The sequence below is a fragment of the Chlorocebus sabaeus genome, chromosome 8 (genome assembly GCF_047675955.1).
Source record: "Chlorocebus sabaeus isolate Y175 chromosome 8, mChlSab1.0.hap1, whole genome shotgun sequence".
Classification (NCBI taxonomy): domain Eukaryota; kingdom Metazoa; phylum Chordata; class Mammalia; order Primates; family Cercopithecidae; genus Chlorocebus; species Chlorocebus sabaeus.
In genome coordinates this window covers 89596586-89740764 of record NC_132911.1, presented here as the reverse complement: position 1 = coordinate 89740764, position 144179 = coordinate 89596586, and the positions used below count along the sequence as shown (strand labels likewise).

General features: G+C 37.4%; 1 pseudogene; it reads left to right on the top strand.

Annotated features, from left to right (window-relative positions):
- The first annotated feature begins 48399 nt into the window (after positions 1-48399).
- LOC103237703 (mitotic checkpoint protein BUB3 pseudogene) lies at positions 48400-104660 on the top strand (annotated as a pseudogene).
- Positions 104661-144179: the final 39519 nt, after the last annotated feature.

Here is a 144179-nt window from a genome sequence, read left to right as displayed (position 1 = left end):
ACCAGCATGATCTCCTAATACCTCTGTAATGCACCCTGCAAGATTTTATCAACATGCCTTAGGGAAAATGATGTTCTTGGCTATAACTTTAGTAGTTCTATCTTTTAGTCAGTAACTGTGGATGAGAAACATTTAACAACAAGCTAGTTTTCTTCTCCCCTAATAAAATCATATTTAAAAATTTCGAAGTTGAATGAACATTTACGGAGTATCCACTATGAACTAGGGATTCTTCCAGTTCTTCTAGATACTTTTTTCATGTATTCTTCTTTGAAGTCCTTTGTCCTTTAAAGTTATGACATTATTATTATTATTATTATTATTATTATTTTTATTTTTTTGAGACGGAGTCTCTCTCTGTCGCCCAGGCTGGAGTGCAGTGGCCGGATCTCAGCTCACTGCAAGCTCCGCCTCCCGGGTTTACGCCATTCTCCTGCCTCAGCCTCCCGAGTAGCTGGGACTACAGGCGCCTGCCACCTAGCCTGGCTAGTTTTTTTTGTATTTTTTTTAGTAGAGACGGGGTTTCACCGTGTTAGCCAGGATGGTCTCGATCTCCTGACCTCGTGATCTGCCCGTCTTGGCCTCCCAAAGTGCTGGGATTACAGGCTTGAGCCACCGCGCCCGGCCTAAAGTTATGACATTATTACCCTCACTTTATAAATACAGAAATTAAGGCTCAGAAGGAGACATAATATGCCAAACAACACTCAGCTTGTAGGAGGCAGAGCCAGAGTTCAAACCCTGTTCTACTTGACTCAGAATCCCATGCTTTTCCAGTAGGACATAATTCATACAAATAAACCTAGTAAATGAAGCAAAACTCTGTTAACCAGATTCTTTTAGGATGGAGAGGGCCTTGAACAAAGTTGGCTTAGGAAACTGTGGGAATTCCTGCCAGCTCTGGATTTTTGGCAGTTGGGGCATATCTCATCATGCTGGTTCAAAGCGTGTGCTGTGCTCAGGCTTGCAACCCAACAGCACTGAACTGTGAAAGGACTCTCCGTGTGGTTCTTGAAGTGAAAGTTCAGAACGGCTTTCCAAATATGCCTGCAATGACACTACAAAAATGACAAACGCACCATCTGTTACAGCTTCGGGTTATTCCAAAGGTTTCGTCCTGAAGAACCTAAAATGTCTCCCTGAAGTTGTGGTTCTCTTAGAGTAAGCACCAGGACTTCAGTCAGCTACAACTTCCTGGCTTCCATAGCACTCAGATGAATGTTTCAGAACATGATCTGATTTCTGTCCTTCATTCTGTCCTTCATTTGCTTCAGACTTTCTTCTGACGTTGCATTTTTTTAAACCGTCACTTTAAAGAAAGCATGAATTACCTTTTTTCATACATTACCTTTTAACAATATTACTGACTTGTCTGTAAAGTCAGCATCAAAACCAACTAAGCACTAAAATTTACATTTACATATTCTATGTGAACCTAAGATTGCCGTAAGAGCAGTAGTAAAACCAGGAAGACTTGATTCCTGTTATATCCAATCTTAAGCATATTTGATTTGTCAGGAAAATTCCTCAGCAAGCTGGGAGTGCCTTGCTCCAGATGTGATAACAGAATATTTTATCATAATACAAATAAGTGTAAAGCCCTGCCCTTTACTTGCTCTGAATTTCAAAGTTTATGGAATGTTCTGAATTCCTGATCCCTCTCTCCGTGTGAAATGCTTACCTCAGCTTCTTTACACAGGTCTTATCAAAGGTTAAGATTTTTGGATCAGTTTTTGGAACTAAATCCAATGTAGTTATAATCTTGATTCTGTTTTAGAAACTAAATCAAATTTAAAAGCTTCAATGTCTTTTAAGATTCTTTCTATGAGTGTCACGCAGAGCCTTCTTGCATGCTTGTGGTTTACAGGACCGAAATTGCTTAGAAGGTGGGTCTGGGTACTGTTGACAAGCCAGAGAAATGTCCAGTGTCTAGATCTTCTCTCTCATCCAAAGCCAGATGAAGGATCACTAGAAGGCGGCTTTTCCTGCCAGACTTGCAGCAGGAAGGTGCTTAGCTCGTCATAGTAACTTTCTTCTCAAATTATTTTGTGTCACTGGCTATTCTAATGTTTTTTACATGATAACATAGAATGTAGAACATTATAAATAAGACAAGAAAACAGTGTTAGAATGTTATCATCTTGTTAGCCTCAGAGATATAACATCTACCTGGGAGAAGTAACTGACTTCAATTTCTGCATATTTCTTCAATTTCTGCATCTCATATTTGAGATTTTTTAATATTTTCCTTCTTACATCACTCCCACCCTCCCCTCCATCCCCATTACTGCTACCGACCTGAGCAATAAGTAAAATCAAACTAAAGAAAGAATATAGTTGCAAAGGGCAGAACTGTTTCTTAATAATAAAAACATTTATTGTCCTCAGTATTCCATTTAAAATTGGTCAAGCTGTTTTCACAACCATGACAACAAAAATATGAGTGCTGAAAACATGAAGAAAAGAAAGTTCTAAGCAACTGAAACTTTGTCTCAAATTAAAACACAAAGGTTACATTTAATCCTCCTGTTTGTGGAACATTAGTGTCTCCTGAGAGTGTAACAAGTATTTTCACCCTCCCCAATCACCTCTCCCCATTACATACATATACCCTTAAAGAGTTTTGTAGTCATCAAGTTTGGGGAACTGCCTGCTCTCTCCTCTTCGTGATTCATAATGTATATATGCATTTTAAAGCCTCTGGGGAGTTCTAGTGAAGAGGACTCTGTGACTTTAACAGAGCATCATTCTCCTGGGAATACTGACTATATTTTGGTAATCACAATTTCAGAAACGCTGGACTAGAGCTATACGTAAGAATTAAGGCCCAAACTTGCAGCAACTTAAATACCGGCTGAGCTGGAACCTTGTGTGGGCAGGGCAGTTATTAATTGTTGCAGAGGTGTTATAGACCTACATGATCAGGGACATGAGCCTGGTGGTCAGAAATAGGGCTTGAATCCAGCTTGGCCACCTAATATTGTGTGTTCAAAGGCAGATTACCTCGCTTATCTTCAGCTCTGATTCCTTACCCACTTATAAAAACTGGGTATGTTAATATATACCTTACAGTGTTATTGGGAGGAGCTGGCACATTTGAACACTGGAATACCTTCAAATAGAAATTCTCTGGGAAGTTACTGGAAATTTGGAAATCTCATTAAATAACAGTCTCTTTAAAGACAATGAATGACTGTGGAAATGTCAACCAAATCAATTTTCTCTCCTAATTTTTTGGTAATTACAGGCTCACAAGAGTCTCTTTTCTTTTAGATCAAAGCAGGTAGTCTCCCTGAGTAATTGTGGCACGATTTCATGGCTCAATGCAAATGTGAAGATGGAATACGTCTGTTTTTCTCAGGCTGTGAGGAGAATTAGTGAAACAAATATAGTTCTGAGGGCATCAGGGGAAGAAGGTATATCTTTTTATCATGTATTCATCTTGCTGCTTTTTATATTAATGTTGACTATGATATTTACTAGCTTTCATTCATTGCCCTTGTGCCTCCCGAATTCACATCGCATGTTAATTACAAGAAAATTACAGGGGTGGGAGAATTGCTTGAGCTCAGGAGTTTGAGACCAGCCTGGGCAACATAGTGAGACTCCTATCTCATTTTTTTAAAAAAGAAAATATGGTTTTTTTTTTCCTTTTCACATATGAACATTTTGATTCATAGAAATGCACCACAAAGATTGGTCTAGGGAGGAAGAGGAACCCTGGAAATAGGATAAAAATTCTATGAAGTGAGAGCTGTCTTGGAGGGGATGCAGAATATAATGCTGGCAACTGCCATTGAAAAGATTTGGATGCCTTTGTGCCTGAGTAGAATTGTCAAGAATTTGGCGATGTGAGTCACGGGGAAATGCAGGCTTGGCATACATGACAATACAAATACCCTGCATGACATCTACTATAGATTTTTATATATGTTTCCTGAGACTTCTGCAAGTAGATTTTTTTTTTTCCTTCAAAGATTCTTGCACTGTCTCCCAGGTTGGAGTACAGTGGCCCAATCTCGGCTCACTGCAACGTCTGCCTCCCAGGCTCAAGCAATTCTTGTGCCTCAGCCTTCCAAGTAGCTGGGATTACAGGTGTGTGCCACCATGCCCGACTAATTTTTGTATTTTTAGTAGAGAGGAGGTTTTGCCATGATGGCCAGGCTTGTCTTAAGTCATCTGCCTGCCTTGGCCCCCCAGAGTGTTGGGATTAAAGGCTTGAGCCACTTTGCCCGGCCTGCAAGTAGCTTTTCCTTAAGACTATGTCTTAGTCCATTTGTGTTGCTATAAAGAAATAGCTGAGGCTTGGTAGTTTATAAAGAAAAGAGGTTTATTTGGCTCATGGTTCTGCAGGCTGTACAGCAAGCATGGCACCAACATCTGCTTCTGATGAGGGCTTCAGGAAGCTTCCACTCATGGCAGAAGGTGAAGTGGAGCCATCCTGTGCAGAGATCACATGGAGAGGAGGAGATAAGAGAGAGAAGGGGGAGGTGCTCTTTTCAACAACCAGTTCTTGCTCTTTTCAGCAACCAGTTCTCACGGGAACTAAAAGTGAGAAGTTGCTCACTCCCAAGACAATGGCACCAAGCCATTCATGAGGGATCCCCCACTGTGATCAAACACCTCTCACCGTCCCCACCTCCCACACTGGGGATCAAATTTCAACAAGAGACTTGGTAGGGCCAAACAAAACATATCCAAACCACAGCAGAGTGCTTGTCTTGTATTGCAGATCCTGTTAGAAGTGTGGATTTTGAGAAGATATGGGTGTGAATTATGTCTGCCGTTAAATGAAAATAATTTTGGAAGATGTGTGTAAAATTGTGCAGATATGTCTTCCACACATATTTTCTTCCCTCAAAACCCCTTCATCGCAGTGGGGCCCTTATTGCTGCCAGTAGTGATAGTCTTGAAACTATGAATATTGATTCTTGCCAAATTTGAACAATTCTGCTTTACTCTATCATTAAAAGACAACAACAACAACAACAACAACAACAGGGCCAGCCACGGTGGCTCACGCCTGTAACCCCAGAACTTTGGGAGGCCAAGGCAGGCAGATCACCTGAGGTCAGGAGTTCAAGACCAGCCGGACCAACTTGGAGAAACCCTGTCTCTACTAAAACCACAAAATTAGCAGGGTGTGGTGGCATGCACCTGGAGTCCCAGTTACTCAGGAGGCTGAAGCAGGAGAATTGCTTGAACCTGGGTGGGTGGAGGTTGCAATGAGCCGAGATTGCGCCATTGCACTCCAGCCTAGGCAACAAGAGCAAAAGTCCATCTCAAAAAACAAACAAACAAACAAACCTCAATATATGTATTTTGGAGATGTTCTTTTTTTAAAAAAATTAATAACCATTTTGGGTTCAAGGGTACACATGCAAGTTTGTTACAGGTGAATTGTGTGACACAGAGGTTTGGTGTACGGATTATTTCATTGCTCAGGTAGTAAGTGTAGTACCTGATAGGTAATTTTTCGATCCTCATTCTCCTCCCACCCTTCACCCTCAAACAGGATCCAGTGTCTCAAAACCAATATTTTTTTCTGATCCTTTTGTATATTGAATATTGTGCTAGGCTGAGTGCTTGTATTAGGGAAATACAACAAACACACATTTATTCAATAAATATTGAGTACTTACTATATGCCAGGCCCTGTATTAGGTCATGGGATATGCTGCTGCACTGAATAAAAACACACACACAAAAAAGCAAGCAAAAATTCCTGCTGCTGTAGGGGTTATATCCTAGTTGGTTAACTGGGGATGACAATAAGCAACATAAGTAAATTGTAGATAAATTAGATAGTGATGAGGAGTGTGTGCTGAGGATGAAACATAGCACAGGGAATGAAGGGTAGGAGAAGGAGCTGAAGTTATAGACAGGGTGGCCCAGAAAGGCCCTGTGAAGAAGGTGACGTTTGAATAAAGACCCAAGAAGGTCAAAAGAAGGAGCCCTGTGGATATCTGGAGGAAGAGGCCTGAGTAAGAAGCATGCCTGGCATGTTGGAGGAAAGGCTGGGAGATGGAATGGCTTGGAACAGGTGAATGAGGGGCAGAATAGCAGGAGGTGAGATCACAGGGTCACGAGAACCAGGCCACATGGAGCATTGTCCATCTTAGAAAGACTCGGGCTTCCACTCTGAGATAGAAAGGCATTAGAAGGCTTTTTGTTTGTTTAGGTTTTCTTATGTATTTATTTTTTGTAGATGAGAGAAAGATGTGACTTCCATCTGAACAGCATCAGTTTGACTGTGAGTGGTGATTAGAGGGAAGGAAGAAGATAGAAGTGGGAGACCGTTCGGGAGGCTACTGCAGGAATCCAGATGAGCCATGATGGTGACTTGCTATAAGTCAGGGTGGGTGATAAGTGATTAGACTTGGGGTACATTTAAAAAGTGTATCTGGAAGGACTTTCTGGTGGGTTAGATTGGAAAGGAGGAACGCCGAAGTCTCTGAAGCTTTCAGACTGAGCAAAGGATGAGATGAAGTAGACTGACGGACAAGCAGGTCTGAGTGGGTTGGTGAGATCACTGTCAGTCATGCCGAGCTTGAGGTGCCCATTAGGCAAGTGGCTGTGTCAAGTAGGCGAGTGGATATGGAAGCCTGGACTTGCAGGGAGAGGTCTAGTTTGGAGATATCAGTCTGTAAGTCGGCAGCCTAGAGATAGTATTTAAAGCAATAAAATTGGATGGAATCATCTAGGAATACATTTGGATACAAAAGATAAAAATTCAAGGGGTACACCCTGGATCTCTTATAAAACTAAAGATCTGGAGAACTGGAGGAACCACGAAAGGTGAGTGAGAAGGAGTGATTTGTGAGGTAGTAGGAAAACCGAGACAGAGATGTAGCTAAGTGTAAAAATTCCTGGGGGAGGGGTACGGAAGAGGGAGGGGTATGTGTGTGGATATGTGGTATGTATGTCACATAAACTGTATGAAATGCAACTTGTAGAAACTAAATTGACTGTTGCATTTAGCAACATGGAGGTCATCTGTGACCTTGAGAAGCACATATAAAACAAAAATAATGGAGCACAGATTAAGTGACTCATGTGTGGTAGAGACCCTGCATGTGAGAACAATTTAAAAGTCTTGTAAAATGTACAGATTCCTGGATCTTATTCCCCAGAGAATTGAACCTGTAACTCTAGTATGGTGCCTGGGAAGCTTTCTTTTGAAAATGTACCATTTCACTTAAATGACCAGCCAGATTTTGAATTCCCCACTGTAGGTGCTTCACAATCAGGAGACAGTAGTAATCACACTGAGCAGCAGAATGTTACCCGAAGCAGAAAAGTTACAGTTGAATAACCAGAGAAGCTAGGAAATCTTATCAACGCCTCATGAGCAACACAGCCAATTGACCATAATAAATGAGGAAAAGGTGCTCAAATTTCTCCAAGGAGCTCAAACTAGGGAGAGAGGATTTGGAAAAAAGGACGTTGAAGCTGAATGCTGCAAACTGCAAGTCCAGCTAAGTCTGTGTAGGTAACCAAGAGTCACCAAGGGCATCCAAACCTGAATGGGACATTACGAAGTTAATATTTTGTGAATATTATATATGGTAGCATTTTTAAAGAAAATAATTTGAAAAATAATCCATTGTGAAGGTGATCTTTCATCTCTAACATTGGTAGGTACTCTGTTTTTCGTTTCCTTGTGGACCTCAGTTTTAGGATTTTTATAATCTTTCTGGCCACTGCCACATCTTTGCAGTTTCTGTCATCACTCTCTTTTCTGCCATTTTTTACATTTATCTTGAATAGTTATTCTCAAGCAATAAACTCTAATGTTCTGATGAGCCCACACATTTTTATCAATATGTAATATTTATTTTTATGTCATTGGGTATAAAATATATTTGTCAGACAGAACCCTGAGCGGAGTGGATCTTGCATTAGAATATAACAGAGACAAAGTAAGAGGTAAGAGGAGGGTGATAGTACAATCTATCATCCATGCAAGGACACTTTCGGGAGTGAAAAGGGGTGCCATCAACAATAACATCAGGACAACAGGAAAGAAGTGGAATTGTTCAGGTAAATAGGGACATATGGACATCTAGGAACTATGTGTTTTAAAGCTAAGTTTAAAGCTACAAAGAATGCTCTGCTTATGGAACTTATGAGAACTTTGCCTTGTGAATATATTGAATGTGCCCTGGACTGCAAATAGCATTACTTAAACAGCTGCTAATGGGCAACGAGACAGATAGTGCAGGAAATGTGGATACTTTCAGATAAACTGCAAAATACTGTGGCTCCTCTTTCCTAGTGGTTGTGCCTTGTGATTATGTGGATCGTTTACATCTATTTTGAGGTTTATACTTTATATGTCTCGGCTGTATAATTATGGCAGAGGTTGTAATCCCTTCTAATATGCTGCAGAAACTTCTACTATTTGGAAATCCTCAGTGAACACAAAAGGAATGAATACAACTAACGTTCTCCTAGTGATTACTGAGAGCAGTTTCCCTGAAGGTTTGTTAAGAAAATAATTAATAATATCAACTCCTGCTAAACACTTCCACTCACTTCTAGGAAAGTTCTCCTAGTTGGCATTTCCTCTGTCTTCAGACATCTTCTGGTATTTAGGCTAGGAGTAGCCTAAATAAGAAAAACTCAGCATGGCCCTGACAACATTTCTATGTACCTTTTCTTTTCAACAATTACCACATTGATTGTTGAATCTAAAGACACATTTTAAATTCATGCTGTTTGATGACCTCACATTATTTTTATACCATTGATCTCTCTCCTTCTGAAAATTCTCTTTCTTTGAAACATTACTCTTTGTTTCTGCTTAAACCTTCTAGAACTGCTTCACTGATGCTTTTTTCTCCTCCGTTACCAAAGCTCTTGGTATTGTGTGCGGGCAATTCTGTGTATATTCTTGATGTTCTTCTTTTCTAAATTATTTTTATTCTCCCCTAGAGGTTTCAGTATCACTTTGTTATGCAGATGACCCCAAATCATACTGTGACTTTTTTCTTCATCTCTCTCTCACTTATTGCATTTTCTTTTTTTTTTTTTAATTTTAATTTTTAATTTCTGGGGTACACATGCAGGATGTGCAGGTTTGTTACATAGGTAAACATGTGCCATGGTGGTTTGCTGCACCTATCAATCCATCACCTAGGTATTAAGCCCAGCAGGCATTAGCTATTTTTCCTAATGCTCTCCCTCCTCCAATCAGGCCTCAGTGTGTGTTATTCCCCTCCATGTGTCCATGTGATCTCATTGTTCACCTCCCTCTTATAAGTGAGAACACGCAGTGTTTGGTTTTCTGTTCCTGCCTCAGTTTGCTGAGGATAATGGCTTCCAACTCTATTCATGTCCTTGCAAAGGACATGATCTTGTTCTTTTTAATAGCTGCATAGTATTCTATGGTGTATATATAACATGTTTTCTTTATCCAGTTTATCGTTGATGGGCATTTGGGTTGATTCCATGTCTTTGCTATTGTGAATAGTACTGCAATGAACATACATGTGCATGTATCTTTGTAATAGAATGATTTATATTCCTTTGGAGTATATACCCAGTAATGGGATTGCTGGGTCAAATGGTATTTCTGGTTCTAGATCTTTGAGGAATTGCCACACCATCTTCCACAATGGTTGAACTAATTTACATTCCCACCAACGGTGTAAACACATTCCTGTTTCTCTACAACTCTGCCAGCATTGAATTTTTTGTAATACCTCAACTTCAGCTTAACCCAAGGAAAACTCATCCTGTTTTTTGTATGACCAGTCCCCACATTCTACTTCCCTGCACAGTTCTCTACAAAGATTGACTGATGGATGCTTTGTGACTGAAGAGCATAGCCTTTCACACATTCACACTGTTCTTACAGTGCTTAACAGTGACAGTCACAGGACATTTTTCATCTTATAAATCTGCTTCAGAAATCCCAGGGGCACTAGTCAATTCATACCATCTTAACTCCAAGGAATGGGCAGTGCAGAACTGGGACAGCCTCCCTGCAAATGGGCTAAGGTGGACTCCATAAAAGCTTACAGCATAGAGTTGCTGAACAGAATGCATAATTCACATGGGTAGCTTGTACCTAAGAGAAAGAGGAGGGGATTCAACTGGACTTACCCAGTTTTGCTTCTAAAAGTTGCCGGCCAGATTAAATCATAGAGACTAGAAGAGTTGTAAAAAAGGCATTTCATTCACATTAAAAAAGAAAGAAAGAAAAAGATCGCCTCTCAATAGTCCCAATTTTAATTTTTTTTAACTCATTGGGCAAATAGTTGGAAACAATAATCAAATCTACCTCTTAATCCAAAAATAACATGATAGTAATAAGGTGCCCCACATTTGATCATAAAATCCAACCTCAGCATCAGATTGTCAAGGAGAATGAGAGTCCAAAGATAAAGTTTCTAAAATTCAAAATCCAAAGTAATTCAAATCCATAATCAATCTTCCTACCCTTGTGGGCTAATTTCACAGAAATTAAAGTCCAAAATTCATCCACCACCTCAACTTCCTGCTCTTCTCAGTCCCAGCCAGATGGTTCTTGATGCCTGAGGAGTGCTATGATTTCTTCAGCAGCTGCAGCCAAGTCTGTCTCAAGCCAAATCTCTCATGCCTCACTTGACAGTCCCAAAAGATTATCTGAGAACTGGCCCTACTCACCCACCAAATTTAGAAAACAAGCCAGTCTCCAGGCTTCTGGGCCAACTATTTCAGACAAAGATGTGTTTATAACTTAGTGGAAACCCACCATACCCAGTGTTGCCGAAGATCTTAGCAGATACTCATGGCATCAGTGATAGAGGATAGGTGGGAAAAAAATTAGATTTTTGCAAGGAAAAAGAAAGCACAGAGGTAGGCCAGGTGTTATACTAGTGCAGCTCCTTTCACATTGAAGGAAGCATCAGGAGTGGGGAGGAAGTGTCCTTCTCACCAACAAAAATTGGAAGTTCAGCATATGATTTTGCTTAGAACAAATCTCTTTTGTGATTATTTTCTGTCTCTTGACATATATCCACATTTCAAGTAATGGAGTATTTTCATTACTAAATTATAAATATTTTGTTCATACAAAATTAGCTGGGTGTGGTGGCATGCACCTGGAGTCCCAGCTACTCAGGAGGCTGAGGCAGGAGAATTGCTTGAACCTGGGAGGTGGAGGTTGCAGTGAGCAGAGATCATGCCACTGCACTCTAGCCTGGGCAACAGAGCAAGACTCCATCTCAATAAATAAATGAATAAAAATAAAAATAAATGTTGTATTCATAGATGTCAGCTCTAGTTCATTTATCCAAACTCAATAAATGACATCTTTATTTCCTGATTCTATTTCATGCAAGAAGCAATGAGAAACTCATATGATATCTGAACGCAAGGGAAATTGTCTGTTGTTTCAAAACTATAGGAACATTCAAGTTGTATATAATATTAGTTACTTAATCATTAGCATGATATCTCTCAAGCTAGTTCATTTCTTGAGGCCATTTTCTCAGTCAACAGCAGTTTCTGAAGAAAAATTAATGCTTTGGCACTTTTGAATTTAACGTTGATTCCTTCATCAAAAAACAGATAATCATAAATGTTCTATAATAGGATTAGTAACATTTTTCTGTGAAGGACCTGACAATATGATCCCTGTTGCAATTACTAAACCTTGCTTTTTAGCAAGAAAGAAGCCACAGATGATAGGTAAATGAATGAGTGTGACTATGTAACAATAAGACTATTTACAAATGCGAAATTTGGCCCATTGGCCATAGTTTGCTGACCCCTGTTCTACAGGGATTAGTTTAGGACTCAGTGAGATAATGTGCCTAACACAATGTCTGACACAAGATAGCCATTCAATAGATGCAAGTCTTCCATCTTGCTTTTCATTAGAAGAATTCTTCCAGAGACTTTTAAGTATTTTAGCCAATTACATATATTCTTTCTGGCTTGGGAGCTCTGAAAGCTTAAAAAGAACAATTATCATTAGTTCCAAGGTATTTGAATAATTATTAAAGTTTGTTGCTTAATTATTGTTGCAAGAGTTCAATAATGCTTGGATCCAGGCTACTAAATTTAAAAAATATGTATACAAAGAAATTAATTGTTTTTAAGCAGATTCTGAATATGTGAGACTGCTGGTTAATTAAGTTTCTACCTATGACGTAAAAACTATTGTGATATCTAGTAGTCTTCCCAGAATGAAACACTAAAAAATAATTATGAGGATAAGTTGGCCCTTTGAATCAATTTTTTAACTAAAATTAATTTTGTCTTCTTTGCTTCCTAAACCAATCATTTCGTCTCTTTTAAAATAACAGAATAGGAACCTACAAAAAAATTGTTATAGAGAATTTGACCAAGTCCTTGACGTATTGTGTATTAAACACATACACGTGTTTATGTATGTGTGCATATATACACTTTCTGCCCATGTGCAAAATATACAGCATTATCTTTCCCATTTTTAAGCCATTGCAATGTGTTACTTTTCATGCATAGGACTTCACAACCAAAACCAACTTTTCTCAACTCTGCCTGCGTATTTGAATCACCTGGGAACCTATAAAGTCACTAAAGTCAGGACCTTGTCTCCAAAGATTCTGGTTTAATTTGTCTGGAAAGAGTTCTGCACTCACATTTTTAAAAACTCCCCAGCTGTTTCTCTATATTGACAGCCCGAGTTGCTGAATCTGGCTCTGAACATTGAAGAAGGTAGAACACTGATTCTGGGAGACAGCTCCTCTTACACCAGACATGAAATTACTGATTTTTGCTGATCAATCACTAAGTAACTATAAGTGATTTTAAAGAATAATTGCAAAAGGATGTTAAGTCATAACATGAAAGTTTAAAGGAAGTTTCTAAGGCATAGATATCCCAGCTGTTTTAGCTTCATGTGATATCCTTTCAGCAGCCAAGTTTTGGCAAGCATAGGAGCTGCAGGAATATTCTGTTAGTCCTGAGGGCTTGCTGTAGCTTCAGTAGTTTTATGTAAGCCCCTTAAACAAATGGATAGATACATTTTCTAAGCGTGAAAACAGTTATGACTTATTTGGACTTTAATTTCTAAAAGCAATTAATTTTTCCTGGCTAAAAATTAGCCTAGAAAACAGGTTAAGCTGATTGACACAGATTGAATATTAATATTGATTGGCATTCCATCTTAATACTGCTTTTAATTGCTGTTAAATACAAGGATTCTTACATGATATGAATTTAGGAAGTTGGACCAGATTAGAGGAGAGGAGGAGGAGAGAATGCAAAGAACAGTCATTTTTGCCTAGAAAGGCTTCAGGCGTAATTCAGTTCGCTGGCAGCTGGGCTACTCTTGTTTTGGTCAAACTCCAGACAACACCTGCTGGAGCTCCAAAAACATAGCAGCCCTGTGTCTGAATATTCCAGCTGGGGATGGGGATTTAGCTTTGCTACATTCCAGCTATAGCCCTCTGCACAGCAAATTGAACTTTCTCCCCAGAAGTTCATAACATTCATTGATAACATTCCCTTCATCTTATCCCAGTCCATGATTTTAATTTGAATTTGCCCTTTGATTTTGAGTCACACTTCAGTGCAAGCTTGAGATTTTGAAACAATAGTTTATGCTCTGCCCCATGGCAATACTTAAGAGCAATAGGCTTTTGCTGCCTTTCCAACACAGGCTGGAGAATGGTTCATGTGGTGGTCATGGTTTAGTTTTTAAAACTAGAGTCTGGGCTGATTTTGTAGCCTGTATTCCAGTTGTGGCAGATTAAAGGATTTTTACACAATCCTTTTTGATAACCCTCTAAGCACTGGGCACTGCACTTGCTCCACCCCTACAACATATTCTCCACTGGAGCTGGGGCTCCGGAGAAGCTCTTTCATTCTGCCAATAGACAGGGGTTAAAACTGTGATCTAAGTGGAGGATTTGAGGATGTGCTACTGTTTCTATACAGAAAAAAATTGTAGTAGTCAGAACCCAAATTAAAATGAAATGCAAGTTAGTTAAATTCTCCTGGCTCACCCCTTTGAACTCTATTCTTTATCCAATGAATAATAGGAACTGAGATAGGCTGGATTTGAATTCTGTCTTCCCATTACCATTGTGTTGTCTTGAGCTTGTTTCTTTTTCTTTTCGAACTTTGGTTTCTGCATCCAAAAATGGGAAGAATGATGTTCCTACCTCATTGGATTAGCAGAAAGATTAAATGAGATAATGCTTGCAAAGTACTTAATGTCATGTCTGACCCATAATAAATACTTTGTCTATAATATTATTATTAAAAGACAATAAAAGTCAGCTATTACTATGCTGTCTGACACTTAAGCAACTTGCTTTAAGATTGTTTTATTCTCTATTGTTCATGTGGTTACTCTCTCTCCAAAACCAAATTATAAAATTTACATCAAAGACAAAGACTTAGTTTTTTTTTCTTTTTCTCTTCTTTCTTTTTAAATCCACTTGAGTTGTTCACTACAGAAGCAAGAGTGAATGCAGCGTAAAGAGGAGGACTAGATTGCTTTGAAATGTATCAATCTAAAATGTATGAGTCTGGTAGAACGAATGTATTTTTTACCTTGTACACTATCAGCAACAGACACCCTATTCCCATTTTGTTTTTAATCTCTGCTTTGTATGGAAAGATTATTAATAATTTATAGACAGGGCATTACATAATCTTAAATCATAAAGTGAGAAATTTCTTTCTCCTCGATTATCTTTCATTCCTTCTGATCATGTCAAGGAAAGGTGTCTCAGCTTCAAATTAATAAGGCTTTATTATCTTACTAATCCTGTTAACAAAGAGAGAGTAGGGATCAAAGAGCAGTTTAGTAGGCAACAGTATTTACTGGTAATTAAATAAATAGTATGATATTATTGAAATCCTTCTACATATTTTTATTTAACTCTATTTTTGATAAATTAAACTGGTTAATAAAATATCATTTTTAAAGAAATGATTTGAATAAAAAATTGAGCCATTTGAAAAAAATTTATTTACTAAATAATATTACAGTTGATACTCATATATGGAAAGAGTACAACAGTGGCAAGTCAACAGCTCCAAATTGGAAAAAGACTAGATGACCTGTTATTTTCCTTCAGACGTACTTCAGGGACCCTGCATTCAGGTGCCTGGCAAAGGGAGGATCTGACTCACTCCTTTAGTGCTTGGAGGAACTCATCTGCAGGGTAATGACTCAAAGAGCCATATTGACATGAATACTCTTCCTTTACCTCCTACTCTGCCTACTTTATCCCTGTGAGTTGCAAAGAACAGGGAAAAAAAAAAAAAAAAAACTAGAAAAGAAAATGAGATTGGGGTAGGAATAAGAATATTCATTTCCAGATTGTCTGAACATGACATATGCTTTCTCAAAAAAAAAGGTTCTCTCATAAAAATGAAAGATACTGTAGTCTGAACACAAGTCTCATGTTTTAACCCAGCAACTAAGATATCTTATTAGTCGAAGCTGTCAGCTTATTCATGGGTTTGCCTTTTTTTTTCCTCCTGAGATAGGTAGCTACTCTCCAGTATCCACAGGAGACATTTTCTACCTTGTGGATTCTATCTATATGTCTTATCTATCTCTCTATCTATCAATAGTTATCTATCTATCTACCTACCTATCTATCTATCATCTATCATACTCAACATTGTCTTTCAATTCCTTTTGCTGTTCTATACTATTCTGAGATGTTTTTTCATTATTACCTAAAGAATAAGAAATGATTTAATCATTGAATTTAATAAAACAGCCAAAAGACTATGAAATCATTCATTAGAACATTTTAGTCTGATAAAAAACTATTTCTTGATAACCTACAATTGTGTCGTGTTTATGCAAATACTGAAAGTTGACTGGAAGTTCATTCTTTATGCTTTCTCTGCACTGAATCCCAACAATGTCCATTGAATGAGTAGGCCTATGATTTCAATTTAAAACTGATTATTCATTTAAAAAAAACTATTTCTATAAGGAGTAAGATTTTACATGTATTTATTAGACTGTGAGTATGCTCAGTTAACAGGAACTAAGCAACAGGCCACTGGAGACAGGAAGAATTTCAGAGAATAACTTGTTCTTCTCATGCACTTTAGGAGTAGGTAATTAGAGGTCTGGAGAGTTAAATAAACTTGCTGAAGGTTGCACCTTTAATGGCTGCACACAGTTAGAGGTGGAGTCCAGCCCACAGCTTCCCAGGTAAGGGCTCTACCCTATTGTTTACCCACCAAGGCATACAGGGCTAGAAACCATTTGTTTTAATTTCCTGTGACATGTCAATCTTCAGGATCTTGGCAGCTATTTTAAAGAGAAGGTAATTCCTTCAAATTAATAGTACAAAGCCATTCATTACTCTTTACTCAACTTTTTATTAAGAACTCCATAGTATAGCCTCTAGGAGCTTTTGATCCTAATTTATTATTAGTTGTAAACATGCACTTTTCGTAAATAACTCTATAATTGAGATCAAAGCTGGTATTAAAGCTTTCTCAAGAGCTGAGTTTCTTTCATTTCCTTTTTCAGGCATTTGAACTTTAGGAAATTGCACATCAAGCTGTAGTTTACTAGGGGATCCATCCATCTTCCCTTCAAAGCAATGTCTTTCCTTTCATATTAGTTCCTTTGATAAACAGTGTTGAGAGAGCAGTGCTAAAGGGAAAATAGAAAAAAAAAGTTATCATCTAGGCATGAAATGATTTCTTCAGAGAAATGTTTTGAGACATATAAACTAATGTTTTAATCTGATAGGTTATTTTGCATGTGGATATGGATGGAGATCATTTTATAAGATACTTTTATGCCTATAAATGGTTGGGTGAGCTCATCTTTATATTATATATAATACACATACACACATATATATATAATATACACACATTAATGTGTATACATTAATATCATATTAACATGTCATCTTTACATCGTACTCCTGGACCACAGTTATAAGGAGCATTTCTGGAGTCAATGATCTAGGCCAAGCCCTAGCTAGTTAACCCTCTAAGCAATATATTTAAGCAGTATGATTGAAATAAGGCTGTATAATTCACCTACTGAAAATGATGTAAGTGTCAAATTGCCCTCACAATTTCTTAGTTTTTTTAAATGGGTAAAAAAATATTCTGAGTGAGAGAAAAAGGAGTATTAAAAACTCAGAATTTTAGTTAAAAGTCAAAGTTAATTCAAGGCTAGCTTCTGTGCTCAAAAGCAACCCAGGGCTGGGCATGGTGGCTCACACCTTGTAATCTCAGCATATTGGGAGGCTGAGTTTGGACGATCACTTGAGCCCAAGAGTTTGAGGTTACTAATGGCACTGCTCTCCAACCTGGGTGACAGAGAGAGATCCTGTCTCTAATGAAAAAAAAAAAAAAAAAAAAAAGAAGCAGAAAAACAAAACAAGAATGCTTCCCCTTCAAAACACACACAAACCAGGTACAGAAATTTAAAAAGAAAAAAAAAAAAACAACTTTTCTATTACAGAAAAGATAAAAGTTGGTTCCATTGTGTGCAATGCTCCCTAAAAAGAAACAGAAAAAAAATCTAGGGAGTAATATAATCCTTCTAGTCAATATCCAAAATATGAACCCCCAGCTCTGCAGGGCCTTGGGTTGCTCTTGCCTTTCCAAATTTATTGTGATAGATCTTCAGTCTTATTATGTATTTGACAGCTACAAAAGCTTTCAGGTAAGGCAAAATCTGTCCTCTGAATATCCTAAAATTATATGCCACATTTTGTGGGAATGGATACCAGTTCATCTATTTCTCTGGGAAGTTGGCTCACAGAATTTATCAGTCTCGAGGGGATTTGTGGCATAGCTAAAGTTAAGAACTACTACAAGGGCTAATGTACTGAAAATGGAATTTTAAACACCTGGCGGCAGTTGGGGAAAGACTCTGGGTAGGTCTGCACGGTCTGCACCCCACCAAAAAAGGATACACACTATATGATTCCAGGTACATCTAATTCTGGAAAATGCACACTAAACTATAGTGATAGAAAGCACTGGGGCCTGGGAAGAGGACACAGTGGGAAGAGGAACGGTTCTGTTTTGAAGCTTTTTTTCTCTTGAACTCTTAGACTTTAATATTGAATGAATTTTCATTTTAGGAAGACAAATCATCTCTGATTCCTAGGGATTCCATTTCCCAGGGATGGGTGGTGGGGATTGTCAGACTTTTGAATATTCCTTCTAGTTCTAGCTACTTCATACTATTTTTCAGTACAACAATCTTCTCTTACCAACCCTGATGGTTGTCGGTAAGAAAACTGCACTCCATGCAGTTGCAAACCTACCCGCTTCTAATGCAAAGCTAACTGTGAATACCCTGAGTTGTAGGTACATATGGCAGGGATGGTGTTTTGAAAATATTATCTATATTAATTCTCACAAAAATTCTATAATAGGCATTCTTCTTATATTATACCAATGAAAAAATGAAATGTAGCAAAATTGAGCAATTGACCCAAAGTTACATAATTATTAAGCAAGAAGTAATAATTTGGAGCAAATAGGTCTGATTCTGCAGAGACAGTACTTGGCTTCACCTCAGTTAAACGACTCTTCAGATAACAACCAATAATTGACACTCAAATTAAAGTACTGGTTTCCTACCAACTTACATCTTAGGTTAAAAAATTGCTTGACTTGAATTTCACCTCATATTTCTTCCTGTGATGGAATCAAGTTGCCAAGTATATGAAGAGAGACAAAAAAAAACTGGGATAATCCACCATGATTAGTAATAATCCCCAAGATGAAGACAAATTTAAAACTAATTCTTCAAAGAGCATGATTGTTGCATCTTTCTGCTAGAGTAGTCATCATCCACAATCGTTTTTAAACTTATTATGTATGTGTCCTTATCTGTCATTTTCACAAACTACTTTGCCCATACATGTTATTATTTTGGGTGGTTTTTTTTTTTTGTTTTTTTTTTTTGTTGTTTTTTTTTTGAGACAAAATCTCACTCTGTCACCCAGGATGGAGTGCAATATGGCCGGATCTTGGCTCACTGCAACGTCTGCTTTCCAGGTTCAAGCAATTCTCATGCCTCAACCTCCCCAGTAGCTGGGACTACAGGCATGCACTACCATGCCTGGCTAATTTTTGAATTTTTAGTAGAGACAGGTTTTGCCATGTTACCCAGGCTGGTCTTGAACTTCTGGCCTCAAGTGATTTGCCTGTGTCGGCCTCCCAAAGTGTTGGGATTACAGGCATGAGCCACTGCTCCCGGCCTACATTAATTTTTTTTTTTAAATGTCATTTCATGGTGGGGGGAGCAAGGGACTTTTCATGAAAACTACAAGCCACAGTATGTCTCAGTTAGTTATTTTAATTATATGATACTGTAATAGAATAGTACTTCTTTCATCTTTACACATGCGAGGATTAAGTGTTTTGATGTTGATTTTTAAATGAAACCATTTGTACTCTTAACTAGTTTTATAGACTAAAAGACATTGCTATTAAGAGTTTGCATTGCCTTTATTCTCCTGGACTATGACTATTTAAGGAGGGGCCGATCTATAATATTGCCTCCTGAAACACCCACCCTTTACATAACCACAGCCCTAAATCTGCCAAATGCCAGCGTATGCACTATTCACTGAAGGCCATTAAGTTTTGGCATTGCCAATAAGCTCTATTACTCAGCTGTCAAGGAACTATCTCAGCAAATGTGGTCTCACTCAGCCTTTACACAAAATTTGACAAGGTGAGAAGGCGGGACCTTGAGAGTCTTTGCAAACTTTTTAGATAAAATATATATTTTCATGGTTGCTTTTCCTGCCTATCAAACCACAAGATAAGTATTACTTTTGTTTATATATGTATATGTATTTGTGTGTGCATAAAATCAGAAATAAGTGGTTTTCCCCCGCTGGTACTCTCATTCTTTTTTCCTGCTTTATTTTTATCTCCTGTTCAGTCCAAAATTTCAAACAGACGTATTAACTGTTTACATGTATATCCTCTCTTAGTTACACTGAGTTATTCAGTGTCTGGTTTATGACATTCAAAACTTCAAAACGATGGAGAGTTCCATCAAGACAGTTCTTCATAGCCAAATGTCATTTCCTGTTAGAATGACACTATATGTATACATTCTTTCCTCTGGTCTTTTCTTCTCGAGTTTATCTATTCTAAAAGATCTTATGGAAATTAATTCAGAAGAGAGGGAGTCTAAGAATTTCCCTAATCTCTTCAACAAAAAGTCATTGAAGGTAACAAATTGAACTTCCACAATTTAAGAGAAATTTTTCTTCCCACAACTATCAGATAGCCGATACATGTGGGAGCTGGAATTAAATATGGAAAGATTTAAATAAAGTGCCATGCTTACCACTTACTGTATCTGTTTTTTGGAGGAAGATTATTTTCTTCTCTAATCTACAGGTTTTGACTTCTGCCTAGCATTTTCTACCCATATGTAGCAAGATACAGATTTGCAGTATTTGCAGATATACAGCAATTGCAACTAAAATGTTATTTTCATTATTCACCAGGATTACAGTTGTCCCTAATTTGACTGATCATTTAATGTTATTACCCTTTCATCACAGCTTATTCAATAAATTCTCCTACTTCTAAAGGAAAGGATACCTGAATAAATGGATTTAAATATATGATTAATGGCCGGGCACAGCATCTCACATCTGTAATTCCAGAACTGTGGGAGGTCAGGGTAGGTGGACTGCTTGAACTCAGGAGTGTGAGACCAGCCTGGGCAACATGGTGAAACCCTGTCTCTGCAAAAATACAAAAATTAGACAGGTATGTTGGCACGTGCCTATAGTCCAAGCTACTGGGGAGGCTGAGGTGGGAGGATCACCTGAGCTGGAGAAGTTAAGGCTTCTGTAGGCCATGATCACACTACTGTACTCTAGCCTGGGCAACAGAGTGAGACCCTGTCTCAGAAAAAACTATTAGTATCAGTCTCTCTAAAATATCTAAAATATTATCCCTTAAATATTATGCACCTGCTATGTTGTCTCATTGCATTAGTATAACATCATAGATACCTACATAGATATTTTAGCAGATTTATTAACATATACTTGAGTATAAAATGTACAGTTTGATAAGTTTAACTTATGTTTGCACCTGTGAAACTGTTATTGCATTAGTGTAGCTATATTGCTACATAAATTTTTTTAATCAAAGAATTTTTAAAAAGAGAAAAATTTTAAATAAAATCACAATTTAGGCAGTTAACTCCCAAATTGGTTCATTTTCTTTACCCAGTTTACACACTCAGGATAACATAGTTTGGTTAGTAGATGAACTAGAATAAATTTTACAGCAATTCTAAAATGACCAATATTTTTATTTACTTGTTTTTAACCTAACAGTTTCTTAATGTTATTGTATCTCACTGGACATCTTTGCAGCCCAAATTTTTCTAGATTCTGTAATACAGAATGTATTTGACTTTACTTATCCTTGTAGCTAGTATTCACACGTACAAATTCCAAAACAAAATGAGATTATTTACACAACTAGCTCTCATTCTAAAACTATTTATGACTCCAAGGTGTATTTCCTTTTCATTAGTCTGTACCTGAGTTAAACATTTCCAAAGAAAAAAGTGTGCGTCCTGGAAACCCTCTGTGTTGTCAGTCCCAGCTGTTCAGAAGGTGCCCTGGTGTTGTAACCGGCCTGGTCGTCTGACGCCTGCACCCAGAGATAGCAGTTAGATCTTGCCCAGCCAGAGTTGGTCTGTGACGTGCCTGCAGTGTCTTTGTGTCAAAAATGTACATTCTCCTCCTGCATCTCTGTGACCGTATGAAGGAGAGAGCAGATTGCAACTCTTTTAACACATTTCTCAGAGTTCTGAAGTGAGTTCTTTTTCTTGGAACTTGATGCCTGGGTGCCTTGTTTTTCTGAGCTTAGAAAATTCATCTATTTCTGATCTGTAAAAACTTGCCTTTAGCCCCACATGGATATTGATTTTTTAATATCTTTATTTCTTCTAGCACTTGTTCCTTTAAAGATATCTATGCTATTTTATTGCCTAAAGTAAAGGGGATGACATACTGTTTTCTATAATGTCTTCCCCATCACAGCCTCAATATAAACATTTATGCTTAAAAAGAGTGTCCCGTGACACTGCTCCCAAACAACTGTGATGTTCTCAGGAGGTGGATGGGGTACCATTCTTGTACATCTATTTTAGACTGTAGGTCTCTTGAAGGTAATTTATTTTTGCATTTTCACTGTGCTGGCAGAGTACTCACATGTGGCCAATGCTTAACAATTGTTTATAAAATTAATCTTTTTTGGGCCTAGAAGAGAGGTAAAACACAGTGCTGTATTCTGTCAGGCTAGAGGTAGCAATGATCATAAGAAAAATGCAGTTCTGTGTGATTTATTTTTATTTTTTATTTTTTGAGATGTAGTCCCACTTTGTCACCCAGGCTGGAGTGCAGTGGCTCCATCTTGGCTCACTGCAACTTCCGCTTCCTGGGTTCAAGCAATTCTCATGCCTTGACCTCCCAAGTAATTAGGATTAGAGGCGTGTGCCACCACGCTCAGCTAATTTTTGTGCTTTTTTCTAGTAGAAATGGGGTCTGGCCACGTTGGCCAGGCTCGTCTCAAACTCCTGAGCTCAGGAGATCCGCCCACCTCGGCTTCCCAAAGTACTGGGATTACAGGCACGAGCCACTGTGCCTGGCCTCTGTGTGATTTTGAAAATTAATATTGGATTCTAAAATTTATTTGATATACATTTAAGTGGAGATTTTAGAGGTATGCCATTATTGCCCAGATCCTAAGAAAATGAATGTTTAGTGCTATTTCTGCATTGTTAATTGTAGACTTTATTTGGTTGAGAGATGGGCAGTTTACACAGTGCTGTAAACTCAGTGAACATCAACACTTCCACCATCTCGTGAAGGATATCTCAGAATAAAATCTCACTATGACAAAAAAAATACAAAAATGTAAACTATAGAGAAAGTATTTTTAGAAATTTGTCTTATTTTTTGCCTCAAGTTAGCATAAAGATCTGTGCAGATAAATGGAAGTCCAAAACACTGTTAGAGATTCTTATCATCCTTAAGATTCTGAGAAAGCCTGAAAAATGATGAGAAAAAGAAAAACATCTAGTTATATCTTAGTGATAAAGAATAAATGAATTATTTTAATTTAATCTTCATTGAAAATTCTTAAAATATATTGATCCATATCTCTACCTCAATAAAGACATTATAATTGAATCTTTCTTCAGAAGTCTAGACTCTAGTTCCTTGAGTCATGGTAGTTCTGTAATTGTTAATCAAATTCTTGATGAATTTCTAAAACATTATTAATATGGAGTTCAGGAATATGAAAATATAAAAATTATGTTCTCATATATAAGTTGAAGAAGTAAAATACACAGACAAGATCTGTCTAGTGAATAAGGTAGCATTTCAAATACTAGTAAGACTAATTTCCATTGACTGCAAGATGCCAGAAATTATGATATATACTCTTATTTTTGTGCCACTTAAGAAGAAAAGCAGTTAGTTATATTTGCAATATGTCGTCGATTGTTGAGATACATCCTGATTTGAGAGATACTAAAATAAGAAATGCATCTTAGAATTAGGGACACACTGCTTATTTGGTATTACAGAAATGACACACTGCTTATTTGATGTCATAGAGTAAATTGTAATCAGTACCCGTTGGCTTTGAGATGATAACTGCGTTGTGACCACATAAGGACTGGTAGGCAGGACATCATCAGGAAGAATGGGGAAGGTCTGAATAAAAATGGAGAAGAGTGGAAGATGAAACATTCCGGGAAGAGCAAGGGAACATAAATAAAAATGTATGATAACTTTAGGTGCAGAAACAGAAACGTATGTTAGAATATATATGTGCTAGATCTAGGACATATCTCCAAATTTGCTTTTTTGAATAAAACTCTAGTATGTACTTTCTGGATTTCAAATAAATAAAAGAAATCCTAGATTTTAGAATTATTGGAGATCTTAAAATATTCGAGACTAATATGGTATCCTTCAGACATTTTTAGTTTACATTTATACCTGAGACAACCAAGTCCATATGAAGAGACATGGATGAGAGGTTTTAAAGCTAGTCAGCAATGAAGGGGAAGACGATGCCTCAGGTCTCCTACCTCCGACATCAGTGCCCCTAGTCCAGGACCAAGGAGCTGCGGATTCCAGTGAATGGGAATCTCAGTGTATCCTTCCATGTAACACATGTAACACAAAGACAGCCAGGAGTGCTCATTTCCAGTAATGCTTATTGGGGTCTTCTGACTCATTTCTAGTTAATCACAGAATTATTGTCCATTTAAACCCTACATTCTAAGAAATGTAATTGATAGATGCCACCAGTTACTAAAAATATTTCTAGTGGAAATTGTTGCTAGAGGCAACAATCGTTAAATGAACTGGGCAGTATGAGGCCAGAAATATAACGTATTGAGGAAAACAAAATGGGTAGTTGTGACCTTCATTAAAGTGTAAAGTGCTTGAGTATATGCTCAGTGCTTTTACTAGTACAGGGCAGTTAATACATATCAGTTGTTATCATACCTCCCCGATCTGACAGCAATGACCTTGTAAGCTCTAGAATTTAGAAAAATGTTGCCTGATTAGCCCAGATAAGCCATGTGTGTGTAGGTATACAAATCTATATATAAAATTTGAAAATATATATATTTGATTTAAGAATATTGTGGAGAATTCTAGATGATGCAGGAAGAGGGCTTTATCATGTCAAAAAATACTACTGCAACAGAGAAATCAACGGAAAACTGCAAGACTTGCTGTTTTTTCCTGCTTTCATCAGTGTAATTTTAATTGTCATTCATCTGGTTATATAGTTAATATCGCTTTCAAAGAACTGTTAGGAAGTTGGAACTAAAGTTCCTGAAATGGTATATTTCTTTAGGAGCCTGAATATGATATAAAACATAAAATACAGAAGGAATGTTTATCATTAAAATTCTGTTCAAGCCAAGTATTCAAAATAGCTGCATTAATTTAATTCCATCGGGTGATTGAGACAGGTTTATGATATCTAGAAGAGTTATTGAGAATGAGCAATACAAACACAATTTAAACATTTAAGTGATTCTATGATAATGTATATTCTGGATATGTGCACATTTGAACACTCACCCTACCCACTGTTATCATCTTCCCCAAAATTCGTTGGGCTATTTTTAAAACGAAGAGCTATAAATATTAAGAATAAATATTCTTAGCACATCACTTAATCACTGTAGTTGCTGGATGGTATATGCCTTATCAGGGCCTGTATTTGATTATGGTTTAGCTGAGCTTTGGTGAATTCATTTCAGATTAGGTATGCTTGCCAGAGACAAGAACCTGGTAAGGATATTACATCTGGGTTACACTGGAACACAGAAAATCCATTCAAATATCCAGGAGATAAAGCACAAAAACATAATTTATGTATATGTGCGATAAAGACTGTCTTAAAACCCCACAGTTCTTACCTTCACAGAGTTTTAATAAGCCTTACATAGGTATTTACTTATATAATTCATAACAATTATTCATAATAATATAGTTCTATTTGCTGAATTTTCACCATGGTCAGGAGCTGTGTTGATACATTATTGAACTGTTACAACAGCTCTGTTTAGTAGCCATATTCATTTACATTTTACAGTTGAAGAAATTAAGTACAGGGAAGTACAGTGGTTTGAATGAGGTCACACAACGACGTGTCACAGACTCAACTTTGAAGTTGGCCTCTATGTTGTACTATGGCGGGAAAACGTGTTAAGTATTCCAAAAGAGACATGAGCAAAATGTTGCAGCAAGAGGAAGCCCAGATATTCTACCTGTGGGAGTGAGGATGGCAGATGAGTGGGTCAAAGAAAACATTACAGAGAATATAACATTTGAACCTGTGCTTGAAAGATTGCTAGGAATTCACCAAGGAAAGACCAAAAAAATGTCTCTCTGAAGCTGGAGGTCTGAGAGGGATGGTTGAGGAACAATGAGGACTTCCCATGTGTATAAATAATAGAGGGGGCCTTGGTGACAATGAGGTTAGATGATGTTAAACTGATGCTACACTGCAAAGGGCCCTGTAGACCCTGCCAAGGTGTTGGGTTTTATCCTGCGTGCAAAGAGAGTGTATTTATCCTGTGGTTATTGGGATGATTACCTTGGCAGCTTGTAGACGGATGACCCACATTAGTGACACAGGGGATGGTGGAAGGGGAACCTCATTCAAGAGTAATTTCTAATGTAGAATTAATAAATGTTGGTGACCAAGTAGACGTGAAGATTGAGGAAGAGAGAGTGAAGAATATCATAAAGGTACATCATGATGTTTATTATGTAGGCATGACAGATTAGACCATAAACATACATAATCCTCATAGGTTTACTTCTGAGATTCCAGCCAAGTAATGGAGATAGGTTTGTCCTTGGATTAACCAGTGTTCCCCTGTAAAGAATAACAGATGACAGAATATCTCTTATCATGTAACTAGGATCATTTCCTTCTGATAGCTAGAGTTACATTTCTAAACCTGCATGTCAATTTTAAGTCTAACCCAGGGCAATTTGAATGACTAAGAAGGCATTACAATTTAGACCATTTTAATAATTTGGTTTTATGAATAAGCAGCCATTTGCTATGATTAATTTTTACCTTATTGTATGGAAACAGTGGCCAAATATATAGTTTTGCACTGAAATCTGATTTCATTCTGACGGTCCCTGGAGTTCTCTGAAACGGGGTGACTGTGCATCACTCTGTGGCTCACTCAGCCTGCTCTCCGCAGTTTAGCCTGCCTGTTCCCACACCCACCCTCTAGTCAGGGTCTCTCCAGCAAAAATAGTGGTGGTGTTCTCCTCAGCTCCTAAACTGGGGTAGCTGTTGGGACAACAGAAGCTTTATTTGATATAAGCAAAAGAGATAAGATCAAAGTCCTAACAAAAATAGAGTAAGAAGTAGCCTCCTCTTTGAAACCTTGGCTGACTGCGCTCCAACCTTCTGTTTATAAAGCCTTCAGCATATCACAAAGGAGACAAGAGGACAGAGACACTGAATGAGATGGTCAAGTTTCTCCATATTTGGAGTTCAGGAGAAGCCAGTTATATATCTTAAAATCCCTTTTCTCCCCACCATTCTTTGAGAGGTTCCCTAAATCACACCTTGATGAAACCAGACTGAAATGTTCCTTTTGCTTTATGAGAACATGCTCAACTGAATTTTTAAGGTATAATGAATAACTTAAAAGTTAATAATTTAAGGTGTGTACTTTAGAAAAGAGGAATAATCAGAAACCTACGTAGGTTTAAGTGTTTGTAGATCTGCCATTCTATTTTGAGGTCTAATAACAAAAATTTAAAAATATTTCTTCATTATTAATAGTCCCCTCAGATTAATTCTTAGAACTGATCTAATCCTTTTGCTAGATTTTGTGTCCTGAACTTTTTCTTTCTTATTTTTTATTTATTTTATTTCATTTTTATTTATTTTTATTTTTCTTACTTTTTAAGGGAAAATATAGTAATAAGTAAGTATACTCTTGTATAGAAGAGTTTCTTGAAACATAGAATCATTCATAAAATACTTCTATTGCTTTAGGTTTAATAAAACATATATAGAGTTCAAGGATTCAATTTGGGCCATATAACTAGGATCTGTATGATTGATTTTTTATTGACAAATGGTGACTTAGGAGGGCCCAGGTTTAGCATGTAGAAAGTAGATCTAATTGTAGTACACATTAAAACCTTATTTATGCATTCCTCATTTTACTGAAAAAAAAAAAACAGGTATGTTGAAATTTATATAATTCACCCTGAATTTATTTAATTCAAGATGTTCTGATTATTTATATTTTAAAAAGCATTGCCAAAGCTACCAGGAAGTTTGGATTCTTGGGCTTCAGTATCTCTGCTCTAAAATGCTTTTGGGGACCTTATCTGAATGGTCAGAATTCTAAGAAGTTTTTCAATTTTCCAATCGTGATTTTGAAAGAGCACAACACACACAAATAATGAATTGCACATGAAAATCATAAAACCACAGGAGAGAAAGAACACTCCAGAACCTGTTAGCCTGGTATCCCAGGAGATAAAATATTTCCCAGGAGCATAACTCATCTTTGTAAAGATTTTATGCCTCTTCTCTTTAGCTTCTCAAAGAAGTCCTTGGCAGACAAGTGGTTAAAAATCCTGGCCCAGGCTTTCCACTGTTTGAATGCTAATCAACCTTACTTTTGCCACTAGATTAGTACCCAGTTAACCAACAAGTACTATATTAGTCTCTAGGGCTCAGGTTATTTTTATATATAGGAAGGTCATAAGTCATAGCCACAAAAGCAATGCCTCCTTTCTGGTGTGTGTCCTGCTACATCATCTATTACCTCCAAGATTTTGGGATTTCTTTGGGTTTTACACATTCAAGTCAGTGAGGTTGTTTGCATAAACCATGAACTCCAAGTGCTGACTTACCACCCACTGCCTGGGTTAATCTGGTCCCCTCACAATGCCATAGACACTGTCACATTCACCATGAATCAGGAAAACTAAAAATGCTTAGGAAAAAAATAGGTTCATGGTAATATTTTATTCCTGAAATGTATTATTATTAGTTGATCCATTTAAATATGAAATGAGGCAGGCATAGTTAACTATTGAATAACTATATGTATGTACGTGTGTGTGTATATATATATAACATATATTTATATATATTACAGATATATTTTTATATATAATAAATATATATAATATATATAAAACGTATATATTTATATATATATTTAATTTACTTTTATTCCTCACAGGAATAGCATTCTTTGAACACCACTTCGCAAGATGTTGCTAAAAGAAGAAATCAAGAATTACAATTTCATCATAATCACTATCTTCAACAAGTCTTCTAGATAAATAAGAGGTCTGTGGACTAGTTTTACTTGTAATCTTCATTGCTGTGCATAGCTGCCTTCACAGCTTTACAAGAAATGGGGTCGATTGAAAGCAAGAGTTCAACTCTAGGGTACAACTTCCCTAAAGAAATTAATAAATTTTATTGAGCCCTTGCCATGTACAAGGTTCTGGGAATGAGGCAAAGATAAAAATGAGATAATTTTGATCTTCTCTCACCAAAATGCATGAAGGAGTTCATAGACTCAATTAATTTGTGTATACAACTTGTATAAATTAACTAGGTGAACTATATCACACTGTTATCCTGTCATACTCTGAGAGAGGAGCAATAAGTTGTAATGGGAGGAAGGCTTCACAAAAGAAGCAACTTTGTTGGAGGTCTGAAAGACTACATAGCATTTGTGTGATGTTTGTCTTCCCCTTCAACAGAAAAACAGGGGAAAGCAGGGGCTGAAACAAGGAGATGTGACAATGCTTGATTTGTTCAGAGGCTGGTGAGCCATCCCAGGTGGCCAGAGTGAAGAGTGCTTGAGGGACGTGGTGCGAAGGAAAGCTAGGAGGGTAAACTGTGGACAAAATGTGACTGGCTTTAGATGCCATGTGAAGGGATTTAGACTTTTTTCTACAAACAGTGGTATGCAAAGTAGAGTGGGCAAGGAGATGCATTGTGTGCTGGAAAAAAGTATTAGGGTCTCCTTTATAATTTATTTTTTGTATGTTTCTTTTTAAATGTCTATTTTAAATGTGCTTTCTCAATTTACCTGTTAGTGGAACATTACACGAATATCATGTGCCAATTAATATGCATATATTGGGGATCCATGTGCCACCTTTTCTGGGCTGGAGCGTACAATCAAAAGCTTGGGGACCACTGCAAAAGATAAGAAATTTCAGTTTAGGAGTCTATTATACAACATGGTGACTATCGTTAATAACAATGTATTATATACCTGAAACTTACTAAGAGTAGATTTCAAACATTCTCACCACAGAAACTGATAAGTACATTAAGTAATAGGTATGTTAATTAGCTTGATTTGGCCATTCTGCAATATATGCATATATATAGTGCACCATAAATATATATAATTTTTATTTGTCAATTTAAAATTTTAATGAAATGAAAGTACCCTGAAACATGAAGCCTAGGACTGTTGTTGTAAGTGCATACCTCTCGTCCAGTCTCGAGAATGGAAACAGATCATCTTCTGAATGGATGATGCTTACTAGATCTGGCCTTCCAGATCTATCACCTCAGAGGTGGTATAATTTAGCTCAATTTTTCTACAGATGAACTAGAGTCCAAAGAATCTAAATGATTAACCAAAGCTTTCCTAGTGTGTTGGTGGAAGAACCTGGTCTGGAGAATCCATCTGTATTTCTATGGGAAGCCCACGTTTTTTTTTGTTTTTGTTTTGTTTTGTTTTTTTGTTTTTTTGTTTTTAAACCAATGATATTCCTGCCTTTTAACAAGATTCTACCAGCAAATTGAACATAAGTCCTGTGTTATGGCACTGATGAATAAAACACAAATAACGTTAGCTGAAGCATGATGGAAAGAAGATATATGAAAGTTTACCCTAATGATAGGAAGTATTTTAGGAAAAAAATAAAATTTTAGAAAGAGTATTTAAAGTGAAAGCTTGTTATCTGGAAAACTGTCATCTGGTGTAACTTCTTACTCTCCAACCCACCTGATAAAACAATGCTCCTGTGCCACGATAAGAGGAGAGGATATGGGTGGGAGGATGATCTGACTCTCAGGACCCTTCACAAACCTCACTCCTTTGACTTGAATTTGAAATTTTTACAAAACAATATTGTGTCGTTTGGAAATTTCCCTCCTTTATCCTTTCAAAATTAATTTTTAGTAAGAAATCACACCCAGACATCAGCCTTGAGGTGGGAAACCTTAAAAGCTTTTTATTTCCATTGATTTCTGTTTCATTGCAAATGGGTGCATTTTTTGGTTTGTTTTTTAACGATTTCCTTAACTATTTCAGGGAAGTCAAATGATGTTTTAAATCTGAGGCTGCAAACTGGCAGCCCATGGATAGAATTTGACTTACAGATTGTTTTTGTCTATTTACCCCATATTATTTCTTTTAGAATTAAAAAATTCTGAAATCTAATTTTTAATTTTGAAAATTTGAAATAAGAACATCTATATATGCTTTACCTAGACTCACCAATTTTTACACATTTTGTCACATTTGCTTTGTCATTCTCTCTGTCTCTCCAGGTACACACACACACACATACACACACACAGTTCTTTAAAACTATTTGACAGTAGATTGCATACATTATTGCCCCTTATTTCTTAATATTTCAGTCTTTACATATTTTCAAGAACAATTATAATTCATAACTTCAATACAATACTTACATTTAGAGAATTTAACATTGATACATTTATCTTATCTATTTTCCATATTCTACTTTCATCCCCTAGTTCAAATAATATTTCTTAAAGCAATTTCCACCAATACATAATCTAGTCCAAGAACGTATTTTGCATTTAGTTGTCATGACTGTTTAGTTTCTTCAATCCGAACCATACCCTCAGCCTTACTTTGGTTTTTGTTTGTTTGTTTGCTATATCGATGACATATCTGAAGCATGCAGGCCAGTTATTTTATAGAATGTCATTTAGTTTGGGTTTTTCAAATGTTTCCTCATAATCAGAATTAGGTTATGCATTCTTGGCTAGAATACTCCATAACAGATGTTGTGTCTTTCTCAGAGAACCGTATCTGGCAGCATAAGATGCCCATCTGCCTTTCCTTGGTGGTGTTAATTTTGATCACTTGGTGAAGGTTTTGCCTATTTTCTCCACTGTATTGTTACTATTTTCCCTCTGTCATTATTAAATAATTAGCAAGAGATGCTTTGAGACTGTAGACATCCTGCTTCTTGTTCAATGCCTTTCCCCGCCTTGATTTAGCATCCACCAATGATTCTTGCCTAAATCATTTTTCTGATGATGGATGTAAATGGATTATTTTCTAAGTTCATTATTCTGTCTCTGTATTAATCACACCAAACTGTAAGAAAGAAATTAGCTTGCTTTCTTCTTTCTTCCCACCTTTCTTTCCTTCCTCCCTCTCACCCTCCTCCCTTCCTTACTCTCTCCTTTCCTTCCTTTCTTTCTTCCCTCCTTCTTTCCTTTGTCCCTCCCTCCTTTCCTCACTGTCCCTCTCTTTCTTTCTTATCAATATGAATTTATGTATTAATTTTTATTCAAAGGTTTGTTTTTAAAATTTTCTTTTTTTCCCCATTTAAAAAATTATCATAAAATACATATAACATAAAATTTACCATCTTGACCACTTACTTATAAGTATACAGTTCAATTCAGGCTAGTCTTGAACTCCTGGACTCAAGTGATTCTCCTACCTCGGCCCCCAAAGCTCTGGGATTACAGGTGCAAGCATATTGTTTTTCAGAAGGACTGCACCACTTTACATTCCCATCAACAACGCACAAGCATTCCATTTTCTCTACATTCTTGCCAACATTTGTTATTTTCCTTTTTTAACTGTAGCCGTTCTAATGGATATAATGTGGTATCCTATTATAGTTTCAATTTGCAGTTCCCTAATGTCTAGTGATGCTGAGCGTGTTTTCATGTGCTTATTGGCCATTTGCACATTTCTATGGAGAAATGTCTGTTCAAGCCCTTTGCTTATTTTTGAATTGGGATGTTTATTTTTTCTTGTTGAGTTTTGGAGTCCTCTCTATATTCTGAATATTAATCCCATATCAGATATGTAATTTGAATTTTTTCCCATTGTGGGTTGCTTTTTTACTCTGTTGATATTGTCTTTTGATACACAATTTTTAAAATTTTCATAAAGTCCAACTTGTCTAATTTTTCTTTGTTGCATATGCTATTGATGTCATAGAAACTATTGCAAAATCCAGTGTTGTGACAATTTCCCCCTATGTTTTCATCTAAGAGTGTTATAGTTTTAGATCTTACCTTTATGTATTTGATCCATTTTGAATTAATTTTTGTATGCGATGTCAGTTAAAGGTGCAACTTCATTCTTTTGCATGTGAATGCCCAGTTTTCCCAGTACCATTTATGAAAAGACTGTCCTTTCCCCATTGAATGGTCTTGGCATCCTTGTGAAAACTCATTTGATCATATATAGGAGTGTTTATTTCTGGGTTCTATATTTTGTTCCATCTATATATCTCTCTTTATGCTAGTATCACACTATTTTGATTACTGTAGACTTGTAATATGTTTCAAAATCAGGAAGTATGAGTCCTCTCACTTTTTTCTTCTTTTTCAAGATTGTTTTGGCTATTCAACGTCCCTTGTGATTCCATATGAATTTTAGGCTACATTTTTCTGTTTCTGCAGAAACATCATTGATACTTTGATAGGGATTGCACTGAATCTGTCGATTGCTTTGGTAGTATTGACATCTTAATGAGATTAAGTCTTCTAACCCATGAACATGGGATATATTTCCATTTATTTATGAACTTCTTAATTTCTTTCAGTAACAATTTGTAGTTCTCATTTACAACGCTTTTCCTTGTTTTTATCCCTCTTTTAAGTTGCTCAATTTAACAACAACATTAACGATAATTTCTATTACTGTACATATAGCATTATAGAAAACAAATTTTCTAAGAGATCAAGATTTGTTTGCAGTTCTTATTTTCATAGACTGATAATTTATCATTGAAATCTTCATATACACTATTTTCTTAATGTTTGTTCCTTATGATTTTATCTCTCTTGTTACTATTGTAGCCTGTTATTTGTCTGGCCCCTAAAGGCATTTGAGTTTTATCAACCGCTGAAAAAAATTTAAATTATTTTATAAAAGAAGCCAATATGGTTTTTGTGTGTAAATAAATCATCCATAATGTAATTCTCACCCACATATAGATATTTTAAAATTTGTATTTTTATATACATGTTCCTTTTTTAAACAAGCAGAATCGTCTTATAGTTAATTCGATTTTATCTAAGGCATACAGTTTGCTACCTGGTGCTGCCCTCAAGTAAAGAATTGAATCTTTATTTGTAATTTGAGATTTTTTTTTTACCACAAGGGCAATAATAAATACATATTGCATATGTGTAATATAATAACTATTATAATAAACTTTACATAAAATGCCTTTTTTTTCTTTTCTTTTCTTTTTCTTTGAGTTGGAGTTTTGCTCTAGTTGCCCAAGCTAGAGTGCAATGGTATGATCTTGGCTCACTGCAACCTCTGTCTCTCAGGTTCAAGCGATTCTCCTGCCTCAGCCTCCTGAGTAGCTGGGATTACAGGAATGCACAACTACACCTGGCTAAATTTAGAGACAGGGTTTCTCCATGTTGGTCAGGCTGGTCTCGAACTCCTGACCTCAGGTGACCCTCCCACTCGGCCTCCCAAGTGCTGGGATTACAGGCATGAGCCACCATGCCTGGCCCTACATAAAATATCTTAATATTGCTTGTTTGGCATTTACAAATCCAACGGTCTTTAAGAAAGAAGATTGCATCAGAATTGTCTACCTGTCCTACTTTTAAGAAATTTAAAGAGTGGGCCGGGCGCGGTGGCTCAAGCCTGTAATCCCAGCACTTTGGGAGGCCGAGACGGGTGGATCACAAGGTCAGGAGATCGAGACCATCCTGGCTAACCCGGTGAAACCACATCTCTACTAAAAAATACAAAAAACTAGCCGGGCGAGGTGGCGGGCGCCTGTAATCCCAGCTACTCGGAGGCTGAGGCAGGAGAATGGCGTAAACCCGGGAGGCGGAGCTTGCAGTGAGCTGAGATCCAGCCACAGCACTCCAGCCTGGGTGACAGAGCGAGACTCCGTATCAAAAAAAAAAAAAAAAAAGAAAGAAATTTAAAGAGTGAGCACAAGTCAGCCCTAGAATACAAAATATAATTATAATAAGTAGCTTTTAAATGCCGTATTAATAAGCAAGGATATAATTATCGCAGGTAGATATCTAATCACCTGTTAATTTAAAAAAATCTGTAGTATGGTGTTTTCTAACATCAATCAATTCTCCAATTCTCTGACACCAATTGGGTGTCTACAAATTCAATTCAATGCTGATACTATCTACCTGGACTTAGTGTCAGACACAAGTTAAAGGACTCAGTCTCACAAGTCTGCCTCTCCTTCAAACAGCAGTTCCAAGTCTTGGGCCACATGTACTTCTGACCAACTGGCTCTAAATCAGAGGTTCTCACAACTCCCTCCTCAGGTTTGATGCTTCATTAGAGTGGCTGACAGACCTCAGGAAAGGATACAACTGAAGAACAGCAAAATGAAAAAGATTCCTAGAACGAGGTATGGGGGTAGGGTGTAGTGTTTCTGTGTATTTTCTTGGTGCACCACCCTCCTAAACTTTGGTGTGTTCACCAACCAGGAAGCTTCCTGAATCTTCATTTCCAAGGATTTTAAAAGCTCTAAGGACAAAAACCAAATATGTTTCCATTTATACTGTATGTAGATATTTCAGATATAAACTAAGGCTTTCCTTTGGATTTTCATTCTTAAAAGTGGAGAGAAAAAGCAATGTTGGAGACAAAAATGAGTGAATAAGTTGAGAGGAAAAAACTCCAAGGAGGAAGGAGTTTTTAGAGATAAAAGAGGAAAAAAGCAAAGTAGAGAAGAGTATTTGTGTGCTATAAACAACTGTTTTGACTTCTTACAACATCCCACAGATTTTCAGAGAAATAATTTGAGGTTTGAATTAGTATGAACTGAATATTAATTATGATAAAAGTTCTGGTCATTTATAACTATTTCTCTTTTAATGATGATGATGTCAATGATGAGGATGATAATAAGTCATACCATTAAATGATAGTGTTTTTCAAAGTTTGCTTATTATTTAGATAGGTATCAGACTTGCCATAAATTTTGATGATTGAGTATTTTCATAAACACATAGTTCAATTTCTTAACTGTTGAAGTCACCAGTAGCATTGAAATGCCACAAGAAAACATGACCAAATAGATATCCTTGAGATTTAATGACTCAGGAAACACTTTAATACAAGCCAATTATTGCAGGATGGTAAAACTATTATAATTATTTACTAACGAATTGTACAGTGGTTCAGTTATCTTTTCTCTCAGAAATACGTAGCCACCAGAGTCTCAAAGTTACTAGGTTCCATAAACAAACATGGCAAATTTGCTTTGTGCTGGATTTTCAAGTATTTAGTTTAATAAAGAAACGTCAATTTAAAATGCCTAAAATGGCTCCCCAAAATAAATTCAGGACTACAGGAATAATGAAAATAGAACTTCTCATCTGCAAAAATCTGATTAATTGCTTCTCAGCCACTAATGGACAATTGAGTAAGGAGCAGCGTATCTTGGGACGAATATCATTGGGAAAAGTTCTGTGATTATCATAGTTTCAGCAGTAAATTTTATTCTTATTGGCTTTCTAAATAATTGTGTTCATCTACTTCATTGCCATACAATATGTATTTAACAATTATATATATAAAACAGTTAATTTAATAAGCCTTAATCATATTAAATTTATGTTCAGAGAAGTAGGAGAATTGATGAGAAGGGTCTGAGAGATAATACCCACCCCCTTTCCTCAAATAAACAAAGTAATTATAACAACAACAATAGCTGCTACCGTGCATTGAGTGGCTTTCAGTTGTCAGGCACTGTGTATCTCTTACATAAACCTTTTCTTTTTGTCTTAGTCCATTTTGTGCTGCTACAACAGAACAACTGAGACTGGATAATTGATAATGCACAGAGATTTATTGGTTCTGGGGGCTGGGAAGTCCAAGATTGAGGGGCTGGCATCCAGCAAGGACCTTCCTGCTGCATCATCACATGGTAGAAAGACAAAGGGAGGGAAAGAAAGAGTAAGAGATAGAACTTGAAGCCTCAAGCTCTTTTAGAGTTAGCATTAATCTTTTCATGAGGATGGAGTCCTCTTGATTTAAACACCTTCCATTAGGGTGGCATTGGGGATTAAGTTTCAAAAACACATTTCCCAACCCTGTGGCATTGGGGATTACATTTCAAAAACATGCCTTTTTGGGTTACACATTCAAATCATAGCACCTCTTCTTCCCCAAACTTGTGATGTAGATAGAACAATAGCATCTATTTGCTGATATAATTTTACACTTTTTATTTCCATTCTGTTCTATAGAACTGCAAAGGAATTTATCTAATTCTCAGCATTTACAAACCCAGTGATCTTTAAGAAAGTCTCTCAAGTACATCATTTAATTTTGAAGGCTTACTTCTTCACACCAGATCATCTACATTTTTCTGTTTCTCTGTCTTTTTAATATTAAAGTTTACCAAACATCCTTGTAGATATGTCTCCCTGAAATGTACATACAAATTCAATGGTCCTCTAGCATGTACATAATTCAGTGTGAGAAAAAAAAATTATTTCCTTGTTCTGGACTCTAAAATTTTATGTGTGTAGCTCAGCTCATTAATTATTGGCCCAGTCTCATCACATTACTCATGTAAGTTTTGATGGCAACTACAAAATCAAATTGCTTTTCACATAAGAACTACTTAGCCATAAGCTTATATCCTGAACCTGGGATTATTGATGGGAAGGATTTTTGTCTTTATATATTTACATTTTTATGCTTGGTTATGTATTTATGTATTTTTTATGTTATTTTATTAATGTATAACATTTACATATTATTTATATATTATATAACCATATTGTATAAATTATAGAAATACATTTTGTATTTTGTGTATGTCTGTTTATGTGTTTATATTTGATAAATATTTAGTTTATTACATTTTATGTTGTTAGATCTGTCTATCATAACTTTAAAGTCATTTTTAACATATTTTTTCTCTGCCTTCATGTTATCACAATGATCACTTATTCAATAAGTTTGTCAGTTTGCCAAATATAGTACTTCTGTCCTCATTTAAGTCACTGACCAAAAAATTTTTACACACACATATGCACACACACACAGAGACTTGGATAGAACAGTATGCATATTTTTGTGCAACAGATCTCTAAAAGCTCTTCCCACTCCCATTCTACATAACTGAAACTTTACATCTACTTATCAGCTCCCTAGCTTTTCTTGTTCCTAGAAACCACCATTTGCTATTGCTATGCATTTGATTAGAAAGGCATAGAATTGGTGTTTGCTTATTGATGACATTTTGACAGCATAATTTATTCAGTTCAGCCTCCTGAGAGATCCTCTTATCCTAGAAAGAAAATTATAAGTTTTTTACAAGATAATCTCTAGGATTCAAGTTCTAAGCAATAAACTCATGAAATTAATTGGAAGATTAAAAGAGAGCTTCAAAATAGATTCCACCTACCCTCCTAAAAATTTTGGTCTGAAGTTTGAAATTTGCTTGATATTTAGACCATAGCATTTGGAAAAATATGTAATCCTCAGTGCTCAGTGAAAGGAAATTCAAGGCAAGTTCAGGTCATGTCAGTAGGCAAAACCTGAATGTAAAACCTCCATGAAAAACTAACAAGAGAGCCAACTGATGTTGTTGGCAGTAATAAATGTTTGTAACTTCTCAGACCCACTACCTGGACTTTTCTTCCTCAAATTGTAGCTTTCTTCTTTGTCATACACTGACTTTTGGTTTCTATTTACCTGCATAAGCAATTTTGTTGGCAGGAGTGATTTAATTCTTTTTCTGACTGGATCTCCTCAATAGGAACAGCTCTAAGTAATTGTATATTACAACAAAAAGGAATCAACCATTATTTTGGCTTCTTTCTTTTCGTTGTTCACAGATGAACTCTGCTGGCATAGAGTTACTGGTCTTCAACTCTTCTATTGATTTTCAAAGGTGAAAAACTGTGTTCCCTCTTCTGAAGGAAGGAAGAGCAGAGGAAAAGCATCTAGATATATTTATTTTCAGATCAACTGAAGTGAGAGCTGCTGATCCACTTGCACTAATTAAAATCAATAGCCCAAACAATGAACTGCCGGGATCATCTAGAAACAGGAGACACTTGCCAAACGTAATATTGTATTGACATGCAGGGAGAAGCCTACGTTTATCCTAAACAAATAGAGGGAAAAAAACAGCCTTGAATTTAGTAAAGCCTGGCCAACTTTTTTTCCATAAAATTGATTCTACATCTTTAGTTTGGACTGGAAGTAGAAATAATCAATCTAATTTTTATTCTAATTAGCTCTCCTTAATTTTATTTTATTCTAATTAGTTCTAACTAGGTTGAAACAATGGGTAAATAAACATCTCAGAAAACCTCAAGGCATCCTAGTGTGAGTTTCTTTGCATCTCTTAGGAACACATATAGAGTTCATTTTATTTTGAAAATAAATTTCAGAGTGGTTAAACCATTTATTGTACCTCACATAATACATCAGTTATTAAGCTAAGAATTTACATTTTAATTTACACAGTTTGTGAACCACACAGTCACTCTAAGCTCCTCTGAAAAATATAGCATATTTGTAAGAGAAGCTTTTAGCCAAACTGGGTCATCCAATGAGACTTAGCTACTGTTATCTTTAGTTACTCATGCAGCTGTGGCACATTCCAATTTTTTCAGATTATCTTAAAATGTTGAAATCTTAAAGTCTGCAAACAGATATAAAAACTTTTATCATTGTCTTGACATAATCCTCATTAGTAGAAATTATATTATAAATGAAGTTTCTATTTTCCAGAACAGATGTTCTTTTTAGTAAATGGCCTCTTGAAAATTGCTCTGTGAACATCTAAAGCCTGTGATTAGAGCTCTTCAAATGACCAGAAGTCACTACTCAAAAACTTCCTTACCACACAATTACTGGATCATGTGCTTCTCTTGTGCTTCTGTGCTACTCCAGCATAATCCAACTTTTGTTTGGGAGAAAACAGATGTTGTTTCTGTTAGCAATAAACAAATCACTATCTTTTATGGTAATCTAAAAAATTAAAACTTGCATTCTTCTTATGAAATCAAGGACGTGGAAACTATGCCTTAGAAGTATTGATTTCTATTGTGTTACCAAACATTTATTGATTATTGTTAGATTTAGCATTTTTATGTAATTTAATCTAGACATTACTCTTTTGAGGTAGATTCTAAATTTAACTCCATTATGAAAAGAAGGAAACTGTTTAATAGTAATTCCTGTGTCACCCAGAGTCACACAGTAAGTAGGGATATGAAAATAATTATTGGAAGAGATCATGAGAATCTTAACAGTAGTGGTGAGAGTGGAGAGGAGGAGGCCAATGTGGTGAGAGGTAGAGGGAACTGAAGGAAGGATTGGGAACCCCTTGTTTGATTCACCTGTCCAGGTGCCAAATAATTAAAGGGGCCATTTCTAAACTTTCATGAGGCCAGTCTCTGCTCTTCAAATGTCATGCTCTCCCTTGAGGCTTCCATATGTGGCTTTAAACCTCTCTTTGGAGTTGAAAAGCACTACATAGGTTTGGGACTGATATTTCCAGTAAATCTCTCCAAATCTCCAACTAGCTCTTTGGGTTATCTGGGGCATGGGGACATAGGTTCCTGTGTCTCATTGGGGTTACTCTTAAAAAGGCCACTTAACACCCAATGGATGTTTAGGAGATGGGTGATAAGGAGCAGAAAAGTGTACAGGTAGATTTGGGGATTACCAAATTGGAGATCAAACACCTATAATTTTTACTGTGTCATCAGCATAGCCTTTCTTCCAAAGTTAAAACTCTTCATCTGATAAAGGAGGAAATCAAACAATAATTTACAAACAGTTTTTGTTTTACTTTAAATCCAAAGTTGAATGAGGACTAGATCCTAATAAGCTACAATTTTATCTTGTTTTCCCCAACTAGAAATTACAATAGATAATATGTTGTCTTTTGTTCTTTGTCAGTGTTGTCAGATTCTAGTCTTTACATCTATTGTTAATTTTCATGATCACTACACCCACCGTATTTGGTTACAAAGCTCCAGGATGCATATGTACAAACCAAACAATAGCCAGGGAAGGACAAAAGTTCATTCATGAGACAGTGTCAGAGCTCCAGCAGAATATAGAAGCCAATTTTTTTTCTTTTAAATGGGAATAAAACACACAGGACAGATTATTCTTGTTGTTTGTACTATCACAAGGGCAGATAGTGATATTTGTAGCTCATAATTCTTTCCTTTAGTCCTGCTGCTAAACATCCACTCAGACCACTCAATGGAAAAGAGGCAGGAAAGATTTTACTCGAACATGAATGTTTATAAAAAAAGGTCAACAGATTCTCACTGGATTTTGAACTTAGTTTCTTTTAAAACATATCCTTTTTGAGCTGCCTTTTCATATTTAATATTAATATCAAACTAATCAAATTTAATAAATTAATTGGATCATCAGTTTATAAATAATATAACACTAATTTAATTAATATTTAATATTAAAATCACCTTTTAATAATATTAACAATAGGTGTGATAATAATGCCTTTTCATAGCATATAAAGAGAGAGATTTTATATAGGACTCCTGGGCATGAGGTAAGAAGAGGCAACAGGCTTACTTTGATATAATGGATGAATAGTTTAAATTCCCTTCCTTGTTCTATTAGACCTGGCATTTGGATTCTGGTAACAGCCATGGATTTAGGTGTATGAAGGAGAGCATCTCATAGAAGTCTTTAACATTTTGGTATAAAGTCAGATCTATCTGCCTCAAAATGTAATTGGCCTATTTCATTTCTCCAATTTACTACCATTTCTCAAATATAAGCCTTATCCTAAGCCACCTCTGCAAATTAAATGACCAAAAAAAAAAAAAAAAAAAAAAAAAAAATAGAGAGCCTTTGTTCAACCACTCATTCATTTATGAAACACTTACCAGCATGTACTATGTGTCAGGTACCATACTAGAGGCAGAAGAACAGAGATGAATAAGTTATTCTCTCTTGCCTCAAGAAGCTCACAGATATTTTCATAAGAGCAGTGATGAAGATGATCATAGTAGTAGCTAACATGCATTGAGCACTTAGTATGTGGCAAGCAGTTTTCTAAGAACTTTATATAAATAAACTCTTTTAATATAAAATAATATTCTTTTGAAGATAGCTATATTATTATTCCCATTTCACTGGTGCTTAACTCGAGGCACAGAGAAATTACATGACTTGCCCAAAGTCACCCAGGACAATGAAGGGTAGAGCTAGGATTTGAACACTGGCAATTTGACCCAGAACCCATGCTCTCACACACTGTGCAGTGATGAAAGTGGTGCTATGGAAACCATAGAAAGGGTGGGTGCCTCACCAGGGCTGATGATGGTGGCAAGCCAGAGAAGATATTCAAAATGAAACAGAGCTGAGGCTGAGCCTTAAAGAGTGAGTAGAAGTTAGCTAAGAAAGGAATAATGAAGAAAAGATAAGAATATTGTAAATATGGCAGCATGGTCAAGCTGAGGCATGAGCGTGACAGACAGCAAGGAGAAGGGGCATTTGGTGGTGGGTGAGTGTCAAAAGGATAGGAGATCAGATAACAGTGAGGCTAGAGAAGGTTGGTAGGGCTCCATTCGGATAGGCCTTGAGGGCTTCCTTAGAAAATGTGGATCTTATCTTATTCTTGACACTATTCTACATTTTGTGTCTTGTTTTGTTCATTTTGTTGTTTGTTTATATTCATTTGAACTACAATTCACGGGCTGAGTAAATGTCAAGTCACTTGTCTGAGGCTCTCAGTTTCTTCATATAAAATTTATGAGGTTTGGTTACTTAGATCCCTTCTAGTGTTGAGATTTATTTCTGTTTATCTTATCGTTTTAGTGTCTTACTTTTGTGATCAAGTTTTTTTCTAAAGCTAAACTTAGCCAGGTTTATATATCTCTGTCTCTGCTCAACAGAGAAGCATAGTAACCGAAGTTCTAGGTAATTACAATTTAAAGGAGTAATGCTTCCCCTTTCTCATGTCAGAGTAGATGGTCATGATATTGAGGAATCACACAGCAGGGGTGAATTACAAGTTGTACAAGGTGTACATGGGGCTAAATACAAGCTATATATAGGCGAGGCGTGATTCTCATAAAACACTATAACTTATACATTAATCCTTTATTCTTTGGCTTTCCTGATTGTAATGAACTCTGATTCAGAGATGCAGCTTCGAACTTTCATCTCTTCTCCCAATTGTCTCATTCCCATTTCTTGTTCCACCAAAATTATGTTATCTTGCAACCAAATCAACTCTCTCCTCCCAGTCTCTTGTTCTTATCTGTGGCCTTTCTCTATTTGGGGACTTGACTGTGAAATTACATCTTTCATCTGCCCTATGAAAACTATTTTTTTTCTGTTATCAAAGGCAATGGCTTTGCTTCCACCTCTCTTTAAGTGTAGTTTATTTCATGTTCCTTGATATACTTGGAATCGATTTCCATTTTGCCACAAGTTTCTTAAAAACTATTTGTTTGCAAAAATATCTGTTATTTTTACTTTAAGATTTGAGAAATACATAGGAAGAAGGAAGCAGCAAGACTCACAAGACATACATAAGTGTACTTTTTTCTTCCTTTCCTCTCTTTCTATTGATTCCTCTACCATTTCCTCCCCTTTTCTCCTTTCTTCTCCACCCAGAAAGGATGCAAAATGGTTTAAAAAAGAAATACGACATGACTACTTACAATCAAAGTAAAATTTTGTAGTTAGGAAATCAAGTCAGGGGAAATAGAGAAATCAGGAATGAGGTAACTTTTAAAACAAATGATATGACGTCCTTGCTCCATGCTCCTAAGGGGCCAGTCACAAACTTGGCTCCAGCCAGTTTAGCAGCTAATGCTTAGAGGAAATTCTGACTCACTGCACCTAAGACATAGAAGTGAAGCAGCAACATGGTGAACACACCATTGCTTGGGGCTGAGGATTGAGAGAAATCTCTACCATGAATCCTCATGAAGAAGACCATGTACGTACAGCATTTTCCACTACCCTTAGAAAAAACAACCACATATATGAGACTTTTTACCGGTCAGTATTTGGGGGTTTGTATCATGCTAAAGCCAATTCATTATACATAACTTAGGGGTCTGGGATGTGCTACAGTCTTGATGTGTAGCTCTCTGCTGGGCTAGTGAACTCAAGCATAGATTTTAGAGGCTGAAGAGCAGTAGTATGTATTCGATGGTTCATTAGTCACAAGAGACGATCTGCGGGGAAAGAAAAGTTTATAGGACCAAATTAATTTGGATAGGCAAATTCTCTTTAAAGATTCAAAGTACATATTTGCATACAAGAGTTGTGAAAAGTCCTGTGATAAAGAAATGTTCTTACTTTTCTAAACATATTTGTACACAGAACTGGTTTTTGTTGTTGTTTTGGCATTGTCTCTCAGTTTATTACTTGGGCCATTTCACTATGTTCAAGGAAGACATGAGTAGTTAATGAAATTAATTGGGTTAATCAAACAAAGTGTATCAGAAATTATATCAGCTTTTAGATTGTTACAAAATCATGATTACAATTAGGTGAAATGGAATTAAATCTCACAAAAGATTTCAATAACATTTTACTTTAGGTCAAACAAAAACTGTTCCCTTCGGAATCTAAGATGTCCATTGTGATATTTAATAATGACTACTTAAAATACTACTGACATCAATTTAACATACTTATTTGTTTATACTTATTTTCAAGTATACTGAACATAACTGAAAAAGAAAGCCTTCAACTGGTAGAGGTTGACGTTTTTGGAACAGCATCTTTTCTTTTCTTTTCTTTTCTTTTTTTTTTCTTTGCTTTGCTTTCCTTTCCTTTCCTTTCCTTTCCTTTCCTTTCCTTTCCTTTCCTTTCCTTTCCTTTCCTTTCCTTTCCTTTTCTTTCTTTCTTTTTTAACTGACCTAGTTAATCATTTTTAATATCATGGAGCTATACCATGACTAAATTTATAAAAAATATATTTCTTAGATATGCATCAAAAAACTATTTCAGTGAGCCTTATATATTTAATCTCTGGGTACAGATGAAGATTCATAAGTTCTATTCTAGTTTCCTTTTTCGGTGTAAACAGACAGGAAATTAATGAAAGATATTTAAAGAAACACTGTTGCAAGTCTGCTGGTTTTATTATTAGATGTAAAAATTCTCACCAAAACTATTTTTTCTCCAAGCAAACAAACAAATAAAAAAGCATCAATGAATAAATTGTACATGAGTCAGAAGTTCTCTCAAAAAAATTTTCCAAGCAGCACCTTTACAGGAGTTAGTTGTTTTGCATTTTCAGTTCATTCTCTCCCATTTAGTTACACAAATACGCTATTTTGGGATCACTATTTATCTGAGGGCAGATTCTAGCCTATCTTCATTTTCAGAACCCACATAACAATTAAATCATCTTGCTGAGAAAATTACTAGGCAAAAAGGAGAAATTCTCCTTTACCACATTAGACTTCACCAGATTAGGAGGAGTTTTGCACATTTGACATTTTTAAAGAATTATAAACTACCAGTTAAAACTTTCAGTGAGAGATATGCTTCCCTTTTAAAAGTTATACACAGTATAAAATATTACAACTGGAAGGGGTTCTATCCCATAATTTTATAGATGCAGATATTGACAATAAGGGGTGGAAAGGGATTTTTCCTATACTACAGACAAGTTTGTGGCAAAAATGAGAATAAAACCTGGACATTCTTACTCCTAGAACAGTGATTTCATTCATAGAAATCTCTATAGAATAGATAAATCATTTTTTTTCCTGCTGATCAAATGAGTTTGTACAAATATGAAGACAGACTTGTAGGGATCTACTAAGCACTGACTGTGTTTGTAAATAACATAGTAGCAATACACTGAGCCAGAAGATACCAAGGTCTAAAGTAATTGTGGTGTTTGGAGGAAGCTCACCCACACTCAAGCTATGTATTGGACTGAGAAAATGTGCAACATGCATTACTATCACACAGCTAATCCTTAGTCACCTTCTTCTCTAAAGTACAACTGCCATTTATAAGCTGGAGACATTGAAATACAGATCCAGCTTTCTGTCCTTTGGCCTAACATCATAAATCCAACTGCCTATGGGGCATTCACTCTCGGGCACCTTAAATGTAAGTGAAATCACTTTGCCCCACATACAGTTGGATTTATGTTATCTTAACCTTCAATCCTGTTCCCACCCTGAATTCTTGTCTTAGGAATGCCCTCAACATCCCTTCATCTTCCCAACCTGGAAATCTGGGCATTGCCTTGGACACTTTTCTCTCTTTATCAACCCTCACATCCAACCAATCACCACATCGTAGAGCTCTTACTTCCTTGGTAGCTTTGGCATCCATGACTTTATCTCCATCTTCCCTACAGAGCTTTAGTTCAAGCCCCCACCATTTCTGGTGCATTGCTCAGGCCACAGAAAATAGATTTACTTGGTTATCAGAACCCTTTCAAATTCTACGTAAAGCATTACAGTAAAGGTGGAAAGAGGATGATTCTTTTGCTCCCCATTGTAAATGTTCATGGTGGGCACCTCTATAACAAAAACAAGTTAACAAGAGAAAAACATAACAAATTTATTTCATGCAACTTTCTTAGAGAAGGAAATTTCAGAGAGAATCCCGCCAAGTGACTCCAGGAAAGAGGATCAGGGAGACAGGGAAAGGGTCAAAAGAGACCTTCGTTCTGAGGCTTATTTTTGAGACCTTTCCAGTTTCAATGTAATCAGCATGCCTCACACCTTATTTTGGGAAATCTTTTTCTGGGCCCCAATGGTCTTCACCATAGATCTTTGCTTAGGAACCGGCTGATGCTAAAGCACGTTGATTGGTTGAAGCTGCTAATTGAGTTTCCTCTTATTAACAATTACCACATATTCTCTTTCTTCTTTGTTTTGTTAAATATCATGGGAGATAAAGAAGAGTAATGTGGCAGGTGTAGAGTGGGCTTTGGGGACACTTAATTAAATAGGCTACAGTAATTTTCATGAAACATGTAAAAAAACTAATCACTTAGGTGCAACATGTGTAGATAGATATAAATATAGATACATTGAGATGACACCATGTCTGTCTTCCTCTTTTTAAAGTGTTTATTTAGTTCTAAGAATGACATGAAGTTAGCAATGTACATAGATGTTAAGCAAATAAAGGTTCACAAAGGTTGATACAAATGAATTTGGGTTACAACCAATGGAAGTTCTAGAAGTATGTGCGTGAATGCATGCATGTGTATGATTATCTCATTTTCTCCCATTCATGATCAAATACAGTTTTAAGCCATTGCTTCAAAGACATCAAGACTGTAGCTCACAGCACTGACTTTTGAAAAAGGGCACATTTACTTCCGGAAGTTACAATGGAGGATAAGTTTTTACTCTCTTAATTCTCTTTACTGTAATTTTCCTCCCAAGAGGACTGACTTCACCTCTTTTCTAAATTCCTTTGCCAGAAAATTCATACTTTCCTTTCAATTCAAGGAAGTTAAAGAGTCTAATTAACGACACCTGCAAAAAGCCAGGCAATCAAATAGACTACCTGAATTTCGTAACCCTGCCTTATAAGAAAGCATTTGGAATTACAAAAGGGCATTTATGCTTCAATCAATAGATGTGCTTTCTGTACCTTTCCAACCCAAAGCACTCTGCCAAATTATTCATATGATTCTTATTTAAAAGTGGAATCCTGAAAAAAAATCAGTTGTCTCTATTTAGATACTTAGTTACCATACATAGCCCAGAATTCCTCCCTTCCTTTCATTCCTGTCTCCATTTCTAGAGTACTATAAACAGTTAACATATCTGAGAAAGCCTATAAAACTGACATAAGCTTATGTATACGAAAGCACATCAGCAGACAGAGGACTATGCAGAAGCAAAATAGATCCAAAAATTCATAGGACTTTCAGAGTTAGATAAGAGCACAAAATCCAACTTCCCCATCTCATAGATTATAAAAACTAATTTTGTCCCAGACAGATAATTCAGACTTATGTTACACAGCCAACAAATGGATAAACTGATATTAGTACCCAAGATTATTATTCTTTCATGCAGAAGTCACTGAGGACAGGAAGGGTGATAGGAGCTGTATCAAGGCGACCTGTTCTGATGTAGCATTAAACTGTCTATTCCAAAGCCTATATAATCAAATTACCACTTCTAAGCTTAAGCATGTTGGATCTGATAAGAAACTATGCAGGTCTAGAAAAATGTAAAAGCATATCAGGTGACAATTATTTGAAGGGAATTGGGAAGGCTTTTATCCCAAACTTCTCCATTATTAGTCTATGTCATTATTTCCACTTCTCACTTAAGGAATTCCAACATCTGGGAGAATGAGCACATCAAGTAGGGTGCATATGGCCACATACCTATATCAGATAAACAGGGCAATCACTGCCTGTCTTGCGACCACTCTCTTTTCTATTTCTGTCTCCCTCCTTCCATCTTTCATTTCTTTTCTTTTCTTCCACCTTTCCTTTCTTCTTTCCTTCCTAATGTGTTAGTTATCTACCATGTACCAGCTATTGATAATAGGCACTGCAAATAGAAGCATTAGAAACTCAAAGTTTTGTCCATGAGTAGCTCAAAGTCCAGTGGGAATGACAAATAAATAATAACATGCTTCGCTATTACAGTGTGAGAAGCGCTAATGTGCAGCTCCTCGCACAATCTTATGGGAACCCAGAGGAGGGAAAACCCAAAATTGGAGTTGGATTGGAAGGTGGAGAGAGGGTAGAAATGGTCAGGAAAGTCTTCAAAGATTTCAAGAGAAGGGATCATGTTCATATTGTCTTATAGGAAAAAGTGTGTGTGTGTGTGTGTGTGTTGTGTGAGAGAGAGAAATTGGAGTATTGACGAGGGACAGAGGGGCACAAAGGCATATGAAATAATATGATAGATTTAGAGAATTAGAAGTGATAGAGATGAGTGAATCATAGGTAGCTAAGGAGGTGGTAGAAGATGAGATTCAAAGGAAAGGATTTGCACACCTCCCAAGAAGTTTAAAATGTATCTTCTAATTAATGGGGGCCATTGGCAGGAATAAGAACCACATAATGATAACTATAATAATTATAAGCACATTGAGTACTTACTATGTTGTCAGCACTGTTCTTATTATCTTACAAGTATTACATAATTTAATCCTCATAACATCTGTATGAGACAGATGTTAATAGTATTTCAATGTTACAGATAAAGAAACTGAGGCAGTTTATAACTGTGGCTTAGAAACTTAACCAAGGTCACCAGGTTTAATTAAGAGTTACAGCTAAGATTCATTCAATTCTAGGCAGTCTAGCCTAGGAAACTCTTATACTTAAATACCATATAACAATGGTGGTTCTACAGGGCAAACTATGGCCAGTAGGCCAAATCCAGCCCACTACCTGCTTTTATATGGCCCTTAAGTTGAGAATGGTATTGACATTTTTAAGTGATTGAAAACAATCAAAAGAAAAAGAATATTTTGTGAAAGATGAAAATTATTTTGATTTCAAGTTTCAGTGTTCACAAATATAGTTTTATTGGAAGGTGGCCATATCTATTCAGTTATGTATTGTCTATAGGAATCTTTCTGCTGCACATGGCATACAAAGACTAAAGTATTTCCCATATAACCCTTTATACAAAAACATTGCAGACCCCTGGTACAGTGGAGAGAATGCTGGAAGAAAATGTGCATGCAGACAGGTTTGGAGGTAGGAAAATAGGAGATATTCCTCATTCAAGAAGGCTTAGTTCAGAGCATAGGACATCATCTATAATTAGCGGGGCCACCATAGTTCGGGACCTTGGGAGGCAATTGAAGCAATCAGTTTCCATCACTTAGCCCAATTCCTAATATGTAATAAGACTTGAATAAATAGTGATGAATGAATCAGTGAATGAATTAATGGCTCTAGATTGCAGCCAGTCCTGAGTAAGAGATAAGGCTATTCTCTACTGACATATTTAAGATCCCAGCCTGGAAGATTACTACCTCCTATAACTCTAAGCTATAGAATGGCATCCCTGTATAAGTCTCCCCACTTCATGGGGCTATGTAAAAGACACCAAATAATTTCAGAGCTAGAAAGAAAGAGAATTTTCGGGCTAAAAAAAAGAAAAGAAAGTTCAACCTTCTCAATGTACAGACTGCAATCTAAAAAATTTAGAGATGGACCCAATGACTTAGATGGTAGAGGATCTGAGACCCTTTCACCCTGTGCTTTTCCTGCTACACTGTCAGGAGGCCAGGTGAAGTTTACATGTCTATCTCTTACAACTTCTTGCAGGGCTGTGGTATGCATTAATCCTTTGAATAAAAGTTCTGGGGAGGACAGTAATCATTTCTGTAGCTTAATCCTTCAAACCACAATTCTACTCTTTCCTCCTACACACCTATACTACTTTGCAGGGATAGAAGGAGAAGCTCTTCCATTTAAGCATTCATTTTATAAGAATTGCTAAAGAGCGTTCTAAGAATTAGAGATTCAAGTAACAAACCCTGCCAGTTGCCTAGGACTTTCCTAGTTTTAAAACTGTAAGTCCTACATCCCAGTAACTCCCTCAGTTCCAGGCGAATCAAGATGCTTGGCCACCCTACAGGAAATAGGAGAGTCTCTGAGCTTATAGACTTTACAGTCTAGCAGGAGGAACATGCTGAACATATAATTGCAAAAAACATATTTTTAAATTTAGCTACAGTTATTTGATTTTATTTATAATTGTATATTATTTTATTTTATATTTATAATATTTAATTTAGTTACAAATCCTACAAATAAATATAATCTCATAGGTGAGAGAATGCTTCTTCAAAGAATGTTTAGGCTGAGACCTTAAGCATAAGTAGATGCTAACCAAACAAGGAGGAATAGCAGGAGAAAACTACAGACAGCATCAAAGTAGAGTGGGGCTCCATGCATTTGAGAAACAGTCAGGAGCCAGAAGATGCCTGGTATTGAGGGTCACGTTAGGGATTTTTAATTTTATGCAAAGAGCAAAGGGAAGTCACTGAAAAATTCTAAAGAGGGCTGAGATGTAATCAGAATTGTTTTTAAATGTTACTCTGGCTACTGTGTGGAGCATGAATTGGAGGTTGGTGTAGACCAAGCTATTGCCATGATCAAGGTGGTTTGATCCAGACAGAAAAAGGCAGAGGTAGAAAGATGAGACTTGAGAGATGTAGGGAGATTGAGCTGATGGGACTTTATTGGTTGACGGAATACCAAGAGTGAATGCAGGATGGGAGGCCATTTACTGAGATTACTGGATTACTGAACACTGGAGGGTTGAAACACAGCTCAATTTTGGCAGTAATCCATTTGAGATATCCAGTGAGAGAAGTCAAGCAGGCAGTTAAGTGTGTGTGCTTAGAATGCAGATGAAAGCATGGAGGTGGAGCTATAAATTTGGGGGCTGTCAAATTTCAGTCCCTCTTCAGATACCATCAAAAGAGGTATATGAAGCCATGATAATGGATAACAGTACTTGGAAAGACTATGAAGAATAATACAAGAAGAGGGCTTGAATTGAGGTTTGTTTCTGATCCCCCACCCACTACACCCAGGTAGTGGGAAGAGGTGAAGGTAACTGCAAGAGGGTAATTGAATAGATATACTGTGGGATCTGAGCCAGCTAAGTAAGAGATGAAAGACCAAAGAGGATTCATGAATAAAAAGAAAGGAAGGAAGTGGGGAAGAGGGAACGATAAAGGCATTAGTGAACCCAGTGATGTGAAAGAACAATTGCAGTAATAAATAGTGGAATGAGTGAGCTAGCAAGAAGGTTAGAAGGAGTGTGAATTTTAATTAGTGGTTTCGGGGGCTGTACCATTTCACCTTGGTGACACTGGTGTGGCCTTGGGAGGGGACAGCTGTGGCAAAAGTGAAATAGGTAAATATCCACATAAGACTTAAAATCTCCAAGGACAATGGCTAACATTGGTGTGGAGAATAATTATTTCTCAGACAAGGGGAGTCTTCCATAAAGGAAGGGAATGGGACTGGGAAGTCAGTGGATGACTGCAATGAAGAGGGGAGAGGGTGGTTTGGCTCAGTTGGCGTCTCAAAGCAGATGCGGTATTTTTCTTTGTAAAACAGCAGGGGTGGGGGAGTGGAGAATCTGCAGCAATGAAGAGCAATGACCTGAGTGGTGGGAGAGCAAAGAAGACACTGACCCACTTCTTATCCCTGAGTTTCAGGGAAGGTAAAAGAAGAAATGCTTCCACTTGACAGTGTTGTGGAAAGTGCAGATTCCTCTGAGAAGCCAGGTTTCAGGTAAGGCAGGGAGGCCAAGTAAGTTGAATATGTCAGGTAAGCAAGAAGTAGGGGTTTTGGGCCAAGCAATCTGGAGATGACAGGTTGTTTCAACAAGGGAGCTTTTTCTTGAATAGTGACTGGGGAAACCAGGAATGGGTGAAAGGTTGATTGATTCCCTCTTGGGGAAGGAGAAGTGTTTGGACTTGGTAGCAATGTGGTGTGGGGCCAGGTGTCACTTTCTAGAAGTCTTCTCTTCTAAGTAGTTGTAATGAGCATGACAGGTGTGGCTGGGGAAGCACTAACAGGGCTCCTGAATGGGGCAAGCAGGCTAGTCAAAATCCCAGGGCCCAGGAGAGGGCATCTCTGGAGCCACACTTCCAGGTGGTGATTGGCTTCCAGCATCCCTTTGGCCTTCTCATGATAAGTGGTGAGCAGACTTCTAAATGAAAGGGCCTGTGAAACTCGAACTATCCTACTGTTCTCTTATATTTGTGCCTTTGTAGTTATTGGTCTAAATAATAAAACAATAAGTAAATGACTCATTTATTTCAGAATCCTCTACTTCCAAAGAGTAGAAGGAAAAATTCCTTTGAAGCTTATGTTGTCTTCTCTGATTTTCATGGAGCTAATCTGGGCCCTTCAACATCTCTAGTTTTCAGTTAGTCCTCAAATTAACTCTTCGTGGTAGTGCTCTTAATTAAGCCTACTTTGATCTGTGTTTATCTATCTTTAGCCTAACATTCAAGAGCTGCTTTGTTTTCATGGTCATGGCTCTACAAATTCTGCTTTGCCAGATGATAACCATCATTGTGCATTTATCTAGCTTTGTGTTATCCATCCGTTTTCTTCAATATCACCCTTGATATTGAGAAATGCTTGTTTCCCTCTCTGAGTTTCTCAGATCAGAGATGATAAAAGCTGGCCTAATGATTTATCTGCCACTCGATTGTGTCTCTGTAACCTCTAACAACCCCACCATTATGTGAAAGTTCACTGTTACAGGGCTTCCCAATACAGGACCCGAGGAAAAAAACAAACCAACACTAACTTGCCAAGAGTCAAAGATTGTTTTTGATATTTCCACAAGCGATTTCCTTCCCCTTGTAAAATGGCCAGTTCATAGATTGCTCGTGTTAAGTGATAGTTATGGGATCTAAAAACCTTGAGAATATGTCTGATTTTAGCCATGAACATAAAAGTTAGAATTAAGAAAGAAAAGTCTATGAATTTGAACATTGCTATGCTCTGGAGCCACAATCTGCATATTGTGTTTACCCCTGAGGGTGAAATGGCTCAGGCTGATCAGCCAGCTCCACAAGGATGTCAAAGCCCAGATCCCTCTGGGTTTTAATTTATGTAACATTCTCTCCTTGGCCTCATCACAGATAGGATAGAGGACTGCAGCCCTTATCTGGAAACCACAACGAGTGATTTTTGTCCCAGTTGCTTCTTCCATTTACTTTAAGGTCTTCAAAGAAACTAGACAGGTTTCCATGTGGAATTACCTCTGGCTAGGCTAAGCTGCCTCATTCCTTGCTTCTGGTACAATCCAATGAAAGGGAAGACTGGGGCAGAGTTTTCTAGGTGAATAATGAAACTCTTATTCCTTGTTCTGGATTGAGTCTGGATTTGTTTGGTTATAAGTTTTATTGGTTTGCTTAATGCTTTAAAAATATATATTTGTTTGTATAGTCATTAAACCTCAGGCCCCATGCTCTACTTAATGTTTTTTAAAGTAAACAACAAATGCAACCAGTCCTGTGTATGCTCTTTGAAAGATCAAGCCTGGACCACAGACCAAGACTCATGAAACTCACTGTGATCCTTGCTCCATTCTGCCAAAACATCCCGCTCCTCTAAAACAGTCCTGCATGCTTCTTTTAGAGAAGCTGACACTGCACACAAATATTTGGAACTAGCTTCCCAGAACTGTCTACAGAGCGACTTGATAAGTCACTCAAGAAAATGTGGCTCGTTTGTTACCTGAGTATCAATACCTTAATTTTATTAAAAACAATACAATACAATACGATACAATACAATCTTCCTGCTATTATCGAGTTTGGTTCCCCACCATACTTATAATTAATTCTTGATGAATTTTGAGAGTTTCTCACATATCAAGTCTTTCCTCAAGGTAATGATTTGTCACTGTTGAAGATATTGGTGTATTGAAGAAAAAAATAATTGTGGGTCAGAAGCTGAAAGTTTGTGTTCTTACATCTTGGATGTTGACTTTGTGAACACAGTCACTGACTTCTTCCAGTCTCCATTTTTCAGTGGTCAAACATGGTTAGAAGTCATTCTTTCAAGTATATATTGAGCAGGATCCAGTTAGCAGTGAGCCCCCAGAATATGAATTGTGATAACCCCCTGATTAGTATAAGGACTGGATTAGACAATGTGACAATGTTTGTGCACTGGCTCCATGAATGTAAGGTGTTATATAATTAACACACTTCTGACCCCGAAAAAAAAATAAAAAGAAAGTTCTGAAAATGTTTTGATCGTTGGCAGAGTCACCAGAGTAAATATTTGTCTTACCAAGGTGCCTGGGACTTGCTGAGTATTTATCAAATGAATAAATTTACTGAGCACTGGGACTGAAGAAGAAAATCAATAGCTATACTTGGGATCTGTTGGAATATGTGAATAAATGATTAAGTAATGATACTCATTAAAATATGTATTACTGTATGTTAGGTGAGGTATCTGACATTATTTAACACCTGAACTTCATACTTTAAGAAAGCTTATACTTGAGCATTATACTGAGCATTGAGTGAGGCAGGTTGAATGGTACAGAAGAAACGTCTTAGTCCTATTTTTTGTTGCTATAGCCAAATACCACAGACTGGGTAATCATAAAGAAAAGACATGAATGTGGCTCACAGTTCTGAAGGATGGAAAGTCCAAGAGCATGGCACCAGCATCTGGCAAGGGTCATCCCATGTGGAAGGGCAGAAGTGAGCATGCAAGACACAGAGAGCAAGAGGGGTGGACTTCCTTGCATAACAACCCACTCTTGCAATACCTAGCCAACTCCAGTACCAACTTGATCTATTCATGAGTCCTCTGCCCCCACAGACCCAATTACTTCTCAACACTGCTGCATTGGGGGTTAAGTTTTCAACACATGTATTTAGAGGACATATTCAAATGATAGACAGGATCTAAACTCAAAATAATGAAAGTCAGTGGGGCTGCAGCTAATACCACTATGGTTGTTAACAAAGCCCTTTATATTTCCCTGTGATTGCCCTGGTCTAGGGAAATAAGGGTAACATCTTGGGGTTACGTGGTTATGTTTGTAGGTGTTGATGGTTGTTGTTTAAATCAGTAGATGTGTCTTGGCTGGCATTAAAGACAGGTTATGGCCCTAGGGCGCATACCAGGAGGTAAAATGGAAAAGACAGCTGGAATTGGGCGGCATGTGGGTTGGGAATGAGAAAGTCAGCTCAGGATTTCAACTTGTCTATTGCTGATCCACACGGAAGGTAAACTGTATAATGGAAACTTAATATATTAAAACATGTAGTTTTTTTGGAATGTTTCCCTTTTAGAATTGCTTTCATGATTTCCTGTACAGCTTATTTAATAGTACTTGGAATTTTAAAAAAAAATGTTTATTCATTAACATCGCACTTTTTTTTCCTAAAAAACAATTTAAAGTAGATTACTGTTCCACTTCTGAATTCTTAGGTCGATTTTTAAAAATTTTTAAATCTTGCTAGTTAATTTGTACTATAAAACATTTAATGACCCCATCTTTATTTACATATAGTTTTCTAGTAAAAGTTTAACTTTTAAGGATGCCCTTGAATGATAATATTGCCATTAAGGCCCCATAAAGTGCTTTTAATCTTTATCTTTAAAGTACTTTCCTGAAAAGTACATTTCCTGGCACATAATATATCCCACTTGATTTCGAGTCCCTTGCCTGGCAAAACATTGGTAGGGAAAACTGCATGAACTCAAGATGTTGAGTACTTTCAATTCTCTTTATGGTGAACTCAAAACTCAAGGCAATCATTTAATGTTCTCTCCCATATTTAAATTGATTTTCTCATTGGGCCAACTTGACAGGTCTTCATGTCTTAGGGCTCAATGCTGATGTGAATTACTAAAGATAAAACTAGTAGACTGATCAAGTGGAAAAGTAGATTATAGGCTGCAGAGACTTGTCAGTTCAGAACCCAGAGGGAGGGGAAGCTTGAGCCAGAAGGTAAAAAGACCTGGGTGGTTCCTGAAACAGAGAACAGCATCCGGCACTCTTGCTTTCTAGACACATGACAGCAGATAGAAAACAACAGTTTTTATTTCTTTTTAAAGAAGTATTTTTACTACCTAAGGGCTTATCAAAACAGTCCCCAAATAAAGCAGATAGAAATATAATAACTAGGTCATTCTAACAGCTACATTCGCAAATCCAAATTGGCTCCCTAGTTGTGAAATATGCATGTTTTTAAAATTACATGGGAAAGTAATTGGCCAGAATATGTCTTTAAGGTATTAATTTATTATTTCTTTTATATAATACCTTTATTTGGTTTGGGAGATTTTAATATTATTCATCCAAAGAGCATTTAAAAATGCTTCTAAAGCAAACATAACAGGATAGGAGTGTCATCTGTTCTGTGGTCCAGCACAGAAATCAGCCTTGAGCAGCTTGCCAGCCATTTCATTGAGAGTGGGGAGCAATAAACTGAAACTCACTGCATTCTGAGCTCGGCCATCATCCTACCGGTATCTCTAGTTTTAAAATATAATCACTGGCTTTGTAAAATATGAATCAGTGATCTGAATGGCTGGATATCTAATTTAGTAAAACTACTTTGGATTTTTTTAATTTTAAAAATGCAAAACTGCCTGAGAATGTTGAAGTCCCAGCAAGAGGAGGCCAGTGCTATTTTGGGCTGTCTCTGAAGAATATCACAGAGAAAGGAGGAAGGAAAATGGAGGTAGACACATCTGGGATACTATTTTCAGGCTCCTGGATTCCAGAAAAACTCTGAAAAGCTGGAAAGATACCAGAAGTGTGAAAGGAAATGATTTATGAGTGAAATCATGGCAGAGATATAAGAATGACTGTTTAGGGTATATCTAAGAGCTAAAAAACCAAAGAGAGCAAGAAAAGGCAGGAAAGAAATCCTGACCTGAATCAGTCCATTGGGGGGATTACACATCTTATAAGAACCAGAGCTGTAATTAGACCTTGAGACCTGTGGATCAGATATTCTGGAGACAAAACAGCAGCCCTCTGTCCTAGCTGCATACCAGCTTCCCCTGAGAAGCTTTTAAAAAAATACCTATGCCTGGATCTCATTCCCAAAGTGCTTGTATAAGAATGAATGCAAATACCTGTATAGATTACAAGAATACTTATAAATTACACAAGAACATTTTTGTAAACGAATATTCAGGTCAAAGATTCTTTTGAATGACAGCATGATATAATGGAAATCTTAGTTAAATGGTTAAGTATGGAAACTTTTGAATTTTAATTTGAGAAACTGTAATTAATAGTAATGAAACAATTTATGGTGGATGTTTTAACAATTATTTAAACAAAACTATGGTAGCCTTTGTACTCTGTAGATCAGTTCTCATACTTTAATGTGCATAAGAATCATCTCATGAAACTTATTAAAATGCAGATTCTGATCTGGTAGGTTTGGTTGGAGTTTGGGATTCTACTTTCTTTTTTTTTTTTTTTTTTTTTTTTTGAGACGGAGTCTCGCTCTGTCGCCCAGGCTGGAGTGCAGTGGCCGATCTCAGCTCACTGCAAGCTCCGCCTCCCGGGTTTACGCCATTCTCCTGCCTCAGCCTCCCGAGTAGCTGGGACTACAGGCGCCCGCCACCGCGCCCGGCTAGTTTTTTGTATTTTTTTTAGTAGAGACGGGGTTTCACCATGTTAGCCAGGATGGTCTACTTTCTTTAAAAATGTTTTTCTCTTAAATTTTTAAAAAGTTTTGACACACAATTGTACATATGTATGGGGTACAATGTGATATTTCCACACATGTATATATTCTGCAATGACCAAATTGGGATAATTAACATATCCATCGACTCAAAACATGTATCATTTCTTTGTAGTAAGAACTTTCAAAATCCTTTCTTCTGGCTATTTTGAAATATTCGATACATTATTGTTACTATAGTAACCCTATTGTGCAATAGGACACCAGAATGTGGATAAACCTGGAAGATATAATGTTAAGTGAAATAAGCCAGACACAGAAAGACAATACAATATGTTCTCACTCATCTGTGGAATCAAAAAAATTGATTTCATAGAACAGCGTTTGCCAGAGATTGGGGAGGGTGAGGGAGAGGGAAATAGGGAGAGATTGGTCAGCATGTACAAAGGTACAATTAGACAGGAAATTCTGCTTTCTTAAGAAACTCTCAGGTGAGACCAAAACTGCTGGTACAGGCACACACACAGAACAGTGAAGCTGTAGAATTTTAAAAGACCTTTTCCCCATATTCTCAGACCTGGAAAACTTCCAGAAAATGATTTCTACAATTTGGTACATTCAGTTTCAATTCAGGAAGGAGGGCTGAAAAAAGAAAGATTTTTTTTTTTTTTTTTTGAGGCAGAGTCTCGCTCTGTCGCCCAGGCTGGAGTGCAGTGGCCAGATCTCGGCTCACTGCAAGCTCCGCCTCCCGGATTTACTCCATTCTCCTGCCTCAGCCTCCCGAGTAGCTGGGACTACAGGCGCCCGCCACCTCGCCCGGCTAGTTTTTTGTATTTTTTAGTGAAGACAGGGTTTCACTGTGTTAGCCAGGATGGTCTCGATCTCCTGACCTCGTGATCCGCCCGTCTCGGCCTCCCAAAGTGCTGGGATTACAGGCTTGAGCCACCGCGCCCGGCCGAAAGAAAGATTTTTTTTTAATGCATCATGAATGACTCAGCATTTACCTTAAAAATGTAGAGATCATGAGGAAGGCACCTCTTAATCAAAGAAATTTCATTCCTACTATTTCCAAAAAGAGTCAATTCTTGCATTCTAAAATTAGGTCTTGACTTGAAGTAAAATGTTAAATGCTATAAATAAACTATGAGCACATACAAAAAACCAGCAATTTCTTTCATGTTAGAAAAATAACTTGGGGCTGATGGGTCTGGCTGGTTTTTGCTACACATGTAGTCCCTCGTCTGCAATCATTGCTAACAACAGGGGGCACGTATGTGGCAAAGAAGGTAAAGATTCCATTGAGAGGCCAAGATTCCTGACAGAGGCCAGGAAGCAAAGGTACTTGGAGTTAATATATTTTAAAACGTTTTTGATTTTATACTATCCTCAAGGATGTTGTGCATATTCTTTGGGAAATTTGTTGTTGATTTTTTAATTTTCTTGACACAAAGTGAATTAAGCAGACAGACTCTCACCTTCCCAGTAAGAGTTAGACTCTAAGCAAGTCACGTTAAAATTTATAATTCTTTGCCAACTTTAAGGTTAGTTATAGTTTTATTTTTTCAAGTTTGAATTTATCAAGCCTTTAAAATATCTGTGAAATATCTGGTTGTTATACTCTCAAATGCTCATCAATTTTTGGCCCAGGGAACAGACTGAATTAAAACTCAAAATATTTCAAATCCATGGCTAATGTGCTCAGAAATAACATTAAGATGTTCTTAGAATCCAAAGGAAATAGAATAAGAGAATGAACAATGCAGAAGCAAAGAACGTTTGATAAACTGGTAGAAATTAAAGGGGGAGTAATGTTTTCTTCCTACTGGCTTTTTTTTTCCTAATTGTATTCCCAAGCAATCTGTTAAATCAAGTTTAGCCTAAAGTTGCCTGCTTACATATTTTAAGTTCAGCTTAAAGGTTTCTCTGTACATCGTGAACTATAACAAGTGGAGGTATAAACAGACTGTAGCCTACTCTTGTGCCAATCGCCAAGTTTTGGCCAATCAAATGTGGCCAACTGTTCAAATCATGTTTAAATAAGGCAAACACCCAGCTGTAACCAATCTAGCTGTTTCTGTACCTCACTTCCGTTTTCTGTATGTCCCTTTTCTTTTTCTGTCCATAAATCTTTCACCACGTGGCTGCACTGGAATCTCTGAGCCTACTCTGACTGGGGAGGCTGCCCCCATCTGCGAATCATTCTTTGCTCAATTAAACTCTGTTAAATTTAATTCAGCTAAAGTTTTCTTTTGACCCATTATAGCCTTTCATATTTCAAAGAGAGTTATTCAAAGGATATTAGAGACTGTCCTATACTTGAAGGTTGTGGTCTTTCCAAATTTTCCTTATTAACCAGGTTTAAAAATGTCTTACTTTTTCCACATTTCTGTCTCAATTACTTTAGTCTACAAATATCTTCCAAGGAGGTCTATATGTGTGCTAGCCAATATGGCAGCCACCAGACACACGTGGCTACTGAGCACTTGAAATTTGGTTTGTCAAAATCGAGGTGTGCTGTAAGTATAAAATACATACCTAATGCCTAAGACTTAGTATTAAAAAATGTAAATACCCCATTAATAATTATTATATTGCTTTTATGTTGAAACAATGTTTTAGATATATTGAGTTTAATAATATTAAAATTTCACTCACTTTTTAAAAAAAATAGCTGCTTTTAAAATCACTTGGTTTATATTCAATTTCTATTGAAAGTGCTATTTTATAGTGAATATTTAAATAACTCATTTTGTTTTGAAATAATATTCTATTTACTAAACATCTGTTATATCCTTAAGCTTATTAGTACTTTACCTGTATTAGCTTACTTAATTTGATTGGCTCCACTTTACAAATATTGAGCTTATAGAGGGCAGGTAACTTGCTCAGGTCACACCTCCAGTAAGTGTGAGGGATGGGTTCAAACCTACATCTGTCTGAATCTAAGGCCCATGCTGTCGACCAGGGGGTTACTAAGGTGAGGCCAGTAAGGCATTCTCTTTGGGCACAAAATTTAAGGGGCCCTAAACAACTCAGCAATTAAGATATATAATATTTTGATAGAATATTTTTTAAAAATCAAATTAGCACAAAAAAATTTCAGGATGAATAAAATACACATTTTAAAATAAAGCCAGAATTTGATCCTGCCCTTGCATAATGCGGCCTCGCTTGCCTCCCCTTAATCTTGGCCCTGGCCATGATTCCCCCTCGCAGCTCATTCTGTATGATTTTCCTTTCAAATATACCGTCAGCTCTTGGAGATTGGGGTCTAGGCCTCACATTTCATGGCTGCTTCCAGTGGTGCCTAGACCTAGGGAAGTACTAAACACATGGAAGGTGCTGACAAATACACATGCAGCAAAAAGACTAAAAGGAAACATGCTAAAATGTGTAGAGAGGTTTTCTCTGTGTGGTAGGACCAGAGGGATTTTCACTTCACTTCACTTCACTTCACTTCACTTCACTTCATAATATATATGAAGTGAATTAAAAACAAATGTGCAATTAAAAACAAAGTTTTACCGAATAAGTTCTGAATGCCATTCAAAACCATAGAGTAAGTAAGCACAACTCCCTGAGAAAGGTAATTAAAATAACAATCTTACACAGGAAATTAAAAGCCCTTCATAGCCAAACTCAACACATCAAGTATACTGTTGGGAAATCCAAACCTAGCCATCTAATTCTCATTGTTCATTATGTGACTCACAGGGTGGACCTTTTAAAACAGGCCCTTTCCGAATACCTATTGTACGGTATGGGCCTGTAATAAAGGCTAAAGGAAACTGATTATTCCTCTTTATAAGAAGTTCTCAATCAGGAGGGCCAAACAGAATCTTCTGTGGAACTTTGAAATTCTCCCTCTCCTCCCCAAATACACACAATCTTCTATATTTTTCTATCCCCCTTTCCAGCTAAGTTGCTTGCAAAAATAATCCCTGACTCCACTGCCCTTCCCTCCTTTCCTTGTTCAATTCCCTCCTGTCCAACACCCACCCTTCTCTCTACACTGAAACTTCTTTTGTCATGGTTCACATTGACCTTATTGTGGTTCAATCTAACAGTTTACAGCCTGCATCTTTCCTAACTCCTAAGCTGCTTTGCACAGTTGACCATGGCTTCCTTTAAATACTCTTCTCTTGGCTTCCTTGATTCCATATTCTCCTGATTTTCCTTCATATTCTTGGATACTCTTTCTGAGTCCCCTTTAAAGGAGGTTTCTTAATGGAAGAATCCTTGTTTCCCAGCCCTCCATAACATCTCCTCAATGGTCAGCACGTAAATAACCATTCAATTTTTAGAAACTTTAACTCCTACAATGGGTTTAGTATTGCATCCCCAGGATTCATCCCCTCCCCTAAATTCAAATCAATTAGTCAACAGTGGCACCAATTTGGTGGTCAAATAACCATCATCAATTATTCTGCTAAAATTATCTGGTTTCTTTGCTGCTCTTCCAATTAACCCTTGTCTATTTCATATTTACCATTGTAGCCTCAGCATCTGGAGGAGGACCTGGCACATATCAGTATGTATCAGTATGATTTTGGCAGCAAGTAATGGAAACTCCAACTCAAAATGATCTAAGCAAAATACAAATGTTATCTGTCCTATAACTGGAGGTCCAGCATCGAGTACACCAGTGATTTCCTGATGCCAGCAAGAGCTAAGATTCTTCTAGCCCCACCACTTAACTATCTTCTACGTCATCTTTATCCTAAGGTTGATGCCATTCATGACACAACTGGGATGCCAGTTAGAGACACGGGAAACAACGTGTTTCCTTGTTGAGAGAATTCCTGTCCTTTTATATCTCTGTACCTCTAGTTAACACTAGATAAGCAACAACAGTAACTGAGCTAGTTATTTTATTTTTAGGGGATGGAATGGAGGAACACCCATTTGGAGCATTTTACCCAGAAGTGAAAAACTCTTGGTATAGATAATATATAAAGCCAATCAGATTTCACGTATATAATATGAATACAGAGACAATACTTACCACGTGTAAGCAAAATACCTTTGAGATTTCCTCAGGTATGAATCTCTTTCCACTCCTTAAAATCAAGCTCTTTCAGGAACAAGTTTACAACTTCTGCTGTAAGAAAAGTGCTTTATCTTGAAAATTTCATTTTGCTTTTCCAGTCCCCAATTCCTGGGACTAACCACCCCAGAATTTCTGAGGAATAAAGATTTTTTTCTGTGTGGTTCTGTAAGTCTTGCCCTCAAACTCAGGGGAAAAAAAACTATACACACACACACACACACACACACACACACACACATATATATACACACACACACACACACGCACACACACATATAACTTCAGAAGCACCCTGAAACTCTATTTTTTGAATGGATGGCCCTACTAAACAACTTCAATCTCTTCTGACTGATTCAAATTGCCCAAACTTCAAACACTGACTTAAAAGCCATTAAAGGCAAGCTAGTTTCCCTTTCTCTGTGGTGTAATCCTCTTCATATTTCCTAGCTTGGCTGTCATCCTTCCTCTTGCTCGGTTTCAAATCTGGGTTTCCTTTCCCTTGGCTTATATGCTATTTTTAGCCCAATGCCTGTCCTTTGGATTTGTCAGCCACATTTATCCTGGATTAAACTCTCAGCACTGTCTCAAAGCTTTGCTTGAATGCTGCCCTGGCTGGCTCTGCTCTGAACTGTTCTGGGCTGTCAGGTTCCAGGATACTAAATTCCTCCAGTTGTCCTGAGTATGTATGCTTTCTGCATTTCCTCGTGCTCACTTTCTTCATTTTATGTTTAATTTTTTTCTCGTAATCCATAATTATCAGTACTAGGCAGTCTAAACACTAATTTCCCCTGCATCATTCATTACAGAATAGCTTACACAAGAAGGCATTTGCATTTACATGAGGCAACTTTGGCTCTCCCTGTCCAGGGGTATGGGTTCAGCTCAGGTTGGAAGAGCTGGCTCACTTCAATAGGGCTGGCCCCATTTGCTTTACTTGAGTTAAATGAGTGTGTCTAATTGAAGATCTGGCTCACTCCATAGACATCAATATCTGAGCCAATAATCAGTGGGATCTAACTAATTCAGGCTTGCTTCATTTATAACATCTGAAAGGACTCTTTACATACAAATCTGGGAAAACAGTAACATCAATTATTAAGGGAAAAGCAACACAATAATTTAGATCAGGGGGCCAAACTTTTTCTTTGAAGAGTCAAATAGTACATAAGTCCTCACTTTACCATTGTTGATAGGTTCTCGGAAACCGCAACTTTAAGTGAAACGACATATAATGAAACCAGTCTTACCATAGGCTAATTCATCTAAACAAGAGTTAAATTCCTCCTGCATATTTCTGGTCACAAAAACACCACCAAACTTCTAAATAAAAACCCAAAACACTTCTAATATTAAACATTGAAATAAACATAAGCTATACATACATTTAAGATTAATTAAAACAAATGAGTTAATTATTTACCCAATTTTTGGTGAATCATTGAGTGATGGCAGTTGTAGTAGCCATGGGTTAAATCAAAGAATAAATATTTGCAAAGCAAAAATTGTAAGGAGTACCTCCTCCCACCACACAACAACAAACAAAAACCAACACAGCGGGCTCTCTGAGTGCTTTCATACTGCATCTTTTATTGTTGTGCATTTGTATGATTACCATACAGTTTATGACATTTTTACTCTGTAATAATTTGTATTAATTAATTAATTTATTTATTTTCCAAATGGCTTATTCAGGGTCAGGGTGGCCGGAGCCTATCCCAGCAGCTCAGCGAGCAAGGCAGAAACCCACCCTGGACAGGATGCTATTCCATGGCAGGGGCGCTCACACACACACACACACACACACACACACACACACTCACACCTACTGAGATAATTTAGACACCTGTCTCACATTCACATCTTTGGGTTGTGGGAGGAAACCAGAGTGCCCAGAGAAAACCCATGAAGACAATGGTAGAACATGCAAACTCCTATTGTCTACACCTGGCTGGGAATCGATTCTTTTCTCATCAACAAACATGACAGTAAATGAAATGATGTTATTTGAAAACCTCCTGTAAATAATTTTGGTTTTGTGACCCTACAGTATCTGTGGCAACTACTCAACTCTGCCTCTGTAGTACGAAAGCAGCCATCGTGGGTATGGCTGTGCTCCAGTAAAATTTTATTTATAAAACCGTATGGTGGGCCAGATTCTGCCCTCAGGAGTAGTTGTCAGCCTCTGATGTAGATGACCAATATGCAGGAAACCAAAGTTCTTAAGTGTTCCCCTAGGTGGTATATGATGTGTACCAGGAGGATAAGAAGGCCTGAGTCCTGTTTGCTGGAAGGTCTCTTTATCTGATTGCAAATAATATAAAAAAGCTTTATAGTAAGACAAACTCAGATATTTTATGGAATGGAATACATGATGGCTAATTTTTGGTGTCCTCTTGACTAGATTAAGGAATATCTAGAGAGCTGGACAAGCATCACTTCTGGGTGTGTCTGTGAGGGTGTTTCCAGAGGAGATTGGCATGACTCAATGAACTGTGTGGGGCAGATTTGCCCTCAATGTCAACACGCACCATCCAATCAGCTGGGAGCCTGGATAGAACAGAAGATAGAGAAAATGTGAGTCTCTCTTTCTCTCTCTCCCTCCCCCCCCTGCCCCCCCCTCCCGCCCTCCTGTAGCTGGAGTGTTCTTCTTCTCCTGCCCTTAGACATAGGCATTCCAAACTCTCTGGCCTTTTGACTCTAAGACATGCCAGCCACCCCTAGGGTTCTCAAGCCATTGGCCTTGGACTGAAAATTACATCATCTGCTTCCCTGGTTCTGAGGCTTTTGAACTTGGACTGAGCCATCCTACCAGTATCCCAGGATCTCCAGTTTGCAGATGGCCTGCCATGGGAATTCTCAGCCTCTATAATCCCATCAGCCAATTCTCTTAATAAATCCTCTCTCAAATAGCTATATCTACATATCTACCTCATTGATTCTGTCTCTCTGGGGAACTCTAAATAATATAAAATACAACATTTATAGGCCTTTAAGAGTGAAAATGTGCAACTTTAAAGGGCTTTGGACTTTGTTAAGACAGGCTCTTGGGAATACATTTTTAGCTCTCCTCTGCTATTATGGGCATTTTGGTAGAAAAGTTTGAGAGCCACTGACTTAGAGATACTTACGTAACTAATTACTACATGGGAACACCAATGTGATCTCATTTAATCACAGCCCCTTCATTTCTCCGGAGATGTCAGAAATGCAGCTGTGCTTTCCCATTGCATTGTTTTGAGGTTAATATGCTCAGTGCTCTTCTGATATTTCATACGGATCTCTGCCTACTAGTCACTGGGACTCTCAAACTCTGTCGTTTCCCAGAAGAAGCCAATTATTTCAGCAGAGTCCTGAGGTTTTATGCTGTTGCTTTGCAGAAGTTCCTGCAATGGTTACATCTTTTCTGGCTCACCTCAAATTTGAACATCATAATTTCACAGCCTCCTGCTTATCTTGTGCCCCAGTTTCAGCCATTTATTAAGCCTGCCTTGTCTTTTTGATCATCTACTTCTCTCAGGCAGGTCTTCGGAGGTCTTGTTACTCAGACACAGATGAGCAGCATGAGCATCACCTAGGAACTTGTTAGAAATGCAGGATCCCAGACCCCATCCCAGACCTACTGGGTTAGAATTTGTATTTAAACAAAATCTGCAGTGATTTATGTATACATTGAAATATGTGAAGGCACCCTTTTCATGGCCACAATGATCTCACTGGTCACTTGTTTTGTTTCTGATTATATGGAAGCACCATTCAGTTTTCACATGCTGTGACTGTTAATTTTATGTGTCAGCATGGCTGGGATATGGGGCCCACTAGTATGGTCAGACGCTGGTCTAGCTTTGCTGTGAATGTATTTTATAGATGTGACTAACATTTACAACTAGTTGAATTTAAGTTGTCAGAATTGTTAGAATCAAAATGGAGTCACTTGCGTGAAAAAAAAATAGAGCTAAAGAAGGTCATGAAAGGAGAGTTCTTATGCATAAATGACTTATAATAAGAATGATCACATATGACTCTGCAAAAACCACAACTTTGCACAAAGGCCATTGCAATTTTGCACAAAAAAAACTTCTGCAAGACATATGCCCAGCAACTGCCTGTCCAACCTTGTTATTGATCCTTGTAGCAAAGATAATTATCTTGCAATAATTATGTAATCTTCTTCATTTTTCTTTTAAAAACCTTTGTCTTCCTTTACCTCCCTGAATGCTCACACAGTTTACTATGGCACACATACAGTGTGTGTCCTATTTCTGAATAGTTATAGTGTTCTATTCCTGAATAAATGTTTTCTTTTAAAGAGCATCTCTCTGTTTGTTATTTAGGTTGACATAAATGTGTCCAGAAGCAGGACCTGAAGCAAGAGAATTTTAGAAGGAATCTGAGATTCTTGGAACTGGTGTGCAGTTTTCACTTGAATTCTCTGAGCTCATCACTTGCATGCCTTGTCTTTTCTGACCTGGTGAATCTTCTCTTAGGCTGAGTCTCTTTTTGATAGAGGTTTTTTGACTTTATTCAGGATTTGGTTTGGTTCTAAGGCAGGCTTCAATAAAGGAACTTGCATCCCTCTTAAAACTATGGAAGTTTTGGGCGTTTGTTTGTTTTACAAACACTTTAAAAGATTACTCTAGTTTTTATAGAATTTGCATTGTTTCTTTGGCATGACTTTTCTGGTGAATTCACATTGGTTTTGGATACCTAGTTTAATGTTTCGTTTGGTCTGCATACATGGGTTGAAGTTTTTGTGAACACTCTGATTTAGGTTTAGTTACACATGCCTATAAGTAACTTGGCCCTTCTTTGCCCTAGCTTATTCCTGAAAAGCTTCTGAGAGCAAAAATAAGCATCCTAAATGGTGGACACAGAATGACTAATTTAGAAAGCCAATACCCGAAACACTAGTCGATTTCCTGACATTCTCTGGCAGGATTTATAGGATTTTCTTTGCTCTTGAGAGATTAATAAGAAAGAAAGTGAGATTCTCAAACATTAAGGCATGCCAGGTTTTCTGAGACTCCAGCTGGCTACATATGATGGTCTGTTCTCATGCACATTTTTAAACTAATGAGCAAACTTTCCTTTATGTCAAGGAAAATTCAGAGCTCAATGGTCATTATTCAAACTCTCCAAGCTTGTTAAAAATCTATAACCAACCATAGAGTTAACATGTAGAGCTTTCTAAGTTCTCAATTTCTCTATTTTTTCTTCTGGCTATTTTGAATCTGCTAATTTTCAACTAGTGTTGAGATAAACTCACTGCTTATGGCATACCAGACAAGATGTTAAAAAAAAAAAGTCTTAAAGATTTTTTTAAATTAATGGCTTTACAAATTACAACAGCTCCATGGCAACCAACAACCTACACATCTTTTGGGAATTAGGTTTGTTTTACTTAACAGTTGCTTGGAGTAATAGAATAGTTAAATGAATATTTATATTCTAAAAGAAAGGAGGCTGGGTGTGGTGGCTCACACCTACAATCTCAGCACTTTGGGAGGCCAAGGTGGGCAGATCACGAGGTCAGGAGTTTGAGACCAGCCTGGCCAAAGAGATCAGACTGGCCAACATGGTGAAACCTCATCTCTACTAAAAATTTAAAAATTAGCCAGGTGTAGTGGCAGGTGCCTGTAATCCCAGCAACTTGGGAGGCTGGGGCAGGACGATTGCTTGAACCCGGAAGGTGGAAGTTGCAGTGAGCTGAGATTGCTTCATTGCACTCCAGCCTGGGTGAGAGAGTGAGACTTTGACTCAAAAGGAAGAAAGCTGGGAAGGAGGGAGGGAGAGAGGGAGGGACGGAGGGACGGAGGGAGGGAGGGAGGGAGGGAAGGAAGGAAGGAAGGAAGGGAGGGAGGGAGGAAGGGAGGGAGGGAGGGAGGGAGGGAGGGAGGGGAAAGAAAGAAGAAAGAAAGAAAGAAAGAGAGAGAGAGAGAGAAAGGGAGGGAGGGAGGGAGGAAGAAAGGAAGGAGGGAAGGAAGGACGATACATGTCTATAACAGACTCTCAGATCAAATAGGTCAAGATATTAAACTTAGAGCAATAATACAAAGTGTCTCCAGCATAAAAAATTCCTTTGTTTGCCACTCAGGAGCCAGAAGAAAAGCAAATAAATAAAACTGCAAGTAGCTTTTTAAAAATACTTCTCTACTCATATTGACTATTCGAACATATTGGCAAACATGAGATAGATTTGTTATTCATTCAAGGACACTTGGAGGTTTGGATTTTCTTGTACAGTACATCCAATACTAGCTCAAATGTATATTGAAATTTTAAACATTGAACATGTAACCCTAAACTTAATTGCAACTGAAAAAAAGGAAGAAAAAAGATAAAAGAGTTGTTTGTTTGTTTGTTTGTTTAACCCAAACTGTTTTTTCCAAAATTTTGTTCCATAGCTTTCATTAGATTACCTAACAGGGCAAATAAAGTTTAGCAATATGAACAGGTTCTATTTTGTCAGAAATATAATTTGGATCCAAATGCCTTTAATCAATTGGTGTGTTAACGTTACTGTTTTACCGTCTCAAGACTAAAATTTCAAAATAAAAGCTAGGAAACCTGCTTATGTCTATATATTTGTGTTGTCTGTATGTTTTTATGTTGTGTGTAGGTGCTATTTTCTTACCAGAATATATGAAAGTGCTCTGATTAACTTAAAAGAAAAAAGTGCCTAAAGTATTTTATCAAAAATATAATAAAAAACCCAAACATTTTTAGTTAATGTGACTTAAGTAAATATTTCATAAATTATTTGATTTTAAATGTGTTGATAAAGTAAAAATAGAAATGTCTTCAGAATTGTCAGTGTACATTTTTGCCTAGATTTATTGGTCAGACAGTTTTATATTCATCTCTGATAGATGTTTTAAAATGTCAAGGTTTGACACAAAGCTTGTAAAACTATGAATTTAGCCTAGAAACAGAATGATCTTGTATAACATTGTTGATATAATCAAAACAGCTGTATCTTTTGAGGTACTGGGAAAATATTCATTTATTTAACTTTAAGATTTTTATTTAGGTGAACACCTAATAATCATAGGTTATGAAAATGTTTAACAGGAAAACAACTTCAAACAATTACTAGCTTTGTCTAATATCTCAGTTTTCATAAGTAATCTAGGTAAACTGTTTAAAATACAGTAGTGAAATTGAAATGGGATCAACATACATAAATAAACTTTTTATGTAATTTAAAGTCTTAATGTTATGTTAAATAAAGTGATAGATACTCATTAAATATCTAAGTCATTTTTAAATAAGATAAAATACTTGATATGTGAGACATAGTTTATAATTTTTTGCCACCTAAGTTTTCACTAGAAATTAAAGTTACTAAGAGTTTAACATTTTAATCAATATATGATTCTATATATAAAGTATATCAAAAGATGTGTTTTAATGAGAAAGGCATAAAAATATATTCTTTATTCAGAAAAAAAGAACAATTTTGTCTAAATTCAGAGTTTATTATAGGTTGTCTCAAAAAGTAAATTTAGGAAGGTAATAGAAACAAGATATAAAGGAACCAGTAAGTAGGAGAGGAAAATGTGAAGACATTTGTAAGTATGGGAATGTATTTTTTGGTAAGAAAGCTTAAAAATACAATAATTTTGTATGAGATAGAAAATTGTGTAGTAAATTTTTGTTCTGGAGTAAAATGACTGGTTATTTAAGAAAAGGGAAGTATAGGGCAAAGCAGAAATTCTAAACATGTTACCAAAGGCCTATGCAGGTTGTAAAAGGTCTGTAAAGAATGAATTTATAAAAGAAACTTTTGTGATAAAGTTGGCTATTATTACAACGAAATTATTTATAAGCCTTTTTAAAGATTGAGCTTTAATATTAAAAATACATTAATACAAAACTAAAAAATGTAGTCCACTAGGTTAGAACAAGGTTTATTCTGTTTTTTAAAAAAACGTATTTTAAAGATGAGGTCTCACTATGCTGCCAAGGCTGAAGTTGAACTATTGGGGTCAAGCAATCCTCCTGTCTCAGCCTCTCAAGTAGCTGGGACTACATGTGCATACTACTATGCCTGGTTTGTTTCTTTTCTTTCCTTTTTTTTTTTAAATGAAGTATTGATCTGTTCTTAGTAAACAACTTAAACAGTATTGTTTCTTTTCTCTCCTTTTTTTAATGAAGTATCTATCTGTTCTCAGTAAACATTGCAAGAGGTTTTGATTTTTATTCTGAAATCAATTTCTTTAAATTTTTTATAATCTCCTGAATTGCAGCTTCTTCCTGTTTTATGGGTTCTATTTCTGTCATGTTGCTTCCTGAGATCCATTTAATTTCTCTAGTTTCAGGTTAAAAATGCTATCTTTTTCATTTAGAATGGTAATTTCATCTCTTAAGGTAGAGTTTTCTTATTGAGGCTTCTCAGATTTCTAGCTCAGAAATTCAACTTCTGCTGTGCATGATTTGCAGGTCATACATTATTGCTTTTTGCTCTTCCTCTTTCTCCCCTTGACAAGGTCTGGAATGGTAAGTCTCTCCTTCCACTTTTTTGTTAGCTCCTGTAACTTTTTTTTCTTATGGTTCTAACTCTACTCTTTTGGCCCAATGCTAAAATGTTTATCTTGAACTTTTAGAAAGGCAATGATTCCCTCCAATATAACTTGATTTTGTACTCAGCTTTTCTTGATGAGTCTGAATTAGTCCATGTAATCCCTGTCTTGGGTATTAGTTTTCTTGTTTACTTCTTTTATAATACAGTGTATTCTCATAAACTTGGAAACATTCTCTTCTTTCGTAAAATTTAATTGAAGTACTTATTCATCAGGCTCAAATTCCAGGTTATCTAAATGGGCTTTCCATAAGAAAAAGGAATCGCACTTCAGAAAGTATTGGGTTTTTGTTTGTTTGTTTTTATTGTTCTGGTAGTCAGCATAAGAAACAAAGATTTTGTATTTATCAAGATAATTTTATGTTGCTTTTATTACGTTTTTGATTACTTAGGAAAACTGAGCTTTAAAAAAGTTTTTTTTTTTTTTTTTTTTTTAATATCCATGTAAGTTGCTGTGTTGCTTTTGAAGTATTTTGTTTATCACACTGGTTAAATGAATGATTATTATTTCACAGTAACCTGTGATCTATTTTGATAAAGTGTTTTAAACCTTTTGGCATCTTTGATGGGCTTCCTTAGTGTCAAAATTATAAGTTAAATTTTTTGACCTACAATTAACTTTGAGATTTTCTTGTCAGGCCCCTGGAGAACATCAAAAGATGTATCTCCTTTCTCGCAGAGATATTAGATGAGTAGGTGTATTTGGTAAGTTACATGGGAAGCACTGGCCATTGATAAATGATACTAGATCTTCTTTCAGTTACATTTATGGACTTTTTTTTTATGTTAGTGTTCAAAAATTATTTATGTAATCCTCCTCATTTTCCTTTAAAAATCTTTGTCTTCCTTTACTCTTTGGCCATGCACATTGTTTACTATGACATGTGTACTCTCACTGTCATGTCTTATTCCCAAATACATATTATTTTCTTTTAGAGAGCCTTTCCATTTTGTATTTAGGTTGACAAGTTAAAGGAGATTATTCTTGATAAGGTGGGTGAACCTCATCCAATTATTTGAAGGCCTTAAGCACAAAAAGTGAAGTTTATTGGAGAAGAAGGAATACCATAAAATAGAAGTACTGCCTGAGTCTCCAGCCTTCTCTTTCTTGTCCTGCATATTTTAGACTGAAGCTTGCAACAGCAACTCTTGCTTGACTTTCTAGTTTGCTGCCCTGCTTTATCAATTTTGGACTTGCCTGCCTCCATAATCATGTGAGCCAATTTGTGAAAATAAATCTCTCTCTCTTTCTCTCTCTCTCTCTCTCTATATATATACACACACACACATATATATATATTCAGTCATGCATTCATGCATTGCTTAATAATGGGGATGTGTTAAGGGAAATGTGTCCTTAGGTGATTTCATTGTTGTGTGAACATCATAGAATGTACTTACACAAACCTAGATAGTATAGCCTTCTACACACCTGGCCTATAAGGTAGAGCCTATTGCTCCTAGGCTACAAACCTATATAGCATGTTACTGTGTTAAATACTAAGGCAATTGTAATACAATGGTATTAGTATATCAAAATATAGAACAGGCCCGGTAAAATAGGACGTACAAGATTAAAAATAGTACTCCCGTATAGGGCACTTACCATGAATGGAGCTTGCAGGGCTGGAAGGTGTTCTGGGTAAGTCAGTGAGTGGTGAGTGAATGTGAAGGCCTAGGACATTACCGTACACTACTGTAGACTTTATAAACACTGTACACTTAGGTTACACTAAATTTACAAAACCTTTCTTTCTTCAATAATAAGTTAACCTTAGCTTACTATAGCTTTTTTATGTTTAAACTTTTTAATTGTTTTTAAGTTTTTGATGCTTTTCTAATAACACTTAACTTAGCTTAAAACACACAGTATAAAGATGTGGAAAAATTCTTTCTTTGTTTATGTCCTTATTCTACAAGCTTTTTCCTGTTTTTAAATTTTTATTTGTTACTTTTTGAACTTTTCTGTTAAAAACTAAGGCACAAATACATACATTATTCTAGGCCTGCATGGGTTCAGGATCATTAATATCACTTCTTTAATGTCCACATCTTGTCCTCATGGAAGGTCTTCAGAGGCAGTAACAGGCATGTCATCTCCTATAATAGCAATGCCTTCTGGAATACCTCGTGAAGGACCTGCCTGATGCTGTTTCAGAATTAACTTTTTGTTTTTGTAATAAGTCAAAGGCATACACTCCAAAATAATGTCAGAAAGTATAGTACAGTAAATACATAAACCACTAACATAGTTATTTATTATAATCATCAGGTATTATGTACTGTGCATAATTATACATGTTATACTTTCAAATGACAGGCAGTGAAGTAAGTTTGTTCATGTCAGTGTCATCACGAACATGTAAGTAATGTATTGCATTATGACAGCTACAACATCACTTGGCAAAAGGAAATTTTCAGCTCCATTATAATCTTATGGGACCACCATCGTAGATGAGCTCCATCCTTGACCGAAACATCATTATATAGTACATTACTATATATGTATATCTTATTGGTTTTGTGTCTCTCGAGAACCCTTACCAATACACATGCCAAACAGTAATCTCTCGTGGGCAATTATGTAGCCTGACTGGTACCATCATCCATCCACCCACTCATTAATTCATTAATTCACTCAAGTTTTTTTAAGCATCTATATATAATGCCTGTGAGATTACACAGAAAAGAAACACCTCAAAGAACTTCCATGCTAGTAAGAGAGACAGCCTGCATATTAAACACATAAATCACCCAGTCAAGGGGCAGTAATGGAGCCATGGAAAAAGTGCAGAAGTAGCAGATAGAGTAACAGCAGCTGGAGATGATGTGTGAATACTTCGTGGAGGAAGTATTGTGAACACAAAACAGCTTTAAACCCCGCCAACATCATTCAGCAAAGATGAAGGTGTTTTGAAGCATTCATTAATCCTTTAAAATCCTATATGTAATATCATCTATGCACACACCCCAGGACTAGATTACAATAATTTTCCTTCTTAAAAAAAGATTGAGCACTTAAGTTTATTTTTTTCTCAATCTAGAAATATTATTAAAATGCATTTAGCATAAGAAATAAAAATTTGTAACAGTGTCAGGCTTATATGGACATTCATTATATATGTTTTTTAACTTTTATTTTACGTTCACGGGTACAAGTGCAGGTTTGCTACCTAGGTGAACTGTAATAGTTTTTCCATGTGGGAACAAAAAATAACCACAACAAAAGAAACATATGTAAGAAATAACAAGATAATATATACAGAGAGGAGGAAAGTTTTGCCACGTTGACCTTTCAATTGTCTTTTAATCTTGTCAGAATAATCCCATTTCCTTTTCTTTTTCTTATATATTCTGATGATCATTTTTTCTGATCTACTTTTACCTAATGTGATCCTGCTCAGGTCACAACTCAACATAAGAAATTAACTTTTCTTTTTCCTGTAGGTCTTTTAGGGACTCACAAGTTAATTTTCATCCTTCTATTAAATTATAGGATAAAATTATAAAACAAAAACATAAGATTCTGAACCAAATGAACTATCGATGTATTGAACTGAACGGAGTCAATTAGACCTTTGAGTACGCCCTTGTGCAGTAAGTACAAGAAAGCTACAACTAAGCTTGCTACCGTTTTTTACTGCTTGTCACAAAAATGCCCCAAAGCTGGTCTGTATCAGCCACTCCAGTTTACAAACGAGAAACCTGAGGCACTAGAAGGTAAAGTAATTTTATTCTGTGCGTCAGCAGAGCCCTGGAAGGCCATGAGGAAATATGAGCTGCAGGCAATTTGGGGTAACATAGTTCTTAAGTCAGTGAGCAACCTTCTGAAGAGGCAGATTTAAAATTAAAAGCTATAATTAACTCTCTAAGCTGAAGCTTTCTACTGTCCTGTTCATTCGGAAATAATGAAAACAATTTCATAAAATTTGAAGAAATAAGTAGAGGAAGGCTGATTAGAAATGGGGAACCTCTGTGGGCTGTGCATGTGTAATGACACCCTGCTAATGACACTGCTGCTGTTGTGGCACGTTTGAGTGTGATCACTGTATTCACGCAGTAGGAGCTAACATTCGAGTGCACAGGATGAGTAATATAGTATATGCAGGTAATAATGTACTCCTGGATACCGGGGGCTCTGAATCATTCAGAAAAATATTTTAAAAACCACCAGACTCCTCACAATTCACTCCTATAGCTAGTAGGAAGTTAACGCATTATTAAGTGATGGAGTTTGAAGTTTGGACCAAGAATAATAACCCAAGATGGCAGCCCAAGCAGATATAAGAGGCTGAGAAGCTGATGAAACTGGGAGATTGGAGTGCATGGCTTATAGACTCCGCTATGCCCTGAAATTGCTTCATCTTTCTAGGCAAGTTTTTTCCTGTCTGTTTCTTCATTTGCAATGAAAGAAAGGAGCTGGATTAGGTGATTTCCAGGGTCCCATACATCTTGCATTCTCTGATAGCATATTGTGTAACCTGTTTCTCCTGGAGTTCCAGGAGAGACCTGCTCTGCAGCCAACACCTGCAGGGCCACTTCCAGGCAAACATATCAATGAATAGCTGATCATATTCTGTAAACTCAGCACTCCTGCTGTTTTCCCCCTTCCTGTAGTAGTGACCTCTCCTTCCCAAGAGAGGCTACTCCTTAACTGGGAAGACTGCTCTGAGGCTTCTCCCAGGATATAATGGAAACAGCAGGTAATTTCAAGTCTGATTTGAAGAGTAGAGTTCAAATCCTGTTTTCTGTAATTACTGACTGTGTGCTGGTGGTGGTTTCATACTGACTAGCCATGTGACCTGAGGCTCTTTCTAAGCCACAGTTTCTTGATCCATGAAATGAATATAATAATAGTATCTATTTCACAGTTTTATTGCATGAATTAAAGAAAAAAAATAGTAATAAGTGATTCTGCCTAAAAGACTATCTGGTAGATTTCAAAAATGTTAGTTCTGTCCCTGCTTTCTTCACACTGTATGCTTTATTAGTGCTTAAAGATAAAGGATGATACTCCAAAAGTCAAATTTTAGACAACATCCAGTGATGAAGGATAGATTTGGCTTCTTATCCTTGCAACTCCATTATCTAGGCAGTTACATATTCTACTGAAACAGCAGGTCTAGATCTTAAGTACACCACCAATTCTCTTTTGATTAGACTAGAAACGTGGGCCCTAAGCTAGCAATCCACTAAAGACTGGGTAAGAGTAAATAGTAGTGTGAAGGCCCTTTATACAAGTCTGACATTCCTTATTTATGCCATACCTGTGGGGCTGAAGAGCTAAAACAGTACATAGAGATTCTTCCAATGTGGTCAATGGGGGAATGTAATGGATGACGATGTAATGCTTTTGTGAGCCAAAATAAGCTGGAGCAGCTCAATTGCCAAGAGAAACAAGAGTAAATAGGTAGGATCATGGCCCAGGAGTGAGGACTAGGATGTGGTAATGCAAGCACTGTAATATATATATATATGTGTGTGTGTGTGTGTGTGTATGTGTATATATATATATATTTAAAGCCAACTACAGCAAGCAAGAGGTAAGAAATTTACCCACTGAATTCAGACCTTCTATAAATATTATTCCTTTCTACCAAGATCTAAATCTTCTACAAAATGAAATTTCTTTTTAGGAGGACACCAGCAGCTGCTCGTTGGCTAGAGAAATCAAAATTGAATAATGTGAAAGTTCCTCACTATCCATTACTCTGAAGAATACAAAGAACACTTAAGACAAGATGTCTATCTGGACAAAGTGTTCTTGGTCCCTTTGCCCCTTTGTAGAATGCAAATACCCTGAGGCCAAATGGTCTTGCTACTGTTTACTGAGTTGGTTGGTTCCCCATCTCCACATCCCCTACCTGCATTTTTTTTTTTTTTTTTTTTTTTTTTTTAATGTCTTGGCTTAAGTTCTAAGAAAGTAAACCATGGTAAGAAGCATGGCCAAAAAAAAAAAAGTGCTTTATACTGCACTTATAATGTCTGGGTCCTCATAAGACAGAGACTAAATTACCTGAAGCTGCACACTAGCAACTATACTAGAACAAGAAACCAAGTTTCTTTCAGAGAATCAAGGATGGTTCTAAATGTGTTGCCAGTTTATTTTAGTTCCAGGCATAAAGCCAGGTTTGGAAGCTGCAAAATGTAAAGAAGGTGTGGTCTCTGATCCTAAGGCACTGAAAAATTAATGAGTGCAACAGACTATTTCTCCTTTGCTATTGTTAACAGGTTGGAACTCAGCATTGAGAGCTTCTATTTGCAGAGGTAGATGCCCAATAGCAAAGTGGTTAAGGTGAGTCAGACAGTGTAAACCTAAGGGCAAAATGGTACCAACCTTGCCACTACACCCTCTGCATGCCTGGTCTTTACCTTTGTCTTTTCTGAGTCACAGTTTGCAGACTAATAGCCAAGAATAAGGAATGATCCTGGGACCCATGGACAAGTTTGACACTATGAAGCAGTTTCCAGACATCGTATTCCCATGGGTTTCTTGTTCACACCCTTGGCATTGTGTAAATCTATGCGCTGCATCCATTATCTATGTGGTGCATCCATTTTCACACCGCTTAGTGTTTCTCTCAACAAAATGCTTAAAATTAAGCTAATGTGTTATCTTCAAAACAAAGGAAATGAAAATGCTGTGCTAGTTTTGTTAGTTGTTCTAAAATCTTGAGAAACTGAACACATATAGGACCAATTCCTGCTGTTCTTAGGCAGACATTTTTGCAGTCTCTAAAATGCAGAGATTGCCAATGAAATGTTTTAGATTCCAATTTAAATGAAGCATGGCTCTTGGTTTTCTTGGCATGAATCAAGGTGAGCTTAGATTTTCAGGACAGATATAATGCCTTATGAATTCCTGACTGAAAATAAAGGACAAAATTACTATTTGCAAATGCACAGTGTATGTGAGCTATAGGGTGTGTCTGGGACTATAAGGTTAAATAATGCCATCTGAATGATTCATTGAAATTATTGGTGTTTCTCAAGCTATTTTTATTTTCTCACATTAGTAATTGTGTGAAAATTACTAACGTTGTAAGTAAAGTTGAGTGAGTGGGTGCTATCACGGATCAGCCAGGATCCCAGCTTTTATGTTGTACCAGCTTGACAAAATGCTTCTGAAGGAAAGATGGAGGCGTCTGTGGTCAGGCTTTGGCATGCACACAGAAGCCATGGAGCCTGACCAGCTCAGCAATAAGAGTTTTAAGAGGTTGGCAAGGAAATGGCAAGATCTGTTGTAGAAGACAGTAGATATGGGTGTATCTGCTTAAATATGAGATCTTGATCTATTTCCCCTCCATGAGAATGCACATTAGGTTATAGACCTTCCTGAGAAAAACAATTTGAAAGAACCATCCATCCTCATAATATTCTTTTTTTACTCAAGCAAAATAGATTAATGCAGGGAAAAAGAAGAACCAAGTATGGTTGTATTGGTCCATTTTCACACTGTTGATAAAGACATACCTGAGACTGGGCAATTTGCAAAAGAAAGAGGTTTAAATGGACTTACAGTTCCACGTGACTGGTGAGGAAATCATAGTGGAAGGTGAAAGGCACGTCTCACATGGTGGCAGACAGGAGAAGTGACCTTGTGCAGGGAAACTCCCCCTTATAAAACCATCAGATCTCATGAGACTTACTCACTATCATGAGAACAGCAAGGGAAAGACTTGACCCCATAATTCAATTACCTCCCACCAGGTCCCTCCCACAACATACGGGAATTCAAGATGAGATCTGGGTGGGGACACAGCCAAACCATATCAGCAGTTAACAGATAAATAAGAACTTTCACTGGAAGGTAAACATTGAATGTCAAATGCTGAAGGTATTCAGGCTACGCTCACTAACTCAAGAATGAGCCAACTGACTCCTAATCACTGAATGCATTTGAGATTCTTTTCAAACTGACAATGTTTATACAAAATTAGAAAGGAGCAGGCTTTCTCCTTATCTATGTGCATATACTCCCACAAATCTAGTAAACAAGTACATGACGACTTTGTGCAAAGAAGAAGTGACCTTAATGTAGTTTGGAGGAGCTAAAGATGCTGCAGGAGACAATGGCCCACAGTCCTGCACCCCAGTCCAGCCCTCTACTGCTGGAGGCACTGTTCATGTGGTGAAAGTAGAAAATGTCCTTACATTAGTAAGCTCCTTTTAAAAATTCCTGCTCTGAAAAAATAAACAAGAGAGCCAGTGAGTTCTGCAGGGGGATGTGGGGGTTGAGTAGTGGAAAACACAAAATTGGATCTATAACTTATACTGAGCTACCTGGATAAATCCCACATGGATCAAAAATTTAGATGTTAAAAAAGGGAAAATAATAAAAGAAGAAGAGAAATGCAAATTTCTTTATAACTAGAAACCAAAATTCATGAAGGAAAAGTTTTTTGTTAGATGAAATAAAATTTTTGTAAAGTTTATTTCTGCAAAAAATTGTGAACAAAATAAAAAACAATTGACATATTGGAAAAAAATATTTGCAATTCATATAACAAAAGGTTAGTCTCCCTAATATATAACACTTCCAGAAATTCATTTAAAAAACTCAACAATCCAAAAGAAAAATGGGCAAGGAATGAACAAATGGTCCACAAAAAAGTAAATAATGACTCTTACACATACAAAGAAACACAGCCTCTCCAACAGTAGGATACATGCAAATTGAAACTACATTGAGACACAATTTTCTACCAATCGACAAAAATCCAAAGTAATAGCACTCTGTTGTCCTGACTGCAGAGAAATAGGTGCTGTGATGTATCGCTGGTGGGATGGTAAATTACTATAACTCCTACAGAGAACTATTTGCATTATATATCAAAATTACAACTGCCTATTTAATTTGACCAAGCAATTTCACTTCTTGATGTTTACACAAATTTTTCACTACAGCACTTTTTAATAATAGTACAAATCAGTGAGAAAAGTTAAATAAGTTGATACATTTGTATGATAGAATTCTATATAGCAGTTTACCCAAAAAAGAGGAAATGAAATATCTACTGATATGGAATAATTCTATGATTCATTGATAAGAAAGAAATGGTGCATTCTAGTATGTACAACATGCCCATTTGGGAGAGTGGGAAATTGATCAGGAACCTGTATGCACATTCACTGACATATTCAAGAAGTAACTCTGGAAGGTCATCTAAGATATTGCTAACAGTGCCTGCCTGGATGGTGAATGGATGGAGCCTGAAGGTAGGAAGAAGAATTCCAGTTCTTGAAAAGAATGAGTTTCCAGAAGTACAGCTTTCTGGGATTAGAGATACAGTCTAGGATCATAGAACTGACCGGGCTTCGTGGCCTACTAGGGATCAGACACATGGTTTTGACTTCCTTATCCCAGAATTCATGCCAGCAGTACTGGCCAGCTCGCAGGCTATAGGAGCACAGGCCATTCCAGAATCAAAGATTAAAGTTAGAAGCTACATTAAGGAGCCTTTGAAATAAGATTTGAGCTCAAGGCTTCTAAGTCCTTCTTCTATTCTAATTATCTTCCATTAGACCAACAGTTCTCAACTGCGGAAAATTCTGTCCCCAGGGCACAATTTTGATGGTCGTTACTGGGAAAGGAGGGAGTATGCTACTAGTGTTTTGTGGCTAGAAGCCAGGGAAGCTGCTAAACATCCTACAATGCATAGGAGCAAAAAATAAAATAAAATAAAATAAAATAAAATAAAATAAAATAAAATAAAATAAAATAAATTTAGCCTAAAATAGTAAAATTGAGATTGAGAACCTTGCCCTAGATAAGATGCCAAAGGAAAGATGAAACTTGTGAGGCCAAGCGAAAACAAATTAAGGGATTGTGTACCATAAATAACCTTTCAATCCACCCCTGTGTCTGAGGTAGCTTAATTAGAGTCCTGTGTAGGGGCAAGAGATGGATGATTTTTCTATATGCTGGTGTGACAAACACTGTAAAACTTAATCTTTTATCAAACACGAGCTAGATCTTAAAGTACAGTGCCATAGTCAAAGAATAACAATTCCTTAAATTTCTACATGTGCTGGAAATTGTTTTCCAGTGTTGGCACCTGTCTTTACTGCCCATTTCACTCACAGTCACAATGAGGCTTGATTTACGGAAGACCCGCTATTTAGAAACCCTGCAGAGAATCAGTAAAATCCGCGCTCTCACTGCAGAAAGGCTGCTGTCTCTGGGAGGTAGCTGAGCAGCTGCTAAGGAGTCTCCCTTTACTGCCAGCGACAAAGAGAAAGAAGAACGAAGCGCTGACTCACTCACTCACTGCCAGACAAATGGGGCGGGGGTGCCGGGGAAAGGGGAGAGAGACGTCTGGAAGAGATGAGAGAATCACTCGGGGAATCATTTCCGATGGCAGAAACACAACAAAACTGCATTCCGATGCCAGGGAAAACATAATCAGAAAGAATGATTCCAAGTAGTAAAGAATAGATAATCAGCAGAGTGGAAGAGAGTGCTGGCATTCTCCTCAAATGAGCACCACTGTTCCCAAGCCGCTAACCGAATTTCCACAGGAGCTACGTGGTGAGGACCAGATCAGGACCTGGGACATTCCGAGAGTGGCCACGCGGCTTCCCTTAGGATGCCTGGTATTTATCCCGTGCCTGTGGGAAACGGCCACTTTCTCACTTTTGCAGGAATTGGGGGGAAAAAAAAGGCCGGACATGGTGGTTCGTGCCTGTAATAACAGCACTTTGGGAGGCTGAGGCAGGCGGATCATCTGAGGTCGGAAGTTCGAGACCAGCCTGACCAACATGGAGAAACCCCTTCTCTACTAAAAATACAAAATTAGCCAGTAATCCCAGCTACTCGGGAGGCTGAGGCAGGAGAATCGCTTGAAGCCAGGAGGTGGAGATTGTGGTGAGCCGAGATCATGCCACTGCACTCCAGCCTGGGCAACAAGAGCAAAACTCCATCTCAAAAAAAAAAAAAAAAAAAAAAAAAAAGAGGTGTGGTGCCCCTCTGCCCTGCAGAACTCTGCCTGGAGATTTGGCTTCATGGAGCTTTTCCTGACTTCCTTATGGAGCCAGTTCAGCACTCTCAATGAATGAAACAGTGACCTTCACAGCACTTCCACACTCTTCCATTCTCCTTCAACTGATTGTCACTGAGTCATCATGTTGCAATCTCTTCTTAAACTGTTCTTTCTTCTGCTAGTTTCAATTATTCCCTCCTGGCAAGATTGTGAAACTCTGGCTGGTGTTGAATAAGAGGTGGAACTCAGGCACTTAGAGATACAGTACTAGTGAACTCCATGGGGAGGCAGGAGGTGGTCAGACTCCTAGGTTAAAGCAACTGAAACAATACTGATCAATTATCATTGTCTACCAGTTTATGCCCTCGTGGGAAAGTACTAGCCATGAAAAATCCCTGAAAAATGACAGAAAACAGCATGCTCCTCAAGAAATGAATAAGAATCTACCTCTGATCTTTTTCTCCTTTGAAGGCTCACTATTCCATGAAGAGACGAAGATTCAGGATTAGCCACTATAATTGTCTAGCTACTGAGCCAGGTTTGGCATTTCCTTGGAACGATACTAAAAATCTGAAGAACTTCAGTTTGCATGACCTTTAGTGCTGTATTTGAGGCACTTCCACATACCTTGTTTTATTCAATCCTTGCAACACCCCTGGGAAATTGTTGTAGTATTTCCCATTCTGAAGATCAAGAAACCAAAGCCAGAAAGATGACTGTAAATTGCTTAAAATCACCCAGCCCATAACATAGATGTTTCTTCAATGCTAAGATCACAGAGCCCACAACATAGATGACTTTTCTACACCCTGGTGCTACAAACACTTTGTAGCAACCAGAAAGAATTTGAGAGAACAGAAGCAAAGATTTCTTTAGCATTCACTATGTGTCAAGCACTGTGTTAAGTGTTTGCAGTCGTTACTTTCTTTTTAATCCTGATCACAATCCTGTAATGTGGGTGCCATCATTTTCAACACTGACTAACGGAAGATTATCTAGAACAAGATAGATATATATGGCAGGAAGGTGGGATCTCATTAACAAAAATTGAGAGGTACAACCTGCTTCACCAGCTGAAAATATTGTCAAATCTCCTATTTTTTCTGTTAACAATTTAGGAATTCACATACACTCATACTAGAAAGTCTGAGATCTCATACTAGCGTATCAACACCGTAAACATGTTCTCTCACTGAAACTGTTCAAGAATCCCACCATCTTACTCAGTTCAAAAGAATTAATTCTCTTTCCAAATGCCAGGCAGACAGTAAATTAGCATCTGGCTGGTCCCCTCAGGTCACTGATTCTGTTCCTTTTGCCTCAGCATATATTATTGCCACACAGTGTCTCACAGAACACTTTGGTGTTTCCAAAGCCCCAGGGTCCATAGGATAATCACTGTCTCTGTCGGTAAAGCCTCTACTTGTCCTGATTATAGCAGAGGCTCCTGGAAAACCCGCCTATTTGAGCTGTTTACTTTGTACACACATATTCAACCATTGATATCAAAACAGGACTGGCATGCCTGAGTAGAGTGGGTCCACAGGGTTCTCAGCCTTATCTGCCTCCTGTATCAGAGTCAGCCCTGTGCCAGGGGTCTCTAGGCCCTAGCTACAATACACGCTCCCTTTTCATTCATTGCAACCTTCCCTCCAAGACCTGTGATGTTCTTTCCTACCAGGGTACATCTTTCATTGCCATTCCAACACATTCCAAAGGTTTTTCTAACACCAAAACCCATGAAGAAAACAAAACAAGAAAACAAAACAACCTTTATTTCTTTACTTCCAAGCAGTTACTTGGTGCCTGGGTAAATTTTCCCACTTTCTTTTCAGGACCATTTTCTAATCCAAATGACACTGGAAGGGTCACTTACAGGGGCCCATGTATGGTCTATTATTTCTCCTCCCCCCACCGCCAGGACAATAGGTATATGTTGGCCTTACCTCACCATAACTGACGTAGGCCCCTCAAGTAATTTCTCCTATAATAATAATAAATTTTTTAAAAGTGCCTCAAGGTGATTCAGCCTCTAGGCATAGAATAACTTGATACAATTTTCAGAGTTCAACATCACTAGACACTCTTAACTTTGTGTGTGAATCCATCAATTGGACAACATTGTTAATTCTACCAGTGCTATCTGTTCCCCCTAAATATGCCCAAACAGTTTATATTGAGATCTAAGCTACATATTTTCTCAAACTACTAGCATAAAACAGAAACAAACATCTAAATAATTCAAAAACATCTTAATAACTAACCCATCACTGTGGAAGTCACAGCTCATAAATACCTTTGGTTCTATCAACATACAGTTATATGATGTTAGACTTGGTGCTGCAGATAGTATGTTTCCTTGTGACACATTGTAAGCAAGATAAAATGCATAAATGTCCCTAAAACAAGAACAAAAGAAACAAAATCCTAACCACAGGAAGCAGGCTAGAATCTTATTTTGTGAAGCCATGAGACATTTCAAATAATGAAAAAAAAACTTCCTTTACCCCTTTACCCTGGGAGGAATGTTGAACATTTAAAGGAACTTTACCTCACCAGATAGATAGCATTAAACACATGTGCTTTCTTCTTTTGTTCTCTTCCAGCTCCTCATTAAAACAAAAGACAATAAACTTTGCCTTAAAGGTATAAACCATTGGGGCAAAAAACTGGGAGAGGGCATGGCAGCATCAAAAATCTTGAAAACAGGAGATGAAAAAAGCAGCCCTAGATGTAATGGCTCACACCTGGAATCCCAGCACTTTGGGAGACTGAATCAAGCAGATTGCTTGTACTCAGAAGTTTGAGACTAGTCTGGGCAACATGGCAAAATTTCAACTCTACCCGAGAGACAGAAGTGGGAGGATTTCTTGAGCCCAGGAGGTTGAGCTTGCAGTGAGCCGAGATCACACCACTACACTCCAGCCTGGGCAACAGAGTGAGACTTTATCTCCAAAAAAGGAAAAGAAGGGAATGGAAGGGGAAGGGGAATGGAAGGGGAAGGGGAAGCGGAAGGGAAGGGGAAGGAGAAGGGGAAGGAGAAAGGCAAGGGAAGGAGAAGGGGAAAAAGAAGGGGAAGGGGAAGGGAGGGAAGGGGAGGGGAGGGAAAAGGGAGGGGAGGTGGGGAGGGAGAGGGGAAGGGGAGGGAGAGGGGAAGGAGAAGGAGAAGGAGAGGGGAGGGGAGGGAAAGGAAAAAAGAGAAGAAAAAGACAGTAGGCCTGGGGAAAGTGAATCCAAAACTAGTGGTAAGGAAAGCTGAAAAGCAATCCAATTTGTGCCATGAAAGACCAAATGTTCTGAAGCTGACAGCACCACATAACTCTTGAAGGGGGTTGTGAGTAGAGATGGGCTGGCTAAAATAGGGAGAATGAGTTGAAACTATAAGAGGCTGCTGAATCCCCAGGCCCCTTTCCTCACTCACTCCACTAGCTGGATGGCTGAGCCTTCCCACTCCGGTAGCAGATTGGAAATTTACTCTGCATAGAGGGTAAAACAGTCTCCAAACTGGAACATTAACCACAGTTAAGGGTGGAGGTACTCTTTGGCAGTAAATGTTTTAGTAGAACTCATGCCTTCTCTATAACCTGCCATTTCCACTCCTAGGAATATGCACAACAGGCAGGTGTGCATGGCCTACCAAAATACAGGTTCAAAGATGTTCACAGAATTATTTGTAAAAGTCAAAAACTGGAAACAGTGCAAAGGTTCATCAACAATAGAATGGCCAAATAAATTGTGGCATGTTCTTCCAATGGAAACTCACAAACACAATATTGAATGAAAGATGTCTGACGAAAAGGTTATTTATAAGTTTCCAGCTATAAAAAAGTTCACAAAAGAGAAAAACCTAATCCTATGGTATCAAAAATCAGGGTAATGTTTAATTTAAGAGAAGTAGGAGGATATAAAGCCTGGGAGGGGACATTAAGGGAGCCTTTGGGATGCTTCTGTTGCTTGAGATGGGTGTGGTTATGTGGGCATGTTCACTCTGTGATCATTTGTTGAGCTGAACACTTATGATTAGGTCACTTTTTATATGAATGTCATACTTCAATAATAAAGTTAATTTTTAAAAAGCGAGTCAACTAACAGATCTGTAGATTGCATATCAAGTCCGGAAGTCTTAAAGAACCCCTGTGTTCAGTGTAGGGTGGGTTTCTTTGTAAAACTTGCCATCAGTGGAAAGGAAGTAGGGGAGGTTGATGAAGGGGGGCTCTTTTAACCCAGGAATCTCTGCAGAGAGGCCACCTGCACCTAGGCCATGACTTCATCACTTACAGTTACTAGACACAAGCAGCTCATTCGCCGTGCACTGGATATTCAGCATAAAAAAGTTTTCTTCATTTCTCCCCAGACCATTTTGGTGGGCAGAATCCTAAAACATTCCCAAGATTTAGGGCCTCTGGTGTACTCACACCTTCTCCCAATTATTCAATTAAACACCAATTCACATGCTGAAGTGAAGGGATTTCTTGGATGTAATTAAGATGCCAAATCAAGTGATCTTAAGAAAAGGAGACTGTATTGGGAGAGCCTGACCGGCAATGAGACCTTTAAAAGCAGAGAGTTTTTCTGGATGGCCAGAGTAGAAGAGATCAGAGAGATATGCTCAGACCAGCCTGGAAAAATGTCAACCTCCATGCATGTGGAGGCCTGTGGGGGCCAGAGGCAAGGACCTATGGCATCTTCTAGAAGCCTGGAATGACCCCTGGGTAAAAGCCAGCAGGAAAATAGTGAGTGCACGTCTGATACTGAGAAAAAAATGAACTTTTCCAACAGTGTGCTTGAAAGTGCTCCATTTGAAAACCACACCCCTGTTGACACTTTCATTGAAGCCTGATCAGCCCCAGACCAGAGAGGCCAGCCCTGCCCTTCCTGAACTTCCAACCTACAGAAACTGTTAGATGATATATTTGTGTCATTTGAAGCCACTGAGTTTGTGGTAACTTTTTATGCTGCAATAGAACACTAATGCAACCACTTTCTCCCAATATTTCTCTCATCCACCATCTCATTTTCTATGCTGTATTGAAAAGGTGATAATTACTAGTAACAGTTGCCCTCTTCAGACTTTCTGAGATTATCTAATACAAGAGATTTCTTTCACTCCTCTTAGCAGTGGATCAATGGAGTCCATATTAATGCCTTGCTAGCATTTAGAACTCAAGGGCCTATAACCTCAAAGACTAAAAATAGGTCAAAATTGTAATCTAAAGGATGAAGAATAGTGTGAAAAATGGAGCACACATTTGTTGACCAAAAGCATTAGCATGAATGAGTAATCTCTGAGAGATAAGTAAGGCCAAAAAAAAAAAAAAAAATTAAATAATATGTAAGAAATTAACCATAGAATTTGTTTCAACTGGGTTATAGAGATAATTTAATAGATATTTAAAAGCTTTAAACCAATCTGTGTGTTACAGAAACAATAAGTGGGGAAGCAGAGAACAATGGTCTGGTGCCAAAAGAGCCCCAGAGGCCAGTCCAGAGGTTCCTTCAGCAGGAGATCCTTGTCTTGGATGCAGGGGTGGAGCCATGCTGCAGATCCTTTGTCTCTGTTGCACCGATTGCATAATTAGTCCACTTAACTCTCCATGCCTTTGCTGGGTCCTCATGCTTCTGCCACCACCTATGGAGGCTGCTTTGCATTTCTTCATCATTGTTATGTCCAACATGAGGCCACTGTTCAAAAACTTTATAAATAGGATTTGATAACAAACTTTCTAACTGCAATGAAAATAACCTCCAGGGTTTCAAGCACACATATCCTCTATATTAAAATGAGGTCTGAGTTTAGAAAAGCTGTATTTTGTGAGGGATTGCCCTCACAGGTGCTGGCTGAATGCTTGAGGATTTATAGAAGTAGAAAATTCTGCAGACCTTTGTGGGCTGTGCCAGCGGGGGTCAGGAAAGTTCTGAGAAATGACCTGATTAAATCAGCACATAATATAGGAGAAGAAAAGTGCCTCACAGGCCTAAAGACACAATGAGTCTTTGACCAGATGCAGACTTTCACTGCATTTAAAGAAAGTGCAGCTAAAGACAGAAGTGGTCAGCAGGAAAGACAGCAAATGATATCCAGACCCTCACTGTGTACACAGCACTGGTTCCATGACAGAAAATGTATCTGAGTGGCGAGAGTACTCTCAGTGAGGAGATGAAATTTCATGGGTGGCAGAGTTATTTCATCAAGATTTTCTGGACTTCAGAGAAGCTATTTCCCCAAACTAATATCTCTTGCCTGATTTTTTATGAGGAAGGTATTATGGATAAATAACCGGAGCATTGCAAGTTTTTGTTTTTTTGTGTGTTTGTTTGGGTTTTGTTTTTGAGACAGGGTCTCACTCTGTCACCCAGGCTGGAGTGCAGTGGAACAAGCTCGGCTCACCGCAGCCTCAAACTCCTGGGCTCAAGCGATCCTCCCATCTCAGCCTTCGAGTAGTCCGGACTACAGGCAAGCACCACCATACTCAGCTAATTTTTAAAAATTTTAAGTACAGATGAGGTCTTACTTGTTGCCCAGGCTGGTCTCAAACTCCTGGGCTCAAACTGTCTTCCTGTCTCAGCCTCCCAAAGTGTTGGTATCACAGGTATGAATGAGCCACTGGGCCCAGCCAAGCATTGTGAGGTTTATGTTTTGTTGTGACTTTGGTTGTCAACGGTGCTTTAAATATTTTACCTTTGCAAATTTACAAAACTTCAAAGCCACTGTGTTAGCTTTGTGATAACTTCGCTTTAGTAGATGAGGTAGATTCTACTATTGGCCCATTTAACTAATGAGAAAACTGAGACACGGGAGTTAACTTACCTATCTTTACCCAGCTAGTCAGGCAATGACTACAAGAGCAGGAGGAGGGTCATGGTGAGACTCTGACTTTACTGGAAAGGTCCAGATATCCATTATTATTGGAAATCCCTCTATTGGAGACTTGAAAATTAGTTCCCAGCTTCCTTCTTTCATTTACTCTCTTTTTTCTTAACTATTTTCTTTCTTTTAAAAATTCATTTATTGACCAGCCTGACCAACATGGAGAAACCCCTTCTCTACCAAAAATACAAAATTAGCCTGGCGTGGTGGCACATGCTTGTAATCCCAGCTACTCTGGAGGTTGGCAGGAGAATCACTTGAAACCAGGAGGTGGAGACTGCGGTGAGCCGAGATCACGTCATTGCACTCCAGCCTGGGCAGCAAGAGCGAAACTCTGTTAAAAATTTTTTTATTTAGTTCTTTTTTTATTTTCTTTCTTTTATACCTAAGATCTTCGGGCATTTAATTTAAAAGGTTGATTTTTTTAATGTGTTTACCAAAATAGATAGTTCCCATTCTTCTACTTGAGGAAATAACTTTCAACTCAGTTTTTTAGTTCTTTTACTCTTTATCTCCATATGACTAAATAATTTGCTTATATTGCTACTTACTATTTTTTTAGTTTTGGGATTTTCTATTGGCGTCCCACTAGGAATATAAGGATATACTTTTATTTTATGTCTTCACCCTGTTCCACCTCTGTTGTGATAAAATGTTTGTCTTAATTTAACTAGATCAGTATTAGTATTTAAATTATTATGAATATTTTGTTATAAACATGCAAATGCTACTTACAATTGAGCCATCTACCATCTAGAATAATTTTTCTTTCCTCCACAAGTTTTAATTTTCACTGGAATTGTGTAGTTTATTCATTTGCTTGTCATTTTGTGTAATTATCACAAATTTAACCACAACTCTGCCAGGGTCTAAATCACCTCTCAAAATGATGAGACGTGTCTGTTATAGTATCAGAAGTATGACAGTTCCTACTGTTCTACATTATTGTCAACACTTGATATCATAATTTAAACTTTTTAATCATTCTGGGAGACATTTCTATGGATATTTCCTACAGTTGTTTTATTCTGCATTTTTTTGATGACTAATGAAATTGTGCACTTTGCTATTTCTTTATTAGACATGTAGCTATCTTCTTTTATGATAGAATTGTTTCATCCTTTTCCCCATTTTTAATTGGATTGTACTTTTTCTTAATGATTTGTAAAAATTCTTTATTCTGGATACTAGTCTTGAGGTTAGATGTATTATAAATTTATTCTCCCACTTTCTGTGTCTTTTTATTCTCTTAATAAGGTTGTTTGATGAATGTACGTTCCTAATTTTAATGTAGGACAATTTATCTATTCTGTACAGGACCAGCTACATAATTTACAGGGCTTAGGACAAAATCAAAATGTAGGATCCTATATTCAAAAATTAGTAAAAATTTCAAGATGAGGACATAGAACATTAAACCAAGCATGAAGCCCTGTGTAGCCATGTGAGTCACATGGCAATGAAAGCGGCCCGGATTTCATTTTTTGTGTAGTGTTTTTTGAGGCCTCATTTAGAGAATTTTTGACTACTCCAAGGTCAGGGAGATATTTTCTTACATTATTTCCTAGAAGTTTTTATGTTTTACCTTTTACTTTTTTTTTTTTTTGAGACCAAGTGTATTTCTATACATTTTAGAGTCCACTTGTCAATTACTACTAAAAAGGATGTGCTGAGATTTGCTAATGAGATTGCATTGAGTTTATAGATTAATTTGAGAGGAATCAAACCTTCATAATATTGAGTCTTCTAATCCATGAATGTGGTATATTTCTTTGTTTATTCTGACTTCTTTAACTTCTTAATCATGTGTTACAGGTTTCTTTGTAGAAGCTTCACACATCTTTAATTCATACGTATTTATGGGATTTTATTTTTGCATTTGTAATTTTTAAATTTTTAATGTCTAATTGATCATTGTTATGTAAAAATATAGTTGCTTTTATAGAAAGAGCTTATATCCAGCAAACTTGCTGTATTCCTTTATTAATTCTTTGATCTGTAGGTAGATGTGCTTGTGTTTTCTGTGTACACAAATGTGTCATCTTGATATAAAAAGTTTATTCTCTTTAAATTTCATATCCTTTATTTCTTCCTCTTGCCTTATTACACAGCCTAGGACCTTACAATGTTGACTACTGGGCATTCTCATCTGATTCCTCTTCTCACCATTTAGTTTGCTGAAAGATTTTTACAGATATCTTCACCAAGTTAAGGAAGTCTTCTGATAGGTTTCTCAGCTAATCATTCTTTATTATGAGTAAGTGTTATATTTTAACAAAAGCAGTTACACACCTATCAAGATTATCATGTGATTATTTTCCTCTATTCTGTTAATGTATTAAGTTACATTGATTGAGTTCAAAGATAAATTTGAGACCTAGAAATGCTGGAATAAACCCAACTTGGTCATGAAGTATTATTCCTTTTATATATAACTAGATTTGGTTTGCTAATACTTGGTTTTATATTGTTACATTTATGATTATGAGCGATTTCTTGTCATTTTTCTTTCTTGTAATGTCTTTGTTAGCTGTCAGTATTGAATTTTTTTTTTTTTTTTTTTTTTTTTTTTTTTGAGACAGAGTCTCGCTCTGTCGCCCAGGCTGGAGTGCAGTGGTGCAATCTCCGCTCACTGCAAGCTCCACCTCCCGTGTTCACGCCATTCTCCTGCCTCAGCTTCCTGAGTAGCTGGAACTACAGGCGCCCAACACCACGCCCAGCTAATTTTTTGTATTTTTAGTAGAGACAGGGTTTCACAGTGTTAGCCAGGATGGTCTCGATGTTTTGACCTCGTGATCCACCTGCCTCTGCCTCCCAAAGCATTGGGATTACAGGCGTGAGCCACCGTGCCTGGCCTGTATTGAAATTTTAATAGTTTCTTAAAAGTAGTAATTATTCTCTCTTTCTCTATTTGTTGAAGGCTTTGTGAGAGATTGACACTACTTCTTCCTTGTTTGGAAAAATTTACTGATGAAGCGTTCATGACCTAGAATATTCTTTTTGACAGAAGTGAATTTATTGTCATGCTATTTTACCTAGTGTCCTCACACAAAGGTATAGGACCAGAGGTCGTCTTGCATTGTAGTCTTATCCTATTGCACTCAGCGTCAAATGGTGACAAAATACAGAACTCAAAATTAATATGTGGAAAATTCTTCCATTATATAGATGAGTAGATTGTAAGCAGAGGATTTGGTTCTTCTCAGTGAATAGTCAAAATAAGTCTCCTCTCCTGTCAGGAATACACTTGATAATACCCTGACATTTTATAGTTTACATATGAAAGAAACTTGATAGAGATATCTCTCAAATTTGAAAATCTTAATTTATGTAACATTTCAATAATGACTTATGAATCTCAGCTCACTGCAACCTCCACCTCCTGGGTTCAAGCGATTCTCCTGTCTCAGTCTCCGGAGTACCTGGGATTAAAAGCGTGCACCACCACGCCCAGCTAATATTTGTATTTTTAGTAGAGACAGGGTTTCACTATGTTGGCCATGCTGGTCTTGAATTCCTGACCTCAGGTGATCCACCCACCTTGGACTCCCAAAGTGCTGGGATTACAGGCGTGGGCCACCGCGCCCAGCCTGAAAATATATCCACAATGTTTTTTTGTTTTGTTTTTTAACTGAAGAACAAACCAACAATGGTGGTAAGTAGCTTGCCAAAACTCATACGGCAGGTTAAGTGATGGGCCAGAAAGAGAAAAACATGAATTCTGAAAGCAGATGCAACCCAGCTTTAATCAACAACCTCCAACTTGCTAGCTTCATGCTTATGGGCAAACTATATACCCACTGTCATTGCCAGTTTCATCAGCTGTGAAATGGATAATTCACAAGGATAAAGTCTGTTCAGAGGCCACTGGGAAAATCAGTGATTATATATATGTCAGTACCTAACACAAGGCAACACTCAAGAAATGAAAGCATTGTTCTTCCCAAACACTCTAGAGCCATCCCCATCATCCTGGGAAACTTCTTTTAATGTTTTCATTTCACACGTATGCTGACATCTTGTCAAAGCCATGCTTGAATTTGTGCCAAACCAGAAATGACTCCCCCAAAGACTTACTACTTATATCACTCATTACCTATATCCCGCCCTGTTCATCCCTAACTACCTGTAACAAGTACATATATACACAAACACACATAAATATATATGCACATAACAAATATATATACACATAACAAATATATATATACACACACACACAAAACAAATATGTATATTTGTTACAAGCAGTTAGGCATGAACAGGGTAGGAGAGGACTCTCCCATCCACTAGGAGTATCAGGTGCCGTTTTGGCAATTACCACACTGCCTCTCTAAAAGTGGTAAATTGGCATCTGGTGCCAGGGAGAGGCCGTTTCCTGATGCTCCACACCTGTTGCAAAAGTGTTAATTGAATGTAGGCACCAGGGAGAAGCAACTTCCCCGGCATGCACATTAAGAGACAAAATGGCGGAGTGTGATCTTCCAAAGGCACACACCGGAAAAGGAGAATAGCCTCAGACGGGCATACATACAACTTCCTAACCCTTTTATGCCTGAGGTTACAATTTTTTGAATTTTTGCAATCAGACCTTGGCAATGACCTTGAGCAGTAGAATATAAATAATTCCCACATGCTTAGCGTTCCAGTAATGGAACACTAGGTATAAATGGGATTTGTTAAAGACACTGTACCTGCTTGCCTCCCAAGGCTAAGGAGGGCACTGCACATGTGGGCAGCCCATGCTAAGGGAAGAATCATGTGGAAAGGAGCCAACCTATAAATTCCTAGGATCATGGTTAAATACTGCATTTGACCTCAGTGCCCACTTGGGTCTCTTCCAACTATACTTTCCTTTCCTCTCTTTCCTGTTCTAAAGCCTTTTAAATAAACTTCCACTCCTGATCTGAAACTTGCCTTCATCTCCTTTTCTGTTTTATGGCCCTCAGTCGAATTCTTTCTTTTGAAGAGGCAAAGATTGAGGTTGCTGCAGACCCATATGAATTCACCACCTGTAATTCAGACACCTTCCACCAGTAACATATTTGGTGTCGTGATACTTGGATATTTGACACTACTAACATATTCATTCAATATTCTGACTTATTTTCTCATTCAAAGAAATACTCATTTTCATGTGTAATATTGTATTTGTACACATATATATTTTTTTCTTTCTTACACAGGATCATAAAAGATGTACAAGAGCCCACAAAGCTAATTTTGTCCCTGATTTGTGGGAATTTTAAAAACAATGAACTAATTTACAATTATACAATGCTTCATGTTGGTTTTGATAAGTCCTTGCTAGGAAATTGTTCATTTCATCAAACTTTTTTTTAATCATATTTGTTGCAATATTCTCATTTTATCTTTTTATATATGCATGTATGCTATTGATTCTGTTTCTCTGGAGAGCCCCAACTATACACCCGCCTTTCCCTAGTTCTATTCTATCCTGCCCATGGTTTAACTTAAAAAGGTCACTTTTCTGCCTGTGCTGCCACTGGTTTGTACACACTTCTCATTCTCCCTTATTAATTTAATAAACATTTGTTTAATACGTGCCATGCTAATCACCATGTTAAATGCAGAAGATATCTTGTTTAAAAAGAATGGGCGGCCGGGCGCGGTGGCTCAAGCCTGTAATCCCAGCACTTTGGGAGGCCGAGACGGGTGGATCACGAGGTCAGGAGATCGAGACCATCCTGGCGAACACGGTGAAACCCCGTCTCTACTAAAAATACAAAAAACTAGCCGGGCGAGGTGGCGGGCGCCTGTAGTCCCAGCTACTCCGGAGGCTGAGGCAGGAGAATGGCGTAAACCCGGGAGGCGGAGCTTGCAGTGAGCTGAGATCCGGCCACTGCACTCCAGCCTGGGCGACAGAGCCAGACTCCGTCTCAAAAAAAAAAAAAAAAAAAAAAAAAGAATGGGCTGGTCCCTATCCTCGTAAAGTTTGATGAAGACCCATACTAAACTAGAAATGTAGTAAGATGATCCTCTTAGCTTGCCTTATGAAAGTTATTTTCCTACTTACAGAAACTTTTTATTTCTTCTGCAATTCAAGACCTACCCTTCACATGAGGACTACCTCGAGCTTTATCTGCCTTGTCCAAGCTAATATTTCCAAAGTACATGAGAATTACCTTCAATATTTTCCTGTGTGTGTATGCATGTACATGTTATTTATTTTGTTTTTCATAGAGATAAGAGTATACAGAATTAAGCACATGTAAATGAATGAGCAAATGAGCATATATTGATTGCCTCTGTCTATAGGATATGATAGATGGTCATATCATAAGCTAAGCCATACCTTTGTTTATTATTCCCTACTGCAGACAAACTTCAGAGAGTGTGAGCTCTCCTTGTGTACAAAATTGGACACCACTATTTATCTTATGGCTTCACAGAACATTTTATCCAGTTCTGACTGTTATAGCAGGTAGCTAGTCAGGCATGAGGATCCTTCTCCTCCCCACCCACCACACACACACCAGGAATGTGAGACAACCATTAGGTGATGGTCAGACAGTTGTTAACTGTTTATCCAAAATAATGATTAGTCACAGCCAACGCCAGGGAAAGGTAGTCTCCAATAAACAGAAACACATGAAACTGGTAACGAGCAGCTTCCTGATAAGATATGAGGAGTTGGGCGAGTGGGCTCAAGTATGCGCATTAAACGGCAAAATGGCAGATTTTAGCTGGTATTTGATCTCTTAGGGACATTTGACTGGTAAGGGAAGAAAGTCTCAAGTCAGCATGCATGTAATTCCAGTAAACACACTGTGCATGCTGCCCTCCCAAGTGCTAGCAGGCCACTGTGCATGCAGACAGCCCACCCTAAGGGAAGAATCAGGGGAGAGGGAACACAAGACCCCGGAAGCATGCCAACTTATAAAACCCCAATTCAAAAGTTCAAACAGTGCACTTGTCTTTCAAGTACTCACTTGGCCCTCTTCCAAGTGTACTTTCCTTCCTTTTGTTCATATTCTAAAACTTCGTAATAAACTTTCACTCCTGCTCTAAAACTTGCCTCGGTCTCTCCTTCTGCTATACGCCCCTCGGTCGAATTCTTTCTTCTGAGGAGGCAGAAATTGAGGTTGCTGCATTGTTTTGTTTGCTTTTTAATTCATGAACTTCTGTGATACTCAGAGATCCTATGTGATATGTATTATTACTAATTCAATTTTACAAAGGCTGAAACTGAGACTTAGAGATTAAATAGCTCACCCAATGTCACAGAGCTTGCCAGACCCAAATCCAGGCAGTCTGGTTCCAGTGTTAACCTTGTTAGCCTTTGGATGATACTTCTAACCAAAGAGGTGTTCAACAAATACTAGATAGCATTAAACTATGAAAGCTAACCAATTTAATGAATTTTTGCTATATCAACATAATAAAAGTCATTGATTTTTACATAGCTGTTAACTGTAATTCTATATTTCATGAGCATGGTATTTTCATTTGACTTTAACATGTGAAACACTACTAAAAAATGAGATTAAAAAAACACAATTTAAAATACTTAAGTGGCTGGGTTTATCCTGTAGCATTAGAACAATAAAAAAGGTGAGTATCTGTAGAATTAAAATTATTTTTCAGATGAAAGATTAAAAATATTTTATCATGACTCATTTATTGATGCTATACATTGTATCTTTGCTGTTTCCATTTTCCTTGCAAAAGATATTTGCACCAAAGCTGTCCTTCCTCTGTAGGAGCACAAGTGTGAGCAGATCATTTCAGAAGTCATAAGCTTATGTATTATTTCTGGAAAATTAGGAGCATTACCATTCACACTGTGATTAAGTGTCATTCTGTAATGAGGAAACTATAATCAAAATCTGAAATGAGAAAGGACAAGATAATCTTAATCATAAAGCACAGACTGAAAACAAAAATCCTTAAAATTAAATTATTTCAGGAAATGAAGTCATCATAATAATTTTTCTAAGTATTCTAGGTGTAGTCATAAAGGATAATGTAGTTTGAATACTCACAAACTAAAGACTCAGAGGGTTTTTTAAAAAATGTCGTTTCATAAGTTATAAAACACTTGCATGTTTCTTTTAATTTTTTAATTAACTCAGGATTCACTACTGTCTGAAAATACATGTTTCTTTTAGACAACCTTGAAAACATAAAAGCAACAAAGAAGAATTTTAAATTCTTAATTTTGTTGCTAACCGCAACTCCCTGCCCCCCACCCCTCCCCCACCTTGGCTCCCAAGAGAAGCAGCAAGTGTTTATGGCTCATTCAGGGAGAAAACAAAGGGTTGGAGGCATTCAGCAATGAGGAGCATTTCCCCTGGTTATCCTATCCACTTCATCACTTTGTCTGCAGAAGAACAGAAGATCAAGCAGGCAGAAATTGTGCACATCAGACTCCTGACGTGACATTATGTAGATTTTGAGGCAGGAAAGTGTCTGCCTCATGCAATTACTAGGAATTCCCCTTAAACGTGTAGAAAAGACAATGTAAAGCTTTTCATGACTCGTTATCTGGGTGAGCAACTTAATCCTACTGAGTTTGTTATTTTCCATCTTTTAAGAAGAAGATAATAAATACTCTCCCTATCTTCCTAATTTTGTTGTAAAGCTGAAACTTCATGTGTGTATAACATAGCACATATATAATATATATTGTATATAAAAGTGTTTTGGAAAAGGAAGAAACATTATAAAAGTTTTGGTAATTTTAGATATAAAAGCAGACTTTTAAAGTTCTATTATATGAAGAGAGAGGCAAGAATTATAAATTCTTCAAACTTTCATTATGTGTTTATTTAGAAAAATTGCCCTGTTTTTATTTATTTACACGAAAGAATAATAAGGACAGCTACCATTTAATAGAGCCCTGGCAGTGCAAAGTATTCCATACGCATTACCTCATTTAATTCCCTCTATAACTGTTACTGATAACAACTCAAAGCTGGGACACGGGTGAAGCAAAGGAGGCATTAATTTCAGGTGCAAAATTTAACAGGGCACCAAAAAACTCAGCTATTAAATAAATAACATTCTAATATTGTATTTAAAAAATCAAAAGTAATCCAAATAAATCTACAATAAACAAAATATCCACATTTTAATTAAAGACAGGGCAGTTATCTTGTGTAACCTTGAGTAAATAACTTCTTTGTGCCTCTGCTTCTTTATTTAAAATGGGATGATAATAGTAGTACCTGCTCCTTAGGGTTGTAGTGAGGACTTAATGATTTAATGTAAGTGACTAGAACAATGTCTGGCATATTTTAAATGCTTGAAACATGTTGGTTAAAATCATCTAGTATTGTCTTTACTGGTTTTGCAAGTTTAAATATAAGAAAACTGAGGCTCAAACGGTTTAAAAAGCTTGACCAAGTTTACAAAGCCAGTGGCAGGATTCACACTCAGAAAGTTTTCCTCCAGAGCCCTTTTCTTAATCACTCCACTATACTGTTTCTCATGGGGATGTTAAGAAACCTGTGTGTTCGCAGAGCACATTAAGTGTGAATATGTGTGCACTCATTGGTAGATCATACAATGAAAGCTTTTTAAAAATCTCTTGAAATGCTACCAAGTGTTAGTGTATTGACTTAGATGAGTTTTATTAGATTGGCATTGCTTAGCAAAGGAGCAGAAAAGAAACGGAAGAAATACCTTACAGTCAGAGTGTGAGATTAAGAGAGCAGGGCCTTCACTTCGCCCAAGAGGTTAAGACAGATTATATAACCAGTCCCTTTAGATAAGAGGGCAATCCATCTTCTTGAGGAGATAGATCAATGGTTAGGATTCAGTTAAGATATAGCAATGGTTAAAGTTTAGTTTTTTAACTTATTCAACTTGTTCATTTGAATTTAGCTATAAATTTTTTTTTTCTTAATGAGAATAAACAGAGCTATCTGTTAACAGGATAAGTGGGAAACAGCACATGTGGTTTTATACAATTGTATCCACAATAGGCAGTGCGAGGCACAGAACAAAAAAGCACTCTTATTTATAGAGCTTCTAACTTCAATTACACCTCTTGGTAAAGCAAGCAAAGAATTATTTATACAGGTTTCTAGGTTGGTCACAATAACGCTTTTTAAGAATGATGCTTAGTTGTTTAAACATGTGACTCAGTATTCTCTAACCTTCCTGAATCTGTGTTATTTCCTCTTAATTGTTTTCTGTCATTCATGTTTTGGAAGACAATTTAATTTTCTTTGTGAATGAATAGGGGCAAATTAAAGGATGTATTTCTACGTGTTTCTTTTGAATACTTTCCTCACTGAATACTGGGATGATATAAACTGCAAAACCTGTAGTCAGAAGTGTAATCCTATGTAGTGAAGTTATATAAGAGCAAGCAGTTCCTCAGAGTCAAGCAATTCAGCAAGAGCCACACACACATGCACACACACACACAAACACACACACAGATGCACAACAGTGATGAAACATGCATGAATAGATTTATACAATAATCAACAAGAGGACGTCTTTTTACAAAATGCTGAAATTTGCATGATGATTTTTTCACGTGTGTATATTTCACAATTTCACAAAATATTTATAAGCAATTGGTTCAACTAATAGAAAACATGCCATTTACTTCCCTTATCTTTTGTTGATCTGGCACTAACTCTGCACCTTACTGTTTCTGTACCCCATTTTCTTACCTAAAAAGAGGTTAATAATATGACTCATCTCATAAACTTGTTGTGAAGAATGAATAAGACAAAGCGTGCAGAGTCTTAAGAAGAAGACATGGCACTTAGTAACTGATCAAAAATGTCACTTCTCTCAATATCATTATTACCTTAGAAAAAGCCTTGAAACTTGCCAAAGTAATCGCATCACCTTTAACAATGAGTACGGAAATGTACCTTCTTGGTTTCAGAGATCCTTATTTCATCCAGGTTTCTAAGGCATCCATTACATCATAGTAAAATAGCTAACATTCCTTTTTCCTTGCTATTTGTCAACAGCTGCTATGACCTTAATTATCTGTAGAAGGCCTTTAGAATACGATTTTTAACAATATGCATTACAAGTAAAATTATTCTATAATTATATTCTGTTGTAGTGATTATTGACCATCTTGTTTCTTGCCTTGTCATAAAAAGAAAAAATACAGGTATCATTAAAGTATGTCCACTGAGATAGTGAAGGCTCTATTTCCTGTTTCCTATTCCATTAGTGCCCAAATGACTGCCATCTTTAGAGCTGCTCTGTAAGCTCCCTGACATACAACAGCACAGCTGGGCCTTCCCTTCCTACAACATATAGGATAACATGAAACAGCTCAGTATATGTAGAGAATGCATGGTGCATATTGAATTTGAAGAGCAAACAAATCTGGTGTACAATCATTACGATCACAGTGACATTTATCTCAAAAAATTAATTTTAGCCCAAGGATTTTTCTAATTAAATATGAAACTTGTCACATGGCACAATGACATGATGATTTTGATGAACGATTACCTGAGGAAAGGTTAACACTTTTGCCCATCATGTTCTAATTAAATAGAACAAAATGGATGACTTTCAATGTGGGGGAAAAATCAGATTTAAGCAAACTTTAAAAAACTGCCATAAATATTTCTCTTTTTTGGCAGTATTATATATCACTTAAGTGGAAACCTACAGAGTTCTACTGCGTGATTGATTTTTAAAGGCTTTAAAATTGAGTAACTTGTCATATCTTGGTACTCTCTATGCAAACACTTGTATATATATTTTTTCTGAAGAACTTTTTTTGAGATAGGGTCTTGCTCTGTTGCCCAGGCTCGGGTATAGTGGTGCAATCGTAGCTCACTGCAGCCTCGAAATCCTGGGCTCAAGCAATCCTCTCGCCTCAGCCTCCTGAGTAGCTGGGACTACAGGCACGCACCACCAGGCCCGGCCAATTTTTAACATTTTTGTGTTAAGAGTCAAGGTCTCACTATGTTGCCCAATCTGGTTTTTTTTTTGTTTTTTTTTTTTTGAATTTTTACAGCAGATAGAAAGATTAGAAAATCTGTTTCACCGAGAGAGAGATCTGACATCCAAGATTGAGGAAAATGGTGAATGCTGTTAATTTTTTTAGTAGAGAATATTCCCGATTAAAAAAATTTTAAAAAAGTACGCCGGGCACGTTGGCTCAGGCCTGTAATCCCAGTGCTTTGGAAGGTCGGTCGAGACAGGCGGATCACGAGGTCAGGAGATGGAGACCATCCTGGTCAACATGGTGAAATCCCATCTCTACTAAAACACAAAAAAATTAGCAGGGCGTGCTGGCGCGCGCCTGTAGTCCCAGCTACTCGGGGGACTGAGGCAGGAGAATTACTTGACCCGGGAGGCAGAGGTTGCGGTGAGCTGAGATCACGCCACTGCACTCCAGCCTGGCGACAGAGCAAGACTCTGTGTCAAAAAAAAAAAAAAGTAAAAAACGTGTTTACCTTCGAACTATTTAAGATAGAAAACTAAGTAACATACAGAACACATAATTATATCTGCAATTAAATGTAAAATTCTCAACATTTTATTTTTCATTTCTCTACGTTAACTTTGTTTCAAAATACAAATATATTTTAACATTGCTGCCTCTGAACAACATTAAATTGATTTTAGAACGCGAAAGATAAGAGCCTTAATCAACCATCTCCGCTTAGGAGATCTGGGAGTTTGGAGAGAGAGGTAAAGCACCATGGTTCTGCTGAAGGGATTGTTCTCCATTGGCACCTGAAAGGCAGGATGGGGGTGTGGCTTCCTCATGCCTGAGCCAGTGTGCTTTGTTCTGTTCCTGAGACACAGGCAATGCACCTAAGCTTGTCGCTCAGATCCTTTTTTCTAGATCTAAATGGAAACAACAAATGAGTATTTGATCAGCACAAATTCCCTCCAATTGCTAGATAAAATAGCTGACTGCACATGCCCTAGCAAGGCCTGGCCAATGGCTTTTTTTAATTCTGTGAGAAGCACGGTGTTTGTTTTCAGTAGAGATTACATCAAATCCTGGTGATTTCCCCTCCTGTAAGTTTCTCGACTTACCCACTTTTTCCTTCTCCACTACTATTTCTCTACTCCAAAGTACCATATTCTCTCACCTACCTGGGAATAACTTCCTAGAATGGATCCTCCTTTCTCCATACCGTATCTCCAATTGCTTTTTCTATAGTTAGTGTTGACCTTGTAGAATGCACACCTGCTCTCATCCATGTCCATCAGTGCTGCTGCCCTCCCGTCCACCACTGCCACCTCAATAGCCTCTCATCTCTGATGAAAGAAAAACTTCAGAGTGCTCTGAGGGAAGAAAGGAGGCGGCGGAGGCGGCAGAGCGGCGAGTAGTAGAAACGTTGCTTCTGAGGGGAGCCCAAGACGACCGGTTCTAACGTGTTCAAGCTGAACCAGCCACCCGAGGATGTCATCTCCTCGGTGAAGTTTAGCCCCAACACCTCCCAGTTCCTGCTTGTCTCCTCCTGGGACACGTCCGTGCGCGTCTACGGTGTGCCAGCCAACTCCATGCAGCTCAAGTACCAGCACACCGGCGCCGTCCTGGACTGCGCCTTCTACCATCCAATGCATGCCTGGAGTGGAGGACTAGATCATCAATTGAAAATGCATGATTTGAACATTGATCAAGAAAATCTCGTTGGGACTCATGATGCCCCTATCAGATGTGTTGAATACTGTCCAGAAGTGAATGTGATGGTCACTGGAAATTGGGATTAGACAGTTTAATTGTGGGATTCCAGAACTTGTAATGCCGGGACCTTCTCTCAGCCTGAAAAGGTATATACCCTCTCAGTGTCTGGAGATCGGCTGATTGTGGGAACAGCAGGCCGCAGTGTTGGTGTGAGACTTACGGAACATGGGTTACGTGCAGCAGCGCAGGGAGTCCAGCCTGAAATACCAGGCTCGTTGCATACGAGTGTTTCCAAACAAGCAGGCTTATGTATTAAGCTCTATTGAAGGCCGAGTAGCCGTTGAGTATTTGGACCCAAGCCCTGAGGTACAGAAGAAGAAGTATGCCTTCAAATGTCACAGACTAAAAGAAAATAATATTGAGCAGATTTACCCAGTCAATGCCATTTCTTTTCACAATGTCCACAATACATTTGCCACAGGTAGTTCTGATGGCTTTGGAAGTATTTGGGATCCATTTAACAAAAAGCAACTGTGCCAGTTCCATCGGTACCCCACGAGCATCGCATCACTTGGCTTTCAGTAATGATGGGACTATGCTTGCAATAACATCATCATATATGTATGAAATGGATGACACGGAACACCCTGAAGATATCTTCATTCGCCAAGTGACAGATGCAGAAACAAAACCCAAGTCACCATGTACTTGACAAGATTTCATTTGCTTAAGTGCCATGTTGATGATAATAAAACAATTTGTGCTCCCCAATGGTGGATTTGTTAATATTAAAGAAACCAGGGAAAATATTAATTTTAATATTATAACAACCTGAAAATAATGGAAAAGAGGTTTTTGAATTTTTTTTTTTAAATAAACAGTTTCTTAAGTGCATGAGATGGTTTGATGGTTTGCTGCATTAAAGGTATTTGGGCAAACAAAATTGGAGGGCAGTGACTGCAGTTTTGAGAATCAGTTTTGACCTTGATGATTTTTTGTTTCCACTGTGGAAATGAATGTTTGTAAATAAATGTAATAAAAATCCCTTTGCATTCTTTCTGGACCTTAAATGGTAGAGGAAAATGCTCATGAGCCATTTGTTTCTTTTGCTGGTTATAGTTGCTAATTCTAAAGCTGCTTCAGACTGCTTCATGAGGAGGTTAATCTACAATTAAACAGTATTTCCTCTTGGCCGTCCATTATTTTCTGAAGCAGATGGTTCATCATTTCCTGGGCTGTTAAACAAAGCGAGGTTAAGGTTAGATTCTTGGGAATCAGCTAGTTTTCCATCGTATTAGGGTGCAGAAGGAAAACTAATAAGAAAACCTCCTAATATCATTTTGTGACTGTAAACAATTATTTACTAGCAAACAATTGATCCCAGAAGGGCAAATTGTTTGAGTCAGTAATGAGCTGAGAAAAGACAGAGCGTATCTGTGTATTTGGAAAAATAATTGCAACGTAATTGCAGTGCATTTAGACAGGCATCTATTTGGACCTGTTTCTATCTCTAAATGAATTTTTGGAAACATTAATGAGGTTTACATATTTCTCTGACATTCATATAGTTCTCATGTCCATTTCAGTTGACCAGCAGCTGGTGATTAAGGTTAAGAAGAAAAAAATTATAGTGAGAATGAGATTCATTTCAATGTAATGCACTAAAACAGAACACGAACTTAGCCTATTCTAGGTAGTTCCAAACAGTATTTTTGTTGTCAAACTTTAAAATTTATATTAATTTGCAAATGTATGTCTCTGAACAGGACCTCGACCTTTCCTGAGATTTATTTTATCCATAATGTATTTTTTTTAAATTCTTTTGATACAGAGAAGGGTCTTTTTTTTTAAACATTTCAGTGAAAACTTGGGGTAAGTCTGAACCCATCTTTTGAAATGTACTTTCTTCATTGCAGGTCCACCTAATCATCCCGTGAAAGTGGTTTCTCTATGGAAAGCTATGTTTGCTTCCTACAAATACATGCTTATTCCTTAAGGAATGTGTTAGAGTTACTGTGGATTTCTCTGTTTTCTGTCTTACAAGAAACTTGTCTATGTACCTTAATACTTTGTTTAGGATGAGGAGTCTTTGTGTCCCTGTACAGTAGTCTGAAGAATTCCCCCTTCTGTGCCCTAGCAAGCCCAGTTGCTGTATCTGAACAGTTTGAGCTCTTTTTGTAATATAATCTAAACCCATTATTTCTGTGCTGTCTAATAAAGAAGATTCAGAACACTTGAAAAAAAAAAAAAGGAAAAGTTCAGCCGAATTAAACTTAAAGGAGCTTAAATGAGCAACAAACAATTCACAAATTGGGCAGCCCCCAGAATCACAGCAGATTCACAGAGACTCCAGTGCAGCCACGTGGTGGAAGAATATTTATAGACAAAAAAGGTAAATAACGTACAGAAATTAGAAAGTGAGGTACAGAGCAGCTGGATTGGTTACAGGCTGGCATTTGCCTTATTTGAACACGGTTTGAACACTCAGCAGTGTATGACTGGTTGAAGTCCAGCACTGGGATTGGCCAAGACCCAGCTATTGTTACAGGTACATACTCCTAAGTTAGGTTTTCAATCTTGTCTACCTATTAAGCTAGCTTGCAGTTTGTCCACAAGGACTCAAATATAGAAGTACAGAGTCCTTCTCGGGTCACATTTAGTTCACTTTTAACAGCTCCCATGGTAAAACAGAATACTGTTAACGTGTTTACATGTAGATCTGAGCCGTCCTACCTCTCTGGCCTTATCTTGAAGCAACTTCCTTCTCCTTTTCTTTGTTCTATGCTCAAAAGCCTCTTTCGGTCCCTTTTATTTGTGGTGCTCCCTCCCCCAACAGGGCATGTTCCCCTGCTGCTTTCTGCACCCAGAAGGCATCTTACCATCCTTTCCTCCTTCTTCCTAGGGCTTCACACCTCACACTTCCACAGCCTCAGAGCAGGCTTCTCTTACTTTGGAGGGTAGGCCACTCATCACAGCACTTGCCAGAGTGGTGGTTCTACACTTTTTGTGTGATAATTTAATTAATGAAGCACTTTGAGAGTGAATACAATCTCTCACAGATGGGCTGTCTCAAACTTAATGAAGCAGGCTTAGGTAAACATAAAGACCTGATTCTGAGCTAAAAATAAATAACCACAGCCCTTGTCAAAAAACAGCAAGTGCCGAATGTCACCTAAATAAATTTAAATTGTTTAAATTCTTTTAAATTCTATTTTTGGAAAGACATTTGTTGAATTTAAAAAGTCAGAGAAGCGATTTTATTAACTTTGATTTCTTACTTTTCTATATTGAACACAGTTGACTTACCTTAAAAATTATCTTGAGATTTTTAAGTTCTAATCAGTATTTTTGCTGCATTTCTATATGGATCAACTTTATTTTCTTCATTTTTATATGTTTTAATTGTATGTTCTTCAGTTTCTGACCATAGTTATTTTGCCAATGTGATATGCAAAGATGTGTTGTAAGATGCTAATTTTATAGGAATGAAGAGTTGATGGACAACGGCAGCTGATAAAAGGGCTGGAGTTGAACCAGTGGTGTGCTGGTAAATGTTTAATAACTTGCTTTCAGAAAAAAATGTACATGTCTATGTATATGCACATTATAAATGTTAGTGATATAAAGGATGTATCAAACAAAACTTACAAATAATAAACTACAAAGCACTTTTTATTGTAAATTACATGTAGCCAATTGACCCTCATGGGATGCTTTCACTGATATTTGCCAAAACACATCCATACATAGTAAATCTACATTTGCAATTTACGAATAAGTATAGTTTTAAAATAAGTGCTGGTTTATATTTTCATCTATGTTAATAAGTAAGACTAAAGTAAAACAACTAATATATATGTCAAAACTTCACTTGTTTGTCAATGATGTGAGTAGCTTCTTTGCTAAACCAGATAACAGTCTTTAAATACTGGAAGATTATTTCTGTGTGTGTGTGTGTGTGTCTGTGTGTGTGTACGCAGTATTCACAATGTAATGAGTAAAGGAAAAACATACTTTTAAGTTTAATCTGTATTGCTAATGTTTTTCCCCATCATCACTTTTTAAAGTCTAGGCCACTGTCCAACAGAAATATTATGTGAGCCATATATGTATAAATTTCTAGTAACTATTTTAAAAATAAACAGATTAAAATTGACTTTGATAATATATCTTATTTGAACAAATATATTCAAAATAGTATAATCTCATGCTGTAGTAGATATACAAATTAGTAGAGATATTTTACTGCCTTTCTCCATATTGCCTTCAAAATCCAATGTATATTTTATACTTCTAACACATCTTAATTTGTATTAGTCATATTTCAAGTGCTTGATAGCCACATGTGCCTTGGTGCTACCATCTAGGAAGGTACACGTTTAGACAATCAACAAAACAATAAATCAAGCTGTGATCTGTGAAGTTTGCATTTGTGTGTGTGTGTGTGTGTGTGGTATAAATACCCCCACCGTGGTCAATTTCAAGTTATCAGTGTTATGGAAAGAGATGCGTTGAGCACATTTTTATATATCATTTCTACCAATTATATAGCCTTTCTACCAAACAGCCACAATGGACGTAAAAAACCCTCAAGCACGTAGGGACGAGTGAAATAATTAGGAATTGATGAGTTTGAAGCAATTATTGTTTATTTTTAATATAAAATTTAATTGTAGGTTTATATAACTTAATTTTGAGTTAAGGGTGTGTTTATCAACTGGCTCAGAAAATTCCTGGAAATATTACAAGTGGTTCTCAGGAGCCAGGATGAGATTGCTCCAGAACACCACTGAATTGAGTCATCAAAATGGATAAATGTCACAGAAGTGTTCTGGTGAAGGGAAAACCTGGCTAAGGAGATCACAAAGCATTGCAAATCTTATCTTCCTTCAAATCCAAATAGTGCATGCCAAATTGATTAGTTTGTGGGAATTCAAAAAGCTAAATGGCAGAAAAATATCACTGGCTGAAAAAAAGTTTTCTATAACATTGGAAATGTTGAAGTAAAAAATAGCAGAGGAATTAAGATCATGGGCCTTGGGGTCAGACAGCTCAACATTTGATTCCTAACTGTATTATTTCACTACTTGAACAACTGAACAAGGATCTTAATCATTTTGAAATTATCCATATATCTATAAGTGAGGATACTGACTGACATCTACCTTCCTGGTTTCCTGTAATGAAAAACGGACACAAGGTTGCCATTGCCAAAGTATATTCCACAAAAAGACTGGTTTTGTGAAATGTCAATACGTATTAATTTGGGGGAAATTCTGGTTAAGTAGGCTAGGAAATTGGAATTTTTCAGCGTACTTAAGTAGCTAAGAAATGAATATAATAAGGAACATCCTTGAAATGTATTTGTACATTGATCTCAGTTTTTGTAACAAGTATCTTCATGGCCTATTTATTGTATTCCAAGGAAAACACGGACAAATATTTACAAAGTACTCGGCACAGGTCTGGCATGTGATAATGAGCTCAAGAAAGGGGAACAACAATAATGTAATTTCTAATAATATGATAAAATATGACTTGTACGTAACCAAGGTATGGTGTATAGTCCAATGGGGAAAATAAAGGCTTCATGCACAAGCAGGTAGTCAATTCATGCACAAAGACATTTTTTACTTTTTATTTTTTTTTACAGGGGTTCTCACTCTGTTGCCCTGGCTGGAGTGTACTGGTGCAATCATGGCTCATTGTATCTTTGACCTCCTAGACTCAAGGGATCCCCCTGCCTTGACTTCCCAGAATACGGGGATTACAGGTGGTGCAAGCCACCTCACCCTGTCCACAAGGAAATTAAAGTAAAATTACATGACTCCTTCAACCAATTTTTATAGTTCCGGACAGAATGAAATCAAAATGAATTAAAAGACTAGGTCAATTAGCCAGAAAAACACTAGAAGCAGAAGCCAAAGCTAAAAGAAATCCAGGATGAATCAAGGGAAGATTCCTTTTAAAATACATTACAAAGGAAAAGAGCCTTGATTTATAATGAAGAACAAATGAAAGATTCCTGTCTTCTTAGGATTTCCCAGCCAAATTATTAAGAAAGACAAATGAAAAAAAATGAATAGTTACCTGAGACTAAAAAGTATGGATCAAGCTAGGAAAAGTCCCAGAGTCCTAGGAAGTTTCAGCAGCATGATAAACAGCATTAGTGGGCTGGGACCAACCTCAAGAGACAGACAGAAAGCAGAGCAAAAGCAGCGTGGAAAGAAGAAAACTTGTTTGAAGGAAACCAGTTTGGTATAAACTGCTTTGCTCCCAGTGAATTAACAAACAAACACATGAATGAATGGGATTACAATTACAAGGGGAGAGACCTTCTGCAAAAACTGATCAAAAGAAGAGGACAGTTTGAAGAGGGGCTGGTTATGACCTTTGTGTGGGAGAAACACTTCAATGTTCTGGTACGCAGAGAGATCACAATTGGAGTCTGCAGCTTGGGCTCTCAAATGGAGGCCTATCAAAAAAGACTTGACTTTTCCAGAACCAGGGGCAAGAAATAAACAATTGCCTGGTGTTTATGCAGTTTAGACATGCAAAATTCAGACTTCAGACTTACGTGTTAAGACCTGCCAGGTGATCTGAGGCTTATCTTTGGTGGTACATGAAATATAACCTGTTCCAGGACAATACTTACTGTAAAGGAGCATTGAAAATAATAATTTTTAAAAAGCTGATTAGGCATGTATATGATATGGTGATGACCAATTCTGAAGAAGTCAGTGTACAAACTAGGAGTATGGGCAATAATTGAGTTTAACTTCCACCGTCTGGAATTGCCCTTGGAACTGTATCAGCAGATCCTGGCCAATACTAAATCTAGGAAGGCTCTGATTGAGGATATCAGTTTACATCTTTCACCCTTCACCTAGATTCAAGAAACTATATAATAATCATCCCAATTCCTTAGCAAAACCTTAAGGAACAAACAAACAAAAAAGCAATGCTTTTTTAGAATGTATCACCATTAATTCACAATTCTGGAAATGTGAATTAATGAATTCTGGAAATGATTCTGCTAACCCAAAAATCAAAATTATTCTCTCTTATCCTTCTGAAGCATTCATTTAATCTGTAGTTCAGGATTTCCTTCTGAACTTGTCACTTAAATTGAAATGTAAGACATTTTGATGCTTAGATAATCTTTCCAAATAAAGATCTAGTGAGCACTGACCTTTATGGAGTACGCACCATCAGCACTACAGTGCCCAGGCTAAAATGCTTTGAAAGAAGGGCCGAGGTGGCCGATTGTTCTTATTTCAGTTGATCAAGGGCATTTGTGGTATCTCCTCAATTCAGTCTCTTGACATTTAAGAGTTCACAACACAATTGCTTCCAAAGTAAGAATTACTTCATTACACATCCTCTTAGTCCTTTAGGCATGCATTCTTTTTAAAACCTCTCTGCCTCATGGCCTTGCTCCTGCCAAGGACACCATCTTGCCCCTGGCATTCAGCGCTGACCCAGTCTGACAGAAGCAGGGCAGGCTGAAAATAGCAGCAACAAAGGCAGCCAGGCTTGCCCGCTGCTCTAGGGATGCTTTTGCATGTTTTTTTTTTTTTCTTTTTTTAAAAATGGTGCAATGAGGCTTTATTACAAGTCTAAAGAGTGAACTTCTGATACAGTTAAGCAGATATACTATATATGAAATACATGCACACACTATTGTATATATGATTGATACTAAACAATATAAATGCATTTATTTTTCTAGTTCCATATCCTGAATGCTCAGCACATATTTTGCACTTAGGCCGGGAATAACTAGTTGCCCATGTGCTCTGCTGCAATTGTTCTTTCCTCGGACCACTTTGCACCTCAAGTGACTGGCATATGGTGATAATTCAATAAACGTTTACTAAATACCATAATTAGTATATATTGTCAGGACAGCCAACTACACTGCTGTAACAAGTGACTCCAGTGTTTATTTCTTGTTTGTGCTTTATGCCCTTCAGGGTCAGCTTCAGCTGTGGTTCTTTTCATGTCACCTCTTTCATTGGCCAGAGAAAGTCACATGTATGAGCCTGACATCAGTAGGTTGGGAATGTATAATCTGCTTCCAGGGAAGGATAGCACATATTACAAATACTTCTCTTCAGTGCCCACATACAGAACACACTTACCTACCCCCATAGGAGATAACCCTATTATTCATGGCACCAAGCTCAATGAAGAGTGGGAGTTTATGACAGTCTTTACGTAGGTCTAGAGACCTGTGAGTAAGTTTTAGTGTTAGGCTGTTCTTGCATTGCTATTAAAAAATACCTGAGACTAGGTAATTTGCAAGAAAAGATGTTTAGTTGTTCCCGGTTCTACAGGCTGTACAGGAAGCACAGCAGCATCTGCTTCAGGGAGGCCTCAGGAAGCTTCCAGTCATGGCAGAAGGCAAAGGGGGCGTAGTCACATCACATGGCAAAAGCAGGAGCAAGAAAGGGGGGGGAGGTGCCACACATTTTTAAACAGCCAGATCTCACAAGAACTCACTCCCTGTCATGAGAACGGCACCAAGGAGATGGTATTAAGCTATTCATGATAAATTCACCCCCATGATCCAATCACCTCCCACCAGGCCCCACCTCCAACACTGAGGATTACAATTCAAGATGAGATTTCAGTGGGGACACAGATGCAAACTATATCATTTATTGACCCCATGCACGTCCAATATACAGTGACTGAGTAGGCTCAGGATAAACGCAATAAGTATTGGCATTTGGAAGAGGGAAGACCAGGAGATACAATAGTCATGGTCTGTAAAAGTTTGAAATCCCACTGGGAAGTTGTAAGCAACCTCTATTTCCCTGAGGGTGGGGGATGTTCCTTGATAATTCTCTGAACCCACCCCCAGGAATCCCTCTACAGTTCATTGTTCTCCGTAGGGCTTAGCTTTGCCCTCTAGGAAGTCTTCCTTTTCCATTTTCCTCTTTGGCTACATCTGAAAAGAATGTTGGAGATCATGGTCTCATTGAGAGCCAAGGTGCCGTTCCAGTCTTCTTTTCACTCAGGAAAGTTTAGAGGCCCAAGCCTCAAGAAGCCGCAGTCTCTTTTGGTCCCTGTTGTGTTTTATCAATATAATCACTCACTCAGAAACATACTTGGCTTCTTATCTATTTGATTCCATCAATTCTTTTTGCCAATAGATATGTCTTTCTCTTTGCAACTAATGAGGGTCCATTACTCCTTACAACTAATGTATTAACTAGAAAGTGTTTGAATATAACTGTCCCTTAACAAACAGAAAAATTGAAATAAAGAAAACAAAAGAAGTGCACAAAGTATTTCAGGAAATCAATTGCAGGACCTTGTCTACACTTGCACCATTTAGAGCTCGATTTTACATTTAACCCACTCTTTTTCCATCATGCTTTTGCATGGGTACATTTACTACATAATAAACCTAGGGAGAGATGTTTCTGTCGCAATTGGAATTATATTACAGAACCAGAGTATACAATATACAGCAAGACCTTTAGTTCACTATGCACATCCAGAGCCTGAATTTAATGAGCGACAGTTGGTGAACAATTAGAATTAGAACTGAAGATAACAGTATCCATAAAACAGTCCTCAGTGTTTACTTGAAACATCGGTTTGTTGTTGTGATCAACCAGTATTTTAATTCATTTATTTGCTTTTTATTTTTTTTCTACTGGCAATCACAATTTAAGAAATTACATACATAATGTATCAGTCAGGGTTCTCTAGAGGGAGAGAACTAATAGGATAAATACATATACAAAGGGGAGTTTATTAAGTATTAACTCACATGATCACAAGGTCCCACAATAGGCCATCTGCAAGCAGAGGAGCAAGGAAGCCAATCAGAGTCCCAAAGCTGAAGAACTTGGAGTTTCATGTTCAATGACAGGAAGCATCCGGCATTGGGGAAAGATATAGGCGGGAGGCTAAGCCAGTCTAGTCTTTTCACGTTCTTCTGCCTGCTTTTTATTCTGGCGGCACTGGCAGCTGATTAGATTGTACCCACCCAGATTAAGGGTGGGTCTGCCTTTCCCAGCCCGCTGACTTGAATGTTAATCTCTTCATAGACACACCCAGGATCAACACTTTGCATCCTTCAATCCAATCAAGTTGACACTCAGTATTAACCACCACAAATATGTATACTGAACATGGAGTTTAGAGAGATCTTATGAATTTTGAGCACAAGGTTTACAAGGAAGCCAAAATTGGTTCAAAAAATAACAACAGATGTGGCTCACCCACTTTCAATTTTGTGCTATCAGTTGTTAGAAGCAACTGGGATCAAATAGCAAAGAAGCTATTTCTCCAGATAATTTGTCTTATGTAGGTTGACCCAGACAAAAATAAAAGCATACGGTATAACAATAATTGGAGAGGGAGATTTTTTTCTGTATAACATTTCAAAAATCTCATATTTCTGTTATTTTCAGATTCTACTTGGAGTGAAGAGTACAGAATATCTAAAGAGTAGGGAGTGTATTTAATAAAAGGCCAGGCACGGTGGCTCACACCTGTAATCCTTGCACTTTGGGAGACTGAGGCAGACAGATCACCTGCAGTCAGGAGTTTGAGACCCGCCTGGCTAATGTGGTGAACCCTCTTCTCTACTAAAAATACAAAAAAAAAAAAAAAAAAAAAAATCAGCTGGGTATGGTGGTAGACATCTATAATCCCAGCTACTTGGGAGGCTGAGGCAGGAGGATCACTTCAACCCAGGACGCAGAGCTTGCAATGAGCTGAGGTTGCACCACTGCACTCCAGCCTAGGCGACAAGAGCAAAATTCTTATCTCAAAAAAGAAAATAAATAAAAATAAACAAATAAATAAATGACCACTGAAATTTAGAGTGCATTTGAAGAATTTTTCACAAAATGTTTTCTTTATGCTAGAATGAAACTAAACTTCAACCTTTGCATGCTAATATTTTTCTGTTATTATTCTAATTTAACTGATTTTAATATTTAAATTATCCCTGATTCATTCAGTCATCAAAATTTAGGAGGCACCCACTATGTGAAAGTCTCAAATAGACATTCTGTAAATATTTTAACAATAAGAAGATGATAATTCGTAAATAAAGCTTCCCCCAAAATAGTCTTTCACAAGAGTGAAGACTTAAGACTTAATTTTTTTTTCTGGAAACATGTCACATTCATAGAAAGACTTGATTTTTAAGAGTCAAATTAGTTGTTTATTTAATGAACTAGGGAAAAATTGATAACTTCATTTTTTTTTTTTTTTTTTTTTTTTTAAGACAGACTCTTGTTCTATTGTCTAGGCTGGAGTGCAGTGGCATGATCTCAGCTCACTGCAACCTCTGCCTCCCAGGTTCAAGTGATTCTCCTGCCTCAGCCTCCTAGTGAGCTGTGAGATTACAGGTGTCCACCACTATGCCTAGCTAATGTTTTGTATTATTAGTAGAGACAGGGTTTCACCATGTTTACCAGGTTGGTCTCAAACTCCTGACCTTCAGTGATCCACCTGTCTCAGCCTCACAAAGTGCTGAGATTACAGGTGTGAGCCACTGCATCAGGCAAATTTGGTTAATATTAAACTGACAAGGTAATATTTAATCCTAACTTCAGGTAAAGTAGGCTTAAAATCTTATTGGAAGTATTTTATAATGTGTTTCCATGTAAGCCACCATGAATGTCTCAAAAATGCCAAATACTGCAAAAATTATAATTCAGATGGCTGCTCTGTTCATGTTTTTATAGTCAAATTTTCTTGTGTAATTTGGTATTGAGTGCTGGCATGATTTTTGCCTGCCGCCCCTCATTACCAAGAATAACTCAATATTCTCTCATATTTGGCCTTCTACATCAAGACTTTCTTTTCTCAAATTTGATAGAAAATACTGAAAATATTTTATCTTTACAAAAGCAAGATTTTTTAATGGGTCTTCTTTTTCTTTCTGGAGTAAAGAACAGATATGTTTTACACAAGCTTAGTTTTCTGCATTTATTTTCACATAACTGATTCTGTTGCATAGTAATTCTAGATTTCCTCCCATCACTTGTCCCAGTAGATACTTTTATCATGACTTATTCCTACTGGGTTCTATTTCTCAATCTCCTTCAACGAGGCCTGTCTAAAGTGGGACTGATAAACTACGCTAAATTTAGGATCTGAAAAGCAGGAAATCATCTTAGGTCTTAAACACATCTGTTAAATATGCACCTGTACTCTTAATTTATATAGCACTTGGTTTTGAGTTGTTATAGAAAAGGTATTTCTCCTAGCCAACATGGTAAAATCTCGTCTCTACTAAAAATACAAAAAATTAGCCATGCATGGTGGTGCATACCTGTAATCCCAGCTACTCGGACACTGAGGCAGGAGAATTGCTTGAAACTGGGAGGTGGAGGTTGCAGTGAGCCGTGAGGCAGAGGTTGTAGTGAGCCAAAATCATGTCATTGCACCCCAGCCTGGGTGATAGAGCGAGACTTCATCTCAAAAAAAAAAAAAAGTATTTGTGTCATTTGATTGGTTTTTATTGCTAAAATTGTACCCTGCAGTAAAAAAACAAGACCAAATCTATATATTGTACAAAAAAGGGAGAATACAAAGTCCATTGACTCTGTTCAATTTGTAATTTGAAATTACCTATGTGTCTCACATTTGTGGCTTACATTGTATTTCTACTGGACAGCACAGCTTTGGAAAGTGGTGTAAATTTCTTACTCAGTATGTCTCATGTTACCTTTTATTTATTTTACTTTTACTCATTTTTCTTTTTTTTTTTTTTTTTTTTTTTTTGAGACACTCTTGCTCTGTCGCCCAGGCTGGAGTATAGGTGTGATCTCAGCTCACTGCCACCTCCACCTCCTGGGTTCAAGTGATTGTCTCATATCAGCCTCCCAAGTAGCTGGGAATTCTTGATGTTTTCTTTATTTCTTTATACAAAAATCCTTCCATAGTCTCTGTGAAGAGAAACCAGGATTACAAAGCAATGCTCCCTGCTCTCACATTAATTTTCACAAAACTTACATATTGCCTAACACTTCTAGATCTATGTGAACCTCTCTTCCAAATACTGTCTAACAGATACATTCATCATTAGTAAGACAATGTAGTAGTGGAGAAAGCTTCGTATTATCTTGAAACACAAAGAAAGAATACATAAACAGAATCTACAAAAAAGCAAATGTGAAACAAAGTTCTGGTTGTTTATCTTTAAAATCATAATTCAGAAGTTTGGTAAATTTTAAAGATCTCCTTCTACATTTGAATGCAAATCATAAAATTTCTACCTTAAAAGGAAATCACCTGGCCGGGCATGGTGGCTCATGCCTGTAATCCCAGCACTTTCAGAGGCTGAAGTGGGTGGATCACGAGGTCAGGAGATCGAGACCATCCTAGCTAAGACGGCGAAACCCCATCTCTACTAAAAATACAAAAAATTAGCCGGGCATGGTGGCACACGCCTGTAGTCACAGCTACTTGCAAGATTGAGGCAAGAGAATTGCTTGAACCCAGGAGGCGGAGGTTGCACTCTAGCCTGGGCGACAGAGTGAGACTCTGTCAAAAAAAAAAAAAGGAAGGAAGGAAGGAAAGAAAGAAATCACCTGTGATTCATATATCAGAATATGATTAAATATAACTACAGTTATTGAGAGCCAACTATATAGCTAATGCTTTGTGAATGTTATTTTTAACCTGCATGAAATTCTACAAAGGAAACATTATTATTATTTTATGGATATGAAAACTGAGACTCAGAGGATAAGTAATTTGACAAGGTGAAGCAGCACAAACATTCAAGCCAGGTATCCATTCTCACATCTGCTTAACACAAACCCAACGCCTTGTCCATTGTTCCAGGCCCTGTACTTTCACCATAACATGATAGGACTGCAGTGTCCAGCAGGGTAGTGACTAGCCACACGTGCCTATTGACTTGAAATGTGGGCAGGCCAAATCGAGACTAAAACACACACTGGATTTGGAAGACTTAATACCAAAAAAAAGGAATGTGAAATATCATATTAATAATTTTTACGTTCACTATATGCTGAAATAGTTGAAAATATCTTGAATAAATATTTCAAATAATATTTTGAATACCTTGGATTAAACATGTTATTAAACTAATTTTCCTTATTTCTTTTTCACTTCTTAAAATGTGGCTACTAGAAAATATGAAATTACGTACGTGTCTCACATTCGTGGGTTATGTTGTATTTCTACTGGACAGCACAGCTTTGGAAAGTGGTATAAATTTTTTACTCGGTATATCTCATGTTACCTTTAATTTATTTTTCTTTTACTCATTTTTTTTTTTTTTTTTTTTAAGACAGACTCTTGCTCTGTCACCCAGGCTGGTGTACAGGTGTGATCTCAGCTCACTGCAACCTCTGCCTCCTGGGTTCAAGTGATTCTCCCACCTCAGCCTCCCGAGTAGCTGGGACTACAGGAACACACTACCACACTCGGCTAATTTTTGTATTTTTAGTAGAGACAGGGTTTCGCCTTGTTGGCCAGGCTGGTCTGGAACTCCTGGCCTCAAGTGATCTGCCTGCCTCGGCCTTCCAAAGTGCTGGGATTACAGGCATGAACCACCGTGCCGGGTCTCTTTTATTTTTTTCTTAAAGACTGTAAAGCTACATGAATGCGGTCATTATCTAGCTGCAGAAAACTTTTATTGGACTCATTAACAAAGTCTTTCTCCCTGAAGACTTGGATCAGAGGATTTGTAACTTGCTGAGTGCTTGAAAGGCTTTTGGCTACTGCAGCATTTGATTGCTGCATGAATAGAATTTAAGTGCTTTCAAACAAGGGCCAATTCTTGCTTTCTGTTTTGTATTATTTCCACAGTTGTCAATTGTATTGGGAGATAGTTAATGAGCATATTATTGCCTTTAAAATCAATTGGTACAGATGGGTTGAGTAGGACGGGAGCTGAAGGCTCAAAGCAAAACACTATCCCATCTCCTTTTCAATGCCAAAAGAGACATTGCAAATTATTGTCATTAAATCTCAGATTCACCAAAATAATTTTTATTCCGGAAAAATGTTTATTGATACCGCCCTCCTGCTTATCTCCAACACACTCTCTCTATGCCCCTTGACTTCTGAGGGTGTCATTATCTCCACACTGAAGAGACACAGGTATCTGGCTAAACTCATTCAGAATCTCCCTACCTTCCCCCTTAGTCCCAACCACTTAGAGAAACAATCTTATCAGAGTAACATTTTTAAAAGGGAAAAGAAAGGAGAAGTAAAACATATTCAGCCTAATTTAGCTTCTCTGATTTCTAGATTAGAATATACAGATGCCCCTAGACTTAAAATGGGATTATATCCCAAAAAAACCATCATAAATTGAAAATATTGTAAGTCAAAAATGCATTTAATACACTTAACCTACTGAACACCATAGCTTAGCCCTGCCTACCTTAATTATGCTCAGAATATTTACATTAGCCTGCAGATGGGCAAAATCATCTAACACAAAATCTATTTTATAATAAAGTGCTGGCCAGGCACTGTGGCTCACACCTGTAATCCCAGCACTGTAAGAGACTGAGGGAGGAGGATCACTTGAAACCGGGAGTTCGAGGCCAGCCTAGGCAACATAGTGAGATCCCATCTCTACAAAAAACTAAAAAATTAGTCAAGTGTGCTAGTGTGCTGGTGCACACCTATACTGGAATCTAAGGACAATTTCTTAATCCCAAGAGTTCTAGGCTGCAGAGAGCTGTGATGACACCACTGCATTCTAGCCTGGGTGACAGAGTAAGACCCTATCTCAAAAAAATTAAAAAAAAAAAAAAAGTATTCAGTATCTTATGAAATTTATTGAATACTGTACTGAAAGTGAAAAACAGAATAGTTATATGGATACTTAATGTATGATTTCTACTAAATGCATGTTGCTTTTGTACCATCATAAAGTTGAAAAATCATGTGGAACCATTGTAAGTCCAGATCATCTGTAATCAACACATATTTCTATCAATGAAGACGCTTTAAGTTGAAAACGATAGAATATAAATTGAGTACATAACAACATCACAATAAATCTTTTTACATTTTAGGATAATACATAGACTCTTTCCTGAGAAAATCCATTCCGGGCTATTTAATTAGGGCCAATCCTGCATCCAATCCCAAGTTATAGGGTCTGGATTTAGCCAGACATGACCAATCAAATTATCTCTTATTTCTGGTCACAGTAATTGGTTCTGTAATAACATCTGAAACAAGCTGAGCCAATTAGATCCTTCCTAGGATGTTTTATAAAAACTACTGGGAAAGACCATTTCTTTCTGTGAATAGGATGTGCATCTAGGAATGGAATGCTGGGGGCTATCTTTCCCACCACACAAAGAGGGCTTATCTGGAATTACAGAGGTAGCAACTTGAAAATGTCATTTGATTCCCTGGATTTAACTGTGCCCAAAACCACACATGCCCTATTACATATATCCATGTTCTCTTTTCTTTTTAAATAGGTATGAAGTGGATTCTATTATTTTATCCCAAAAGAGTCCTGGTTGACACAAAATTGATATTCAGAGTGGAATGTCATAGGTGACAAACACCAAACCATGAAATAAACTCAACTGAGTTGCAATTGCAATGAAGCACAAAGAAGATCTTTTATCATCATTTTGGAAGATAGCAAGTCTTATTAGGGTGTGTTTATGTCAGCTGACTGTCAGCCAAAGTAGCAAATGTAAGAAACCATGTTTGCTTGTTTCTCTTGCCAGCGTAGTTTCATAAAGCCTCTGACTCTGACAACCTACAGCTCTTCAGAAGGATGCTTTGAAGACAAAACAGGATAGAGCATATGGCCCCCACATCTCTTGCCTGAGTCACTATACTCCTTAAAAGATAAACGACCCTAGTTCTTGCCTTTTCCTATGCATAAGATAACATCTGACAGGCATAGTGACTATGCCTCCATAACCAGATGTACTCTTACACCCAAACTTCGCTATGATTTTGAACATACTGAACCCCCAATACCTGTGTATAAGCTGTGAGCTAAAGCACCATTTTGGAGGAGTCTGACAAAACCTCTGTGATGAATTCCTCCTGGGCTCTAGTCTTCAGTTAACAGTCCTCAGCAAGACTTCTGAATGACACTAATTTTTTGAGAGCTTGATTCTTTTTTTAATTTAGTCAACAAACTAATTTAACAGTCACTTGTATCTTATATCATAGGTCATATTATCACTGAAGTTAAAGCATTAGGAGACAGGAAAAATATCAGGATGTTGGAGTGTGTTAATCATTTTTTTGCAGCCATTAGTAAAGTTCTAAAAAAGGTAAATATCTAAAAACAGACCCATCTGGAAACAGAACAACCTGCAGCCACGCTAAGGAAGTCCTTGTTGCTTACAGGCCAGACTTCAAAATCTCTGAGAGCCAGATAATCATGGACCCTGGAGGATTTAAGAAGCTGAATTTTCTGGTTCATGTTGTTTAAAGTTAATATTAGCAAAGACAGGGAAGCAGGAAGCACAGAGAAAAATAAGTTTTGGACACAGGAAGGACCAAAGAGCTAGCTGAATTCTGTTTACTGAGGGCCGCCAAACTGCTGAATATTCTCAGCTCCCACAAAAGAATAATTATCTCCAATATAAGGCACTATCCCATGTAATGAAGCCTGGGAACAGGATGTAGCAGAGCCCAGCCTCATTAGTGTAACCCATGGGTTCATATTAGCAGGCCAAGGTGAATGTTAGGCTAAAGGTAAGTATGGTGGCCAGGTGAGAATTGACAGATACAAGGTAGAGTCCAGATTCAAGTGTCACATCCTGGCCTTAATTTCTAACCTACACAGTCTCAATAATTCAATTTAGTCATCAGTACGAAGAGACATTAAGGAAGTTGGGAGATCCAAGGAAACCCAAGGCTGGTAACCAGGCTGTTCAAACCTGAGGCCAACTCCAAGTTCCTGAATCTACAATGATAGGAATTGTTAAAACAGAATGTTCCCCAGAAGAGGAAGCTCTCAAATGTGCCTTGCATAAGAAGCTGTGACAGATAATAGAAAAAGGAACTCCTCTCAGTGAGTGAAACTGGATGCAACCAGATTAGCTGGCCAAGAAACTCATTCCTTTGCCAGGGCCGGGAGTCTCTGCTTTCCCTATCCAATGGAATACAGTACATGCCACAGACGGAGACCTCTGCATGTTGTTTAGCCGTCTCCTCTTTTCTAAATGGGAACTGTGGTTAGAATTTTGCTGGATGGGCTTATCAGTAAACTAAAGTTGTTAACTTTTCATTTGGACTAGCCAAAATCAAATGTGTATCATTCAGAGATCTTGGAATTGGATGCAATAACTAGATGGACTTTGGGTTGCTTCAACTTGCAGCATGGATGAATGCCCTTTGAATTTCATACAGGTCAAATGCAGGAATCTCTGAAATTGCATGCATTGAGAAAAAGATACATATATATAAATGCCATACAGCTAAGAGTTAGAATGTAGTCAACATCTGTTATTTCTACCTGCCCAGTGCCCATTCTCACTTCTGTTGATAATATAATCTCTTCCTTGAGGAACTGTAATAGAATTAGTGGGCTTTTATCACAGAATATTTGTCTAGATCATGACCTCTATAAAAACAGTTGTTTAACACTACAGATAAATAAATTTAACTTGTAAATATGAACTATTTCTGACACAACTGAAAAAGGCATAAGTTCTGATGTGGCAGGAGTTTCTGAGTCTTCTTCAGGTATTCTGATTTTACTATACTTCTATACTGATGACTACAAAGGTTAGTAAATGACTTATATTAACAATTTATGAAGGAGATATTTTGTTTGAAACTAACACCTGAACAAGTACACATCCTTTACAGGTACCTATTTCAGATGATTCAGGTGGATATGGCCCACAGTTTCCCAGCCTCAGACATGAGTGTGTGACTTGACCTAGCCACTTAAAGTGTCCCATAATCCAGCGACATTCAGAGATTAGGTTTAACCAAAACTATGCTAAGTTGACTCCTCCTACCACTTTTGTGCCAAAACAATAAGAAAAGACATTCATTGTCTTTCCAGAAGGTTAAGCTGTAAGAAATGCATCTGGGGCTGCTGGCAGCAATCTTTTCTGATGTATGGAGAAAACTTTGTTTATTGAGCACCTATTAGGTGTTAAACATTGTGCTACATCTATTCTATGGAAATAGAATTGTAAAAAAATGAATCTAGTCTGTGCAAAGAACCAATAGTCTAGAATATTAGTAATAAGCTCTGTATCAGCCAGATATAAATATTGAATGAATGTGTCCATCAGTGTTCAGTTGCAGAGAACTGAATTCACACTAGCTGGTTTAAGCAGAACAGAATATTGACAATGGATTTTATAATTACCAAAAGAAGAAACTCACCACAAGAAAGAGTCTTGTCTGGGCTGATAACCTGGCTCCAATGCCAAGGCTCTGGGTGTCAGAGAAAAGGACTGAAAGGGCAGTATAGCTGTGCTGGGCTCAGTTTGCCTTGAATAAAATGACCCTGTTTGGAATTCAGGAGCTGAGCACTGAAAGCAATCCCAGTTGGAAATATCAACCCACTTTGGCATAGAATATCACAGTTCAAGTGTTCCACTGGGGATAGAAGATCTCTGTGTACTCTGAAAAAGTATTGCAACATAAGAAGCAGACCTTGGCTAGCGGACTGATCATATTTCCTTGTTTCTTGTCCTTTGAAACTTTTGGGTCCGTTTACCTAAGTAAGCACTTTGTGAAGAGAAATGTATTCCTCAAAAGAGATGCCTGAGTCATACTCTAGACCACTTAAGTCCAATCCTCAAAAGGCATAGATGAAAACTCATTATCTTTTCAAAATGCAGCCAAGGTTAAAAACAACTGGGTTAAATAATCACAAACTAAAACCACATCGTATGCTTTCCTTCCTTGTCTTTCTCTATAGCCTCAAATCCTTCTCAGGTGCTAAAATGGGGATTTTGTCAATGAATTTGTACTAAGAATGTAGCTTCTTTCAATTATGCTTAATATTCATTTATTCTTTTGTTCAGCATTCTATAAACAATATGAATGCTTATCCTACCTCCTAACTAGATGCTTCAAACAGAGTGGCAACCAAAATATAGTCTGTAGCTCTCCAGGAACCCAAGAGTTTTCTTGCCCCTACCTCCATGCTAGATGGAACTGCATGCTCATTCATGTCTCTCAAACAGACCTCATCAGCTCTATAAAAAATAAAATCCATTGACATAAAGTTTATTCCTAAGTGCTTTTTTCTTCAAGAAATACAACTAATTTCTCATGAGATTTCCAGCATTTCCTGTGTATGCTGAGTTTGGAATAACTTGAACTCAGATGATCCTTGTATCCCAATGTATTTTCTTTTTGTCTGTCAAGTTCAGAACAATCAGAAAGACAAACAAAAAATCATGCTTATTCACGTTCATTCCACATTTTTAATATTTCTAAGGAAATGTTAAGGCTAAATTTCTTTATTCAAAAGCAGTTCACTTTTCTTTGTTAGGTAACTGAATTATGTTTAGGATTCTAAAAAAAGATAAAAACTAAAAACTATTTCTAGAGCCTTTGATTTGGAGGCTATTATTTGCAGGTGATTTTAAAATGTATTTTTTAAAGCCCCATTACGTTTCACTAAGGACAGTTTCCCTGGTTTCCATAGTGATATTCAAAATGAGTGTAGGTGCAATCAGAGAATGATGGCATTAATAGGTGGTTTAGCATTTCTGTTGAATATGAAGTTTGCCCAATATTTTGAAATAATTGAGCTATTTTTTAAGTCCTCATTCCATAATGGATACATTTGCCAGAAATACTAATCCACCTATTAATGCAATGAGATGTCTCCTTTATGAAATGAGCAACAAAGCCCACTTTGCTTGAAACTTAAAAGAGTTTCAAAGATACTGAAAGTTATTCTGGTTATATCTTGCATTTTTTAAAGAGTCTATGAGGAATTATGTCAGGCAATTGCTCAGAAAGCACTTTTTAAACAACTGTGTTCAATGATGTAATAAGAGGGGTGGGGATGAGATGTGTGAGCAGATACAAACTGAGTACAGGGCTTACATCATCTTCAGTCCATTGATGGAACCCAGCCAATGATTCTATCTGAAAGTTATTTCCACTATGGTAACAACCAAAGTCAACATATGTAATACAGGAAGTAAAAAAATCACTGAAATAGCTCACAAATCCCTCAGGATGCTCTTTTCTTCCATCTATGGACTATGTGGGATTGACTCAATTACAGATCAGATACCTGTTGGATCTAATCAATTATTATTGAGTCATTTTAGGAGCAAATAGAATCAACAAGATGTCTTATGGCACTTACTCAGTAAACAATGGTTTTCCCCAGCTGCTGTCCTAAAATTCTCATGAATTAAATGAACAGTAGTTCTTAGGAGAATTTTTTTAAAAAAACAAAATGAAACAATATTTTAAAAACTCCAACTGCACTAGCCAACTGAGAGAAAATAAACAGTGGCAGATTAGTAGAAGGATCTAATTCAACTTTAGAGGTAAGTACCTTCAAACTCCAGAGGGATAATGAAAATAGCCCTTTACTGTAATTGAATGTATTTCTTTGAATTTACTATTATTTTATGCATTACCTTTCAATGATCTTTTTTTTATCAGAACACCTGAAACTGTAAAATAAGGTAGTCCAGACTTCCATCCGTTATTTATCACATTTTTATACTTACCTGTGGTGATGAGTTTGAGATATGTACATTTAACACTCTGACAGTTTTACATCAGCATAGGCCTTGCACACTGGTTAATTATCAAATAAATACATGCTATGGGCTGAGTTTGCAGAGAAGAACCTCCAAAGTGTGTTGATTGTATGTAGATCACTTCTTTTAGTTATTTAGATATTGATGACACTCTTCCAGTGTTCTAACTTGAGCATTTAGTTATAAAGTGTGCCCAAGGTGGATTAAGACTGGAGCATAAACATTGCTTCTCAAAGGGTTGAGGGGTCTCTGCGTCCTTTTAAAGATCTGAGATCAATCAATCAATGTATCATCTATCTATCCATCCATCCATCCATCCATCCAGTGGGATATCTATTGAGTATATATTGTGTGCGTTCACTGTGCTTGGCATTATGAAGAGGAAAATAGACCCGGTCTCTATTTCCCTCTTGTGTAGTGATAGACCTAAATCGAACAGCCCTAATCATTGAAAAAGTGTGTTACAAAGAGGGAATAGGTATTAACAGTGGTAATGAGTCTGTATAAGGGAAGAATTTAACTCGACAGGATGTCAGGGAAGACTCAGAAGAAGGGAAGCATGAGATGAGAGCTGAAGGAGGAGGAGTTAATAGAAAGATGGCCAGTTTCTCCAAGGAGAAATAGAGATAAAGGTGAAGAGAGAAGTAGACCTAAAACCACATAAGTGCTTGTAGTCCATATTAAAACATTCTATCACTATCTCAAGAGCTATCAGTATTATTAAGGCCATTGAAAAATCTGCTGAGATGTAGGTGAACATTGCCAGATTTTTGTGTTATTGTTAGTAAATGTTTCCTTTTATCTCTAGTAATACTCCTAATCTTGAAGTCTAATTTGTTAGATATTACAGTCACTCAGCTTTCTCTTAATTGGTGTTTACATAATACATACATTTGCTATTATTTTGCTTTTAAACTGTCAATATATATAGTTTGTAAACAGCATGGGGTTGGGTCTTATTTTATAACGTAGTGTGACAATTTCTACCTTTTGATTAGAGAGTTTAGTATTATTGACACAAACAGGGTTAAGGCTGTGGTCTTGTCATTTGTTTTCTATTTGTTCTATCTGTTTTTCATTTATTGTTTTGTTTTTTCCCTCGCTTTTTGGATTATTTTTTGCACCTCTATTTTAGCTCATTTATTGGCTTTTTAGTTTTTCTTTTATGCGTTTACACTAGGAATTATAAAATGTATCCTTTATGTATTATGGTCTATTATATATTGATACTATACGATTTCATAGTAAATGTAAGAACTTTACAATAATATATTTCCATTTACTGTTTCTCACGCTTTGTGCTATTTGCTTTCATTTTGTAATAAATCTCACAATGCATTGTTATTATCTTCACTATAAGCAATCAATTATATTTTAAAGAAATTAAGACAGGAAAAAAATCTATATTGCCTACATATTTATCATTTCTTGCATTCTTCATTCTGTTGTATAGATCTGGTTGTGTAAAGGGTTTCATTTTCTTTCAGACTGAAGATTTTTCTTAAAACTATTTCAAAATATATGAAGCAAAAACTTACAAAATGGAATACAGGAATAGAAATTCACAATTATAGTTGAAAAATTTACTTTTCAACCTTACTTTTTCAATAACAGAAAATGGTAACCAAAAATGGGTAAGGGTATGAAAGATTTGAGCAACACTGTCAACCAATTTGACTCATTAACATTTATAGAAAATATACTCAACAATACAGAATACCCATTCTATTCAAGGGCATGTGAAACAATCGCTAAGAAGATAATATGTTAAGGCATAAAACAAATCCCAATAATATTAAAATATGAAAATTATACAGAGTATATTATTTTACCATAACAGAATTAAATTATAAATTAATAACAAAAAGATACTTGAAAAGTAGTAAATATTTGGAAATCAAATAATCTATGGGTCAAAGAAGAAATCACAATAGAGTTAGAAAATATTTTGAACTAAGTGATGATAAAAATAAAACATATCAAAAGCATGTGAGGTACAGCAAAAGTGGTGGTTAGGGGACATTTATAGCTTTAAATGCTTATATTAGAAAAAAAGTCTAAAATCAGTAATCTATGCTTCTATCTTAAGAATCACAAAAAAGTCAAGAACAAATCAAACCCAAAATAAGTAAGAAGATAGAAACAAGAAAGATGAAAGTAGAAATTAATGAAATACAAAATGGACAAGCTAACAAAGTCTTAAAAATAATTTTTGAAAAGACTGATAACGTTGAAAACATTGTGATACCATTTTCAGGTATTTTAAATTTTATGTAATTTAAAGTTCACAACCATATTTTCCTCATATCAGTGTTTCGTAATTTGTTACTGATAAAAAAATTACCAAAATTTTAAATGACCTTTTAATAATTAGAGCTTATTCGAATTTATTCCTACAATGTTATTCTTACCAAATTCCATTAGTACATGCTTTTCTGAAAGAGAAGAAAAGAATGACATCGTAAGGTGTACTTTGCGGGTTGTATATAACCGTAGATATTCCCATGAGAATGTCTCAAATTTGAATATCACTTGGCATGCTTGATAGAAGGGGAAAAAAAAGTTAAGAATCATTTAAGTAGCTCAGCTAATAAAGTCTCTCTATTAGAACATGAATATTTGTCCAAAAGTTACACGGAATAAAATCACAGAAAAATGATCACGGAACATGATAAAAGGGTTGAAATAAACCAAGAGTCAAGGTGTTTTAGGCCATTCTTTCATTGCTATAAAGAAACAGCTGAGACTGGGTAATTTACAAGAAAAGAGGTTTAGTTGGCTCATGGTTATGCAGGCTGTACAGGAAGCATAGTGGCATCTGCTCCCAGGGTGGCCTCAGGGAGTTTTACTCATGGCAGAAGGTGAAGCAAGAGCAGGCAGTTCACACGGTGAAAGCAAGAGCAAGAGAGATAGTGGTGCTGGTGGCGGGTAGGGGCGGGGTGGGCGCGGGGAGCACTATGCACTTTTAAACAACCGAATCTCATGTGAACTCAGGGGAAGAGCTCGCTTATCACCAAGGAAATGGCCCAAACCATTCATTCATGAGGGATCCACCCCCATCATCCAAACACCTCCCACCAGGCTTCACCTTCAGCACTGGGGATTACATTTCAACATAAGATTAGGGCAGAGACAAATATACAAACTGTATCACAAAGTCTGTCGGCACTTGCAACTGTTTCTTTGAGAGAATCCATTAGATCCTATTCCCAAGCTTGAAAAAGAGTTATTTCTAAAAATAAACTCTGCCCTTTAAGTTGAGAAATAAATGTTTTGTTTTACGGGGATCTTTCTAAAACTTCAGATAGCAAATTTCTAAGCAGTGTCAGAATCTTTCAGGATAACATAAATTAAACAGAATTATATTTCTTAAATAAATGTTTCCATTGCTTCATTCCTAAGCATTACACACACACACACACACACATATATATGTGTGTGTATATATATATATATATATTTTTTTTTTCCTAAGTGCTGCTTTTGAATGAAGGAAGACTATGACTATTTTACCTACCCAATGCAGAAGTATGCAAGTAAAATTAGTACTATGTCTAGGCAAAGATTTGGTAAAAACATGTTTGTAGAATAAATTGTGAATCCTTCTAACTCCCTAGCTATTTTCTGGAACATGTGTGTCTTCTATTTATTTGACAAAAAAATGTATAGAGTGGCTGCTATGCTACAGACACTGTGCTAAGTGCTTGGGATGCATCACTGATGAAACAGATTTCTCTCCTTATGGAATTTGAGATTAATTTTCCCAATGAAAAGTTCTAGGCATTTTATAACTCCATTTAAAAACTTTCAGTAGGCCAGGCATGGTGGTTCATGCCTGTAATCCCAGCACTTTGGGAGGCCAAGGCAGGTGGATTACCTGAGATCAGGAGTTTGAGACCAGCCTGATCAACATGGAGAAACCCCGTCTCTACTAAAAATACAAAATTAGCCATCCGTGGTGGCGCATGCCCGTAATCCCAGCTACTTGGGAGTCTGAGGCAGGAGAATTACTTGAACCCGGGAGGCGGAGGTTGCAGTGAGCCAAGATCATGCCATTGCACTCTAGCCTGGGCAACAAGAGCAAAATTCCATAACAAAACAAACAAGCATACAAACACAACTTTCAGTAGTTCCCCGGTTTCTGCTAAGTTAAAAACAAGCTCCTTAGTCTTTCATTAAGACACAATCTGGCCCAAACTTCCTTCTCATGTTTGCCTCCTGTGTTTTATTTTCTTTGGGATGATCTTATACTCTAGTGAAACTGGGAGATTCCTACCCTTAGGTTTTCACCTACCCAGAATGTTCCAGGGCCTGTCTTTATTATCATCTTTCTTTCTCCTTTCAGTCTGTCTTATGTTTCCCCTCCATCTTTCCCTTTCTCTCTCCCTGCCTCCCTCCCTTCTGATCCTCTGTCCCTTCCTACCTATCCGCTTATTTCCTCAACAAACGTTGACTGAGTGTCTACAGTGTGCCAGGCACTGTGCTAGATGCTGAGGAGGTAAAGGCAGTTTTCTCCTTTTTTCCACTTATTGAAATATAAGCAAGCAAGGCTTGAATTTGAGCACTAAATCTAACTAACACTCTTGAGTGTGGGGCAAGACATGTCACTCAAATATCTGTCAGCCCTGTTACTGGCCATTGACATCCTATAAGCTCCAAGAGGCCAGGGGCCATGTGTGTTGTTCACTTTTTAATCTCCATTGCTTGGCACATATCCTGGTTATATGGCTGATGTTTATGAGTAATTTTTGAATGAGTGAATGAATGAGAACAAACAATAAGACAGCATAATAACTTTAGAAGAATAGTAGCAGAAGACAAAATTATTGAACTGCCCAAGATCCTTGAAGAGGCTGAGCATAATGTCTCATGCCTGCAATCCCAGCACTTTGGGAGGCCAAGGAGGGAAAATCACTTGAGCCCAGGAGTTCAGGACCAGCCTGGGAAACAGAGAGAGACCTCGTTTCTACAAAAAATTTAAAAATTAGCCAACAGCGGTGGTGTACTCCTGTAGTCCCAGCTATTAGAGATGCTGAAGTGGGAGGACTGCTTGAGTCTGTGAGGTCAAGGCAGCAATGAGCGGTGCTCATGCTACTCACTGCACTCCAGTCTGGGTGACACAAAGAGCAAGGCCCTGTCTAAAACAAAAACAAACAAACAAACAAAAAAAAAAAAGAAAAGAAAAGAAAAGGAAAAAAGAAATGCATAAGGAGAGAAAACTACTTGGAAGCCTTGGAGTTGCAATGATAAAATCAGTTGAGAGTTGAGTTTCAACTCAATGTTCTAGGTATATGAAAACCTAAGGATAGGAATCTCCCTGTTTGACTGGAGTATAAAAGATCATCACAAAGAAAATAAAGCACAGGAGGCAAACATGGGAAGGTAGTTTGGGCCAGACTACAGACTGTTTTAGTGAAAGACTGAGGAGTTTGCTCTTAATTTAGTAGAAACCAGGGAATTACTGAAAGTTTTTAAATGGAGTTATAAAATGGCCAGAAATTGGACTGTTACCTGTCTCTGAACTATCCCCAAGCCCAGCAAGTAATGAAAAAGAAAACTTAGAAAACATATTTATTTTAGAGATGTATTTCTTGAATCTAAGGCAAAAATAATGTATATTTTCAGTTGCACTTCCTTTGATTAGGCAATGAAAATCTCTTTTTTACTTATTTGCCAAGAAACTCAGCTGAATAGTGCTCAACTCTCAACTCCAGTTAAGCCTCAACTGTAAACGCAGGTGCTATGATTTCTCTCATCAGGGCACAGTAAAGACAAAGTGTGATAATTTAAAACATGAGAACTACACAGGTCCAGTTACACAGGAAGAGATCAATGAGTATAGCCCAGGAACCCTTTATACTCCTGGTGTCTTGAGATAGGACCAACTTGTTATGGATCCTGAATCCTAGTGATGTGATCATAATGTATCAAGCAGTAGTAAGTGGCTAGGAAACCAGACTGTCAGGACTTTAATCCTGTCTTTTTCCATTTTTAAATAGATTTGAGCACCAATTAACATATCTCTGTTTATTTTCTTATCTATAAAATAACTATAATATTACTATTTGCCTCAGAGCATTGTAAAAAATAAGTTAACAGATATAAAAGGCTTGGTAAAAAAATAAAAAATAATAGATAAAAAAGGCTTGGTAGGTCGGGCGCGGTAGCTCACGCCTGTAATCCCAGCACTTTGGGAGGCCGAGGTGGGTGGATCACCTGAGGTCAGGAGTTTGAGACCAGCCTGACCAATGTGATGAAAACTCATCTCTACTAAAAATACAAAAATAGCCACATATGGTGGCATGTTCCTGTAATCCCAGCTACTCGAGAGGTTGAGATAGGAGAATTGCTTGAACCCCGGAGGTGGAGGCTGCAGTGAGCCGAGATTGCGCCATTGCCCTCCAGCCTGGGCAACAAGAGCAAAACCCTGTCTTAATCAGTCAATCAATCAGTGGCTTGGTATACATTCCCAGCACATAGAAAGCGTATGATAAACATTAGCTTTTACAAGATTCTTGGTTATAATCAACAGTCTTCAAAGTGGGAACATCATAGTGATTGAGAGCAAGACCCCTGGAGTGAAACTGCCTAGATGCACATTATAGGTCTACCACTTCCTAACTTCCTTTGTGAACTCAAGCAAATTAATGCCTCTGAGTTTAAATTTCCTCCTCTCTAAAATGAGAATACTAATAGTGCCCATTTCATAAGGTTTTGTGAGTTTTAAATCCAATAACTGATCTTACACTTAAAATAGAATCTGGCATATAAGTGTCACTTAGTAAATATTAGCCCTTCTTACAATGAAAAAAAATGCATGCCCTCAACGTGCTCATAGTCTTGTAGGAGAGAGAAAATGAAACATGTAACAAATAATTACAACATACAGTGGTCAGGGCTGGTGGGCCTATGCTTAATGAGAGTATGAGACAGACTCCTTTATGTGGAACTTCAGGGAAATAATCACCTAATTGATAGTTAACCAAATATATTTACTGGGTATACTACAAGCACTTAATTACCTGATTGGAATAACAAAGATTGACGAAGAAGAGAAAACCCCTCTAGAGAAAATAAGCATTTTCTTAGTGGGACATTTTTGTTTTGATCATTAACGACTTAGCTACATTTCATTTATTCTAGGTTTCCTAAAAGATTGTTCGACTGTGCCAATAACAGTGAATTGGCTCTTGCTTCATAAGAACAGAAAATATGCTTAATTAAGAATGCAAATCACAACAGTACCCCCTCCCCCCCACCCAGTAACTATGCTATTTTCACAGCTTGCTTCATACCTCTTCTACCAGCCCCTGGTAGTTCTTTGTGTATTTTTGTACTCCAGGGCAAATCATGGTTATTGTCTAGGCTGTGTCTAAATAGGTTGCATGTACCCAAGAGTTTGTGGTATGTCTTTACACTCATCAACTTCATCTTTCTACTTTGTTCCTTTTGTTCGTTCTATTTTCTCCCCCTATGACAATGCTGAGAAAGATCAAAGAGCAGATTCCTACTTTGTGTGAGTATACTGTTGGGGAGATTGAATGTAAGTCAGAAAGGTTTTAACCAAAGGCATCAGAGCCCAAGTAAGCCCGAACAGAGGGGGTTTGCAGTGATGGCTCAGGGTTGTCATTAGATAAAGTGACAATGACTGTACTTGGTTCTGTGGATGTGCTGATTAGTAGAAACTTCTAGTTAATGGAATTGACCGTCTGAAAATATAAAAGACTATGCTTGGTTTTTCTATGGTTCTGCTTGTTACTTAACTTTCTTGCTATTTTTCTGTTTAGATTTGGTTTGCAATATAATTTTCTTACCCTTTCTTTACCCTTAGAGAGGAATGTAACAGTTTATATAGTTGCTGTCCATGTGAGTGACAAAAAAGAAATCCAAGAAAGTCACACAGAAACTTCCGTCTCCATAAGAGACCAGTCTGAAGATTTTATGTCCCAGAAACATCTTGCCATAAATGTATTCCTACTGGGAATAAAAACCTGAACCTCGAGGAAGAAAATACTTTATTAATACTTTCTTAAAGATTTTAATGTTAGTCAGTTTTGGATCATTTATGAAGAGCAGCCTTGAGAACATGTTAGTAAGCTTAAGTAACGCTCAATTAAAAAGTCAAAAAGTACTAATTTTGTAGAAACTGCATTAATTGGGGTCTTTTTCCATCCCCTTGCCCTGCTTTTCTCTCCAGGCTTCAATCTTAAGAGTCCATGTAGTAATAAGACATCTGATAGCAGCTGCAGCCCTCTATCCACCCACATACAAAGGCAGTAGCATTTCAGTCTCCTCATTGACCTGAGTTGAGTTATGTTGTTAGGTGCCACTTGACTTAGGCATACAAAACATGCCTTTCCCCAAGCCTTAGGACTGAACTGTTGGGGAAGGATGGTTTCTATGGGAAATTTAGGGTGTTCTTAACAAGCACAAAGTGAGAAATGGGATAGTAGGCACTTAGAATACAACAAATACATTATATTAAAAAGGGCTAGGAAGTCATTTAACAATCAGTAAACATGGATTATATGAGGGAGGCACTTAGCTGTTGGACAAGTAATGCTCTATTAGTATATTGGCTCTCAACAGAAAATAATTTCCCATATTTCCATGTGTTACAATAACAAATAGTGTGAAATAGAGTTTTGGTTTTTTCCTTCCACCCTTAATTCAGACCTTTGACACAAAAATCAGAATTATAGAATATTAGAGCTGGAAAGAATCTGGAGTTTCATTATGGAGCTAGGTACCATTTAATTCAACATAGGGCAGGATTTGCCAAAACATTTTGATCAAGGCCTTCTATGAATAGGAACTTTTTTTTTTTTTTTCCTGAGACGAAGTGTTGCTCGGTCGCCCAGGCTGGAGTGCAGTGGCGTGATCTCGGCTCACTGCATGCTCCACCTCCTGGGTTCACACCATTCTTCTGCCTCAGCCTCCCGAGTAGCTGGGACTACAGGCGCCCGTCACCATGCCCAGCTAATTTTTTTTTTTTTTGGTATTTTCAGTAGAGACAGGGTTTCACCATGTTAGCCAGGATGGTCTTGATCTCCTGACCTCGTGATTCACCCGCCTCGGCCTCCCAAAGTGCTGGAATTACAGGCGTGATGAATAGGAACTTAATGAATATGTATATTTATTACTAATAAACTATATTCCTCTACTATCCTACTAATATACTGTCTATATTATAAATGTACATCAAGAAAAGAAATTTCAAAAAAATTTAAAGATGAGATACATGATATCTTATATCTTACTAATCATGATGGTTTCATGTTTTCATTTGCACAACATTTACTTCCTGAGATTCGTAACTAACTATGATGGACGAAAATCCAAAGTCCAGATAGCCTCTTGATCATTTCAAATATTTGGGCCAACTCATTTCTAGTACTGGTTAAACTGATTTTTGAAAAAAATCCTGTAATATTGCTGATAAAAGATGGCAATAAGTTTAAGGAAAGGGTCAAGTCTACTATTTTCTTTCTTGTTTGAATCTGAATTATTTGCTGTATTTGCTTCATTTTGATTTTTATTTTGTTCTGTTTCTTATCAGAACTCTTTTTAAACCGCATGTCCATTCTATAAGTATGATTTTATCTAAAACAAAAAATAGTAAATCCATAAAGCTCCTTGACTGGACACTCATCATCTGCCATAAGAATAATAACCCTCTGTTGAGAGCCACCCGCTCTGTCCTCAGGATGCTTCTCACATCTTAAGTGTTCACAGTCCAATGAAGGACAAACATCAATCTATGTATTCAATACTTTTAAAGCCGATTACTGTCTCATTTCTAAGATAAAGATAAAAATAAGTGCTGTTTTCTCCGTGCAACCTGGGACCTGCACCGAACATTCTCTAGATTAGACCAATTCACGCTGGAGACCAAAGACTAGTGGCACAGGATGTGTACAGGCCAACAAGGTCGTTCCTACTGGAAGCCAACTGTGCAGCTTGGCTCTATTTGCCCATCAGTAAAAACAGGATTATAAAGTGATTCTCACAGAGTTTTTGCAAGGATTAAGTGAGATAATTATTTTCAGTGCTGAGCAACCTTTTCTGAAGGCACAATAAGATGTCTTCATTAGGGTCTTGTGTGGCCTGAAGTCAGTACCTATGCTCAAAGGCTAAGTATCAAGTCTGCTAATGATGTGGCCTTGGGCAAATTACTTACACTCTTCAAGGCTCGGTCTCTTCACGTGTTAAATGGGACAGTAATTCATTAGTGGCACAATCTTTTGAGGATTAAGTGAAATAACATTTGTAAAGCTCTTCCCACAGAGCTTGATATAAGGGAGTACTTTGTAAGTATTAAATATTGTTTTATTATTATTTTCAGGATGATTTACAAAAAATGTTTACTAAGCTATTTTCATAATGGATATAACTATATAATCCTTTATAATTATATATAAAACCTTCTTCAATTTAGACTAACTATATCATATAGAACAGCAGTTATAAAGTGGAGTCTGGAATTCCTTGGGTTTTCTGAAACTCTTTCAAAAGCTCTGGTAGGTCTAAAGCATTTTTGTAACGATACTAAGAAGTTGTATTCTTTTATCATTCTCATTCTTTCATGAGTTTACAGTGGAGTTTTCTGAAGGTTACATATGTGATGTTGCAACAGACCCGTTCAGTTGGACACTAAAGAATTTGTCAAAATTTCCTTTACGTTCTCTTACTAGATTGTTTTTTGTTTATAACGTATATTTATTTTTCATAAAGATACATTATATATGTAATGGTTTGTTATTGTTTTAAGCAAATAAATAAGTTTTAAATTTTTCTCAGAGTGATTTCAAGGAAGATAAATCTTGACAACTATAACCCACATAAATAAAAATCTATGGGATTCTTAGTAATTTTTTTAGTAAACAAGTTTCTAAAACCAAAACATTTGAGAATTGATATAGAAGATTGTCTGTGAAGAAAATGGCAATGTTTTTGCCACGAAAATTAGCCACACAGTCTATTCTTTCAGCCTGAAGGTAGAGCCCAGCTGGGCAGATGTGGTTAAGCTGGATGCACGAGCCTTCTCCAGGAAGTGATTCTGTGATGCTGGTGTGAAGCACTGACCATCCTACCTGGTGAAAAGTGGGGACTGTAGACTGGGCATGGTGGTTTACACCTGTAATCCCAGCACTTTGGGAGGCAGAGGCAGGCAGATGACTTGAGCTCAGGAGTTGGAGACTAGCCTGGGCAATATAGTGTGACCCTGTCTCTACTAAAAATACAAAAAAAATAAAAATAGCCAGGCATGGTAGTGCATGCCTGTGGTCCCAGCTACTCCAGAGGCTCAGGAGGGAGGATTGCTTCAGCCTGGTGTGTGGAGGTTGCAGTGGGCCAAGATGGTGCCACTGCAGTCGGGGGTGACAGAGGACCCTGTCTCAAAAAAAAAAAAAAAAAAAAAAATGGAGGGTTTGTAGCACAGGATCATGGTGGTTGAAAAGGGCCCCAGAAATGTTGAATGTCTTTCTTAAGGTCACAGTCTATTAGTGACAAAGCAGGAATACCTAATGGAGTGTTTATTCCTTCTGCAAATTTTTATCTGAAGGTGAAATTTCAAATATAAAGATTCCAGAGATTCTCACAATTCTCTTTCTGTCTCACAATCTCTTGGAAATATTGTAGAAATAAAATAACAAAACATTGTGATCATTATGAAACATTCATTCATTAAATTGTAATTCCATCTGAATCTTATTGTGACTTTCATCTTACCATTGCCCATTTTAGCTAGACCTTGTAAGATCTACAAATAGAGATATGTTACTATTTTCTAGTTGTCAACAAAGTATACAACTTAAGGACATTTGTCACATTTTGTAGGTCTCTTTAGAGAACTATTCAACCTAGAATCTGCATTTTCTTCACAAAATGTTTCATACAAATGTCCCATTGCTCTATTCTTTCACTATCTAGTGCTATTTAGGTATTTCTTGTTTGTTCCTCCTTTCCTCCTTCCCTCCCTGTCTACCTCTCTGCCCCTCCTTCCTCCCTCCTTGCCCTTCATCCCTCCCTCCCTGACCTTTCTCCCTCCCTCCCTGTCTTTCCTCCCTCCCTCCCTGTCCTCCCTCCCTGCCTCCCTCCCTGCCTCCCTCCCTGCCTCCCTCCCTGTCCTCCCTCCCTGCCTCCCTCCCTGCCTCCCTCCCTTTCTTCCTTCCTTCCTTCCTTCCTTCCTTCCTTCCTTCCTTCCTTCCTTCCTTCCTTCCTTCCTTCCTTCCTTTCTTCCTTCCTTCCACTTTAAAATAAATCCTATAGAGACAATGGCATATTTCTTCCCTTCTTCATCTCTCATTCTCACATATTAAAGGCCAACTATAACCCATCAACAAGCAAAAAATTGTCCTTCTAGAAAGAAAAGAAATCTCTCTTCTGGTTGTACTCTCTAGATGTTTACAAATGCAAGCAGAGAACTAGTCAGTCAATTCTGTTTGAAATCAGCTTTTCAAGGTGACATGTGGCCTTTTTGTGCTCCAAGATGGTGATGGGATAGAATAGTTTGCTTCTTTTGGTAGATTTTTCTTTAATGGTAATAGAAACCAAGTTTGAGGTTTCATTGTTCCCCTATCAAACTCTTATAAATTCTAAGGATATTTAAATGGTAACAGCTGTGAGACTGCCATAGGAAATTTTGAGGCAGCTTAATCTTTTGCCACAAACAGGCAGTTCCAAAGCGGTAATAATTTAATAATGTTGTTTTGTTTTGCAACAATGATCTGTGGGCTTAATTTTCTTGCAGTCACAAAGTTTACTGAATGCATTTGCTTGTCCCCTGTAGTTTTCTTCCAAGTTATAATTACAGTAATGATTTATATAAAATATTCTTTAAGATGTAAGTTCTGGTTGCCATGCATTATGCAGAAAGTCTCAGAGGCAAAAGTAACTGTGAAGTCCGCAGTTTAGCATTATGGTTAGGAGTTGTTATCAGGCACATCTGAGTTATCATTGTTTCGCCAGACCCTGTTCCATCTTGGGCAGGTCACTTGACGGCCCTCAAACTGTAAACTATAAATTAGGCTTATAAATAGTTCCTACATGCTATTGCTATGCAGATTAAATAAGGCTAGGTTAGCACAATTTCAATGCCTAATTAGCAATACAGACATATTTGCCATTTTTATTATTTCATAGGATATGGGAGCTAAAGGAAGAGAGAGGGAAAGAGTGGAAAAGACTGAATAAACAGAAACACAGAAAGTTTTAGGGCCAGGTGCAGTGGCTCATGCTTGTAATCCCAGCACTATGGGGGGCTGAGGCGGGTGGATCACCTGAGGTCAGGGGTTCGAGACCATCCTGATCAACATGGAGAAATCCCTCTCTACTAAAAATACAAAATTAGTGGGTCGTGGTGGCACATGCCTGTAATACCAGCTACTCGGAAGGCTGAGGCAGGAGAATTGCTTAAACCCGGGAGGCAGAGGTTGCGGTGAGCTGAGATTGCCCCATTGCACTCCAACCTGGACAACAAAAGCAAAACTATGTCCGGGAAACAACAACAACAAAAAACTCCCAGCGGGCACCTACATATTAACTAGCAATAGAAGTTAGAAAAATTCACAAGAATGTATGACCAGGCGCAGTGACTCATGCCCGTAATCCTAGCACTTTGGGAGGCTGAGGCGGGTGAATCACTTGAGGTCAGGAGTTTGAGACCAGCCTGGTCAATGTGGTGAAACCCCTTCTCTACTAAAAATACACAAAAATTAGTTGGGCGTGGTGGTGCATGCCTGTAATCTCAGATACTCGGGAGACTGAGGCAGGAGAATCGCTTGAACCCGGGAGGCGGAGGTTGCAGTGAGCCGAGATCAAGCCACTGCACTCCAGCCTGGGCGACAGAGCGATACTCTGTCACACACACACAAAAAAAAAAAAAAAAAAGAAAGAAAGAAAGAAAGAAAAAGAAAGTTTAACAAAAGAGAAAGTAGTAAAAGAAGTTGTTTAAGAGGTAGCTTTATAAACAAAGGAATAGAAAAAAGGGACATTTGCTTATGGAGACTGAGAAAAAATGGAATTAAAAAGAAAGATAAACCAATTGCTGAAACATACACTAGGTTTAGAACTCATGCCAGAGATTTGTTTTTCAAACAGTACTGTTTGAGCAAGTACAGATGATATTATTTAGAACTAATTTTTTATAAGGTCTAGCATCATCATTTGCTTCTGGAGATTTGGGTTTCTCTGGAGGCTGGGAAGCAGGAGCATCTTCTGGAATTTCCCTTGAGGCTTGGCCTCTTGAAAGTTTGTCTACTTTGTGACGATGTCCCAAATGCAGACACTTTCAGAGACAACAAAGGTCTTTTACCAATTTAGTAATGAAGTTGTAACTGATCAGTGACCCTGCCTTCTGCTCAGAAAAGAATATAATTTTCAGAAGCTTCAGTGAACTGTCTTGGCCTAAAGTCATCTCCTTTCTGTCACCACCTCCCAAACATTTATCTTATATTTAAGATGTTTTTCAGAATCCTCATAAATGCCAGGACATTTTTTGTTCCTTTGAAGGAAAGAAAAAGACAATTGTTCACATGTATTATTTTGTATTTCAGTCTTGAATGGCTTGGGAGAATGAATGCAATACAGAAGTTTGGATTATTTGGATTAAATTCTTTGGGCTTTATACATTCTGCCAGTAAAATCTAAAAGAAAAACAAAAACGGCCGGACACAGTGGCTCACGCCTGTAATCCCAGTACTTTGGGAGGCTGAGGCGGGCAGATCAGCTGAGGTCAGGAGTTTGAGACCAACCTGGCCAACATGGTGAAACTCCATCTCTATTAAAATTCAAAAAGTAGCTGGGCATAGTGGCAGGCACCTGTAGTCCCAGCTATTTCAGAGGTGAGGCAGGAGAATCACTTGAAACCAGGAGACGGAGGTTGCAGTGAGCCGAGATCACACCATTGCACTCTAACCTGGTTGACAGGAATGAGACTCTGTCTCAAAAAAAAAGAAAGAAAGAAAGAAAGAAAAGACAAAAAAAAAAAGAAAGAAAGAAAGAAAGAAAAACAAAACCAAAAAATGCCCAAAACCCGAAACAGACCTGTCTGACTGTCTTACCTTGGAATATTGGAAAACTGAAAGGGCTTGCTCTTGCATTTGAGGTTAATGTTAAATTATAATTTAGCACCTAAAATAAGTCTTTCTGAAATAATTCTTACATATTGCTCCCTATTGATATTCCAGGTCAGTGTGCCGTGGACCTTTTCCATATTTAAATTATTTATTATAAAATGGCTTTAGTCTTATTTTCTTTCCCCTCTGTTAAATAATACATTCAGTTGGGAATTTTACTGGCTGGCTGCTTACAGCTATGAGTTAAATTACCATTGAGAATGAGAGCTGTGTAAAATCAGATAAGACGACTTCTCACTGTCTTAACAGATAAAACAAGGAAGGCTGTATGTGAGCTTAGAAAACCCTCCAGGAAAACGTGTTTTATCTGGAAAAGAATAGTAAAGGGTACTAAAATGCCACCTGCGGAAATCTGAGGTAAATGAGCAGACAGACATTTTCCATTGATGTGTAAACTATGATTCCTTCATGTCACCTCAGCCATTTTCTAACAAGGGTAGGTCAAAAAACACTCACCTCCTGCTCTTTCATGAACCATTGACTTACACTCCTTGACTCAAACTCAAAAAGAGTAATTTAATTTAAAGAAAATATGGTAAACATGCCAACTCTAGCTATGGAGTCACCAGTAGCATGTTAATACTTATAGTGTAACGTGTCTCTCCTCCCAGAGTCAACTGTGCTGCCGATGGGCATTTACATGGGCTAACTCCCTTCTGATGTAGACTTAATAGGGCTTTTAAAATCCCTTCAAATCTGACTACATAGCATCCACTCACTCATTCAACAGGTATTTATCAAGTGCCTACTCTGTGCCCAATGCTGTTCTCAACATGTTTAATGTTGGATCCCAATATATTACTGACATAACCCATGAATGAGACCAAGCTGAGTTTCTTGAGTTTATTGATAAGGGACAATGGCAGCTCTACCAAATAGCAGTTGCATCTCTGATCACATAGGCAAGGTCAGATTTGTTGAGAATTAAAAGTTTGGTTGAAAGAGGGTCTTTAAATGTTAGGGAGAGGAGAAGACTAGATTAGAATTGGGTAAGGATCATGATGTAACAGTTTAGAATAATCAAGTTATGTGCCTGGGCAAGAGTCTCCTAGAGTGAGAAAGCTATGCTAATGAAGACAGTGGACTAGTCAAATCATGTTAATATTTCCAGTAAACTGTGTGTGGCAGTGCAGGTGGGGATAGGTAGTTCCCATTCTCAGGCACTTAGGATCCACCAGCAGACAAACGGGAGGAAAACCTTTGCATTTGTGTGGTTTACACTCTGGCAATTTCAATCAACCTCAAATTGTGAACAAAAACGACTCGTTAAATTATGTGTCAGTCGCTGTTTCCTTCACAGTTCAAATTTAGAATTAGCCAGACATTTGTATTTATTCATTAGGCTATTCGACCACGCTTTCTGGACGACTCCAAATGCCTAGCCATTGAGTTAGCTGTGATGGTGAGACTCTAGAAATTTTGCTGTTTAGTGTATGACAACCCCTTGCAAAGAGATGCCTCTTTATACAAGGTAGTAAATGACTTCCAAGAAACAGTTGTTTATCTGATAAAATTAGTATTTGTTCTAACACAGTGTTCTATTTAGAAAAGTACTTACTTTATGATCACAATGCATGAAAAGGGAAAGTGAGTTAAGTGGAAAGGTGAATTTACAGACTTATATAACCTGATCTAAGATTGCTACATCTGTTTCAAAGCGACTGTGTGTTTGAATAAGACCCAAGGTCATTGTATTTACTTGTTCTTATGACTAAGCATGAAAAAACTGGCAATGTGTCTCCTCCTCAGGGTGGGGATCCCACCTGTTACTCTACAGGTGGTTTTAACACTTGCTAAGGAGTTATAAAAGGCACAGGACCTCTGAAGCCGGACAGACACAGTAACCTGTGAAGTGTTTAGCTGTAGGTGAGAACTGAGCTCAACCTGAGGGTACAGGGGGAAAGAGTACGTGCTCTGCCTTAGGGTATTCACATTGTCCCAGGGGAAAAGAAGGTACAGACTGAAGGAAGACCTGTAGACGTAATTCAGCTTGCCTCTGGCCTTCTTATTAGCGCTGATTAAAACAAGGAAATTCCATAAACTAGGGTTTCACCTTCAGTGTACTGGATCTCCTGGTAGATCTAGAAGCTCATCAGTAAATAGAAAGAAAGCTACTGTTCACTTCCCTGCTTCTTCAGGGACTTGACCATTAGCCTCCTTCCTTAACAGAAATTCCACTATACAACCTTCACCCATACAGGGAGAATCAAAATATAAGGCAAGTGATGGTGTTATGGGCTTTGATTTTACTTGTGTAAAATAGTAATAAAAAGGTAGCACAGTAATAAAGGGTAGCACAGCAATCATTTCAGCAGCAATGATGGCAATGTTAATTTAGAGAAAAAAGATAAATATAAGTAAATCTCTTTGGGTTAAAGTGTGGTCACTATATTATAATTAAGACATGTTTAATGCTCATGCATTTTTGTTTAATGTGTGTATTCCAAATGTCATTCTAAATTCAAAATTGTGTTTGTGTATGTCATAAAACAAAAAGGACCTGTGTTCCTAAATTGGGCATGTGTACCTAATGTGGGCAATATATGGACTTAATGTCCATATAACTCAAATATCTCATTTTTCAGATGGATGAACAAAGACAGAGAGATAGATTTATTTATTCCAAGTGACAATACATGGTAGAGTCGGAGCTGAAGCCAAACCTTACGATCTCTGCTTATTTATACCCTCTCCCTTTTCTAAGGAGTTTCTCTTCTAAGGTGTGACACAGTAGATAGAACTCTATCTTTGCAAAATTGCTTTTAAAAACTAACAAGGTAATACACACAACTTGAATACAAACAATGCAGGTATCTATAAATTTAAATTAAAAGTAAAATTATCCCCTTTGCTCACTCTTGTTCACACACTTTAGGCCTTACCACTTTAACAACTTTGTATGTATGCTTGCAGAGTTCTCATGCGCATATAAACATACACAGGCCAGGCACGGTGGCTCAGGACTGTAATCCCACCATTTGGGGAGGCCAATGTCAGTGGATCATTTGAGGTCAGGAGTTCGAGACCAGACTGGCCAACATGGTGAAACCCCATGTCTACTAAAAATACAAAACTTATCTGGGTGTGGTGGCAGGCACCTGTAGTCCCAACTACTCAGTAGGCTGAGACAGGAGAATCGCTTGAACCCAGGAGGTGGAGGTTGCAATGAGCCGAGATCGTACCACTGAACTCCAGCCTGGATGACAGAGGAAGACTCTCTCTCAAAAACAAAACAAAACAAAAAACATATACAATACATGTATACTTATTTAATTCTAGCTTGTTGTCACCAAAATTGGATTCTAGCTTTGCAATTTGATTTTTTTCTCCAATAACATGTCATGCTCATCCTTCCATATGTAGACAGCTTATTATTTATGTGCAAAGCACTCCATGGTAGGTGAGCCATAAGTTATTTTCAGCATTTCCCTATTGGTAGTTTGGTTGCCACTGATTTCTGGCTAGTACAAAAGTACCTCAGTGTACATCTCTCTTGTATATCGTTTATCAAGTGTGTTAATATTTCTATAGCGGAGGTTCTTAAGTGTGGAATGTCTAGGCCAAAGTGTTTTTGCCTGTGTAAATGTTGGTTGTAAAATTTGGTATGTTCTACCAAATTGCCACCAAAAAAGAAAAGAAAAGAATGTGTCAGTCTACAGCCCAGCGACAGTGACTGCAAGAGCTCTCTCTAACACCGAGTGCCATGGAGGATGGCATTTGTACTACTCCTTTGTATTTACAGGAAGCAAGTTCCCAGATCTTAACAGGAACTTAAATAAACAGAAAGGGGAAATTGGTTGAGCCGGTTTGAGAGAGAAAGGTGCAGCAGTGGCCTTAGAGAACTCTATAACCAGGAACTTCAAGGTCACCAGAGTGCAGTCATGCTCCTTTTCCACATCTTTCTGTACGTCAGCCGCGTTAGCTCAGTGGGCTTCTCCATGAGCCCTTCTTCTCACTTTCTAAGAAATGAGACACACTTCTGAGTTCATATACTAATAAGTTCCATTAGGTAATAGTAAAAGATGCTTCTTCCTTCTATCATTAGTTGGAAAAGTCCTAGGGAAAATTCTGATTGGCCAGCTTGCATCACAGGCTCACCACTTGGAACAATTATGGTGTGTGTGTATGTGCGTTCTCACACACATGAGTGTGAAGTACTGTGCTTGAATCAGTTGGAAGTGTGTGTCCTGCCAACTCCTGTGCTTGATACCCACAAAAGGCAGAAAATAAATATTGGATTGGCTGATACTGTTAGATATTTTATATCTATGTTGGATATTTTATATATATATGTCTGTG